At 43.3% G+C, this 132,818-nt stretch overlaps 3 protein-coding genes across 4 annotated transcripts; 1 reads left to right on the forward strand and 2 right to left on the reverse strand.

Moving 5' to 3' along the window:
- The first annotated feature begins 22,793 nt into the window (after positions 1 to 22,793).
- On the forward strand, positions 22,794 to 25,153 carry id2a (inhibitor of DNA binding 2a). The gene is made up of 3 exons (XM_041954657.1): positions 22,794 to 23,232; positions 23,552 to 23,612; positions 24,504 to 25,153. The coding sequence occupies exons 1-2, from the start codon at positions 22,879 to 22,881 to the stop codon at positions 23,606 to 23,608; spliced, it is 411 nt and encodes a 136-aa protein (XP_041810591.1). The 5' UTR covers positions 22,794 to 22,878; the 3' UTR covers positions 23,609 to 23,612; positions 24,504 to 25,153.
- Positions 25,154 to 26,484: 1,331 nt separating this feature from the next.
- kidins220a (kinase D-interacting substrate 220a) lies at positions 26,485 to 74,350 on the reverse strand. 2 transcript variants are annotated; one of them, XM_041954655.1, is made up of 31 exons: positions 74,193 to 74,350; positions 68,517 to 68,675; positions 67,238 to 67,336; positions 66,413 to 66,511; positions 64,807 to 64,905; positions 64,252 to 64,350; positions 63,959 to 64,057; positions 63,050 to 63,247; positions 62,835 to 62,933; positions 62,413 to 62,511; positions 62,150 to 62,248; positions 61,850 to 62,027; positions 61,522 to 61,686; positions 61,127 to 61,306; positions 60,738 to 60,903; positions 60,331 to 60,482; positions 59,890 to 59,990; positions 59,616 to 59,801; positions 59,277 to 59,417; positions 58,074 to 58,311; positions 57,833 to 57,924; positions 55,073 to 55,217; positions 53,860 to 54,022; positions 40,015 to 40,193; positions 36,370 to 36,581; positions 35,305 to 35,421; positions 31,578 to 31,694; positions 31,235 to 31,333; positions 29,425 to 29,643; positions 28,395 to 28,616; positions 26,487 to 28,042 (listed from the first exon to the last, which is right to left on the reverse strand). In XM_041954655.1, exons 2-31 carry the CDS (start codon positions 68,646 to 68,648, stop codon positions 27,137 to 27,139), a joined length of 5,100 nt encoding a protein of 1,699 aa, XP_041810589.1. In that variant the 5' UTR covers positions 68,649 to 68,675; positions 74,193 to 74,350; the 3' UTR covers positions 26,487 to 27,136. The 2 variants fall into 2 exon arrangements, with proteins under 2 accessions (XP_041810590.1, XP_041810589.1); XM_041954656.1 differs by lacking the exon at positions 35,305 to 35,421 and having other exon boundaries at positions 26,485 to 28,042.
- Positions 74,351 to 75,839: 1,489 nt separating this feature from the next.
- Positions 75,840 to 118,150, reverse strand: mboat2a (membrane bound O-acyltransferase domain containing 2a). Its single transcript, XM_041954389.1, has 13 exons — positions 117,911 to 118,150; positions 96,863 to 97,008; positions 92,666 to 92,743; positions 86,453 to 86,548; positions 85,245 to 85,300; positions 83,816 to 83,870; positions 83,048 to 83,234; positions 82,339 to 82,531; positions 81,765 to 81,868; positions 81,610 to 81,674; positions 81,098 to 81,230; positions 79,551 to 79,702; positions 75,840 to 78,312 (listed from the first exon to the last, which is right to left on the reverse strand). The coding sequence occupies exons 1-13, from the start codon at positions 118,148 to 118,150 to the stop codon at positions 78,132 to 78,134; spliced, it is 1,686 nt and encodes a 561-aa protein (XP_041810323.1). The 3' UTR covers positions 75,840 to 78,131.
- Between the last annotated feature and the right edge of the window lie 14,668 nt (positions 118,151 to 132,818).

Raw genomic sequence — 132,818 nt, forward strand, 5'->3', positions numbered from 1 at the left:
TGGGACTAGACGTGTGTGGGAGATAGAGGAAGAAGCAGAGAGAGACTCTACTCCTCATCTCTGGGCAGCAGGATTAGGATGTTTACCCGCTAATGTCTTTAGCTACGCTGGAGCAAGAAACACACACAAAAATACAAACACACTCTGATACGCATAATGTAGATACTGTACATGCACACATAGATGAAAGAACAGACATGTGTTGCATATGCATAATTTCACATGCTGTATATACATAAATACACACACACGCATATAGATCCAGTACATTCAGCTGGCCTGGCCTTGCTTTGTGTGTTTGTGGGTGCTGAGGTCTGCACCCATCTGCTCCTTGTGTGTGTGTAATCTGCCTCAGACAGGCTACAGCGCTTAAAGGGGCCAGACTGCAAACACTGCAGTGGGATGAGACACCTGCCACAGGGCTAAGACCAGAGCCCTGACGCACAAACACACACAGATGGAGAGGCTACAGTTACCATGGACAAAGCAGCCACTCGATTACTGCCCAAGCAGTGTGACATTCAGGTGTTTTTGCACTGCTTAAAGCCATACTGTCATTTAGACTTGTATGTTTCCTGCGGTGTGTGGATTTTCTCTCTCCGTGTTGCAACCATCAGTCCTAATTGGTCGGTATTAATTGTCCACGGAGGAGACACATTTGACGGTTCTATCTAACTACAGTGTTCATAATGCTCCTGGTGAGGAGGGAAAAATCTCTACTTATCTTCGTCTTGAAGTCTAGCTTTGAGCATCTGCTGTCAGAGTGTCACGTCTGAATTTAGCAAATGCCCAGGCACGAGGTGGCTGCGTTCTAAATGCCCAATGCTCAAAGGAGTGTCTGTCGTGCCGCGGCTCGGCGTGCCAAATCAGAGCTGGCTAGGAGCTCCCTATAGGCGAACAGATGGCCATTACTATCATTTATAACTTATTAGGGCCTATAATCCTACCTGCGTCAAACACGCCCCGACGCTTAGGGCTGGCTCTCTTTTTTTTTCTTTTCTTTTTTCCGCCTCATTTAAAACAGTTCCATGTGCCAGAAAAGTCCTAATCACGATTTTCTCTGTCTCTGCGTCTCTCTCTGTATTTTTAATCTGCAAACTGCGTTGTTGACACATATGTGCAGGGATAATATGATATAGGGTTATCTTTCCTTTAAATCAACAGTCAACAGATTGCCCCACGATGGTGCAGAGCTGGAAGCTGACAGTACTGGATGGAAATGCAGGCGCAACATGCGGCGTACGGTCATTTTCACCAACTGTAAAGGAGAGTCATACATAATAATATTTATTTTCATAACATTGCTCTGTTTTCGCCTATATGCTGCAATCATAGCAACAATAAACAGCTCTTGGTTTGAAATCATATGTTTCGAGCTCATGTTGCTGCGTTGGTGACGACATTTTGCGAACATATTCGTGTTGAGTAAAGTACTGATGGTGTGCCACGGTGATAATTCACATTCTACTTGATATCTGCGTCCTAACAAAGTCCTTCCTCCTAGTTTGTCAGTCTCTCAGTCTGGCTCCACAGAGGCAATCGTCAGCGATGCCTCACATTCACCACCCAAGCAGGTGTGGGCATTGACGTTTCTGCTGTGAACAGGCTGCATCTGTCATGTGGCAAAGCAGAAATAGCTCCAATCAATGTCCCCCTTGGACACACACATGCACACACACACACACACACACACACATGCTACGCTCATGCGCACCCGCGGCACCGCTGTTCTCCAGCAAACCAGGATCTGTGAAACAATCATTGTAAACCACCGCAGCCGGCAGTGGGGGCGATCGATCAGCTCGTCTCGTACAGAGAGCCGGCGCGGCGGTTGCATCCTCCTTGAACCTTACTCGGGCTTCAAAATAATGGCAACCTGGATAAGGCTGGAGAGAGATCCCGAAACCTTTGACTCCATGTCACACCTCCCATCTGTCGCCATTTTGCAGCAGCTACTTTGTTGCAGCCATTTTGTGTCCCTGCCATTTAGCACTCTATTGAGCTTCAGCTGGGGATGCCAAATGGCACGTGTGAAACCCCCACCCACCCACCCACCCCGCCCCGTCATTTGTGACCGTTTGGATGACAGACAAATAGATGGGCAGACACACAGGCAGACAGAGAGACAGAAGGAAGGCAGATGACTGGCTTTGATGAGCTTTATGGGGATGTGTGCGGAAAGACAGACAGACAAATGTGTGTCGGCAAACAGACAGACAGATAGACGGACAGAAGGTATATATACATGTGTATTTGTGCGTGCGTGTGTGTGTGTGTGTGTGTGCGCGGATGTGTGTGTGTGCGAGCGGATGTCAGACCAGGTTGTGTGTTCCTGCAGTGGCAGAGATGAGAGGGAGAGAACAGGAAGCTGCTCTCCTGGAGACAGATGGACTGCCATGCTGTGGACACACACACACACAGAGAGAGTGACACACAACAGTACAGCCAGCAAGAGAACATATCAGAGCACGACTGCTCAAAACAGAAAAACACATCAACATGCTAGCCTAAACAGGCATCACGGACACACACGGAGCACGTTTGAGGAGAAACGGATGAAATACGCGAACAACACTAGACACACCAAAGTTCACTTCATGAGTGTTGGCTGCGTCCATCGTCTCTGGACACCACAGAGAGCTTCTTCCTGCGGTTTACTCAAGCAACTGAGCCTTAATTGACAGATTCGTTGCAAGCTTCCCGGCATAAACTCTCAACAAAACAGCTAAAATGCAAAATCCACAATGAATACAGCAGGATGCTCATTGAGGAAACACAGACAACACGCTCACACTCAGAACAGGTGTTAATCCCGCCAGCCTCAGGTATGCGGTGACAACCTTCTCACACCCAACTTGAGAGCTCTGGCGGATCTAGGCTACGCCAGGTTGTCACCCGAGATGTGTGTCACACACACACACACGCACACACACGTTCTGCTTCTTCTCTTCACTTCTCTCTGACTTTCTTTTGAGCGGAGACACACAGGAAAAGGAAGGAACAGGAGAGCGAGGGAGCGAAGACGCGAGTCGGCACAGACACCGACTCCAGCAGCGACAACAGCAGTATCACACCGTGTGTTTGGGTGTTTCTGCGAGTGTCTGCGAATGCGTGTGTGTGTGTGTGTGCCTGGGCGCGTGTGTTAGGTGTGTTTCACAGGATTGCCAACACATCTCCTCGCAGCGAGAGCCCTATAGGAACAGAGACATCTGTGGAGTGAAAGGACGCCAGCTTGCATGGCCGTCTCTGGAGAAAGAAGAGGATGGGAGGAGGAGAGGAGAGAAGAGGAGTAGGAAGAGGAAGAGGAACGGGCAGGAGGATGGAGGAGAGTCGGCAGGAGCTCCAAACCTTGTCTGTCAGACGATAATTAGAGGAGGAGTCCTGTTTAGTTTAGACAGAGATGAAAATGTTTAATCAGAACAAGTTGCTCCTTAGAGTCCTAAAGAAAAACAAAACTGAGTCCCCAGATTTTTCAGGCAAAACGTCAAAATCAAGTCACCATATTCCAAAACATATATTCTTGTATTTCAAGACATTCAGTTGCTTGTCAAGATGAACATTTGTTCAGCTTTCCTTGATGTCACACTCTTCTTGACCCACCATATTTGATAATGAGTGAGCTGAGCAATAATTGCATATGGTTTCAGTGTGACCTTAACATCAAAGCCATACTAGGGTTGGAAGATTGGACTAATATATTTTTTTGTGGGGGGGGGGGTGTCATTTTATTTTGCTATTTTAATGATCTTTCTCTGAAGAACGCTCAGCAACTGACACACCTGTGCTAATGTATCAGGTAGTCTTTGGTAGCTGGTTTTAACGTACCCTACCCTAAGCCACACTATACAGCATTGTGATGTCTGCCTCCGTGATGCATTCATTTAAATAAGAGCTGCTGTGCAGAATAAAAAGTACCACAGTGGAGAAACATTTCACAAGTGCTTTCAGTGAATATCAGCAGATCAGTGAATGGATATTGGAGATGTTGGCCTTCTTCAACAATTCATCCATAACCCTGCAGCCAGGGACATGCACCGCAAATGGAGTTGATGACAATACAAGCAAATGTCCTCCTTGTGTGCACAAGCAAGTGCACTCAAGCAGATGTGCGCTGCAGATTGGGAGTATAAGCCAGGCAACAGGACACAGGTGCACCAGCTCTCTGCTCTCCATGAAAGGTCAGCCAAATTCAGAGAGGGATGCAACCTTCCAGCGTTTGTGTGTAAGTGTTTGTGAGCCAGTAAAAACAAGCTGAATGTGTGAGAGAGTGAGACAAGAACTGTTGTGATAAAATCATAGTCTCAATATGTTTGGGAATTATCTATGTAAAGCATTGCAGAAATAGTGCTGCAGCCCATTCCTGCAGCTCATCTTTTCAATAGCTGTCGGGTGGTCGGCCGGTCGGTGTACTCACCTTTTGGTGGCCACAGTTTTCACCCTAGGAGGCTGAAATTTGGCATGGAGGTCAAGTCTGTGTGTGTTTGTGTGAAAGTGTGTGTTCGCGTTAGTGCCAATTGGCTCAAAGGTGGCGTGGTAATGGGAGAGGCCTATTGCAAAAAAGGCGCATAACTTCCAAATGGATTCACAGATTTGCACAAGATTTTGTGGAAAGGTTGGTCGTGAGCCAAAGAACAGCTGATTAACTGCTCGTGCCATGCGAGGTCGTGTGTGTGAATGCATGAATGCGTGGATGCATGTACGTAGGTGGTCACAGCTGTTGCGAATTTGCGCTTGTTTTATAAGTATCTCCACCACATACTTTTTTCTAAATAGCCATCATTGCCACACGTGGCTCCGTGTCGGTTGCCAAAGTGCATTTCCAGCGATCTGAGCAGGTATACAGGAGAAAACATGTGCAGCCGGACCGGTGCCAGAAGAGACAGAAGGTCCGCAATGATGTTTCACTACATAGATTATGCAGATACCGCGGTCAGAACGAGGAACAGACAGAGAGAGGGAAACGGGGAGAGGGAGAAAGAGAACATGAGAAACAGACAGAGCGACGGAGAACAGGCGACAAACAAAAGCAGACAGAAAGAGAGGGGAGAGATGGGAGCGAACACAGAGAAACGGAGCAAGTGTAAGCATGAGAGAGAGGACATGAGAGACAGAGAGAGGGAAGTGAGGCAGGGAGGGGTGTGTGCAGGCTACAGCTGGCAGAGGGATTCCCAGAGCCAACTGCCAGTGTAGTGGAGCTCCTTAACAACTTCACAGGACTCTCAGAAAGGAGCTTTAAAGTGGCCACATGGCCTGGCCAGCACAGCAGAGCAGAGCAGAGCAGCAGGCTTTACTGGGGCTCTGCATACACACACACACACACACACACATGCACAAGCATTCATACACACACACAAGCTCAAACAAGACTCAGCCCACCAGCTGCTGACAGGGACAAGAGTGTCCAGAGCGATAAATCTGTGAGAGTGTGTGTGTGTGTGTGTGTGTTGTGTGCGAGGGAGTGGGGTTAGGAAAGAAATAGCAAAAGAGCAAAAAGCCTCTTCTGGCTTTACATGCTACACCGGAGTCACTGTATAGCATAACAGCCACAGATTTGCATGAAAACATGAAGTTGGCCTGATACGCTTTGTCAAAGCTGCTTCACCCGCATTTGCCTCGCTCGTACCTGCAAACCCTTTCATCTGCTCATAAGCTGCCTCTTTGCACAAAACAGAAATAAAAATTCCTACAACTGCTGTCCTCCTCCTCCTCTGTACCTGCAGTACGCCTCCAGGAGTGAAAACATGTGCTACATGCTGCTCGAGCAAAGCCGCTTTGCTTTTCGCCGTTTGATTCCTCCGATAACAGCAAGCAGCGGCTGATCATCAAATGTTTTCAACCAGTTAAGCCTCCTAATTTCAAAATCGCCGTCTGATCCTTGAAATGCCAGTGCTCGGCGCAAAGCAGAAATTGGTTCTTCTTCTTTTTTCTTTTTTCTTTTTTTTGGGTCCATTCATATGCTCCATAATCATTATCCCTCTTTTGAGCTGAACTTTGAGGAAGGGATGGAGGGGGGTGGAGAGATAGGGGAGGAGGCCAGTGGATCAGATGCCATCACACACCCTAACTCTGTGTGTGGTGGCACAAACGTCGCCCTCTCTTGCTTTCTCAAACCTCCACTAGACGCTTGTCTGTCTGGATCAGCAAAGTATATTTTCCAGGGGTTGTTCAGCCACAAAGGTTTTCAGTCAGGATCGCGGTCTTTCCTTTTTTTCCCACCATCACTATGCTAGACCACCACTATACTAATGGTGGGGCATTAGCATTTCAAGGAGCCTCCATTAAGGAGGGCAAGAAAAGCTGCTCTCAGCGGGGGGAAATCCATTTTGTCCCAGGCTCCAACATCTGCTGCAGCCGTCCCAGCCAGAAGGACGCTCGGATAAAGCCGAAGAGCCCTCTGATTTACTGTAATGACAGACAGACAGATAGACAGGCAGAACGGATGACCATATGCGGAAGCGAGAGAGAAAAAGGAAAAGACAAAAACAACTTCTGTCTCACTGTCTGTCATTTTCTGGTGCTTTCTATGTGCATGTGTCAGTGGTGGTGAGTGGTGGTGGTGGCGGCGGTGGTAGTGGTGTGTGTGTGTGTGTGTGTGTGTGTCGGGGGGGGGGGGGGGTCATGGGAAAGGCAGGTTGCCAGATTAAGCTCTTCTGGGTAAAATCCTTTACACACAAAGTAGTGTGCAAAATAAATATCTTAGAAACGGAATGTCGTAATAGAGATAGCAGTACAACAGGGGTTTAAGAGCAGTGGTGAGAAGACATATGTGCTCATAATGGCAGAGACTCACAGGCCGGGTGTCATCTGGTGCCACATAATGTCTAAAAGACCCGAACCAAAAGAGAAGACAAGTCAAAAAGTGTGGCAAAGAGGCAGGCGGACGGAGGGACGCAGGGTCTTGATCCCTGTCCCATCTGTCCTGCTCCAGCAGCTCTCCTTCATCCTTCCCTCTACGGTGGTCTCCTGTTTGCCGATGCCTAAACCTACTAAGTCCCTCACCATCCTAAAGCCTGAGCAGCATGGAGGTGAGCTGAATCCCGGCCCGGCCAGCTGGGAGTTGAAGCTTTTAGCAGATAGATACACACACGCACACACACACACATTTCCAAACTGGGAAAACACCAGCTGAAAGCTGAGGTCAAAGCAAGAGAAGAATGTGTTTTTTTTTTTTAATCTCCGTAGTAACTCATGTAATATAATGACACTCTGCCCTTCTAATGACAGAGTATGTTGCAATTACATGACCTTTTCCCCACCCAAATAGAGCGTCTGTGATGTCATGGCGCCACCGCGCAGATATTTTTATGTTCATGTGCGTAGAGCGGGCCTGATAATAGCACATTCTCCAAGACGAACGCCGCAGCGATGGTAGCAGACAACCTCTGGGCTGCTGTGACACAACACAACACTACCGTGATGGATAAGGACTGCTGGGAAACACCAAAACAAAAAACTCACTCCAGCTGATAAACACTGTAGTTTTTATTTTTCGGAGCAGCATATCTGACTGTTTGGCTGGATAACTTGCGCAAATTCATCTGTCTCTGCTCTGCACCATCTTCTAGGAGTAAAGATACAGATAGAAGGTGTCTGCTGGAGTTTAAACAGATGGAGGGCCTCTTCTGGGAAGGGTTTTTAAAGAGTTTTCTCCTCCACCCCCCCAAAAAACAGCAAAATCCATCTGTCTTAACGAGCCATTTATTCTTATATTCAATCTCAAAATCTTGGTTTCATTTAGAGGCAGAACAATACCTGCTGCTAAGAAGAGGTAATTGTTTCCAAAGCAGTTTCAAAATGGGTGAAAATATGTTCAATATATTATTTGACCTCAAGAAAGTCTTGAAACAATTTGATGCATTTTGGAAACAACTGAAATTATCTGCTAATTAGCTTTTGGAAGATCATTTTCATCGGTTCTGGGAAAAATATGATTTTAATGTTCTCAGTAATAGATTTCATGACTTTCCGCTGCGCACACGCACACACACACACACACACACACACACACACAAGCCGCTTGGTCGGCCCAACCAAGTCTGTCAAGGAGAAGGAGGGTGATGATGTCATCAAGCCGAGCCGGTGCATCACATCAGCGGCTGACCCGGTGATGTCGCCTGCGGTGAGCACCTGGCTGCTTTCATCACAAGAGAGTCATTACATGTCGCCAAGGTGTTTAGAGCGCACAGTCATTACACACACACACGCACACACACACACAGAGCCAGCCCAGCAGCTGGTATGTAACTCCAACTGGACAAAACAATAAAACTTGGAACATGACAATGCATTGGATGGTACAGAAACCTGGTCAATTTGGAAAGAGCTCTCTCTCACTGTCTGTCTGTGTGTCTGTCTGTCTGTGTGTCTGTGTATCTGTCTGTGTGTCTGTCTGTCTGTGTGTCTGTCTGTCTCTTTCTCTGGTACCACCCAGCCTCAGTTGTGATGCCACAGCTTTAATGCAGCACCAGCCTGATTGATGCCTTTTACTCTGTGTGGTCCAGACGTAAGTCATCCAGGCCACTTACTTCACTCTGTTTACTAGTGGGTTACTTCTCTCTCTCACACACACACACACACACCTACACACACACACACACACACACGTCATCTCTTACTCTGTCTCCACAGGTCTGGTTCTGAGCTCCATCACTCCTAACAATTATCTTTGGCGTTAGCTCACAGATCGGGCACCTCAGAGTCTGGGGCTGTTACAGACACGCTGGCCTCGAGATGTGTTTACAAGAACTGGGGGTAAATTGCGTGTGTGTGTGTGTGAGAAAGAAAATGTATGAGAAGTAAGAGCAGAAGGCTAGCTTATAGTGTGCTACAGTCAGCAACACTTTAAAAGGAAGGCTTGAAGTGCTCTTCCCGCTACCGGATCATGTCCAGTGTCTACACACAAAGACACACTACAAACATGCGCTCACACACACAAACATACACACACACATGCACAGAGCCAGATGGACAGCAGTGCTAAGGCTTAGTTTAATGACAAAAGGACCCTCAATCTGGACACGGATTTATCACTCACTTTAAAGTCCATCTGCGAGAAGTTTGGACTGAAAACGCAACTGCTCAGTCTCTCCGCCGTCCTCGGCTCGTGTTTGAGCAACTTAGCGGCTCTCTGTCTCCCTCTCTGCAGACCACACTCACACACACTCTCACACACACCAAGTCCCATACCTCTCCTGCATCTGTAACAAATCTGAATGATGAATGTTTGAAAACAAGGGTGGAGGGTTATGGGGGGCTGTCGTGAATAAATAACTAAAAAAAAGACAGGACGACTCCGATTCTCAGCCCGGTGGCGATATCATACAGCCGTGCAACCACAGGCTTTTATTTCCTGGCTTTAGTGGTGTCCAGAGGCCTGGCAGCATGTGGGGTGGGGTGAGGGTGGGGTGAGGGGAAGCTGGGAGGCAGATAGACAAGAAGAGTGACAGCACGGAGATAGACTAGCTACCTATTTATAGCCCGGGCCATCTGCAGAGCTCCCTCTTGTCTTTGGTCATCCTGTTCACAAAGGCTTGGAGGCAGATTCCAGCAGCCCAGCGCCCAGCCGCTCCATTCACTATTCATTCCAGAGCCGGCAGCACCATATGGATCCGGCCCCACTGCTGGGCCCTGGCCGGCCTGTTTCTCTCTATCTCTCCTCTCAGATTGACGTGGTAATGAAGCCTGGGTGGCTTGCAAAGCGCTCTCCTTTCTTTTTTCCCACTTTCTCCCTGTGTCTTTCCCCTCTTCTCTCTCAAAGACGCCGGGCTTGAGCATGACCGGACACCCCCTCCTCCTCCTTCCCTCCTGTTCTCTTCCTATTACTCTCCCTCCTCCTCCTCCTCCTCCTCCTCCTCTCTCCTTCTGTCTTTCTTTATATGCAGCCCAGACACTCTCCTCTCCTCCCTTTACCCACTCTCAGACATTCAAATGATCTCATTTCATTCGCTGACACCTGCAAAGAGCTAATGTGACCTTAAGTGGCCGAGATGTTCTGTTGCCAGTCTTACTATACATCTGCATCCCCATCAACACTCAGGCATACAGCTATATATTGATGCAGGAATGAGCAAAAATGTCATTTTATTAATCACCAGTGTCACATGTCAGCACTAAGATTGGATACTCCCAGACCACATCCTCTTTTTTCCAGCTCACATCCCCTTTCCATCTTGACCATCTCACTTCAATGAGGCCAAACTGGCAATAAAGCGGAAATGGAATCAGAGAAGGGGATTCCACACAAGGAAACTGTTAATGATGCTACAAAGCACAGCCCCTTGGGGGAAGTAAGAGGACTGTGAAACTAAACCCAAACAGAGCTTCTGTCAGCCTCCCTTTGTCCACACTCAGTCCTTTAGTCAGCGGACAAAAAAAGGCTTTTTTACATTCCTCTTAGTTACAGGACTCTAAACTGGTGCGACCCAGTATGTGTGGTTTTGTGAATTTTGTTGCTGCCCGGGCCAACAGATAAAAAAAAACTGGCCGACAATTTAAAGGACAAGGTGATATTTTATATTTTTCTTATTGGCAACCACTTGCATGAAAAGGCCAAAACCATAAAGCTTTGTCTGTGTAGCTGATCAGGCTTATTATTATAGCTTTTATAGGCTTTTAGCTTATTTCTCTGTGCCACAGACCTCCAGTGTGGTCCAAAATACCATCAATAAAGCACATTATTGCACCGGGTGACGTCTTCCTTCGTTCCTTCACTATTTTGACATAACGTCACATGCATTGTTCCTGCCGCTGTATACTTACTAGAGCACCAAACCCCAACTGAAAAAAGCACCAACGAATGCACTATTTACTCCTGTTTGAGTGATGTGTGCTAAAGATATACAGACTTTTCTTAGAATAACAGTATGTATTTTTGGAGATCTTCATTAGGAACCAGTAGCTTTTGGGAAGTCAGAGGTGAGAGATGACTGAACCAGGGGGGCAACAAACACGAGCGGTCAAACGGGTTGCAGAAAAAACAGGTCCGTTTACAGAACAGCTTCCTGGTTGAACTTGTCATGCACACTTATGATTATATGCAACATCATGGGTGTCCTCACTCTCTCTTTCACCGAATAACCTGCTAATCTGGTGCAAAAGTTGTCTTATAATCAGTCTGATCTTCTTTCTGCTCATGTTTCTTGCCCCATCGGACCTTTATTTAGCAATGCTACCCCACTCCAGGATCTGAGCAGCTACTCATGTGAGTATAACTGATAGAACAGGTGGCCGTGAGCTCCAGAAAGAAGCCCAGTTTATAATAACATGTTGTTTTCGTTTAAGACAAGTCACTGAATTCTGCTCCTTAATCAACACACTTTTCTACTGATCAGAAAGTACGTCGAAGTCCTAATGTTGATATATGAGTAGTCTGTTGGTCTCATAGAAAGTAATGGGAGCTATAACTGACAGAAAAAACTTTCATTTAAATCCCACCTCCCACCATATTTATCAAACTCTGCCAGCAACAAGAGCTTTACCTGCTAATTGCCGAGGGAGAGGAAAAATAACTGGCTGCGTGCACTTGTTGTGGTCATATTTATAGAAGTTAGATAACGTTAAAAATACATTAGTAGTCGTAGGTATCATTCCTCAGCTGTAGTGTGGCATTCACCTTGGGATCTGTGGAGCCTGAGGCCTAGGGCCAGCCTAGTTAACCATGCATGCTGTGCTGGGCCTAACCTAATTAGGTGCCATCCCAATGTCAACACTGCTGTGTTCAGTGCCTGACAAAAGACAAGCCTTTTCTTCCTCTGCTCACACTGTGAAAGGGCTACAAAGAGCCGGGTTAGAGAGAGCCTACCATCTGCAAGCTCCGTGTGTGTACTTGCATGTGTGTGCGTGCCTGTGTGTGATGCACGCACGCTGTCATTTTGCTTTCAACTTTCAAACGTTCGCTGGGAAATGTAGGAAATGAAGCATCCGCAAGTTCTGCGACCAGCTTCTTCACAGGAAACTGGCAGCGACGAACATTCAAACCGGATTTATAGCCGCTTCTGCGAAAAGAAAACATTGTGCAACCAGGCGTAATCACTCCCATCTTACTTACAGCAGCGAACACACCTCGTGCATGCACGTACGTACAGCTGTGTCTCTTTCAGTGTTGATTTCATGCCACGTGCATCCTGTGAGTCCACTCCCACTTTAAGTCTGGGTGCACTCTAATTTCATACCAATGAGTTTCATTGATCTTCTTTTTTATGTTATTTTACCTCACATCTCCAGCATCATTAAACGCAAAGAAACATTTTGCACAGAAATCCCAATTAGAGTTGATCAAATATGGCTCCTCAGGCGCGGAGGCACGCGCGCGCACGCTCGGTGTTGCCTTTTTAATGTGTCGTCAAACCATCCACTAATTCCATTTATACGGATAAAACACTCTCACAAATAGATTACCTGCTACATACGATCCCCTCTTTCACTGTGAAATCGTGGCACGGAGCCACATCCTCCCACTGCTTCGTAGTCCATTAAAATACAGATGAGAGCGTTTTACAGCCCGGGCCAACAGCAACGCCTCCCAGCTAATCCACCAACAAACACAAACATCAGATGAATTATCTGTAATGGAGAGGACTCTGTTCTGGCACCGCTGACGGAGAAATGAAACAAAACATGAGTTTATTTTGGTAAATATTTGGATTTCATTTTGATTCTGCTTTTCATGTACGTAATTAGCTGGCAAATATAGATCTGTATAGAAATCCTTGCTTTTCTCATCAAGAGGGTGTTGGTGTCTTTGGGTGTGCTTCCAGCAGTTCTTCTCAGAACTGCTTCATGCGTTAAAACTGGGAGAGGAAAGTTTCTTTGCTTTCACCATTTGAAGAGTTTGTCAAGCTCAGCTTCTAAAAACCGCACTTTCAGAGGAGAAAGCGGCTCTCTGCGTCCTCCATCCATCCATCTATCCGTGGCCACTAGTACACTTGACAGTTTCACTGGCTCAGGAGCCAAGCAAACAATGCTGCTCTGACAAGCGAATCTCTCCCGTGTCGGAATCTCATCTACTTAAAGCACTATTTATTCAGCACACATCCTTTTAATGCTGAATCTTGGCAACGGCGCATGAAATCCAGCACCTTAATTCCATTAGCTTGTTACTCCAATAAGTCCCAATAATCTAAAGCTAACTGCAGCACATACGCAGGCAGTGGAAATACATGGGCCATAGCTGCTCCCTCTGGGGTATTTTTAATAACACTAATAGCCTTTAAAGTTTGATTCATTCTAGTGATATCAAAGTAAATGACCACATTAACCTGCGCTGGCTGGGACTAACTGCAGCAGAGCTTGTCCTAGTGAGGAAGTAAAAACCGGTGGCAATATGAAACACTGCAGGTTTGGAGGATTTAATGTAATTACATCAGAGAGACGTAAAGATGGCACAGCTGAAGAAAGTAGTTATTCAAACGCTTTTTCCTCTCCCGCTGCCGCTTAGTTTCCCACCATCCTGAACAGATCGCCTCATGCTTGATCATGGTCCACACACAGGGCCGAATCTATTGTCGATAAGAGACTGAAGCTTCTCTTCAAATGGGGCTTAGCAAGTGTCGTTCAAAGCCTCTGCTCTTCATTTCAAAAGTGACTCAGCTTTTGTTAGTCAAAGGGTGAAGAGGGTCCTTGAAGACTCAGATGCCCTTGGTGAGAAGGAGCAGATAAACTGGTAAAAGGGAGACAGGAAAGGAAAAGACAGGCAGAGGGAACGACGGCGGCGCGAGACAGATAATCTGAGAGGAAAGAGAAAGGGGAGGTAATAGGGATAGTAAGAGCATGCCAAAAGAGAAAGGCATGAGAAAGTCTGCGCCGGTAGGTCTGATCCTACGTGAGCCGATGAGATGGGTGACGGGCGAGGAGGGGTGAGAGATAAGAGCCAAAGAGGATTAGGGCCGTGAGAACCTTTGTTGTTGTGATCAGTTAAAAGCACTGGCTCTCAACGATCCACCTGACCACTTCAGCGTGCTTACAGCAGCAAATCTGCATGCGAGGGCCGGCGAGACGCCTTCAGCTGCTCTTTGAAACGAAACGAGCCGAGTCTGCAGTGATCCGGGCAAACTTTGAACACAAAGTGCTGGAAGTAAAAGTGTCGCAGAACGGAGAAAACGTGCATTCTTCTGGAAACTGCCGATGCATGATTGTCACGTGATCCCAAGTTGTGTCCAAAATCATTCGCAAGTCATGGGGAGCTATAGACGTCGTGCAATGCACAGGCAGGGCAAAAAAGGCAGATTTAAATGATGAAATTAAGGTTTTAAGCAGTGTTACAATTCAGTTTTTTAATTCTGTCACACATTAGCCAACACTGCAGAGGGTGAGGTCACGTCCTCTGCGTTTTTAGATGGGAATTTGCAGGGGAGTTGCGACCTTAGTGCCGTTTCCACTCTGTTTGTTGCTGGGCAGGTAGTGTACGCTGAGTTTTAAAAACTTTTCCACTGAAAACAGCTGCCTGATGTGAACGATAATGACGCAATGAGAGCAGCGAGAGCGGACCAAAACAGTGTTTTGAGCCGTAAAGCCAAAACAATGAGTTAAGAGACGTTGAAACGCTCCGTAAAGCCGAGAGGAACTGTGGAGTTAGCTGATAATTATCTGCGGGTTTGTCGCTAGGAGTGACAACTCCCATATACACGTAGTCATTTGATCCATTGTTAATATAAAAATAACACAGCTTCAAATTCGACACTGCTTTTAGGTCAACATAATAAACAAAGGATCTAGTATTTTCCCATCAGAATTTTATTCCTGGCAGCACGAAGAGGGCATTGAAACAGCACTTAGACCTTCATGCTGGAAAATAAAAGAGTAATACCTTATTTTACTGGTCCAATAGTTTCCTGGAAAGAACTGCGTAATCTGGTACTAATTAGAGAAGAATAGAGACAAACGTCCCAGACACTTATTTGAATTGAAGTTTAGTTGAAGAATTTCCTTGACTGAAAGGACCAGAATCCTGCACACTGCTGCTCAGTCACACTCACTTTATTTACGACGTCTCTCAACCAAAACATCATAAATAAAATGCAAGTGATTGAGAGTGTGCAGCGGTGTTTGCTTCTTGTAGACTTTGTTTCCTGCAGAGGAATTTCCTTTCAAAACGGCCCCACTGAAATAAATGATAAAATATAATAAATTCAGATAGTTGGAGCTTTTCTTTTGCATGTCTGGTAGGGGCTTCCTAAGGGGAACTTTCAGTATTTCTAAAATCCTGGCTACGGTGCTGTCCTTTTCACAGAACTGCTTATATAATAATGGTAAAATAGTGAATGAGAGATGGAGTGAATGACTTTGGACACCGCCGCAGTCTCGCTGACATGTGATCCAGTTCTGAGTGCCTGGACTTGCTGGTGCACTACATTTTTCACGTTCATTTTGCTCTGTAAACAATAAATAACGCTTCAAAGACAGTGGAAAGCATCTTGGCAGTAACGGTGTTAAGCTGTTGGCTCGGGATGGAAAAGATTTAAGTGTTTTTCTATTGTTTTGGCATTTCAGTGTGGCTGGAGGATTTTTTTACAGAATGATCAGAAATCGCCTGTGGGATTGAAAAATGATATACTTTTTATGGATATAGGCTTTTCTTTCATATGGCCATGTTTATTAAAGCCCACGAGGGAATGAAAAGTTACAATTTCATCTTCTGTCATTTAATCTCCTTCAAAAATCTCTTGAGGAGTTAAGAATGTGCACATGGCTTTTCCACACATATTACACCTGAATATGCATGTTATGGCAGCCCCTAGCAGCTCATACCCTACTGGTGCAGCCGTTCTCCAAACACCAGACACATAATTTACCTCAGTAGAAACAACACAAGCATGGGTGGTCAGAGATGGCATAGGACAGAGCAATGAATCAGCCGAGGCTGAGCTGTTCTCTGTTTTCACAGAAAGGAGTGTGTTTCCTACATTAACTCTCTCTTCCCTCTGTGCTGTATAAATAGATAAAGATTGAGTAAGAGCGAGATGACTGCGGTCAGAGGGTTTGGGGTTAGAAGGAAGTGGGCTCTGCTGCGACAAAGAGATACAGCAGAAGGAAGCAGAGTTGTGCAGCAGGGAGCGCTGAGTCCATGTTGACCTCTGATGTTCCTGCTCTGTACAGTCTGCACGAGGCGGTGAGGGTCACCACAGAGGACCGTGACCCACACACTCTTATAGAGAACTCAGCCTTGGTATAAAGCCCAATAGTGTCAGCTAGGTTAGAATAATCTGATGTTTTTTTAGTGAAAAAGACATTTCTCCCTGTATGATGATAGGACTTTAACAATGTCAGCAAAGGATTATCCGTCAAATTAGATAAATCATTCGGCCTCCTAAAACTGTCATTCTTGGAAATCACCTACAGCTTGTGACTTCCTGTTTACATACAGGGCTGCTTTTGATTGGACGGCGCAAAACATCTTTGATACCTAAGATGTTTTTTTTTTAATTATGCATCAAGATTTCATAAATGACTTGTGTGAAACTAGCTTGTTGTTATGAAGAGCTGAGGAAGAACTGAACATCTGGTGGATCTCAGTCCTGTACAGCACTTTAAAATATTATCATACTGCATATTTTACATTACACTTTATACAGGAGTGTACCTGTACATCATATTTATAATGGCTGACAAAACAATGTTAACCACAAGGTCAATTTAGTAGCTGAGCTGGGGCTTTCAATCATATCACATGATTTCCTTCAACAGATGGAGTTTTCCAGTTGTCCTGAAACGGCACAAATGTTCAAATGTCCAATTTTTCTGAGCGCTTTATGGACTCCTCGTCTGTTTTGGCCTTCAGTCTTAACCAGTAGGTTTGGTGTTAAATGCAAAAATTCAAAAAGGGCAGCGACGAACTACATGTGCAAAGTTCCCTGAAATTAAATGCAACTCAAGAGTGGGCCGTTTGACACAGGCCGTCTTAAGTCACACACAAAAAACCATGTTACCACAGAATCCAAGAAGTCTCATGCAGAGGTGGTATCAGAAGCTGGTTTCAGGTCTCACACACATTCTCAATTCCCCTCGGAATAGAGGAACCTTGACCGCCTGCACGCCGGGATTGAAACGGCACCAACTTCATCAGTTTACTCACTGAAGCTTCTGTTAGAGCTGAGACCGGCTCTGTGAAATGACGCTGCATTGTCACTGCACCTGTTACATCCCTACAGCAACGCGCTCGGTGGTCATTAACACCAACTGTTAATTTTCTGCAAGATAACTCTGTGGCAGATATAAGGCGACTTAAGGCATCTTCTGATTTCCACCCATACACCACCTCACCTCCGCTCTCCCTGCTGCACAAAAAAAAAAATCTGATTTCAGCAATCATCTTCTGACAGCCCGTTGGACTGGAAACCATGCCGCCGTTCTCCCTGTGTGAAAGTGGAGATATGCAGATATCTGATTACTGGGGTGCAGACTGCGAGCTGCAGTGACAGCTGTGCCGCAGTGATAGGTGGGCGACACAGCAATGTTAACGTGTGATTGTATGCCAACGGGCAATATTGCCCAAAAGTTAAACTGCAGCCAACTTTTCCACACTGCCAACTGGTTGGTGGTTGTCACGCTGGCCAACAGATCTGAGTGGTTCAACTCTAAGAGAAAATAAGTGGATTTTTAACAACTTCAGATGACTAGTTGCTTGAGTTGTTAATATTATAGTCGCGAGGTATAGCATCGTTTCGATGCCACAGCTGTCCACCTCCATCCTCTACCACCTCCCGTCTCGTCTCCTGCAGCCAGCTGCGTGTTGTGGAGGAGTGGTGTGTGCAGGGCAGAGGAGGGCCGGCCTCCAGGGAGGCCTGGAGTGGCCACTCCACGACCAGCCTGGAAGGCACTCGGGCAGCCATGGCGCCTTTGTCTCCCAGTCCAATCTGGCCACCTCATCTCTCCCATCCATCCATCCATCTCTCCCAGCGCTTCCTGCCTGTCGGCGTGCCTGCTGCAGCCTCTCACGGTACAACAGAGCCAGGCCTCGATGGCTGTTGCTCAGAGAGCAGAGAGAGTCCCATCTGGACCACAGGAGAGACTGAAGAGAGGCAGGACGTGGTCAGGGAGGAGGACAGCGACAGACCAGATGTATTTTAGTCGAGGCCAAAGCCGGATTAAATCAGAGCTACTTTCTGCCTTGATGCAGTAGTTTTCATTTTCAAGAAAAAGAAGAAAAAAGGATGCATTGAAAACAGATGAACTCGTGCTAAATTAGCGATTGCTTCAGGCAGAGCTTTCAATGATCCTGTGTGCAATAACAATCGGACTACTCAGAGATCTGAACTTCATTATTTCACACTAATGAAACGGTGAATGTTGACTGACCGCCAAACTTTCACACAACTTTTCTTGACAGATTTTTATCATCCGTTTGTGCCCATTTTCATGCAAAAATTCTCAGGTTACATCTCAAATATGAGGATTTGCCATATGTGTATATATATGCAATATATTTATCATAGTTTTGGATTAAAAAAAGGAATCTTAAGATGACACCATTTTTTCCCTATTTTCTGACATTTTATTGACATAATGGTAACCTGATTCATCAAAAAACGAATTGTTTGATAACGAAAACACTTTTTGTTCTGTCACCAAACGACATTGCGAGCGCTTCAACACCAACGAGTGCAATGTAAAGTACTTGCCAGGCTTTGTTGGCACTTGTTTTTCAGCTGCGCGCTCACCCGCCGGAGACCACAGTTCACCCCCCTGCTCCTCGTGCTCACCACATCAGGCTGTTCGGGGGTGTGCAGACCACGCCCCGCGGGGTCGACGCTGCTACAAGAGTCCCCGCGCCACTAGAGACGTGTGCACTCCTCCACGCGACAGGCGCGTGGCAGCCCAGCGAGGAAGAGCAGAGCGCGAGACTTTTCAGACCTCTGGGACGGTGGTGGAGAAGAAGAAGAAGAAGAAGTGTGTTTGCGCCATTCGGCCGTTGTTGCTTCGAGGGACGCGGACTAAGACAAGCGGAATTCGGTGTATTTTGTGTAAAAGTGCGCGGTTTGTACAGCCAGGGTCACATTTGGGAAATAAAAACAGTTGAAATTAAGTGAAAAAGCAACGCCACTGTACATATTCAATCATACTTTTAGATGTTTTAACTCGTCTGTGCGGTTCGTCGTAGTTTCTGAGCTCTGACAGTCGGTACAGCGCCCTGCAGAAAGTCTGCAGTGTTTTATCTTAACTTGTGTGAAACGTGGGAAATCTTTTGTGTCCGGACTTAAATTTTGGGACAGGCCACAGAAAAAGTTTCTAATCGGCGTTTTCTGTGATACAAATAATTTTGGCATAAGGAGGAAGCGGGTAAATCATTTCAAATCAGCTTATATTTACTCAAAGACCGAAGCGCAGCTGCAGGGCGGAGGATCAACAAGTCGGCCGGAGCGCAGACAGTCCGACGCCGGGGCAGCAGGGCGCACCGCGGCCGGCTGGCAGCTCCGCTTTGTTTTCTAAACCTTATCTCCTGAACCCAAACTCATGGGCTGCTGACCTTCGCTGCCACTGAGGAATGTCTTTGAGTCTCGGAGGGACAGAAGACGCTTTGGAGAAACTTCAAAAATGAGCAGCTCTTTGCTTGTGCGTGGGCTGCATGGGAAAAGTTTGGCTGTTTTGGTCACAAACTTTTTTTTTTTTTTTAGGTTCTCGCCCCTGATGTTTGCAAGGCATATGGTGAAATGACAAATAAACCCACTTGGTCATTCATTCATGAACTTTGGCAGCCTCATACGGGGTCAAATGTAGCTGAGGTCGATCATCATACTGTCACATCTGGAAACATCTGCAATATGTCTCACTGTTGGTTCGATCTGTAACAAGTCTCAGAGCAGATCAAGTCCTCCAAGAATAAACAAGTTGAGTAAACACATTAGCTGAGGTTAAATTTAAGATTCACACTGTAAGTTAAATATTCAAACATTTAAAAAAAAAAGTACAGATACAGACCTATTAAAGTTCTGTGTCTTGAAGTTAAATCAAGACTTTCTTCCCAAATCCAAACTGGCTGACAGGGTCAAAGAAAACTAAAAAGTAGATGCCATGAATTTGGCACCTTAAGTGAAGAATAGGTGGATTTCAGGGGTGGAGGAAATATTCGATAGAAATACTGCAATATATAAGTATTCAATTAGAAGTTAATGTCCTACATAAGCCACTTAAAATATCAAAATAATGCAGAAAAAAGCTGTGGCTGTTACACTAATATCTATCAAATACATTCTTATACTAATGGATTAAGTTGTAAGTTGCATACTGTTATAACTGGTGTATATATGTTTTGAGTTAGTTTATCAGCACATTATATTTTATAAAATCATCGTGTCCTACATGAAATCTTCATGTGTAAAGTGACTGAGGACTATAGCTGTCAGGTTTGATTAGGTAAAAGAGGATAAATACTTTCCTCTGAATTGTAAGTGTAATGAAATGGAAATACTCAAGTACAGGTATTCAAATCTGTACTGAAGTAGGACTACAGTAGGCTACAGAGTAAATATGTCGGCCACCACCGAAGAAGAAACCCACAGCGTTAAAGCCTCCCCGGTTCGGTGCCTGGGTCGATCAGCTGAGAACCGCCTCTGATTGACAACCCCGAAACCCCGTTTCCATGGAAACCGCCTCAGCGGCGCCGCGAGGGCTGGCTCGAGGGCTGCTGTGAATGGGGTGACGTCACGGCGCCGGCGCCAGAGAGTCTGCTCCAGAGACAGCGCGAGAGAGGAGGAGGAGGAGGAGGAGGAAAAGAGAAACAGGGACGACGAGAGAGAGGAAGGGCTGAGGCTGCCGTTGTCGCCGCTGCTGGAGGGTCGCTCCGCTTCGCACCGACGTGCTCTTGCGCCAGTTCATCACCTGCCTGCCAGGCATCAGTCAGGCGCGTCGGGCGACACGTGCACCGCTGTGGGAGCGAACAGGGAGAGGGGGAGAAAATGGAAAAATCTCATCGCGCCAGATGTGGACACAGACTGCAGGAGTTCCAGATCATATTAGAAGTGCATAAAAACCAGGATCTGCAGGCATCTGAAGGAGAAGGTGTCCGCGCCGGGTGAAGATAACCGCGCGCAAAAACAATCACACAGATGGTGTTCTGCTGGTAAAATACCGCAAAACACTCCACTGACATCCTCTCCCAAATGTTTGCAAAATCATCATTATTTAGATTATTATAGGCTCGAGTAACTTTCTTTCTCCTCCTTAGCTCTGCTCACAGTAATCCAGCTTTCCATGCACATCCTACCTGCCTCTGCGGGCTGCGGGCTCCAGCCCGCGTCTCTCTTTGTCCATTAGGATTAATTCGGCTTTTAGGATTTCCTCGTTTGTGTCTTTCAGCTGAAACTGTCACAAAAATAAACCGAAAACTTTAACATTTTGATATTTTCCCCTCTCCGGTCTGTCTGCATCCCGGCTTTTAGCAGCGACCCTCTCCTCGGCTCCTTAAAAAACAAATCATATATTTAATTTATCGAGGAAATTTAACTCACAGACAATAAAAGATCGAGCACATCAGAGCAGTCCACAACTGCCCCCGGGGGCAATTAGTTATTGCGGCATCAAACAACCTCCCACCTCCCGCTGAAGAATGAAGCGTGTAATTCCTACAAACAAACGGCTCATTCAGACAACAGTAACAGTCAATTGCAGTTAATCACCTCTTCACGTGTTCAGGTATGAGCGCTGCATTTGTAGGCCATGACTAAATGAACTTTGACACGCAGCACACTCAGGTGACAATTAACAGTGAAGTGCACGCGACCTTTGCTGATGCATTATACAGATACGCACCACCCCTCCTGGTGTTGGCGTGGCTGAGTTGGGAAAAACTGTATATTTCTAAGTGGATTTGGTGCATGCACACACGCGCACACACGCACACACACAGCTGTAGATGACTACAGGTGTATTTGTTGCAGGTAGGAGCGCATTAAAACTGAATTTTCTGATCTGTACTGTGGCGCACGATCTCCAAACTTCATACTCCTCAGTGCTGGTGGATGAAGAACAAATGCCCCTAAGGTGCTCCAAATTAGTGAATCATAAATTTAAGACAAACGTTGCCGCATGAGCTCAACTACATCTCCAAACTTTATGTTCTCATGCGTAAAAAGGCTTTTAAAAAGTATCTCTCTTATCTGTGGTCAAAGCATTGTCCTGTCCAAACGTTTCCCCGCTCAGTTTCTTATTCAGTCTCACAAACTTGCCTTCACACCGGTCCGGGCTGGACTGAATTAGGAATGATCAGGCGCGTCTGATGCGGCTCCACATCTCCAAACCCGCTCATGTCAGCTAACATGGACTGAAAGGCAGCAAGCAGCAGAATGAGTGACGGCTGACAACATCTGATTGTTCTGTCAGTCGGAGAAGTTTTCGGACAGTGACTGTCGCACTGTCGAACATGTGTGCATGGATGTAGATTGTGACTGGAGCGCTTTTGATGTCTAAACACGTTTCCTGCCTGATCCTCAGCACAAAACTACAAAATCAAATTTCAGCCGTGGAGGCAAAGGCGGTGGCGCGTGCTCGCACTTTGCCATAGTCAATTGACAGCAATGCGAATCATTAATTTTCTTGATCAGAAACAGGTAAGGGCTTAATTTTCCAAATTGCCCACCGGAGCTGCTGCTGAAGCGCCCTCTGGGTTCCGCCTCCAACATGCGTTGCCACTGGTAACGCGGCGGAGAAGGGGAGGGATATGAGCGCGGCGAGCCAATAGGAGAGCCGAAAGTTGTTGAGTGACGCCTGGTCCTCGGCCACTCAGCGCGTTGGACCCGCCTGTGTCGCATGCCCAGCCTGCTGCCTATATAAAGCGCACTGACAGCTCGGTAATCCAGTCTGATCGCCGATCGTCTGGCAAAAACAGGACTTAAAAGAAGCAAGAAACCGATATACACAAACCCTCTCGCCTAACTCTACACTGACAAAATGAAAGCAATAAGCCCCGTGCGGTCCTTCCGGAAAAACAACGCGAATCTATCAGAGCACTCCTTGGGAATCTCTCGGAGCAAGACCCCGGTGGACGACCCGCTCAGCCTGCTGTACAACATGAACGACTGCTACTCCAAGCTGAAGGAGCTGGTGCCCAGCATCCCCCAGAACAAGAACGTCAGCAAGATGGAAATCCTGCAGCATGTCATCGACTACATCCTGGACCTGCAGATCGCGCTGGACTCCAGTGTCGCACTCACCAGCCTGCATCACCCTGCGCGGCCGGGGCAGGCTCCATCCAGGACCCCACTGACTACCCTCAACACAGATATCAGCATCTTGTCATTACAGGTAATTACACTGTAGCTAAACGAGCATCCTGGTCGGGGAAACGATAGTCTGGTGTGTTGTGGGAGACATTCAGTGGGTTTGTATTCGTGCGCAGAGTCGGTGCGCCTTTTGTAGCCTATGCGTAACTCGCACAAAATGGCTTGTTGGAAAAGAAAATGGCATGTGTGTGTGTGTGTGTGTTTGTCTTGTTTTCTTTTGTGTAGAATCAGATGAGGAAGAGATTCGACCTACATTAGCGCCGTTGCGACGCCCGACACCGCGATCTGATGCTGCGTAAAGAAATAACATTTGGTCCGTGTGTTTGTTTGTTTGTTTTCAGTCCCCGGAGTTGCCATCAGAGCTGATGACAGATGACAGCCGGACTCTGCATCGTTAAAGCGGTAAGTAGGCTGTCCTCATGTCTGCTGCTGCATTCTGTCCAGGGCTCTTAGGCTCCGCTACAGCCTGTCTCCCAGTCTGCTGGAGCAGAATGGGCTAGAATTACCATTTACCAATCCATTTGTTCCCCGCTAATGTGCTTCCTCGTCTCACGTTGCTGTAATGGTCCCAGTATGTTTTCTTTTCTTTTTTCTTTTTTTGCATGAGAACGCGCCGCAACGCTGGGGCGTCAGTTTGTGGCTTTACTTGAATTCATTTCTCTTTCCAATCAGCCGTTTTTAAAGCAGACATGTAGCCGTGTCTCAAACACACACACACACACACAAAACGGGCTCCTCCAGGACTCCAGTGTGTCAGTGAGGTGACCCAGATTAATCAAATAATCCCGGGACTCATCCGTGTGTCCGGAGACGCGTCGCTGGCACGCGTTTTGCTCTGGAGTTTGGTGGAATAAAATGGAAGATAGTGGCTCCAGGCTGCTCGGTTTACTGTACACAAGTAGCAGTCGTCGGGGCTTGTATTATACCCTCTTGTGTCTATAATGAAGAGCATCTGCAACAGGAAAATAATGGCTGTTTGGATTACTGCTACTACGATGTCTGCACATAATTGGTACAAGAAGTGGGTAGGCGCCAGCTGAGCGGCAATTACGCTGATTCTTCCCCAGATTGTAGGCTGAAGTTGTGCGAAAAGGAGTGTGTGTGAGTGCGAGTCCCCCCTTCGTTCTCTCTCCCTCTGTGTGTGTGTGTACATCTGGAGCGCAGGGTTTGCTTAGCATTGGGAGTGTTTGGTTAAATGTTAAAAACTGCGGCTTCCTCCCTGGCGCCAGTCTGTCCGGATCTCTGCCCTGTTTGCGTTTTCTAAACACGCCTCTCTTTCTCAATCTTTTGCAGGTGTTTGGTCAAGACGCAAAAACACACACAGGACCTGGGGAGCAGGACTTTCCCCCCTCCAACCTCTGTCCTCCAGGCCTGGAATCTTTTTTTTTTCCTCCCCTTTTTTTCTGACGCTGAAATCAAGAGACTTTTGCTTATTATGGGACAATCTTATGTGATGTGTTTTCTGTTTGGACACTTCATTATTATTTAACTTAAGACTTTTTTTTTTTATCTGTTCCTTTCTGGAAATGGAAGGCGCGTTATATTCCCGACAGTGGGAGGAAAACGAGATTATTGTCACAAGGATTACCCCACCCCCCACCCTCTCCTCCCTGTACCTCTCCTTGTTGAAGTCTTCGCTTTTTTTGCGGAGGTGGGAACGTGAATAGAAGACAACTTGGTTAGTTACTGTAAAAAGTTTAGTCTTGTCTTGTCAGAATTGTTGGCACATGAAGGACTGGACGTTGTTTAAAAAGAAAAAAGAAAAAAAAGAGTTAAAATGAAAGAATGAACCCGTGTGAACTCTTATCGGGAGTTTATCTTGTATAGTTGCAGGAATTTGAAACTTCTGCAAAAGTGTAATGTTGTACTTAATTATGCTGAAACTTTTTATAAAAGTAATGTAAATTGTACCTTTTTTATACAAAAATAAATCAAAAACGCAATTTGAACATGTTTCATTTTGGGGAAGTGGACAGTTTTGGGGCTGAGGGCTCAGTGTTGGTGTCAGGGGCTCAAACCAGCGCGTAAAACCAGTTGGCCAGCTGTGCGTCCAGCTGACGCGCCGCAGAAGTATACAGCCGTGACCGCGCTGTACGTACAGTGAACATCTGACGCACTTCACAAACAAATCCCACAACAAAGTGTGCTTATCAGGCCTGCCCCACGTTGACCTACCATGGCCTAAAACACAGCGTCAACACTTCCCCGAGGCAAACACGACCGGGAGGGACACGGTTGCATAAAAGCTTATTTAGGGCGCACTGACTGCACTTTTTCTTTCTCACATGCTATGTTAAGTAAATTGGATTAAATGCTTTAGCGTGGCAGCCTGAGCCCGAAAAGCGGCCTCTTGTTTTAAAACAAAATACTAAGCAATGACGGAAATGTAACTAAAACTGGGCCAGTGAGGCGTTACTGCTTCCAAAAGTAATACTCAACGTATTACTTCACTGGAGCACTAATTTCTCATTTTTTCAAACAGTGATTTGGTTGGGCCTGTGTTGCCTAATACATCTCTCAGACATGATCCTGACTTGTGGCACAACAAACAACGCTTATGTCCATCGTTGGCTTTAGCAGCCGGACGGGATGAAGCAGCGGGATCAACGGGATGAACTTTGCTGCTTGTCAAAAAAAATGACTAAGTAATATGAGGCGATGGTGAGATGCACTGCTGGGATAATTCAACTTCAAATCAACTGCTCTTAAATGCCCTGAATTATGATTATTAGGCAGTGCGCTCTGTACTGAAAAGGTATGTCTGTGGTTGGACAGCCAGGGTAATGAGGCAAATATGAGCTACTGGGTGACATAGTGTAATAAAAACCCACCTGTCAATTATCTCTACAAGACAGCATGAGTACCTCAAGTACCACTTTCTAGGATCTTTCTTGCTCAGGTGTGTAAGCCGTATGAAAGACTCACTCTTCACCTGAAACAGCACATGAAAACTATGAATTCAAGAACCTCCTCAAAGGACCCCCGCAGGTCCCCGCACCACACTTTGAGAGTCAGTGAGCTGAAGTTGTTACCTTTAGTGGTTTATAATGCTGACAGGCAGTGTCCGTGAGACCAGCCTGCAACACGTTTGTATGGAGAGTGCGCCATCTATCGGAGAAGTGAAATCCTGCCTCCCGTTGCATGCCACCCTCTTCCCCCTGAACTGCACTGGGTAAAATATTAAATTGCTGTAGAGAAGACTCTGAGTTTAAATATTCTGGTTTATTTACAAGCTAAATCCGCCTCCACTGAGGATGTGCTCTACAAACAGCTGATTTTCCTGCAAGAAAAGAGAAAACATGAGGCTAATTTCAAGGGTCCACATAGAAAACTGTTTAATGTTTCACAAAACACTATTTCACTGGGAACACAATCACCACATTAGACACTAGTGCATGCACCTCTTCTATCACGGAAACTGCCAACAACACACATCGTCTACATCGCCACATATCTGAAACCTAACTACCACAGCACAGCACAAAACACTTCACAGACAAGTCCTCCGAAACACTGAGCCTTTTCTGTCGAGGCTACATCTCCTGAAAAGCACTTTTTTTTCTGTAACATATGATGCCCACAACATGTAACATTTCATCACTAAACACCACACTAAGCACCACATTCACAAGAAATCACACTCCAAGCACATAGAACAGCAAAAGGCCTTGAAACATTAAAGAAGTTAAAGCGATTCTGACTTGACCCGACTGCTTCCAAACGTAATGATGAGTGGGTCTTCAGATTTGGTGATTTTTTTAATTTTTTACTAAACGACTAATCAAAGCTTTTGAATGCACTACTCTTGATTCACAGACACACTTCCTAAGAACACATATCTCCTCTAATTCTTTGGAACATGCCACAACATCAACACATCAAGAACAACAGTCAACGTGACCCTTCTCAGAATAACAAGCAGCGTCTCAGAGGACACTCTCCCGCTCATCTCCCAGGCTGATGGTGCGCAGATTCTGGTTGTGGATGGCGGCAGTCGTGGTGTTGGCGGTGCTGCTGCCAGGGGTGATGATGAGAGCTGGCGGGACGTCGATACTGGAAGAGGAGGTGGTGGACTCTGTGATGTTAGCTGGCTGCTGGTGGCTGTTGTTGGTGTTAGTGTTGTTGGTGGTGCTGTCGTTTGTGTTGTTATTGAGGGTGGTGTTACTGTCGCTGTGGTTCAAGTTGCTGACCCCGCTGGACGGCCACCCCTCGTCTGGACTGCTGGCCATTAGGCTGGCCTCGGACGGAGCCTCGGAGCAGATGGACATGCGGGCCACCGTCGCGTCCTGCAGGCCGCTCAGGCTGCTGGGGAGGAGGCCTCTCTTCTTCACCAGACCCTCCAGCTCCAGTTCAATCAGGCTGGGCTTCAGGGCTCCTCTTCCTCCGTCAGCGTCTCCTTCAGCCTCCTCCAGGGAGCGGTCCGAGGAGTGGTCCGAGGAGCTGTCACTGGAGCGCATCCCTGAGTCGGACGAGTCCTTCTTATCCAGGGCGATTTCGGCGAGGAAGCCAGGCTTGGTCAGCAGCCCAGTGGGCTGGGAGCCTCTGTGGGAGGGCAGAGCACCAGCCTCTTTGTGGAGGAGAGGTGTGGTGTTGTCAGCTTCTTCTGGGCCAGAGTCTTCATCGTTGGGCAGCTTGTGGTACAATGCCCCTGCTCCCTTCTTCCTGGTGCCTGGAGTCCTGGAGGATGCGCTGTGGTCCAGCTTCTCATCCTCTTCGCTGATGGGGTCTAGGAGCTGGGCATCGGTCCCTGAGGGGAAGTCTGTGGCATCGCTAGCCTTGGAGCCTCTCTTGGTGAAGGACTTGCGGCTGTCTTGGTCAGCTCCTTCCTTGGCCTGAGGAGAGGGAAGAGAAGAACATGAAAATACAGTGTCTTGTGTTACTGGCTGAGAGGCCTCTGAGGAAGAGGAGTCTCTCCTTTATGTGCCAAGAGTAACAAAATGTATAAGATAATAATTAAGAAACGCAAGAGGCAGTTTAAGAATCATGTCATACAGTTTAAGAATCATGTCATACATACATACAGGCTCAGAAACTACACCTGCATGAGTTAATGACAGCAGTCACCACAAGGTATTTTTCTGGAATTTGACAGTGGGAGCTTCTACACTGATCTGACTGAACTATCTGTGCTGTCAGTGACGCAATGACAAAAACTCAACCGTTTACTTGTGACTGTCCACCCACCCCTTTGTCCTCTGAGCTGGCAGCCTGAAGGAACTGTCCAGGGTGGGGCTGCACTGGCCTCTCTCCCCCACTGCCGGACATCTCCAGCTGGGCCATCTGAGCGATGTACTCCCTGTAGGCATCACGATACTCAGCCTGCTGCTTGTCTGTCAGCTTGCAGATGTCATTGGAGGATTCCTGAGAGTTGAGGCTGGACATGCTTGAGGTGCGGTGATTTGCCACCTGACAGGACGAGAGGAAAAGGTGAACATAGTTATTTGAGGAACATATTTATGTTGAAAGTCACTGCAGAGTGAGGGCGTATGGTTGTGGGTTGATAACCTTAATTGACACCTGAATATAATAAATGTGGGGCTTTACAACAGTGCTTAAAAATGCTATAATTACATTAGCAACCAATGAAATATTCAGAACGTGAGAATTAGGTACAGTGATAAAGTTGCTTGCAGAGCCAGGCAATGAAAGTGTGGTGTGTTTTCAGTGTCAGATGATTTAAATTTGCAAAAGATCACAAAGTGAGATCATATAAAATAGCAGCAGAGCCAGCTGTCTACGTGTGAGTGTTTTGCTCGTGTCTCAGAGATTTTGCAAATTGGGAAAAGGGAAGGTGAAAATAACAAATAGGGGGCCCCTTGACACCTTTTGGCACGCTGCAGTGTGTGTATTTTTAATTCTGCCATGTTCAAGAGCACCATAAGCTTCCTCTGCCGTGCTCTTTTCGCACTCAAAACCACACTGAAATGAAACCACTGAGTTCACTGACACACTGGCTCGGTTGCAGAGGACTTGTGGCCATGCGACAGTTTAGGCTGTGTGACCTTTCCATCCCATTTGCAAGTGTTGCCTGTTCACAAATATGCTTAGACCAACTTTAATAACTCTTATCTCTTAGCAAGTGTATATGGGTGAGTATGACGTGTGCACACACACACACACACACACACACACACACACACACACACACACACACACAGTTCAGTATCTGCTGTTGTGGTGTATTTCACACTAAGCTCTGAACAGGAAGACTGACCGGCCAGTGTGAGTTGTTGCTGTGTCTCGGGGGCTCCTCCAGCCCTGCTCCGCTGAGCTCCTCGAAGCTGAGGCTGAGGCTGAAGGCTGCCGCTTCATGCTGGGCCCCCCCTGAGCGTCTGCTGGGCTCCCCGTGGTGCACGCTGCTGCCCTGCTCGCTAGCAGCTCGGGACTCATCCTGAAGCATTGCCTGGCTTTCAGCATGCCGTTGCTCCATCACCTGTGAAAAAAGACATCGCAAATATTCCAGAAGTCATTTGACGTTTCAGGACAAAGTTAATGGTAAACACATTTTTCAAAGCACGTGGCATACAGAACAAGCATGACTGACAAAAACAACAAAAACATGTGCTTGCAAGGGTGAGCTGTTGCTTAAGTAGAGCTATTCAGCTGTCCACTCCTCCCTGACAATAACCTCCCTTCATCCAGATATCAGTCAGCCATCTTGAAGCAGATGTCTGTGCTGGCTGCGTCCTGGCAACACAACACCGGTTAGTGCGCAGAGCTGTGAGGCCACTGCACTTTCCAGCTGCTCATACGTGAGCGCTGCATTGGATCTGCTGTAAAACACCAATCCAGGGCTCTGGTTTGGTATTAGGAGCACAGACTGACATCTGATGAAGTGGAGCCGGCTACATGTGTTAGTGATTTCAGCCCCGGCTCAGCCGACTGGACTCCTGGCTGACTGACTCGCGCCCTTCTCGTAATACGGATTATAAAATCTCCATCCCAATATCTCAGCTGTGGCACAAGATGTCGTATTACGAGATGCTGTCTTGCTTCTTTTTAGAATAAACAAGAGATGACATATATCAACAGGAGGGCTGAGAGTACCACGGAGCGAGGAGCATGTATGCAACTGTAAATCTATTACAGGCTTTACTCTAGAGGCAGGGTTCTCAGACTTATTACTCAAAGGTCTGCATCTGATTTTCATTTATAATGACTAACAATAACAAAATAACATTTAATCAATTGATTAACATCAAATCTCTTGTGATTGGGCCAGCAAAAGACTGTCAGTGGTTGACTTTTAAATTAAAAAAAAGTAGGCCTAATTAGCCTTTTATTGTTTAATGTTTTCGCTTTCTTACAAAGTTAATGTTATTTTTATAAGCATTTATCGGTGTGAACAGCCTCCTAAAAAACATGGAAATGTTTTAATGTTAATTATAACGAGATACTTGACAAGAAAAAGCTTTCAGACCTCTGCCAAAGAGTCAGTCAGTGTTCAATACAAAACCCACAGTTCAACTACGAATGAATGAGCCCTTATCTCAACTAAAAACTCCTCTTCAGGATCCCAGGAAGCAAACAAAAATCTCAGTTTGAGACTGAAAACAACAGTTGGCCTATGAAAATAAACCAGAGTGATGCCTCTTGCTTCTAATAGACAAGCTCAGTGAGTCTCTGTAAGTATCTGTCGAGTGGGATCAGATGAGATCAGGACCAACTGGACCTCTTCCACTAGTAATTAACATTAGATGTGCAGATTTTCTGATTTCATTAATATTCTGCAGGCTGGATGGGAAGCTTTGGTGGGTCGGATTTGACCCGCGGGTGGCATGTTGATAATATGGGCTGGGTCCAAATTGACTTGCCGTTGGGTCCAGATGTGGACCGAGGTCTGGACTTTGAGAAACCTGCTCTAAAGTAATGAAGGACTAGTTGTTATTGTTGTGGTGGCACGATGCTTTCTTTATCATTTATGTCAGCTGATGGCACACTTATACAACAATATATGACATGTGGGATGCCAACAATATTAAACCAGACTACGAGGCAAGTAAGGAAGAGAAATTTAGTGTCACCGTTGCCCTGAAGAGCTGCCAGTCTCCGAAATTCATCTCCATCTCCTTCTTCAGCTCGTCCAGGTTGCACTGAGACAGCACTCGACCATTTATGTTTGCCTGCAATGGAAAGGGAAGAGAGTGACCGGCTAGTTCACTCAATGACTGACTTTATTAACATGTGCAAGGCCAAAAAACCAACACAATCAAATGAGGAACAGAAGCTACACAACGAGTATGAAAAGAAAACATACAGTCAGTATCTGAGAAAGTATGAGAAATCTTCTAAACATGTTACTACGTTTAAGTAAGTATCCTGGTTAGACTACATGGAGCAAATTCCAAATGTCGCTGGCAGACGCACCTTCTTGATGGTGCAGGTGTACTGAGGCAGCATGCTGGGGTCGATTCCATCTATGTGCTTGACAAGCTCACACACTGCATCTGTGGTCATAGAGCTGAGCAGGACTGCAGGAGAGACCTACACACACACACACACACACACACACATAATTAGAATATAAACAGCGTATTCAGAGTGTGTTTGTGAGTTAAGGTTACCAGGGCAAACTCACACTCTGTTAGACCAACTCATCACTCCTAACACATTGATTAGGGCAAAACGAGCAACAATTCCTGGCGAAGGGACGTGCAGGCTTGTTACTGTGAGGCACACAGAGGTGCAAAACCACAATCCCACACAATAATTCTCTCCATCAGTCACACAGAGTAAGTGTAAAAGTAAACAAAGCTGCCAACATATCCAAATACACTGTTACCTGCTCTTATTCTTTTTCTCGGTGTATATACAAGCACGTAAAATGTGCGCACAGCACTTAAGGGATGGAGTCTGAAAGTCTGTGAGCCGCTGCTGAGCCGAGCCACACTGAAGCGGCGGCCGCCAAGCAGCGCTGAGGCCTGATGTGACTAATACCAGTGGCCCGTTGATGCTGTGTAAGGCCTCACACACACAGCCGACATGCCACCCGCTGGCGCACAAACCAAACAACCCTCCCCCTCCCTTTCTGCTTCTGCTTGTCTTTATGAACCCTCAGTCTTGTTCCTTCCCTTCCTTCCTTCCTTCCTCTCACATTCCTTCACTCTAAGCCTCCTGCACTGACCTCCTACTCTCTATTTCATCACTCCGTTTCTCTCTCTCCTCCATCTCTTCCTCCTACTCCATCGTCATCTCTGCTCGCTCTCTCAGGCTATTAACACCATTAAGACGTGGCTTCAGACTAAGCCCCCTGGCTTTGTTTCTGGTTTTGAGGGAGAGAAGAGCAGAGCTTAGTCGGACTGTGAGCGGTTGTTAAACAAAAAAACAAGCAGCTCAACACAATACAGCACACAATAGTAGGTGCCAACTTCCTGTAGTGGTGGGCAAGAGGATGAAGACCGACACTCTGGGACTTTAAGCTACTATTCATGTCCACACAGCTGAGGGCTTACTCTAGAATGAAACTATGTTAGTGAATCTACTGAACTACTACACGACGGGAAGTTTTGCATTTACTTCTAAGTGATGAGTCTCTAATATCTCTGTCTACAGCATGCTTGGTTGTATTGTACCAGTGTGTTAAAAATGAGGTGCGTGGGAGGATGGAGGAAAGGGCTGGATGCGAGGATGAAAGAAGCCATGAAACCAAAGGTGTACCTGCTTTAATTTGTAAGGCAGCGGCTTTAAATGCTTGATAAAGGAGACAAAAAGAAGCAGACGGACAAATAGTCAGACAAAAATGCACACAGAGACGTGTAGAATAATGAAGCTGCGACTGTACCTGTGAAAAAAAGGAGGGAGGACAGACAAGCAGAAAGACACAAGCACACATGTTGAACTCATCATCTGGGGACAGGAGAGACACTGACAACAGAGCAGAAGAACATTTATTTGTCTCGCAGCAGGCGAGGACATGGCTCTTTTACAGCAGCCGCATGTCAAACTGAAGAAGAGGCTACTGGAAGCAGAATTATTACACAAGGAGATTTTTCGCTGGAGTCAGCAGGCTTTTGCAGTGATAATCATTGCAGACGAGACAGAGACAGAGACAGAAAGAAATACCCGGTAAGAGAATGACACATATTTCACTCCACGCAGAAAAAGCAGAAGCTCCAATTCAGGAAAGGCCTCGAATACGACTCCTCGATTCATAGTGCAGGGCTTGTATTCTAAGAACGTGAGCGAAAGTGTAAATGTCTGCGTGTGTTTGTGTGAACCCTCCCAGTGTGTGTGTGCGTGTGTGTGATAAGACTGTAATTACAGCTGGGCTGAGCTCAGGGCTGGGCAGAAGGATGGGGAAGAGGAAACAGAGCTCTGTGAGGGAGGAAGCGTCTTGGTAAGGAGATAAGCTCTACCAGCGCTGGGCTCATTGTCAGTGTGTGTGTGTGTGCGCGTTGCCAGCCCCAACAGTTGCTCTGATGATAATCCCAGCAGCCCGAGGAATCCATACTTACACTTATATCAGCTAAGCAATTACACTGTGCTAGGCCCGCTTACATATCCAAAAGACTCACATAAATGAGCGAGCGTGCACACGCATCCACATTCGCAGATTTGCAGAAATACAGGCACATGTGAACTCTACACAAAGAGATCAAGTGTGAGCGAGAAAGGGATAAGATGGGCTAATGTACATAGAAAAGTCAGAATGGGATGAAATTGAGAAAATTTATACTTGGGAGGAAAGGAAACAAAAGTGCAAGGGAAGATATGAGGAACAAGAAAATGTAAAAAAAAAAAAAAAAGCAATGAAAGTTTAAAGAAAAGGAGGAAGATGGAAGAGAAAATGTAATGACACACAGAGAAGGGAAGGAACATTACATCGTGATCTATATTCAAATCTTTCATTCAGCTCCTTTAAATGCTTGCTGGCAGTGCCCTGATAAGTGGCTTTGTGGAGCAGAAATCTCCTGAGTAGTGTTATCTTCAAATTGTTCTAATAGTGGCTGCTTTCTCGAAAAAAAAAATGTGTGAATATCTTGGTGTGGAGATTCACTTCTTGTCAATGCAACTCCATGCAATCCTGAAGTGACAACACTTCCATGTCCATTTATAAAAGAATGGGGACTGCTTCTGCGCCAACAGCAGAGTTAATGTCATTTAGCGTGCTATATTTACATATGCTGGTTTGTGACAAACTACACCTCTCTTGATGGTTAGCGGTCACACAGGATGCAGCCTAAGTATTTATTGTAAGTCTACATTTGTCCTCGCACCTCTTACAGCATATGATGACTGCTGATATGAATAGTCTGTCAGACATATAGGCGTGCATTTTGCACATGCAACACATGAGGTGACAAAGAGGTTTAAGCATCAGTTGCATGTTTGCATATCCGCAGTGCTCCACAGGTGTAACTGCTTGTTACCATGGCAGGTTCAGAGGGACAGGAGGGCAGGCCTTCTCTGGTATCCTCTGCAATAACATCCTGACATGGGCACAGAATGGAGACAAGGATTGTATATAGAAAATGAAAGCTGAGTTCATTACCACTCAGTTTATGGAATAAGCTCTCAATGCTTTACTCTGGATTTGGGCTCACAAACTGATAACCACCAGCTTCAGGAGCCGGACAGATATTGGGCACATGGACAGTGAAAAGAGGGAGATGTTAAATTAGTCAGGAGGTGAAATGTAAAGGTAAAACATATGACATCACCCTGAGGAAAGAGAGACAAGGGGGGCGGAGGACAGAGGTAAGCCAGAGAAGAGGAAGTGCTAAAAAAAGAAAAAGAGGTCACACTTTGTGGTATGTGCATGCAGTAGGTCGACACAATGGACCTGATAGCATATTAAACATTGAGTGACATAAAAGCACTATATCCTGAGCCTTTGTAAGTCTATATTCAGATAATAAATAATACAAATGGATCCCTTCACCGATTCAGCTCAGAAACAACAAAAAATAACACTTGAATTTTTAACAGTAGAACAATGAGAGCAATACCAACTGTTTAAACTTTCAGTCACTTCAACAACGCTAACTGTTGACGATTTACAAAAAGAAATATTATAAATATTAATACTACTACAACTTGCATATCTGCGGCTGTAAACCTCTAGTCCTGGATCTAGCACTGCTTCTTTACTTACAAGTCCACTGGTGTTGTCCTTAGCTTGACCGGGTGGTTTAATGGAGGGGCGCGAGGATGAGGGGACATGGTGGGAGTAATGCCGTGGCAGGTGATACACATGATGGGGGAAATAAGGCTATGAGGGTAAAAGAAAGAAATGTAGAGAAGAGGACGGGGAGGGGAGAGGAGGAGGTAAAAATAAAATGAAAATTGTATGCACACAAAAACAAAGCTGCTGCAGGGAAAAGATGCTATTGCTAACTCGCTCTTTCTTTCCCAGTAAAGTGAGGTGCTAGTCATTTAAAAAGCATGGTAATGTGGTGCATATGAAGACCTGTTAAAGGCACGATTTACTCTGGTATAACTGCCAAGTGGGTAAGTGCTAACACACTGCGTTTCCACCCAAAGCACCCAGATCACTTAGTCCCAGGAAATACTTTTCAAGAAACTATAAGGTCCCTTCAGCCCATTGTTGTCTGTGTTTGCACTGCGGTCTAAAGCCCTGCAAAGATTACATAAATTAGTCCACTGACATACGAGCAAGGGATGGCTGTTTTAACACATCACTTTTGCATGACTTTGGACTGCGCTGTTGTTCCATCTGTTGTATGCTTTCTTCTGTAACTTGAAGCACAATAAACAAAAAATAAACTTGCTTGCTGCTGCAGATTTTTAATAACGGTGGCTGAAATAAAATGCTCAACCAATCAGAGATGTCAAGTACTGCAAGCCCCACCCCGAAAGTTCCTGTACTTTTGGAAAGCACTACCTGTGAGCAGAGAGATTTTTGTGGTTAAACTATTGTCACCGGAACTTAATTTAGAAGTTTAGAAGTAATCCCTGGCAAAAGTTCCTGCAGTGGAAACGTGGCTTGTGATAATGTGCAGCACACTAAGCAGCTAAATACAGAAAGGGCCTTTTTAAAAACAGTGTGGTTGTTTGTGGTTGTGGCGTATCAGTGAGTGTCACTCAGGAACTGTTCCTTCTGTTAGATTCTTTTCTACTTCAACACAGACAACTGAGGGACTGTAAGTAATAGGTAGAGGACTGTAGATCTAAACATGTAGTCCCTTTCTTGTCTCACCCGGTTGTAGAAGGGGTGCTGGGGGCCCGTCATGCCACTGAAGTAGGCACTGTGGGGCTGAGGAGGGATGTGTCCAGCGAAGGAGCCCGTCGGGGAGCAGGCGGCAGAGTGCTGGCTGTAACCTGACTGGGGACGGGGCACTGAGTCCTGCAGGGGCAGCGTGGGATAGGTCACTCCTCCCATGTGCATCTGCTCCCTGGCCGCACGCACATCTAAGAGAGGAGAGAGCCGGGGGGAGAAAGAACAAGAGGGAGAGAGGAGAGGGAAGTTTTTATCTGCGTTGCTAATGATCATGTCTTGGCTATGACTATAAAGACTCTTCAGATCCACCCACGCATCAAAAATTTAGCTTTATGTCATCATCTCAAGAGAGATTAGACAGTTGTGAATCCACAGAGAAAAATACATATCAAACAATCAATGTACATGAGAGCAAATTCCTTGATTCTCAAAGCACTGCAGGGAATACAACAAGAGCGTTGTTCCTGAACATGTTCTCCCTGTCCAAAATAGAAGACAAAGAACTAAATGCTGCAGAGAAAACCGGCGCAGATGTTACGATTACCATGATCTTCAACTGTGAATTCCATTCTCACTTTGATTTCTATTACTCCGTTTGCTCACAAACCAGCAGGCGTGCTGATAATCTGTCTTTTCCAAATGATATGCCAGCCACGTGAAGACTCTGGCACATGGAGCCCCTTGCTGTCCCTGACAAATAAATTCACCCATGTAAACAAACAAAGCAGACCATGTGAACTATCAGCATAAGTACTTTGCCACAATTTTTTTTTACATAAATCAATGAGACTTCGAGAGGAGCCGAGTCGGAGCGGAGGAGGGAGCTTTGGTAAAACCTCTCAAATTAAAGTTAAATAAGCCCGGAGACAGAACAGAGTGGCTCTGTGTGGCTGGCAAGAAAGTACGAACCAGAAACAGAAGCAGGCACCAGAATGTCTCCTGGTTATACAAGTGGCTGCTGAATGACACACTGAGTGAGACCCAATCCAGCCTGCGAACACAATGGGGGCCTTATGATGTGAGTCAGGCTCATGGGCGGGTATCACTGACAGCACTGCCCACTGGCTGGCCACAGGACACTGGGCACCAAGTACCGACTGGCCGCGGAGGGAGTGGAGGGAGCGGGATGACTGGGTAGGAGCATTGGTCACCTTCCGCTCCCTGGGGACACGTGTGGAGGTGAAAACACCCACACACTTTTGAGGCCGCACAAGCAGGCGCAGGCACGCACACACACACACACACACACACACACACACACACACACACACAGTGGATACACATACACACAGTGGATACACATACACACCTACACGCTGCGCACACACCTACAGGAGTCCTGTACTTACAGACTGGACGTCTACTCGCGGAGCTTGGTCAGCTGCGCCCTCCATGACTCAATCCTGGCTCAATGGAACAGACTTTGTGTGTGTGACTTTGTGAGTTTTCTGTGGTCTCACAACACTATGATGCAGCAGCTTCACACTAGGCGTCATTGACACTCCTGTATAGGCTGAATGGACGCTGACGCACGGTAGCAAAGTACAGCGTTGCTCTGGCTTACAGTTTAATACTGATGCACTCTTACGTCACTGGAGCTACAAACTGTGAAATTTGGTGCGGCACTGGAGGCAGATTGGTGACAGCGAGTGAAAATATTGTCCCGATCCCACAGTGCTGCAGTAGAAACCTGCTCGACATTTGATTGTTTGGAAATGAGAAGCAAGCTGTGGGTTTCTGAGAGCCCCTGCAGTGGGCGATTTTAGAGCAGACCCTGCTGTAATGTTATGAGTAATGTCACTGCCAAATGAGCTGGCAATGAATTGAAAACATCACGTAGAGGACAGCTCTCTGTTTCTCCCTGCTATTGTATACCAAACCCTTTCATGTACTTTAGACAAAACTGTACAATTAACCTCTTTCTCTCTCACACAAACACAGACACATACATGCACACACTCCATAATATGATGAAGCGTGTCATCTTGAGCTAATGCGAAGAGACTGGAAAAAAAAAATAGTTGTTTTTGCTCAACTGTATTGTTTGATGACACAAAGACCCTGTTTACATGCGGTTTTAAAACATGCTTTAGTGATGCTAACACATGCGGACAGCTGAGACACACATACCTGTGTCTGCAGCGTTCGTACAGCTTTGTAAGAGTGTAATGCGAGTATTTTCTCTTGAAGCCTTTATCATCACATCTAAATTGTCACTATAAATGCAGCTGTAAAAAATTTAGTTTACAGAATTTCTTCATGCCCACAGCAATCAATGCATATTGTCACTTTATTTATTTTACCAGCTGCTCATATTAAGTTTGATTGTATGATTGGATCATGATTATTTAGTGCAAGCTTATTTCAACACCAGGAGACAACAAACATAATTTTGATGGGACAGCTTCACTTCAAATATCATTATTGTCTCCAAGGTGTCCAGGTGTTTCGTTTATGTTACTGCCTACGTCACCTCCGCTAAGGTCAAAGGGCCACTCGTACAGTTATAACATCACTCGATACGATAGGAGTTGTCCAGTGTTCTGAATGTTCTGCCTACATGGAGATTAGGCATCCAGTTTCACTTGCACTCCAATCATGGACATCAGTGCTCCTCTCCATTTGTTTGAGTGTTGGCGTGCTGTCACCAAAACAAGATGTGTGGTCAAATGTGTCCAGGACCACCTCGGCAAGTGGTCTGAGTGATCGGATCAAAATGCGTCTTGGTGGTCGTTTACACTTGTATTTAGCACTTTCCACTTATCTGATCACGCAAGACATTTTACAAAACTAAGTGTAAACATGGTCGAAGTAACATTGTGTCAAGATACCAGTTTCTATCGTTTTTCACTGCATGGAAGGATTTTTGAATAAGTGGGGGCTTAAAGATTTCTAAATAAAGCAATCAGATATCAATAAAGAGTTATATAGAGTTTCTGGAGCTGTACTAAGTCAGTCTGTTTAAGCATGTCAGTAACTGCTCTGTAAGGGTAAAAGAACAGTAAAGCTACATGTAAATAAAAATGGCTGTCAGCACAAAACAGATTGTATAGATGCTTATATACTGATGAGAGGTCATTCAGTGAGCTTCATGAGTATAAAAATGACTCATGAATCATATGCTGTGAGCAACTTATCTATCGTTTCTGAAGCTTTAAACCACATCTTGCTGTTGTAATGAAGATGGTTTAGTTTCTGTTTTGATGTCATGATAAAAACTAAACCATACCCATGGCAACCGAGCTAGTCCATTCGTTGAGGGAGGCCATGAGATGTGGCTGAAACCTTCGGAAAAGAAATAGACCTTTCATTGAGATTTTCTTTGTCAAACTGCTGTTTCAAAGGTCAAGATTAAACCATGCCCAATGTGCTGTGGTATAATCACTAGATCTTTACCCAATAAAACACCTACAGGAAATTTGACAGCATTCGAAAACTCCATCATCAAAGCACCAAATGAGGGAATATCTTTTTGAAGAATGTTAATCCCTGCATCAGAGTCCTGGAGTCAAGTCGGATCTATGCCAAGGTGCACTGAAGCTGGCCCGACACCTTACTAAGACATTTTATCCTAGTTTCTCTGATTTGTTCACCCAAGTGTACAAATACTGAGTGTGTATGAACCTGCTATGATCTCCCTGAGTTTGGGGTCCAGGTTGACGGTGCAGGGCAGGAACATCTCCACATCTCTGGCAGTGAGGACGGGGGTCCTAGAGGAGAGGAAGACCTCAAAGCTGCGGACGTCTCCGTCGATCTCCAGCAGCGGCTCCACATCCTTAGTGGTGGGGACGCTCTTAGAGATTCTTCAGAGGGAAAAAAAACAGAAGGGTTTTTTTTTAGCAAGTAGTCTTAGTTTTGCTAGATGCGCTCGACATATTAATTATTTAAGAATCTTTACGATATGGAGAACAGGACGACTTGGTTGTAGGATCTTCAAATTCTGTGCAAATTGGAAATAATAAAGGAAAACAAGTACTATGTCTAAAACCTTTTACAGTGGAAAACCAAATGCTTATAAAGGCAACACAATAAGTTTGACTTGCATATGACACAAAAATGCCATCACGTCAGTTTAGACTACATTCTGACTGCTAGTTTTATTGTATAAAACATCGAGCATCACCTTCTGAAGAAAAAAGAATAGAGGAAATAGCAAACAGAACTGTTAAGATTGAAGAGATATGCAACGGTCATCATCATCATGAGAGCAGCGAGATAACTGGATTTAGAGAAGGCAAGATAGCGAAAGGGGGGATGTTTGAGGACAGATAAAATGAGGGATGTTATCTTTTCTCAGCAGAGGAGGAAACCTGAGAAGATGACAATCTGAGTAATTTAGCAAGCAGCAGACGGAAGCACGTCATGATGCGCTAGTACAGTTAACATGATGTTTGTTATCACAGACTCTAAGTAAACACCATGTTTGGAGACTGTTCCATTACTGTGTGATATAGCTTTTCCTGTATATAATGCAGACTGTACTATATTCAAAGAATGTCATATTAAAACATCACACACTGCGTTTTGTGTAAAATCACTAAGAAATGGCACCGACTTTGCCACCGTATAATCTTAAGTAAAGTTTAAACCAGCAGTTTAGAAGTGTCAGCAGCATCTCTGAAATGATGAATACCAAGCATAAATACTGAAGTGTTATGAGGTGTGGATATCCAATTTCAGATGCACAAGGTTAAAAAGACATATCAGTTTAATCAAGGGCAGTGTAACATGTGGCTGAGTCTACAAGAAAGCAAACACCAACAAGCCAGAGCAATCAGTACATCTCGTTAATCCCATCATTCAGACATGAAAATATGAAACATGGAGTGACTTATGACACCGGCCATTCATCACCAGAATGTGCTGCTCTTATCAGATGAATGAGGAGACTCCGGCAGGGAGCAGACATTTTTCTAATCTCTGCCTCCATTTCTCATCAGAACCCTTCATCATTTTCTCAGTGGATACCTTTCTCTCCCTACATCCTTCCCTCCCTTCCAGTTCAACCCCAACTCACCCTCCTCCCCATGCATCACCAAGTCTGTGTACTGGTATGTTCTGCTGAGAACACGGGCTGATGAGCTGGGTTTTTCCCTGCGCCTGATCTGTTTTTGAGAGTGAACACAGGCTGCCCTTTCTGTGACTTGATTGGATGATTAGTACCATCGCTGCAGCACGCTAGCTAAGTCAGGGTGAGGTCAGCATCTGGCAGGGGTTCAACACAGCACACTGTTAGCTAATAATCCAAACTATCAGATAACCTAATTCAGTTAACAAGCTGGCCAAAATGTCCACTGTCAGCCCAATCCAGTGAGGGTCTCAGTGATGGGTAGACAAAAACAAGACCTTAGATCAATGGTGGAGAACCTCCAGGCAGACCGTTTGATTCAAACCCAGAGGCAATTTATTAATACAAAAAAGCAAATCAGAAATACAATTAAAATCTCCTGACAGCAATTACTCTTTTTCAGTGATACAAGAAAGTCACACAAAATAGCGGACTAACTAACGTCCTTCAGAGTGGTCCATGAATGCAACATGTATGTAGCAGTGTCCCGAATGCAACATGCACCTGTGGTTGGTGTCACATCAATGCAACATGGCGACTGTCAAGAAAACAAAAGTAGATGAGGAGTGTCGCACTTTCCAAGAGGAATGGAAATGAAAATGTTTTTTTTTTTTTTTTGTTGAAGTAAAAGGCAAGCCAATGTCTCAATGGCTCTCGTTGTGATGAAAAAGACCAATCTTGAGTGTCATTATACATGCTAAACTGGATGAGCTACAAGGAAAAATTTGCTTGGATAAAGTTACGTAACGCTCTTTGGCCGAGTTTGGGTGCCCAGCAAGCAGCTTTCAAGACCACATTCTAACAGACAGTTATATACAGGCAAGTTTTGTTGAAGCTGAAAGCTCATTCAGAAGGAGAATTTATGGACCAATGCCTTATTGTGCTAGCACTGGACAAAGTAAAAGTGTTACAAAGTGTCAGTTTGTCTCAAACAATTAAGAGACATGAAGGCAAAACCTGTCATGGAACCGTGGTGAACATTATTATGTATGTCTCAGAGTTGAACCTCAAGTTCCAGCAGACAGCCTCTCAAGTCTCTGCTTTCAAATATGAAATCATATGAAGCAAAAAAGCTGTAGCAAGTACAACTGGAAAGAGGAAACAATGTGCATTTTCCTGCTCTGCAACATGAAATTATTGATTCCTTCCTCAAGACTGAATGACCCAAACATGGAAAACCAGCTGCCAGTAGCATCATCGTCATGACTACCATCAGACATTAAACACCTCACAAAAGAGAAGCAGATCCAGCTATCAGAGAGGTTAGTGTGATATATATGTTCAATAATTTAGTATGGCTGTCAAAGGATGTTATAAGAATTGAAATGACCCTTGATAGGAAAAAGGTTTCCCAGCCCTGCCTTAGAAACACACTTCGCTACGAGTTGCATCATTTCCATTTTAGGCTTTCACAGCTGATATTCCTGTCCAGACTGCTTACAGTGAGTGAACAGGTAGGGGTCCAGTCTTCTGTTCAAGGACATTTTGACAGGACAGATGGCTGGTGATGGACACATCTGCTGTTGCAGGGCTCAAACCTGTGACCTTGTGGTTGCAGGATGTCTCTAACCAAATGTAAAATCCTGGCAAGAAACACAGCGATGGGAGTGTCATAGAGAGGAATTTTGACATTCTTAAAGTAAAAGTGAGTAGCTCAAATGTGTAGATATTATACATATTATCATAGGGTTTCAATAGAAAGTTGGATTTCACTTATGTGCCAAACTCCCATCAAATTACCTGGAATTTTTTAAGTGGTGAAGAAGTGCAATCTTAAATAAATGAGACTACTATAGGACTTTTTACATTCAGACATCTCTTCCTAATACCATTTGGTCCTCCTGCAGAGATTCACTGCTCAGCAGACCAGCCCAGGTGGGTCAACCCAACCCTACTGTCCCTATCCGACTGGCAGTACACACACAGATAGACTGAAAGGAGAGAGAATAGGCTGTGAGCAGAGACGACACAGAGGCACAGCTGGGCTCTAGTGGACAAAGCCCTCTCAGTGTTCCTTCCATTAGAACCTTTAACAAGACCCAAAGGGTCAAGGAAGCTCCATATTGGCACACAGACGAACCCTGCTCATGTGACCTCTGTTGGGGAGGATGAGTGAGACCTCTGAAGGCACAGATGTTACCTGCGTGCGCACACATGCACACGTACACACACACACACACACACACACACACCTATAAAGAGCACCAGAGAGTGGAGCCAGTGCTGATTCAAACAGCAGCATTGACACAAACAACTGTGTAATGTCTACCACATACACCTGGGCAGTGATGATGGGGAAATTTAAAGGCACAGATGAAGGGTGGAGTGTATGTTTGTGCGCATGTGCAAATGCATGTACAGTATGTGTGGGTGTTTGGTTCCTTTTCCCATGAACTGTATTAACCCATATACAGACTGAGAGAAGCCTGTGCTTTTCTCAATTTCCAGCTGGCTTACTGCTGTTTATTTGTGGGTCTGTAGACACAGACCAACAGGAGCCAGTGACTCACACACACACACACACACACACACACACACACACACACACACACACACACACAGAGGGCACTTCCTTTTGCTATATAGAGAACAGCCTCCAAAGACTTTCTAAGGAATCTCAAGTTCAAGTTTTTTAGGACCATCTAACATAACTCAATGACATGTACACACACTTTGGTCGTACTGTGCCAAAACTGAGAAGGGACAATAATAATCAAACTCAACCTTAGAAAGTTGGAGTGATATCAGGCACTTTTGGCTACTTCTTTATTTCATAAATGCATTTTTTTGTTGCAAAAATAGTTATAATAGTTGATAATATATCTGCTATTAATTACAACTAAACAAAGTTCAAGAACTCGTCTGACTTGCTTTATTATCACAGTATTTAGAAAACTGAGACAAGAGCTCAGTACAAATATATCCTCTGTGTATATCACCCAACAACAATGGCATCCACGAAGCTAGCTAACAGTACATATTTTGCTGATGTGCGTGTTTGCTCTGGCCTGCTGTCGTTCACTGCAAACATGCAGTAGCAGAAACAGCTGCATCCTCCAAAGACAACCAGGAGCTGCTGAGAACAAATCAAGGACATCCATCACTGAGTTACACCCAGACAGATGGAAAGAAAAAAGGAGAGTCAGAGGTCCGTTCCTTTCATTCCCAGCTGATTGCTCAGAGACTAAGTGAAGCCACACTTCAACACTGGCCTTGTAAGATCATTGGTAAAGACCAGAGGGCACCAATCAGTAGATCGCTGAAGAATTATAGAAAAGCAAAAAGGAAGGAAGGAATCAGAATTGTTACAAAACAAACAGTACCCATTAAATGACAACAGCAGTTTGTCAATAAGGTCTTACCGCTTTAAATGACATCCTTTGAAGTTAGCTAATGATGAGTTGTTGGCCTTGGCATTAAGCAATTGACACAAATCACTTCAGACTTAGTCATCCACACAGTGAACAGACGAGACAGACAAAATGAACAAAGCCATTCTTATCAGCAATCAGTTGCCAAATGACAAGATGGATGCTCGGGTTGGAGTGCCAAGGAAACCGGCGTGCTACTTTCAAGCAGACCGAGGACGAGTGAGATAAAGGCCGTCAGGCATCCCGGCAGCCATCCCAGCACAATGGGTCCATTGACAGGACCCAGCTTATAGCTGCAGCAGTACAGGCACTTAGGCCCAACCACTCTCTGTGTGGCATGGCCACTGGGAGCTTTCTGAGCTTATCCAAATGCTAATAGGTCCCAAAGCTGACTGGAGCATAGCCTTTCTTCTCCACTCAACCTCCCACACGCTGCAGCTGACGGGAATGAGCAGAATTCATCTCTCTATCCCTTCCGTCCGCTATTTGGGCACTGAAAGTATGAATGTGCCACTTGACTTTGCTTTACAGCTGCCCTCTGTGCTTACAGATGACATGCGCATGCACACCACAAAGAGGTGGTCGTGCTGCCAAACATTTCCATAAAGGGGCCCAAAGACAGAGAGAGATGCCTGCAGAACAGACAAATGCCTGTGCACATTGTGTTTGAGAAGCTCAAGCGTTTCAGTGTCAGACACTGTGAGACCAGTACAACAGTGTGTGGGTGAAGAAGTTAACCAGGCCCCGGTCCGCCACATTCCTCTCCTGGTCAGAGTCATGTCGGAGTCGCTGGCACAGTGTCTGCCAAGCGTGTGGATGAACCCAGTGAGGCCCTCTCTGGGAAAACAGTGGACAGGCGGACAGACCAGCAAGCTGGCGCGTGGACTCGCAGCATCAATGCTGAGAGAGGTTATTGTTACAGTGGAAGCTGCCAAAGCCTCCGCCACCCCAAAGGCAGAGGGGGAGAGCAAAAACATGTTTTCACTTTAGATGACGCCATGTTCTTTGTCTCCTTAAAATCCAGACTTATTTCCTTGATTTGAATCAAATGCTTCATGTAATGTGGACACCCTCTGTCTCTGCTCTCTTCTCCATCTCCAACTTTCTCTCTTTCTTACTTCCTTGTCTTGGCAGTGCCAACTGACAACTTGTGGCAGCGTCTGCTTTCCATATACATTCGTGGCAAAGTTTAGTCCAATAATTGAAACTCTCTTGTACTAAGCTGGACCTGTGCATCCCAAAGCAAACCACAGAGACAAGCAGGCTAATGGGAAACACACAAGGCTGATAAAAACCGAGCTGCTTCGGAGCGAACGGCCTCCCTTTGAGACGGGCTCAGGACTTCCAGTGGTTCCCTGAAATGTTGATTAAACTCATGTGTAGCGCCGAAACGGAGCCTCCTTGTTCCAGACCCCAAAAACCTTAACTGAACCCTCCACTCAGAGTAACTAAGGCCTCATTCTTGACAAACAGTAAAACACTAAACCTCAGCTTGGTGATTTATGCTCCAGAGGCGAGTTTGGCGCATCCTAGGGCCATGGCAGAGTTCGTTCATTGTGACAATAATTGCACCACTGAGTTCATATCAGCGCATGTGGTTGTTTGATAGCTGTAATGGCCAAGTGATAGGTCTTACGATGCCGAATTAAGTGGGGTGGACTACTAAAGTGAAGACAAATGTGCTCGTCTGCAGCAGATAATGCATCTGGAGTAAGTCTGTTATGGAGCTGAAATCCATACAGTGAGTGATGAATGTGACAAATAATGCTGCGGATTCTCAGGCTGAACCAGTAATCCTCCGGTTAATTTCACAGAGTGGGATGTGTGCATTGCAAATCAGAAGAGAGGGGGACAGGAGAATGTCAATTAGTACATGAGCATGGGAGAGGAAGAGCTAGACAGAGAGAGCATGTTGTATTGTAAAAGAGATTTTTACAAAATCTTCCAGACTCCAATTTGAGTCAGAGGCAGTGAGGAAAAGCCACTACTGATTATTAAGAACCTTCGTTTGAACCTGAAGCACATTGCTTGAGAGACCCCAGCAGACAAATCTGATGTCTAATTCCTGGTGCTATACAGCGGCTAGTAGCATGCACAAATTAAAAGCTGCTTTAAATGCAAATGTAGGGAAGAAAAAGACACTTGTGATCCCTTCCAATATAGTTGCCTGGTTAGGCTCAATCGTCAATTCGCTTTCTCTGGGCTTGCCTGCCTGTCTGGTTGTTCTTTGCCATTTCAGTGCAGTTTACACACACACGCGCATACACCCTGAAAGGGCCTGACCTCCATTGACTTTTGAAGGGCCAGGATGTTAACGTCAGTTAAGGACCGGATGTATGTGTGTAACTTTTAAGTGTGGCCGTGGCTCCTGCGGCGGCTGAGTGGCAAGTCTCGTTGTCCACTTAAAGGGCAGTGCTGAACCCCTTGCAATCCTGTGCTGCTATTTATAATCAGCCCCCCACCTTCCAGCAGTTTCAGCACAAAGAGACAGCAGAGCGGGAGAGAGATCAGCAATAACGGTCAGCGCCACAGAAATGCCAGAGCATCGGCCAGTCTGTATCTCAGCCCTCCGCTCCTTACTTCTATCTCAGTGTCACATTTAAATGTTAATAATCACACCTTGTCATCATTGATGGACGACACTATGGCTTAAGGGCAGAGGCCAGGCAGAGGTGTAGTAGAGGCTTTTATTGCATTTGAAATGATTCTTTATGCTTTGTACAAAAAGGGAACAGAGTAGTTCTCTTGTTTCAGACCAATTAGACTAATCCCTCAACCTCGGCTTACAGGCAGAACTGAAAAGAGCTTTAAGGATTTTCAAACAAAGAATGCTGCATGACGTTCTTTCCGTCGTCACGTTGTAGCCTCCACACACAATAAAAAAATGGACAATAAAAAAAAAATCACCTTGCAGACACACACACACTTCCTGTATCACCTGTACACACTGGCTGCAGCTGCTATGGTCTCTTTGGTTTGTTTGGTTTTTTTACATCTTGAACAGCTCAGCGGGGGTTGAGTGGTGGTGGAGCTGGCTGTGGCTGATTCATCACTGAGTCACCACCGCCAAACACCTGAGGGATGGAGGAACGACAATGCAGGCCAGGCCAACACACACGCTCAAATGGAATCAGCAGAGGACCAGTTTCACTGTATAAACAGCCATGTGGGACACAGGGGACATGTGCATGAATCTGTGTATGTGTCCACCGTCTGGACTCTCACTTGGAGCAGCAGCATCACCAGAGGCTTCGAATACACCTGGGACACACGAATGGCAAACTCAGCCAGCAGTAATCCTGCTGGTATCTGCTCTGATGTGCTATTCACACACTTTGATTCCTTTACCTCATTTCACCTCCTCAGACTGGACTCTATTCTTCTCACTCTCTCTTAATGCCCTTTCTTATCTAATACCAACCACCTCTCCTTTCTCCATCTTTATCTCACGCCTACCATACTTTCTTTTTTGTCTCTGTCTTTATCTGTTTGCCAGTCAGGTGGTCCGTCAGCACACTGGTGTGAAGAATCAATGCCGGTGTCCTATCAGTGATGGAGCCAGAACTCTATTGAGACATAGGTGGCTTCACACCAGCCTTTACAAATTCACACACGTCTTCAGGCCTCTTGGCAAAAGGCAGTGCAATGAGTGATGGCATTACCAGTTTTACTCCGTCTTTCACTGAAATACCTCCTGGAGGGATTGAGCGCAGGGACAATGGGCTCCCTCAGAGGAGAGAGAGGGAAAAACCATTTTTGAGCATTTGCTGTGCATCTAGATAATAGAAAGTGTCACAAATGCTACAGGAAATGATATGAACAATAGGCAGCGTGACAAAGAATAAAGACTTTTCATTTGAGGGCAGGAAAAGTTCAAAAGTATTCATCAAAAAAAAAGAATAGGATTGTGCTATTTTTTGCAGCAAGATATTTAAGAGCTTATTAAAGGATTCCACATAAAGGGAATCACCCGCATGAGCTTTGGAACGGCACTTTTATCCCGGCACATAATTGCAACCAAATTACAATAATTGTGCCAATTAAAGTAATCCTGAATGAGAAGAGAGCGTCATCTTAATGTTTCAGTACTTGGGAGTCTCTCTAATTAAGACTGAATTGCCTGGCTACATATTCATTCAGAGTGCGATTAGTGAAAAAAAAAAGTTCTGAAGTGTCCGAGAAGTGCCTGGCTCTAGTCACGTCTCTGAGAGGGGGATTGTTTGGTGGATGAATGCAGGGTCAGGCCAACAAAACAGACAGGGAGAGAGGATGAAGAGGAGAGAGGAATAGTTGATTCTAAGAACTTTGTTGCATTAAAAGAAAAAGCATAAAGTGTATCAAGATTTTTTTAACACAAATATTGGTGAACAGTGACACTGGAACGAACAGCACGTCTAAACACCGCAATTTTACCTGACAACAGTTTCTCTGCTGTGTTCTGCTTCCTGCACTGTATGAATGTGTGTGTGTGTGTGTGTGTGTGTGTATCCGTGCTTGTTTAACGCAGCCTGCATCTCAGGGCCTGATTAATTACACTGATTCTCAGAGGAGTTGGGGGTGACATATGTTCTTGCACTGGTGTGAGAGCTAGGTGTGCGTGTGTGTGTGTGTGTGTGTGTGTGTTGCATGTGTACCAGTTTTATGTGTGATCTGAGGTGCGTGCATGCATGTGTTCAATGGCAAATGCTTGTAGTAGCAAATAGTGTTTCTATGTGTGTTTGTTTCAGTTGCATACATTTTACCACAATTTGTGTGCGTGTATGTGTGTAGGTGTGTCTGTCAGTATATGGCATGCAGTAGTTTGTGTGTATTTATGTGTGGGTGTGTGTAATGAACAGAGGATTCAGGTGCAGCGCCAGAAACACACTCCTGAGTGCGGCGGGGGCATCCTGGCACAGACAGGGCACCAGATGTCAGAGCAGTGCAGGAACCTGCTCAGTGGACCAGTGACACTTTTTTTTTTTTTTTTTTCCAAATCTAGACCTGAAAACAGGATCTGGGCGTCCAGGAATAAACTCTCCAAGGGCCCGACTGAACCCGCCCCTGTACATCATTAGGTCCAAATATGTTAACCCCTCAACCGAAACGCAGGACTATTTTCAAGCAAATCACTACAGTCAAAAAACTAAAAACTAATAATTAGAGACACTAACTGACACTGTTGCCTACAGACTGCATGAACAGTCCATGAAGGTGTGTCCAGAGACACAGCAGCTGATTGATCATGTCACCTGATCTCACTTATACTTAATACTACATGTCGCTTTGGCTGCAACTGACATTTATTTTAATGATTGATTAATCTGCTAATTATTTTCTGAATTAGTCGAATAATTACTCTATGAAATTATGATGGGCACTGCCCTCTGTTTTTTTATTTTAAAGAAAGCAAGTTGACAACTCCACATCTGCAAATCTTCACAGTTGAGAAACTGGACCGATGTCTCTACATTAAAAAGCACATTTCTGCAGTTAAGTGCTATGAAATTCAATCAGATCTTTAAGGCGATCTTTAATTTTGGTTGTTATTGAACTCACAAAACATCAACACAGAGGCCCAGAAAGACCAACCATTTTAAAAAAGTTGATGGGGATCTTAATACAGAATTAAAATGGTAAAAGGTGCTCAAAAACATAGCAAAGGTCATAACAGCTGTGAGTCCGCCAGGAGTGTCCTTGAGCAACATCCAGAACCTGTACTTGCTCAGTCACTTGAAATCACTCAACTGAAGAGCTTCCACTAAATGTCTAAATGTAATGTAATGACTTTAAACAACATCAAGGAAATAAAAAAATACAACAGCCCATTAACAGTCATTGGAAATGGCAGGGCTGCCTTAAAGCAATAACCATGAAACAGGAAAGAGCTAGGTTAGCTGAAGTCATTAAGTCTCTAATGGCAGCTAAAACAAGGAACAAGTGACTCCTGAGAAGACACGATACTGAGAAGGAAGAAATGGTAATGCTGAAAATGATAGTCACAAGGCTGCAGGCTTCAAATTCAATTTGCTAGTGATCAAAAAACGGCATTCGAAACACAGATTTGGGGCTGTTAATTTGACGGCTACAAATATGAGGGTCGGTCCAAAATACTTCTTGTTTTGTTTTCTGTTCCATTTGTGTCAGTGTGCTGGGGAGGCCATGACACTGGCTCACTGCTCGGGGTGTAATGTGCGGCTTTCCCTGCAGAACTAGTGAGACAAACATTTTAGCTACGCTTTGTGTGTGCATGTGTGTGTGTCTGTGTGTAAGCTTGATTGCTTTGAGTCAATATCTCCAACAGACAGTGCCATCTTTGTTACACAGTTCTTTCCCCCTGCTACCTTGCATTAGTCTGGGCTGCCCCCTGTCTTACCGTTAATTATAGAAATCGCTGAGGTTATTAACCGATTACACATTCTCCATCAGATTAGGAGGGCTGTACTGGCCCACTCCCGCTACAAGAATTAGTGCTAGGCATTTTTCCTCACGCCGTGTCCTACAATGACAGTTCACAGCCCTTCATGGACGCTTGTTGTTGCCAGGCAAGTTGCTAAAAACAGCTTTTAGCCGTTCTGAAAGCGTGTGTGTTTGTGTGAGATATGAGGGAAGGTGGGCGTGTGTTTATTTTTTCTCTCTTTTCTAAGAGTTCAGGTACATGCCACAGAGAGTAGCTGTCACCTTTATCACTGAGGCACTCTATGGTACTTGTGCAATCTTTACCCATCTTGACACTGAGCCAGATTTAAAAAGGACTAAGATTAAATTTGCATTTTATTTTTACCTTTAAAAAGATGGAGATAGCAACTGAAAACACCTTTTAAGACCTAACTTAGTTGTACAGTTTATCTAGCCTATGAGTTGCAAAATATAATATTTCTGACGCTCTGTGTACTGTGGCCTTCTGAGCTGTAGCAAGCCTTGCAAAGAGGAGAGGAGAGGAAGTGCATGCTGCCTTGTGACTGAGATGCAGGGCGACAGTTGACCTATAAGGGGCTGACTCACCCCCACGTTCACTTCACCACTAATATATTCACTTAGTAATGCTCAGGGGATGTGCAGCTCCGCCATGTAAAAATGGCTGAACACAACAACTCATATACAAGTATTCAGGCTAAAACACAAGCAAGGCACACGCGTGAGGTCTGAGCTGCATTGGCGCTGTGGTGTCAGAAATTAACAAAAAGATGCTAATTACAAGACACAAGAATTGGTTGACTTGTCAAATTTAAGCGTACGCATATACACTGATGAAAAAAGGGAGAAGTAGCTGTTCATTTCTCAAATAGTCAGACAGTCGGGAGAAGGGGGCGTGAGGTTCTGAGAGGCCAGTCAAGTGCCCATCTATCGCTAAGGAAAAAAGACAGAATATCTCATCGAGAACAAAAAAAGGACCTAAAGAGCCTGAGATCATAAGAAAGAGGAAGAAAAGAGCAGAGAGACAAAAAGCGTCACAGACAGAGGCCTGAGCCTTATCAGTAGAAGATTAGTGCAAGAGATAAGGCCTCTAGGCAAGGCGTTGTGTTTAGCCTGTTTGAGGCTTCCTGTCATCATCATTAAGGCCGTTTCTCCGACGGCCACTGCGGAACAGAGCAGCCATTTGGAAAGACATCCAGTGGGGAGGAAGATGAAGAAAGACAGGACCATTGGTCAAAAACGAGATGATGGCTGTATTATGTCTAACAAACAGTGTAAGACTAATCCTATGGTGTGGAAAAGGCACTTCAATCTAGGCCTTTCGGTGGAGAAACTGCAGAATTTTATGGCTGTCCTAGTGTGTAATTTTACCTCCCAGTTGTATTTTCCACATTAATAATTGTAAAAGTATGGATATTTCCATGATACTTAAACACGATAAAGACATACAACAGAGAAGTGTAGTGAAATGTTTTTTGCCTAAATGAACAATTATAAAAGTCAGATATCATCTTATCCAGCAAAATAATCCAACCTTCTAAATAAACACTCCTCTAATACCTTGAACTCTACCCTCCCCTCATAGTGTACACGATCCATGTAACACTTGTAATGAAAAATGGAAGTTAATACCTATTGTCCTTTGAAAGCCAAACAGCAGAAACCTAGTCTAATAAAGCAGCGGTTTGCCTTGGAGATGGGGGAGGGAGGGTTGTCTGCTGAGTCTAGCTGGCTGACTGGCTGACAGTAACGGTCTGTGACACTTCACTGCCGCAGGAGTCATAGGCACTAGTGTATTGTGACAGAGTGCAACCTTTAAAGGCCAGCGACTGATGCACAACAGCACCCGAACCCAGCGACTCAGCCTGTGTCGGTTCCCCTCCTCTCTTCTGCGGTGAGCACGCCCGAAAGCATCTGTGACCACACACGTACAAAGGCATGAGCAGTCATACTGTTTACACACACAGAGAGGTACGAGACTTTTCCTTCACTGCTTCCAAAGACGAGTGAGCGCCATTTGTCTCTTGTGCAGTTTTAAAGAAATGTGTCCTTTCATGAATCTGGAGATGACCAGGCTATAATACAGCCATCACTTGCCTTGTGCATTATGATCAATTACAAAATCTGTCTGTCACTTGCCAATTAGTGTGGCACTCACAGCCATAGGCAGCGACTGTGGACTACTGTAGCCCACATTGTAAACAAGATCCTCTACTGCCACCTGCTGGTCAATATCCTTACATCAGTATTTCAAGGAGGGAAAATCATGAAATATGATTCTTTCTGGACTCCAAGTCTTAAATTCTGTTCATCTTGTCACAGGAGCGACTCTGTGGCATTTTGCTTACAAGGCTGGGTCGCTTAGCTAAACTCACTGGACCTAACTTCCATTTTATGATCTAAAAAATAGCCTCTGTTTGCTGATGTCATGCCCCAAGTTAGAAAGAGAAATGGAAATACAATAAAACACTTCAGGAGAAAGGGAAATGCAACAAAGAAACTGTGATGTACTGAAGAAACCTGTACACCTCGTAGATAAGTAACTAAAGATGAAGTGATTGCGTCTGTCAGTGTGCGTGTCTGTGTGTGTGTGTGTGTGTGTGTGTGTGTGTGTGTGTGTGTGTGTGTGTGTACCTCTCATAGATGGTCTTGAGAGCGACCTGGTCAGACACTCCGTCAGTCTCTTCCAAAAAGAGGATGATCCATGAAGTCCTGTAAGGCCACTCTTCTGTCAGATTGATCCATGACGCCAGCCGGTCCCAGTTAAAGATGATCTGATTGGCTCTCAACAGACGACCTATCAAGATGTAGTACATTTTCTGTAAAATTTAATGCATCTCAACAGACGACCTATCAACAATGGATAGATGGAGGATTAGTGGCCTTGGAAGTCACTGGTCTACTTTTGCTTCCAATCTGCCAGGGAAAACAAACCTCTCAGGACTGCGCATTATGTTGATGAATAATCTACCCAAAGTTGTGGCATCAAGAATAGAGAAGTGGGCTTTCTAACTGTAAAGTCACTGGTTTGAATCACCAACAGATATCACTGAGATTATTTTAGAGAAAATGAGATTGTTCTTACATGACTTACTGCCACATTCTGATATACTGTCTTTACAGTATATTTCATATGCATAACATATTATTGTTCAGCTATGAAGGCTTGTTGTGTCAGCTGTCACACAAGCTGATCAGCATCAAACTGTTTTCCATCTTGTCGACTGTTTCTCAAACTGCTGCTCGGATGTTATCTGATATCATTACATTGATGTATTTGTGTCCATCATTCTTTAATCCTAAAGTGCAGATATGTCATTATTACAAGTACAAATAATATCTATGTTTAATGTAAATGCCTGTTTATAGCAAAATGTTCTCTTAATTAAAATGCTTGATTACATGCACTGCCTCAGCAACCACATGTTGGCCACTACAATTAGATCCCATCACATCTTTCGTTCTGAGTTTTCCTCCACCCCCAGTAATATGTGAAAACCAAGACTGGTCCCCATTAAAGACTCAATAATCAAATATGAGCAAGAACCTCTTATTTGTCAAGTATAGAAATGTAATAAGAAACATGTCTTTCCATTTGGCCATTTTACATAAACTATTTATTCACTGAATTTACAGAAAATGTACTACATCATGATACGTATTGTTATCTGGATGTGACATGGCTTATATCCAGATATGAAATTTTGTTCATATTGGACAGCCCTAATCAAATCCCCTTAAAAAGATTAAATTAGAGCTAAATAACGTTAATGATGCTGTAAAGACAAAACATTGTTTGTTTAAGAGATGAGTATGGTGCTACAGTAGGATATGGTTGATTCTCTACCTGTGATAGAAACAATATTGAGCAGCCTCCTCATGGTCTGCGGGCTGATATCGCTGAACCAGTCTTCAGTCACCAGCAGCTTGGTCAGGTCGAAGGACATCTGTCTGGTGATGGTCCTCTGCATCTGCCGACGCCGGTATGTATCCTTAACGGAGTTCAAAGAAAAACCAGAAACACAAATTATTAGCATGAGATCGGAAATTTCACATGTTCGTCATGATTCCAGCTGGCTTGGCAAGATGAATGCGTCTCCAAGACTACGGTTTCATTTGTGGTTTTAATGCATCTTGGCATTAAGTGACAGGACGTGATGCTGAAAAATCTGAATGTTGGAAAGAATCACAACTTCATTTTTATTGGAGTTCTATGAAATAAATTCTGTCATAGTGTTAATTAAAGCAATATATCAAAAATACTGTAAGGTTTTTTATTACTCCCTTGCAAAAACAACATCAGAGAACTGGTGACAGATGTTGGAGACTACACAATGTGGGATAAATGATGCTGATACTGTATTTATGGGTGTCATCTCATTTGAAGGGTGGAATATCAGTGATAAAGAACTGTTACGAAGTTCATGATAAGGTTGTCACGAGGAAGCGGTTGAAATCAGATAGATAGAAATAATATAAGCATACTGCAAATTTTGGTTCAAATATGCACAATACTATGCCAGTTTACTTGCAGTAATACTGAAACTTTTAATTAATTGAGGAATATAAATGGAAGGGTGGACCGGAACATGTGTTCTCATATTGTTGAAGTCCTAAGCAACTTACTCATGTCTGAATGTACATACATGCAACGACATTTATACATTTATGGACTATTTTGCTCTCGCTAAAAATTTATTTTAGCATATCAATGGTACAACTTTTTCAGTAGCATACAAGCAGTTACTGACCATAACAATAAACCAGCAAAGGATTGCAAGTTCACCCTTTTATTTTGTCACTCTACTGATCTGTCTTCCCTTCTACAGAACCTGTTTTCATGAGAAAAACATATAATTCCCTGTGACTGTACATAAAAATCAAAGAGCCACTGTCCAGAGCTGAACAGTCATGACACACAGGCGAGCTATTGACACAGATCTACCGGAGAACATCTGTGATGATATCAGACAGCTGCCATGGTCATGAGCCAAGGCGAGGCTTTTGGTTGACTTTGAAGTCGTAACGCCAGTCTCATGACCTCTTTCTCAGAGAGATGAAACATATGGCCACCACTCAGCCAGAACTGAAAAAAGGTCTATCATACAGACAGCCCTGTGTGGCTGATTTTCCATATTGATTTTAATGCAGTTTTGCAGCTTTATTAGTTCATTTAGGTGACTGTTTTTGTATTTGCTTACTTCTCCAAATTCTTCTTCTCCTTGCTGATGTATTTGCTCAATTATTCTATGAAATGGCTTGACTAGGGTGGTTCCTTTACTTATATATATATATATATATATATATATACTGAATGTTCCAGGTGATAAATAGTTTCCTAATTAAATTCATTTCATTCCAGCAAATGGAAATAAGATGGCAGAGATATTACTAATGTCATCTACAACTTGAGAAGCTACATGAAAATGGAGAGCCACTAATTCATTTCCTCCTCCTGCCCTCATTTTAATTTCCACTTGTAGAGAGAGAGCCCTCCTGCCAAGAGCTAGCTAGTGGTGGAGGGCAAATAAAAAGAACATGCCGCCTCATAATAAAAGGCCAACACCAATAATTGAGAGTACTGGTGAACCCGAGGTACAAACAAATGTCAAACAAACAAATAAGAGTGGGAGGCGGGAAGGAAGGAGGGGTAGTGGGAAGGTCTCGCAGGGGGGGAGGAAGGCATCAGCGACAGCAGTGGAGTCACTTAGCCTCCTGCCAGCAGACCTGGTGCCAGTGTTTTGTCACAGGGACCCACTGCTGCTAGGCCTTGTCATTAGGCTGTGGCAACGCAGCAGGAAGGATAAACAGTCATTACATCAATTACACCAGGAACCTTGGCCGCACACCGAGCACCTCTCTCTTCTTGTCTCGGTGTGTCTCCTTCTGTCCTCTGGCCTCTGCACTGCTTGCCAACACCACGCCTGTACTGAACACCCCCCCCCTTCAGGGAGGAGGCCGAAAACAGAGAGAGCAGTGAGGGTTTCTAAGGCAGTATCTCCAACCCTAATCCACTGTTTGCTATTCAAGTTGTGGTGAGCTAACTGCATTTTAATTAAGTTTGATTAATGTTTCAGGACATCAAGCATTCATTTCCAGCTTTATGATATTTACGGACAACACGAGTGTTGTGGGAATAAGTGTTGTGGGAAAACAAATTTATTTCCCTCATTCTATAAACAAAACATCTGTCTCCATTTTAATTTCACATCAAAAGCTTTGCTACAATTCGTTATCATATTTGTCTTACTCGATTTGGTTGTTATGGATTAGGGTGGGGTACCTATGGGGTGCCTATTTAGGGTGACAAGTAGAATATACTGTGGTTGATATAGCAGTCTTGGTTTATCCATTTTGGTTGTACTATAATCCTCCTCTTGGACTTGTGTTTCTATAATTGCCTGTCTATTATTTTTACTATTCTTCCACCTACAACTCATATTGCATCCAGTCACCTGAGAAGGGGTCTTGTGTTTACATGCCATGGTTGTTCCTAAGTTCGAGAGCTTGGGTGGGGTCAGGGACATTGATGTGGGGTTGTAAATCCACCAAAACATTGTACGTGATATTAGCCTATACAAATAAAACAGGCTGGAAAATCTGTTACCCTGCGGTTTAGGGCGGTTTTGCTGCCAAACTTGGCCTGGTCTTGGCCCAGGCTGGACTGAGACATCTTCCTGTCCATGTCTTCATGCCATCCTGGGGAGAGAGAGCAGAAGAGAAAAGGACAATGCCTTTGAATAAGAAAAAAATAAACACCAAAAATTGGATGTCTGTAGTTAAAACTGTGAGCAACTCCATATATGTGCATACAATACAATATGTTGTTTATCAGCCCCTGTCCTTACCCTCAGCAGGCAACGCCTCTCCATTGGTGGGAGCTACCATGCAAAGCTTTTTGGCCGTACTGAGGCCTCTGCTGTTGAGGAATACTGGCAGGTGAACGATGTTCCTCATGTAGTCATGTCCATTGATGTTGGAGTCTCTCAGCACACTGTTGAGGTTTTGGTTGATAGCTTTGATGATAATATGGGGGTCACTGGCAAAGATGGAGATAAAGGGGCCTTTGGAGAAGAGAACCCTCACCTGGAATAAGAAAGGAACCATAAGTTAGTGTGTCATTTTTTTTTGTTGCTGTTGTTCCATAAAATATGTTTTTCAAGCTATAAGATCAGCCTGTTGCACTACTGTTTGTATTGAAACCAATTTGCTTCTGTCATGTGAGTTTTTAGCACCACAGATTAGCGTTAGTTTACAATCTAATCAATTGACAACATGACAGCTAGAGGCCACAGTCAGCTGTAGTGCTTAAACTTAATGACCCCTGTGAGAGCTGACTGTCTGCAGCACATGGTGTTGGGGATTTCCACTTTGTTAACTAAGGGACATTGTCCAAGTGTCACAGGACATCGATTTGTGCTACATGCACACATGGTTTGTTAACCCCCGGCCAACCCCCTCAGCCTTAGTCCACATGATGATGAACCTCTGTTACCACAGCAGTTGTCAGCACTAACAACTAAGGTGCCATCACATGATGTCAGCATCTTTAATGCAAATTATCCAGTTGGAAAGTACACAGACTGAAGAAAAAGAAGATTGATGTTATTTGTGTAACCTACAAAAAATGGATTTCAGAGTTTAAATCTCTCTGAAGATGGTTTCAGAGCAACTGAGAGGTGCGTGCAGAGATGAGAAGATTACATTAGCACACAGGAGGTTGCCATCTTCTCTGGGATTACTTCACAAAATAATAACATTTGGCCATAGGAAATTTTATTACAGCAGCTGGGAGGCAGGATCTAAAGTTGGAGGCAAGCTGAGGCAGCTGGGAACTCCAGGGTGGATGCACAGTGCTGGGGATGTGTGGGGTCTGTGTGCAAAGGTGAAAGACCCACTGAAAGTTAAGGCCACATAGCAGCTGCTCTGCAACAAGCTGTCTCACGGTTGCAGATGTTGAAAAATGTAATTCCCCTCGAATTATCTTGTTATCAGCAAAGCTACACTCATCATTTATGTGCCCATGCACAGAATCATGTGCAAACACACACCGTGTCCAGCATCTGCAGCACTTTGTCCTGCTCACAGGCGTCCAGTCCATCGATGATGACAGCCATGCGTGTCTGATTCTGGGTAAAGCCATCAATGGTTTTGGCCATTTTCGACATTAGCTCCACTTCATGCTTCAGAACCTGGTGTAGGGGAAAAATAAATAGCTCAATGTAATTTAATTATCAATGTTTATGTGAGAAAATAAATTGATTGGATTAGGAACTACAGCTTCATAACTTCATAAGCAAATGGAAAGCCCCTTTAGCCATGACACGAGCATGTCAAAGGATTTCCATTTGTCCTTGATTAGATACAATGACTAAAGTGTATTACTTTACCTTCATAAATCCTTCACTCTTGAGTCTGTGCAAATTGTTGGCAGCACTGTGCAGTCGCTTCCTCTGGGAGTTGAGGATTGAGTCAGCCACCTGCCACCAGGTCCTACAGTTGAGCAGTAAGGCCAGGCCCACCACACTGGCCATGGCTATCAGCACTGCATTTACTGTCAAGTTCTCGGGATCCACCTGAGAAATAAAAGCATTGAAACTGATTACTGAGGCATCCGGTGCATCCGGTGTAATGTAGTGTCCCCGGTTCATTGCTCTAACCCACCTTAAAGATGGCCAGCAGGGCCATACCAGTGATTAGGCATCCCAGTGTTAAGGCAAACAGCACGAAGGAGGGAACACAACATGTTTTCTTCCACTTCTTAGCTGGAGCATGAAAGGAGGGTAGAGGATAATGGGAGAGAGATGCACTTTGGAATTACCACAAGTTCTACTTACTAATTTCATCTGAGGAAGAATGTAGTTAATAACTAAAAGACCAAAACAGTTTATTTGAAGCTCTGGTTTAAAGAGCTACACTCTTAAACAGCATTCTGAATCTTCTTTTGCAGTGACGTAACCAAATGAAAAAAACCTGATTAAGGGGAGTTGCTTTACTGTGCTATTGAACCGAGATATATTTCACTCCTTGAAATTTTGTTTTTACAGTCTACAAAAACTGTTCAGTTGCATGACTGACATCTAAAGCCAAATACAGAGACCTCACCTTGGACCTCATCGTTTTTGAAAACCCTGAAGAGCCTGGTGGCCATGAAGCCAAACTCCCTCTCACAGGCATCTGAGAGAGTGGCAACCATCTCAGCCATGGAGGTCTCCCCTCCAACACTGGACAGACGATTGTAATCTGTGAACAAGAACCTGTGTGGCATGTGACAAACAATGCTTTGATTAGATTGGTTACACAGCACCTGCAGATGGGACTGGGACTGAAATATTCATTTCAACAATGTGGCAATAATAGATGAAATAGTCAATGGGGCTAACCCACTTATTGTGTACTAAATGCAGTGAGGGACAGCAATTGTGAAGTATTTACATTTTTTTGTCTATGACCTGGGGAACTGATACAAATCCCTGAGAGTGTGTGTGTGTGTGTGTGTGTGTCACTGTCACCTGACAGGCAGTGCGCGGGTGGTCTGCTCAGGAAGTTCAGGGGGGTTGACAAACATCAGTTTGAGTAGCAGCTCCAGGTAACCGACCTGGCGTGCCAGACGGGTGCTGATGACCCACGCCCAGTTCCAACTCTCCCTCTCACGCCGACTTCCAAAGTACACCAACACTGGAGACAGTAGGCAGTAGTAGTAGTAGTATTAGTACTATTATAAGTAGGTGGCATTTTTTTGGTAACAGGTTTGTATTATCATATGTATAAGCAATTCAAAATGCAAAAATATGGCATCATATAATTCAACCATGTCCATGGCGGCTGCTCTCCCTGAGGAGCAGGTCAAATCATTTGTCATATCACTGTTGCATTTCTAGCTCCAGATCTGTCTCCTCACCGAAAAAGATATAGAGCAGGGCGAGGAGGCTGAGTGAGACGGCAATTGCCAGCTTGGGATCAACAGTGAAGCCCAGAACCACGGCCACTGAGCCGCAGAGTAGCAGGGTGAGGAAGACTACCAGCCAAGAAAACTGGAACAATGGCTCTATCTGCTGGCCTGCAAAGGTCTTCATCTCATCTATTGGACAAGAGGGAGAAAAAAAAGGTTAAAAAAAGACTCTCATGTCAGATAATTCAATCAAGTATATGGGGGACGTTTTAAAATACGGGATACGTTAAACATCATAATTCTAAGTGTTACAGAAGGACTGAAGAAACCAAAAGGCAAATTTCCACAATTCAGTACTTTTCATCTTTGTATAATACAGTTTTTAATGCTGTAGGATTACTTACCCTCCAGTTTTTTAAGCAGGAAAGACTTGCCGCTGCCCCACTGAGCATACAGGCCAACACAGATAGGTGGCTGCATGGTGGGCTCGCTAAGGATGTCTGCTAGAGCACTGCTATACAGGTCATAACCCAACATGTCTCCATCCGACTCAGAGGGGGAGAGGTGCTCTGAGAGAGAAAGAAAGGCAGAAAGAGAAATGTAAAGAGAGAAAAAGATACACAGTGTCAAAGAAGATAAGAAAAGACAACAAAAAGCAGTTTAATCTTTTCTGCCTATGAGCTTGTTCTGTCACACTGTTCCCTCTGACTGAAATACAGAAATGGGTCGTACTGGCTCCAAATATCTGTGTGAGGATGCTTTTCTGGTGGGTGCAGTCGATGTTGTATGGTGTCTCTCCAGCTTTGTTGGGCCGATAAAGCAGGCGGCCATCTTTAGGGTTCCTCAGCAGCAGCTCAGCCAACTTTCGGCTTCGCCCACGGATAGCAATGTGGAGGGGTGTGTCTCCTTTCTGAGTCAGGATAAACACAGAGAAAAAGAAATGTCCAGATCACTTAACTAAATAATACTATTAAAGTACTGCTATAACATTTTTTTCAGTACAGCTGTGCGCAAGTGTGCTTTAAAAAGTACCTTGTCCAATGCAGACACCTTGGCTCCTTTATCCAGCAGCAGTTCCACTATTTCTATGTTCCTCATTTTTGTGGCTTTGATAAGTGGAGTCTCTCCCTCCTAAACACAACAATTATGTGATATAGTGAATGGAAATATTTTAAACTTTTATGTTTAAAAGACAGAACACAAGAAATCAGGAGAAATAAAAAGAAAAACACTTTAGTAGAAATTTAAAGGATAAGAGAGTGCATTTTACTCCTCTACTACTAAGTGTGCTGTACCTTAGTGCAGCTCTCGGTGTCAGGATTACACTGCAGGATGTCTCTCACCATGGTGGCGTTGCCTTTTTCCACTGCCCAGTAGAGGGCAGTCTTTCCATCCTGATGTGGAAAGGACAAAGCAAACACTAGGTTGGTTATCTTGAGAAAATAAACTTTGTAAGAAATACATAAAGGATTATGGACTAGTGTGCATAACTAAGAATGCTTTTGTGTAGCATATGTATAAGGTGAGGCATTACGCATACGGCATCAAGGTGTGTCTGTTTATGTAGCAATAACACTTGTGTATGTTTGTGTAATTCTAAACCATGGATTAAAGTTCACTTTACCAAGAAACAACAGAGCTAGAGAACACAAGAAGGCCTCCTGCCTACTTTTAAACATCAATAAGGCAGCAAAGATAACAGGGGAGGAGCTCCTACCTGGCCCCTGACGTCAATATCTGCGTATTTGTTCAGCAGGGCTCGGACTATCTCCACATGACCTCCTCTCACTGCTCCAATAAGCATCGTCTCTCCACTCTAAAAACAGACATAGAGAGACATGAATTGTGTTTCATTCACCAGCGTTTTTCATATCAACCAGTCTTCTACATCTTCAAACAGAAAGCTGTAATGCTGCTGTAGCATGTCCTCACCCTATCTGGTATATTGACATAGGTGCCAGCATCCAGCAGGTCCTGTACGATCTCAGTGTGTCCCTCCTTGGCAGCAATGGCCAGGGCTGTGTTGCCATCCTTGTCTGTCATGTTGACATTTGGGTTCCTCTTCAGCAGCTCCTTAACGACCTTTGTATAGCCACCTTTCACTGCCACAATCAGAGCCGTCATCGAGTTCTGAAAAGACACAAAAAGGAGGAATTGAAATTTGCAGATTTGTAACTGCAATATTTCAAGATTACAGATGTTTCTCTCTACCTGACTGGGTGTTAAGATTTTGGTTGGTGTTCAATATGTCAAATGTTCAATAATTTACAGCTGAAGATTGACAAACTGTATTTCCCCAATGTTATCAGTTTATTTCAGCAGCTCTGGGAGACACTACAGGCTCAATGACAATCTATTATTGACATATTGCTTAGCAAGCCCAATAACTCATACATTTTTCCAGGCACTAGTGTCTCTTAATTACATAAAATTAATTGCTCTACAACATTTGCAAGTAGCGTTTCATCTGATTATTGATGCTACATATCAACCTATCGCATCATTCAGTTTGTGTCAGCACAGATGCAACATGACTCGAAGGAGCACAGATGCGCTGCATCATAGATGCAATCAATTATTTAATATTGCAGTTCACTAATGCCTTTGTGGAGCTCGGCAGCATTAAATCTTGATTGTGTGAAAACTACACTGGCGAGAACAGGCCGCTTTGTGTGTCACGGCACCCACGATGAACCCAAAACCAAATTGGACTTGCTCAGCTGCTAAGTTACCTGCTCACAGACCCAAATCAAATATTAACACTGTTTAGGAAACACAGCCAAATGTCATACTATGTCAAATAATTGTGGGTGCAAAGCAATATAGCAGGCATCTACTTACCGCTCCTTCTTGGTCCACATCCGCTCCATTGGCCAGAAGATGCATCACACTATCATAGTGGCCCTTTCTGGCTGCCCAGATCAAAGGAGTGGTGCCATACTGCAAAGAAAAGAAGAAAATATGTTCTGACATGAGTGGTGAGAGATGATTTAGTCAACAACCCAGGGACTTGTAAATACTTACGAAGGAAGGATAATAAATCAAGACAGAACCTCTTACGGTCATAACACTAACTACATCTTCCGCATGATTAAAAACAAGTAAATGACGAACATCTGTCAGTGTGTAGTTACCTTGTCTGAGCAGTTGACCTTGGCTCCGTGCTGCAGGAGGAGATGGACAATCTCAGCGTGGCCTCGACCTGCCGCCCAGATAATGGGGTAGACGCTGTACTGTTGGGGCAGAGGACAGGGGTGAAGTCATGCTGACAGTAACTAATGACCAGTGTCGGGCCTGTGGTCATACCACCGCTTTAAGCCACCTCACATGACTGAAACAGCAGATGATGGGGGAGGCATCGCAATGTGCAGGTGACGAGCAGGCTTGTGGTAGTGTTCAGTCGTGTTTACTGACAAGTACAGCTCATGATTATATCATTACATTTACCTTCAGCCATCAGCATAAAACACATCATGTGAACACTTTCTTAAAAATGTAACCGCCCCAATCAGGGACTATTTACAGGGATTTGGTTTGACAAGAGTGGTAGAAACCTGTTCCAACAGATGAAAATATATCATGAACTGGAGACATAGCTATTATCAGTGTAAGTTTCCGTGCTGATATAAAGGAACAGATGCCAATGATGCTATGCTGCTGTGATGTGACAGTGTGTCCAGTCTCAGTACCTGACCAGTGATGTTGGGGTTAGCTCCTTTTTCCAGGAGCAGCTCGGCCACATCGGTACGACCTTTATAGGCTGCCCACATGACGGCAGTCCAACCTCCCTGAGTAGGACGTATACACAAAATTTGACAATTGAGTTAAACAGAAACATTAAGCGGATAGGAAAGGAGAGATGATTTGTTCATGACTACAAAACAGCTCTGCATATAGAATATATACTGTATAATGTGTGTGTAACAGTCAGGACATATAATTATGGGCATTATTTAATTACAATAAGGTGTAAGGGCAACAACAGCATTAAATCCAAGATTTACAGAATAGGCCAAATCTAAGCAGATTTTGAGTTAGGAAAATGTGCTATTTACAGCTGGTGTGACACACTTTCCAGTGAGTGAACAGTATCACACAGCGTGGTTTATTATAATCCCTATGTGATGTCTGTCCTGTGCAGCTTAGACACGTCCCGCATGGCAATGAGTCAGGTGATGTCCTGAGTCACTTCCAGAAAGTCAAAGAAGCCAAGGATTTAAAATCAACTCTAAATGTCTCATCACAGATGATAAAATAGTGAAGTAAATTAAAAAGTGTCACCTCTGGGTGTCAGTATAGGAATTTAATACATCACTTACACTACCGACTTAGAGTTACTGCTCATCAGGATTACATTTCTAGCATCCCTGGCTGCTGGAAAAGAACATTACCTTTTGAGCTGGGACATCTGCATAACAACTGCTAGTGAACACACTCAGCCCAAGGTAATAAATTTATGTATCTCATCTGCATGTTGCCAGTAGTCTGCTCATGAATTTACAGAATAGCTGCCAGAGCAAGGCTGCAGACAACTGTCTGCTTCTGACAAGTCCAGATCCCAAGACTAAATCATATCATTGCCCCATGCAGAGACAACCAGAGCTCACTAAATGGGATTACTGCTAGAGAGGACCAATCACACATAAGGTAATTTTATTTTATGTCCATTTAAAGGCTAATGGATCATCCTGCTCAACCAGCACTGGGGTCATCACATTTTACAGAAAACATTAATGTACACACACTCAGGACGTCAAAACTTCGTTATATTTTGAAGACGAAATTATCAAGAGTCAAGTTACGGCACAGGTTTGAGCAGCTTGTTAATCACCGTCTGAAGCTTCAGTTTAATGTTTTAAGTATATTTAGAAGTTTGACCCAGTGTCTTATTGCTTCATAGTTGTCTTTTTCCGGTAAACATAAATTCATTTTGGCATACATTACTATCCCAGATTCTTTTTTTTTCTTAAGATAATTTAATAGCCATTTAAGACTGTTTTTGATAGGAGATCGTATAGATATAGAGAAAACAAGGAGAACAACGAGGGAACGATTAGGTGGGATGCATCTCATCCACTAAGCCCCCAGGATGGCCTTCTTTTTTCTTTTCTTTTTTTTTTTATATTTTCTTGAGTTGATATTCCTAGGACTGTATGGCCTTACCTGAGATTACTGTACAGTATGCCATTTTGGATAATGGCACACTAGAATCAATTTGTCGTATATACAACAGAAACTCAGTGTTAACAGCTGTTTTAAAAGAAGAAAAACTTCCCAGTGACACTATACTCTCACCATGTCTCGATGTTCCAGGTTAGCATTGTTCTCCAGCAGTTCCCTCACCACCTCGATGTGGCCCTCCTTAGCTGCCGAGATCAACGCCGTCCAGCAGTCCTGCACACACAGACAACCTGTTACCCTGGGAACCCCCATCAGACTCCAAATCCAGTTGGCCAAACGTTGGTCCAAGCTCTACGTGGGACGCCCGGCAACTGTCAAAGCACTGTACCTACCAGCTGGTCATACCAGGTGCTCATGGGAACACGGTGTCGCATGGACATACACAGAGTGTCAGAGAGTTAAGTGTGAAAGACAAGAGCGACTACAGCATGTAATACTTCTCCTTTCTTCTTCTGCGCTAGCGTGAGAGTAAGCACAAGTTTGAGTGTGCCATGTATAATAGCAGGTTATATGTACGTGAGATGCTAATGAGAGGTGTGGTGTGTGAGCATGCAAGCGTGTGCCTAAGTGGGAGGGCATATACATGCATGAGTGTGTGCGTGTGTGGGAGCCGGCTCCTGAAGGCACAGGGTGTTGGCCAGCGAGTGGATCCTGTCATTTAGTCAAAAGGGCTAAGGTAAAAGTGTGTAATAAGTCGTCATTATGGCTTATAATAGCTATGGACTAAGCCCGAGTGTGGTGAGTTCAGCAAGATGGAACATCAAGGTCTCTCGTTCAGCTACGTCTTTTTTGACAAGTGGATGATGTGGTTAAAATGACCGCATTGTTTTTCACCTGTGCCTGTGGTGTGATCTAATATAACGCCACGTGTACCTGTGCGTGAGGGGATGTTCACATTAGGCAGTTTGAAAGGTTATGTGTGTGCGTGTGCATGCTTACAACATCGTCCAAGTTAACGTTGGCTCCTCTCCTAATGAGCTCTTGCGCTATCTCCAGATTGCCCTGCTCTGCCGCCACCATCAGGGGAGTCTGTCCGTTCTGGAACAAGGAAAAAGGGAGGTAACAGAATCTGTGATACAGATTTTACTACACCAACAAGCCAATTAATTCTACTGTTTTCGCTGTAACCCTCTGGGAACTCACTGGGAAAAAAACTGGCCAGCAGTGATACTAATTGATGATTCAACTCTAACCTTATGCTATAAGACAACTTAATAATATATCCCCTAATGCAATACGGCTAGCACATAAAAAAGGTTTGTATTAATTAGGTTAAAGGATAAAGATGGTGTTATTCTACATTATTCTTACTGTCAACATATGAAAAGACTAAAACCAACAGTCTCTCAATGCTTTCCTGAGTATACCAAAGTCAGTAGATTTTTGTAAATGTTATTCAGGCAGGAGTAAATAGTATATTTCTTGGGGATCTTCAGATGTGGATGTGGTTCACTTATGAGTATTTACAACAGCTGGACAGTTTATGTGGGACTAACGTGGAAATAAACTACAGTGTGGCTCATTGATGTGTTTTTGGACAACAATGGAGGTCTATGGCACAGAGAAATAAAGCAAGATCAGGTTGTGACTATACAGACAACACATGTTAGTAGGATCAGTTCATTGTAAGTTTTGGTCTTCTCATGTGATTTGTTGACGATGTAACGGATCATCCCTATCCTTTAACTTGTGAACAATAATTTGCTGTATGCACTGTATGTGCAGGGAACAGACTTTGCCTCACAACGACAGCAGCTATAATAGATCAAAATACTGGACAGGTTTTCCTGGCTTTCCACATGCCCCTCTAAACGCTCCTATTGTTTCTTTCAGGGTATGCTGCATCAGTGTTAAGTTTTTGTATGAGTACTTAGTGCCCACGAAAAGCATAACCGCCCTTTAAGGTTCATTTTTTTTACATCATTAAATCAAAGGATTAATGTGGGTATTTTGACACTAATTGACAGAAAAAGACCCATAAATGTCAAAGTGAAATCAGATCTCTACAAAGTGATTTAAGTTTGGCCAACTATTTGGCCAATTAGCTTAACACAATACAAAGTACTGTCTTTTCTTTGCAAATGGCTTTATAATCAGTTCAGAAGTATTGTTTCACTATAGCTTCAGAACAGATTCCATTTTCCCACAAAACACTTGTTACAGAATCTCAAAGAGCCTCTCATTACTACACACTCTGTCTTACTAATGGCTGACTTACATCACTCCTGCTGTCCACATCTTTGAACTTGTCCAAATGGGCTTTGATGGCAGCCAGGTTCTCCTCCTCCACGTAGCTGAACAGACTCTGGACAGCCAGAGAGGTCATCTTCAGGGAGGTGGTGGTATCCATGGCTGACTGCTAACCACCTGTACACCACTGTAGAGTGAGACGAAGGCAGATTAGCATTCACAGAAGGTTAACGTTACCAATGTTGCCTATTTGGCCTGCACAGCTAAATGTACAACACTACTAAGAGAGAAGCAGTCGTTAAATGGAAGCCAGGAAGGGTGTGGTGTGTCTTTGAAGTAAGGCTAGGGAATAAACATGCACTATCCAAACGCAGCTCACACGCACAAACTCACCCATACAAACAAAAAACAGAGGCTGCATGTTTTTGCCCAGCTATAAATATCACTACATACATTCACAAAAGAGGATGTCGTATTGTGAAACCAGAAGAATGCACTCAGTAGAGTATAAATCTCCACTAGGTGTGTTTCTGGGCAAACTGAAGCGGTTGATCATTTGCCTCTACTGGTTTGCTGTATGTCAGTTACTGATTTACCGGTTTGAATTAAACACATATTTGTTAAAATACATGCACCGTAAGAGCATAATATCAACTTGAATATTAAAGTCATTAAAACAGTGGTTAGACATTTTGGCAAGTACACTGGCTTTCTTGACAAGAGTTGGAGAAGAAGATTGATACCACTGTTAGTTAGCTTAGCTTAGCATAAAGACAGGAAACTGGGTAACAGCTAGCCTGGCTCTGGCTGACTGTAATAACATCTGCCTACCTCTAAAGCTCACTAAGCATCTCTTTTAAATTTGTACAAGAACTAAAAACAGAGTATTGTTTCACATAAATAATGTGTCGTACTATTTCTCAGCTGTTAGCAATAGCTTCCTGAAGTCTTGTTGTCACTGTGAAGGTGACAGGCTATGGAAACCAGCAGACACTTGACAACTATTGAATGGATAGCCATGAAAGTTCTTTGTGTCGAGTGCCAATTGGCAGATGTTAGCTTGCTAACATTTTAAAAGATGATGATAAACATACTGCTAAAGGGACTTCCTGTAACGCAACGCAGTGTTAACGCACAGCAATCTCGCTGTCCTTTTTTTAACCTTCCCCTTTACAAGTAACATTAACAATAATTCACCCAGAAAAGGCTAATATTTCTCTGTATAATACCTCCTCTTTCTGTCAGCTGCTGTGTGTCTGCAGTGTATGTAGTGACACGAGGAGATTAGCAGTCTTGCCTTTTCAATACACTGACTCCTGATTGTTGATTGGATACAGTTTTGTCTTCATAATATGTAATTAGCACTTACAACTGTTGCACCATTGGTTTTGGCTGTGATGCCTAATAAATTTGTATTCATCAAAGGCTAAAGTGGCCTCGCCCTAAAAATGACTTAATTCCAGGTAATTCCATTATGAACTGAGAAACTGCAACATGCAAACGCTTTGCTATTTTCTCACAGCCTTCTCTGGCTTTGTGGGCATCATTTACCTTAAAGTGCTTGGGAGTTGCTTAGAGGAGCCCGTGGCTGCTGATTGTGAGGAATAAGAGTATTAATTAAAGCTTCAAAATTTGCATCAACTATCCACAGTGACAGAAATGTTGATGGGGGTGCCCAAACATCTGCATTCCACTGTGTGCGTCTCACTTCATGTGACATCTGTGACGATGACTCTTTTCAGAATCTGACCACAAACCCAGCAAACATAAATTCTGACTAATCTTTCTCTAACTCCAGTAAGTGAGGAAATGACAAAGTTTAGATGAACCACTGGACTTAGTAGAAATCATAATCATAAAACTCATAATAAACTCATAATAAAAAATAATAAAAAGTCTGCTGCAAAGTCTGCTTGCTCCTTTATTACTTTATGTTTTTAATTGATTCACTAGAATAAGGTGTTTTGCCACCAACACTGAACCAGGCTTTGATTTCTCTTACATTAAAGAAAGACAAGGACTTTAGCTTACACAGGAGCTACATCAGTTCACTAAACAACGATGTCAAGCTATCAGCAAAGGTGCTGGCACAGTGACTTGAGAACTGCCTCCCGGGTATCATATCACGTCCCCAAACAGACTTTATTTTGAGTCGTCAGCTGTTATCTAGTGTCTGCAGACTTTTGAATGTAATTTTGTTTCTCTCTGCCTCTGTAACCTCTGAAATAGTCATTTTGGTCCTTAATTTATCTGATAGATTCACCTTCTAGATGGCTGGTTACCACTACATTGCTGTAATACTACATATTACTACAAATTACACCATTCACATTCACAAGACTCTTGTTCGAAATGCACCGTTTTGAGGAGAATCAGGGGAAGTCAACAGGCTCTGAAGTCCAAATCTGGTGGACTTGAACCCACAGCCTTTAAACCTTTCCAAGTGATTGGCTAGAAGGTCAATATGCTATCCATTGTGCCTCAGAGCCAGGTGAAAAACTGTAAATTTGTATTATTCTATAGAAAATGTCTGACTTAAATTTTGGACATGTTTGCTGATAGTTATTTCAATATGGCAGCATAAATGTACAACATATTATTGAGCAAATTGAACAAAACAAAAACACAATTTGCATATGCATTGTTTCAATGTATATCTGCAGTTATTTCTTCCTCAACCTAGGACACAGTTCAATGTGTTCATTTCAACCAGAATATAGAAGTATGCTCACAACAGGATGATGTACTGAACATGCTCATTACACAAGAGCTAACGGGGGCACTTGGTTCAGTTCAGTTTAGTTCAGTCTGCCAGGTCATGCTGAAAACATGAACTGAAATTTGTCTGCTCAGTATAATGAAGGCGCAGCAATCACAATGCTCAGCTCACAAAAGTCCACTAAAGTCATCAAATACCACTGAAGACAAACAATAGTCTTTAAACTCTGATCCTTTGATGTCACGATGGCTCAAGACAACTGGTGCACTCAACTGTGCACTCCAATTATATCAAGACCAACCTGAGTTCTACCCTCCTCCACTGCCTTTATTTGGACTTTGTGGAACTTTTGCAAACTAAACAAGAAAAGTCCTGCTTTTTTTAAGTGCCTGAAAGTACAATCGTTGCACAGTTGCATGCGATTTCTCTCAAACTGCTTTTCATTGATTGGAAAACAACAGGAAGACACAGTTAGGCCACTGTCTGCATCTGACAAATCAATACAGACGGCCCACTTTAGGGAGATTATCCACAAATTGGCTCCACCATTCTAGAGAATTATCTTAAACTCTGACAGAGACAAGCATGTTTGTCTAACAACTGAGCAATTTTTACCATTTTTACCCTGGAGTTCAACAGCAATACTCACAAGTGACACTTCTGTAACTATTTGGCACAGACAACATTGCCTCAGAAAAGTAATAAATGGTAAAAAGCTTCCCAGACATTATAGGTATTATTTCACCTGACAAAAGAAACCCCCTTCAAACATGGCTGTTTTAGCTGTGGCAGGGATTTATTCAATCGATGAAAAACTCATTAATGATTCATCAAGTGGGGCTCCTCCATCATGGTCAGACTTACTTCCTGCCCACAGTAACACAGAATTTATGAGCTGCATTTGTTGATTGCAAGTTCCCTTGGCAATGGGTTTCACATAACCGGCTAGCAAACATGCTGCTCAACATTTCAACATAATCTGTGAGACAAACAGCTCAGGCTCAGGTCGGTAAACGCTTAAATGTCACGTGCCTGTTGGGTGTCAGTACAAAGGCCCAAAACAGTCATTTCAGACCACCTCAGAGTAGCAGATCAGTTAATAACTACAAAGTCTTACACTCTTACTTAGGATTAGGATCACCTGCCAGCTGTTCTCCCATATCAGACAGTGTCACGCGTACATGAAAAAATCCTTTGTTTATAGTGAAGGCAATAGGAGCCTGTTGACACACCCTCCTCAGCTCCTCGTCTCTCAGCACAATGGGTGGACGACAACACCATACAAGAACCAATCAGTAAACATTTAGCTCTGTCTCTCTCTCTCAGTTCAGCAATGATTTGATGGGAGCTCATGCACATCAATTCAACACAACATGCACCCTGTAAAAAGCAGCAGAGACAAAACACCAATAAAAGCAGCAAAAGCCACTGAAACAAATGATTAAAGCTGCTAAAAGAGTGACCCATGGCCTCTAAAAAACACTTAAAAGAGGAAAAGAGGAACATCCTTACCTTGGTGTAGGGTGAAGCTTATATTTATTTATTTGGCTATTCAACACCAGTCTTTATCCTCACTCGCACACAGTATCAACAAGCACTGTCGGGCTCACGCTCAGCATCCCCCCTTCACTCAAGGCTGAATATTAGATGAGGGGGGCTGGCCTACGCCCATCTCTTCCCGACACAATAGAGACACACGACCAGATTTTCATTCATTACACGCACTGGCTCAGCACCGAATGATACAGATAAAAGAGGGGGAGACAATTAAGATGTTGGCCTAATTTGTTAAATTTAATTCCAATAATAAAGTAGCATTTAGTTTTAATGGGCCCTGTCACTGGCAGATTATTATTCTTGTCATTTGAGTGGTTTAAATGACTAAACTGTACTTTTTTTCAAAAATATCTTTTACTATGATCATTAGAAATCCCTTATGGGCTTGAAAATATTGCAAAAATCAACAAAAAAAATCACAATATTTCAAATTAAAGGCCTAAATATTGATTTCATTCATCATGCCAATGTAAAGCAGGAAAACACAAATCTAAGGCAGCTAAAATCCCAGATGAAAGCTTGCCTGGCTTCATTACACACCAATATCATTCATAACAATATGCAACTAGATCTACTTTGAGGTCAGATATGGTCCAGTATTTATGTAAAAACACAGACCACTTGATATCATCATGAAAATTCAGATAAACTCCTTGTCAGCTGTGCTGTTAGCTGAACACACACAAACGTAAACTTCAGAGGCAACACTGGATAGGATCTCTAAATTTAACCAGTCAGCTCTTCTCGGCTTGTCATGTGGGTATGAAACTGCTGAGGATTCAGTTCCCTGACATACCGGGACCTGCTCCAAAAAACAGGTTTACTCAGTTGTCTGGGAAAGTTTAATAGCAAAACCCGGGACGACCTTACATCAAGATTGAAGGCGGTTCTGCGCTTTACTTTGAAAGGTTATGCACATAAGTGAGTAGACCTCGTGTTTGGAACAAGTCCCAGAGCACAGGAGCTGCTGGAGAGAAACTAAAGGTCTGACGAACAACGTGGACACAGTTTCAACACAGTGCTGTTGACAAAGCGTGTTGTGTTTCCTGCCTGAATCTGCCTCTTAAAAACTGACTTTCTTTCACACCAGCCGCTCTGACTGCGTGTCTTCGGCTTGTCAAAAAAGGATAACATCTGGATGACACACACACACAGACACACATATCACGTGTGGCCTTAAAAGTTAAGCTGTAATTCGCTTTCTGGTCTCTAATGGACGGGATTTGACTAGGATGTTACAAGCAGACTGACTTCCCGTGTTTAGTATTACTGTCACTAGGAAGCAACAGCAAAACAGTCGCTAGCGAAACTCCCAACGGCTAACAGGCTAACGTTAGCTAGCGCAGGGTGGCGCTCCAACAGGTCCTTACTTACTTTTATCACCTCTAAAAGGAAAAAAAGACGTGGCACAACCAGAAGTCCTCTTACCTGTAGGCCGGACTGCTCTGTAGCCGTTTGTAGTTTAATTCCAGCCGGAGAAAATGGCTAAAAACACCACTTTTTCACGTCATACTGTGGCTTCTTTGCTTTTATGCTTTTCACGTTAACCTGCTACCCGGCTGCTACAGTACAGTCAGTGGCTCCACCTCCTACTATCCGTGGTTACAGTGGCGGAGCAGACGGGGTCAGGAACCCCTCCCCACGCTTTCATAACGTTTTGTCTGGTAAGGACGGGGTACTGTCTGATAGGATCAGTGCCGACAGTTAAGATGTCGCACTTTAATTTTTAAAGGCTCTCACTGTAAGAACCAGTTGAACTTGTCACAACAACGACTCGTGTACTTTCCCCAGTAGCGGAGAACATAAAGCACCTGAGCTCAAAAATGCTGTAGCCTTACTTCAGTACAACACTGAGGTGCTTTTACTTTACTTGAGTAATCGTAGGAAATGTTGCACTTTTTATATCACTACGTTTGTTGGACAGCTATGCTTAATATTTTTGCACATTCAGATCACTAAAAAACTGAAATCATGAGATATTAGTTTTAATTATCCAAGCTACAACAGGATATACAATAGAAATGTAATAAATAAAATGCACTCCAGCCACAATTTTAAAATGCTATTTAGACATGAATGCATCAACCATAATATGAAAATATTACAATAATATAAGATTAAATGGGTCTTTTTGCTGCATTATCAGTACTTTGGTACTTAAAGCACATTTTGCTGAATGCTGATAATACTCTACTTTTACTGACTTAAATTTCAAATGCAAAAATCTTACTCGTAATACAGTATTTTTATATTATCGTATTGTTCTTCCTACTAAAAGATCTGAATACACCAGATATTTACACTCAACCTTTCACTGTATTTCCTATTATTTGTATGTGTGAAACAATAGCTGAGGCACACCTGAAGTTCACAAAACCAGCTGTCTCATTACAACATTTGAACAACATGGGCTCTTTCCACAGCAGATGTTTTGACTCGTCAAAGCATGAAAAAAAGCACAGGAGTTACTAATAACATTAACAATGGCTCCTTTAGTTTCCAGCAGCTGAAAGAGTACAGGTATCATTAATTTGATCATTTACACCTGTGCTTTTCCTATTGCCTGAAAAAGGCCTATTGCACCAACTTTCAGTGGTGGGGTACATGTATGGGCATGCCATGTTGACAAAGGTGCAATTACAGTCCTATGTTCTGACATGACGTCCTAAATATCAGTTGATCTTACACTTTTCTGCATCATATGTAGACAGCCTTGCAGAGACTTCTTTGCTTCTTTATCTTTAAAATGTATGTCATATTGCAACATTTCAGCAGCTTGCAGCAATATTATCACCACTAATGAAATTTTGGCATGTCTTAGCAGAAAAATGAAATTGTCTGCTGTGGAAAGGGTCACAATAATGCAAAAATGTTGCACCAATGCAGGAACCTCGTGTGTTGTATGTATTTTCCATATGCTGCATCAGTATGCCTTATATTAAATGCTAACACTTCAACATCAGTGTTCTGTTAATATTAATCATCATCAATAAAAAAAAAAAACAGATATCCATTTTCAAACTATGAATCTGGATTACTGGAGAAAACTTAAGAAATTTTCATCATCAGTTTTAGTGTTTAAAAATAATTTCTCTTTATTTTGCCACATAAATCAGAATTTTAATGTACTGTTATACAAATCTTTCAATAAATTTCCTTCTGACACAAAAATAACCATTATGTTACACAGGCGCACACACACGTACTACATGGACACATGCACACGCACGCACGCAAACACACACGCAGGCACGCATGCTCACATACACACAAAACAAAATGCGCCATTCTTGATTTGGCACTTTGGACATATGGAGCAGTTTGCATTGATCTGCTGGTTCGGGTGGCCATGCAGTGCAATAATCGCTATGTTTGTAGAATGACATCCCTTTCCCTTAAGTGGGCCACACTCGCCTACACAGGGCCCAGGCTACAAATATAGTTCACATGAGACCACATCAACATGTACGCATCACATGAATACTGGTACACACACAGTTATGGCAGGAATATGCAAATGTTAGAAAATCTTAAAAAGAAATGAAAGAGGTCCATACTTCAAAGCTCACCTCGGCTGCTTTGTTACGTTATATAACACAAATGCACCGAATCAACTCAAATTACTGACGATATTCTAGACAAAAAAAAAAACAAACACACAATTTCAAAGTGTTTATGATATCATCAGTTTGAAACTCCCAGACTATTTCCTCTGACAGATATGTAAAACGTGTCTTTTGACTGTTCAAACAACAGTGAGGTGCCTTTTAGTTTGCTTCCTCTGAATGAAACAGAAATGAATCATGTGGGTGGCTGTTTGAACTGCTGCGTGTTGTAAAGATGAACTGGATGATTTGAAAGGCTTAAGGTGAGCTGTGGACCAAAACAACACGTGGAACCAGTGTCTCGTACACCCTACAGTAAATGCACCCTGAAACAACCCCTATTCTAAAGCAAGTGCACACAATATGAAATAAGACCATTTACCACAACAGCTGGTCTATGTCTTTGAATTTTGTACAATATTATGATGTCACTTAGATAATCAACTTTATCAGATTTCCTCACTGACAAATGCAAGTTGCCCACTGACATAATCTGCAGCCTGAACATTATGTGTGCTTTAATGCACAGTGCAAATTGGAAACTTTTTTATGGCTATAAAACCTTTTGACGGTTAAATAAGTCTTCAGTGAATGTGGTAATCTGATTAGATTTCTGCTACATTTGTAGGATTCAAGATAATTAAATAAAATGTACCAGTGTTCAACAAGTGAAGTTAACAATCCACCAATTAACAATTTTACTATTTTGTTTTTAAATCGTTTTGGATACTTGTATTCCAGAGGCAAGACATTTGAACACAGAGGAAACCTGTTGTGTGAACAATATGAACATATGTAAAGAAAAACAAAAGCAAAAAACCAAATCACACCCCTGAACTCCAAGTCTGAAATCCTAAATCACGACAGAGCAAATAAACTCCCTTTGAAACAAACATTTATCTGATGAGTCATGTCAAAAAAGAAAAAAAAAAGCAGCAGATATGAAAAATAAAAAAAGAAATCCATTTAGAAACTGTTGAGTGCCTCTTTTAGACTATCCACTGCTGGAGGTGGACGAGATCTGAATTCCACTCTGGGACTCTCTACGTCAGGCAAAGTCAATTCATCCCGGGGGGTTAAAAAAGAAAAAAAAAAGCTGTGAGAATGGACTTCAAATAGTGCTGTCACAAACATCTAAATACAAAACATGTACAATGTGAATTCTTCTCTGGTAAAGATTTTAAAAGAGACATAGAAATAAAACAACGTTTTGAGGATCCTAAGGCCTGTTTGAAATTGGCAGCTGATGATAAAGGTTATGTTTCTTTTACATGAACACGTTTTTCCATTTCCACCTGACAGGAGCTTGTATCCAGACAATGACAAAAACCCTCCACATACTGCACTTCTATTCTGCTGGATTATTCTGCAGTAAAATGGTGAAACTACATTTAGGTTCTGCAGCGTGCCATCCAGCTGTCTATTTCACCAGGCGAGTACATAGAGGGTTTAAGGCAGCTTGGAAGTCTTCATTTTCCACTAACATAATGTAAAGTAACCACTATCACTCATTAGTTTACACCGTGGCCGTTGTTACATCCTGGTCTTATGTCCATGTCAGAAGTGTGACTGCTGTCGTCCTTGCTACTGGAAGTTTTGACAGAACATTGACTTGTGTTTTCTGTCTGTTAGGATTTTCAGAGCGTCCGATATTTGGTTCTTCGTCAGGTAAACGGGCTCGCCACACTCCAGCTCTCAGTGGTTTCTAGTTCCTCTCAAGTGTTTCTGCTGCTGAGTGGACTGTGTGTCGCTGTCCTGACCCTCATGTGGCTTTGTCTTTCTGGTTGCAGTTGTTGTCTGTGCTGTTGTGGTCTGTCTGGTTGTCCTGTAGGCTGTCCTTCTGTAGACCGTCCTGCTGCTCTTTGGCCTGCGGGCGTCTCGATTTGACAGGTAAGACCAGAACCACCAGGAGACAGAGGAGGTGTAGGCAGAAGTACCAGGACCTGCACAGACATCCCATAGTGAGAGCTAACTCGACACAGTTTATTACAAGTAGTAGGTGCAGAATAAATGAGAAACTATGTGCAGTCAGGCCACCGCTTTTGGTCTAGACTTAAATATCTCAACCACAATTGGATGAATTCCCATTATATATTAAGTGCATTAAATTCAGACATTCGTGATCCCCAGTGGAAGAATCGTAATAACTCTAGTGAAACCCTGACCTTTCCTCCAGCGCCACCATGAGGCTGACATTTTCATTTTTTAGTGAAATGTCTCGACAACTATTGGAAGGATTAAATTTGGCATAAACACTCCTGTTCATCGGAGGATGACTTGTACTAACTTTGATGATCCCTTAACTATTCCATTAGCGCCATCATCGGGTCAAATTTTTAATTTGTCCAATGTATACCAATTAACTGTGGGTGACCGCTAGCACACTAACACACCAAACTAAGATGGTGATCATGGTAACCACTGTGTGCATGTAGGCATGCAAATGTTATTAGCATTAGCATTCATTAGCATTGTGCCTGAATACAGCATGAGAGAGCCACAACAGGGGCTGTGGACTCCATGAACAACAACTGAAAACATTGCTAAAACAATCTAAAATAGCTAATTTTTGCTGGCACAAGAATGTAACAAGATAGCTCTCCATTTCCATGTAACTTAAACATGCAAAGAAATCTAGGTTAACAGACTATTCAGTTATGCTTATTATGTTATTTGCCTACACAATACTGACAGATATGTATATTTTTCAGCTCTGCCTCCTTCTTCCACGTCCCTGCCGCTTTTAACGAGTCCGCTTTATATCGCCTGTTTAGCAGCCACGCGCTGATTTAATGGCAGTCCTCATTTGAATGACACTGACCATTGTTTGGCCTTAATTTCGCGGCGGCGGCCGAGCAATGTTAAGGCCGCTCATTTTATATCCTTCTCATCAATCCTCTCCATCCTTCGCTCATTAAGCTGTCTCGTTAACGGTTACAGCCTGACAAGAGGGAACCAGGCTAATGAAAAAGTGTTAATTTCTACACTGTGGCCAGTAACTTCATTTACATGCTTAGCATAACGATCATTTTACGCAGCAGCAGTGCACAAAACTCACTCAACTAATTACTCTGGAGAAAAGCAGAGGCTACAATATTCTCTCTTTAACACTCATGTTATGCTTAATGGACCACACCAGCTCAAAGCAATATTGTATGACAATTCAGTCAGACACACTTACCTGTAGAATTTGAGTGAGGGTCCCACGGCAAGTAGGACAAATGGCGCCACTGTGTAGCTAATGGCAATCTGAGTGCACGCCCACGTGACGACATCATAGATGCATTTGTATGAGTCAGAGACCAGGAAGTACGGTCTGATGTTGTGCCTTACCTGAAAGAGGAAAAAAAAACATCCTTTGAGTTCTCAATGTAATTTCCAAGAGAATTAATCTAGAAACTTTAAATTGCATTTCACTCATTCTGCGGCACAGTAAACAAGACTTGAATTGAACCAATTGACCTACTTCCTGAAACCTTTCATGGCAGTAGGCATTACTGCCGACTTCTGCTTATCTGCTCATCCTTCTTTTTCCGCTCTCTCTCTGTCTTTTGCCATCTCGTAACTCTTTAGAGAAATCTATCCCTGAACAAGTCCGTGTGGAAGTGGCCAGTGGTTTTATGGTGTAACTGGGTCAGTGGTCTCCTTGTCCTCCTTTATAAAAAGAAGAACAAAGTACCTGCAGGGACTCACCTGCACAACAAATTTACTGTGCTGGCGTTTCAGTTTATCAGCCATCCCCAGGTGAATTATCCAGAATTACAGTGTGAGCTTCCGCCTGTGCCATCACTCCACTGTCTCTACATAAATATCCTCTTTGTCCCCTTCTTTCACAAGACCAGAGTGAAGAGGTCTGGCTTAGCAGAGATTAGTGGTAATGGCCTCACACTTAAAATGAGGTATAAGTGGTATGCTACTTTATCATTATACCCTTACTCTCCTTAAAGGAGGGTAAAGGTATAATTTAGTTGCGTTTGTGGGTCTGTAGCAGCGGTAACGCTAAAGAGATCTAAAGCCCTGTTTCCACCAAGCAGTCAGCTTCAGTTCAGTTTAGCTTGTTACTCATTAGAATGGTTATTTTAATGTATCCACTGTCAAAAGTTATGCATGGCGCAAATAGAGCCACTTCATTCCGTTCCATTTTTTCATTACCCCTCTGTCGGAGTACCTAGCACGGTGATCAGGCACTTTAAGGTGGAGCTATAAACACTGCTGTCTGTTGATTGGTCAGAGAGAATCATTGGCAACCAGAGTGGTCTCATCATCTGCTCTCTGACGTAGGATTTCCCAACTGTTTTTTTTTTCAGCAGTTTTTGTCTTTCTGCCTGCAGCCTTTTCTCAAACAAAGTCTCCTTGTTGTAATGAACAAAAACATACCGAGAAGATAGAACACAAAATATCAGCGTGTGTGATGAGACAGACCGAGCGGCAGCAAAGTGACAGTGAACGTGAGCGGTTAGTTGTCAATCTGGCAGTGAGTGTTTAGGTTACAGAGTGCCAATTATTAAATGTTGCAGCTTCTAAAGGCCAAGAAAACTCTTTTCTGTTGTTTCCCAACTGCTGGAAAAGTGAAACCCCCAAAGCCCTGGTAACAACCCCACCTACATTTAAGAGGTAGAAAAACGCAAAACAGGTCGTAGGATTAGGTGCAGGTAGGTACAGGTTTCAAGGGTACTACACCAAAAAGTGTTGTATAGCTGTATAGGCAGAACCAGTGTGTGTACTCACTGCACGTGCAGCCATGGTCATGGCAATGCCAGTGAGGAAGGTCAGGTAGTAGCCGGGGTACACCCCATGCCACATGGCTGACAGCAGGAAGGTGGCAGCGGTGGGGTTGATGGCACAGCGCTCGTAGCACACCCTGGGGAGACGACCGACATGACACACATCCAGTCAAAACAGCCCAAGTAGAAAAAAATGGAATGATTCATTCCGGACTTCCAGCCACCATTTGGAAAAAGTACATAGATGCATAGTTGCTATCAAAGTTTGTCAAGTTACAGACAGCAACATAAGTCATGAAAGCTTGCTTTATAATAATATAATAATTTCAGAATAATTTGTAATTTATGATGTAGCTCATACACATTTGCAAAATTATAATGAAATCATTTAAATTACGGTTTTGAGTTGAAGTATGATTGAACTAAAAAGGCTAGAGCTGAGATATGCAGATATGCATCATGCATTTATGTGAATATTGCTGGAGGAGCACAGCGCTACAACTGCAATGTTTTTACCTTTTGAGCCAAAGAGCTGTCTGGATATTCCAGTTGTCTAGGAAACTCTTGAAACTGGTGGCAAACTGAAATTAGACCCAAAACAACACATTTTAGTGTTTAGTTGAAAACGACCTTCATCTGGATATAAACAGGCCTCGTAAAAAGAGCGTAACCTCAATATCCAGAATTCTGAGATTTGATATCAGGTCCCACCGCGGAGAGCCATCTTTGTTGTATCCATTGAAGCCAAATCCGGCAGCGTTGTTGATAGCATCAGCTGCAGGAGAAAGGTACAGATCTTTCTGAGTATTTGAACAGCAACAATAAAGGATGACAAGCTCCACATCCTTAGAATACATTAGTATGTGAAGCAATGACAGAAACAGATGGAGCTACAACGGCGCATGCATTTGTCATTTGAAGAGCTGCAGTTTTCAATTCAGCACTAGATGGCACTGTCACGTCAGGAAATGCTGTTAAATAAGAGTTAGGACCTTTTTTAGGCTACACCTCAAAATACTGGACTGCTTTAAAAATAACCAGATTCTCTGAACCCAGAACAGCTCATACCACTCAAATGAGTCCGGCTTCAAATTCACTCACTTTGTACTGAGAGACGAGCAATTAGACTCTTCCAGAGGATGGAGCAGAGTCTGCAGTCTAAGTTCTTTACTGACAGATACTAATACCGAGGTACATGTAAAGGTGAAATTACAGCTATTGCTAACAAAGTCTCATCTGACTCACCAAGTGTCCAGACAAAGTAGTACTTTGGCCTCAGAGCCAGCATGGCCAGGTAAAGGTAGACCACCTGAAGATAGAAGGGTGTGGAGTTGACAAAGTCATCGTCTATGGAGTGCTCCACCGGGAGCAGCTTGCACAGCGACAGATAGATGGCCAGCGAGATGGCACACGTGCACAGCTTGGAGATGACGTCATTCTGGGTGGAGGTGAGAGGAGAGAGTGGGACACACTTAACTCTGTTAAGTTGACTCCAGGTTAACTCAGGTCCTTGAGCGCTTTCTCATGTTTTATATTTAGCAAAGTCTGTGTTTCACTCTGTTCCTTTCTCTTCTGAGACAAACACACGCTCAAATCTTGGAGTGTAATTAAATTATTAATGCATTATGCACTAAGAAAACACAAATAACCTTGAGGTTCAGACATTTGCGTCATTAAATTCTCAATAACATCTTAGTTTCAGTTTCTCTGAAGGGAAGCAAACACATTCTAATTACCCTGCACCCCTTAAAACAGCTCTGCTACCATTTAAAAGAGAATTACATAGTTTAAAGTCCAATTTTGTAAAATCCTAACTGCTTGTTCAAGTACTCTCTTTGAGGTTTTAAAGCATTTTTCACCTGCCGCTGCACAAAATGTAGGTCTATTTTACCACAGTTTGCAGACTTCACATGATGCATGCACTTCTATTCCAGTGGTAAAAGCGGCGTTGTACCTTGGGCGAGGGTTCACTCTGCTTGTACTTCCCATTCTCCTTGCCGTTGGCGTTCTCCTGGTGGCGTGGCTGGTAACCCGTGCCTTCGATGAACGCCATGTAGTCATTGTAAGAGCAGGTGGGGCCTGCCAGGATGCCCATGAAGTTACAGTTGTAGCTGAGGTACTCCAGCAAGCTGGGCATCCGCCTTCAGGTCGACAGGGAGGAGAAAAGAGTATATATATTGGTGGGGGAAGGAAATTAGAAGATGTTTTCTTGCAATGAAGTAGTGCCCTGTCCAGTGATAAACCAATACGGTCTATTCTGTTGAACTGTCCATGCTTCCAGCTTGGAGCCTCATTATTTGGGACCTTACATTTAAACCAGTCAGTCTCGTATCTCTGTTCTATTCAGCCATGTTGTCAGATATCAACTCCCCATTACTTTTTAGTGCCATCTTCCCACTCAAATCCTGCTTTTTACATCATTTCTGCACCTCAGCTGTACTATGACCTCCAATAGCAACTGTCAGGGAGAAAAATCTGCAGTTGTAATGGCATGAGAGTAGTGAAAGTATGGTTTCCTGGATACTGAGAGCGCAACAACTGCTTGACAACACCAGGTAGAGCCTGAACGCGATTTCCTACGCAGAAAACGAAGCATATATTAGAATGAAGAGCATCGTTTCCAGACTGAGTTTACCGATTCAAGACATGACAACTGTTTAATTCAGCTTGATTGAATGAAGCCCCTCATCCGAAGCAGTAAAAACATACCTGAGTCACATACCTGATAGCTAGGTATTTCTGAGTCGGAGTCAGCTGCCCATCTCGCTTGGCTAAACCTACAGACAGACACAAAGAGAACAAACATTTAATCTCTGTATGTGTAAAGGTTGAAATCACATCTGTAGGAACTCATCACTCCTTGTAGTGCCACGCCTTACTGATAAATCTTCTAAGAGGACAAATTACACCTTGGCAAGACATCCTGACAGCAGTTACTGTCCTTATTGAGAAGGTCAGGAAAAGCCTGCCCTATTCTTTGGGCAGAATGTTTGTTTTAATCAGTCTGCTCTTTGTTTCTGAAGACCTGCGGCTTTGCAACTCATTAGGCTGCACACTCATGGCCCGCTTTTGCATCATGGGGTACATGTAAGGTTGAGCATGCGAATCATCGTGCACGGCTATGCTTAGTTAAAATCCTCCTGCTCCTCTGGTCACGATTAAACCTCTGATCTTGTTAAATGAGTGAAAAGATGAATTGTGCAGCAGCCTCACCGTGTCTTTAATGCCTCTGTGTTCTTAAGAGCTGGAATAAGTGTTTTACTGTATAAAAACATAGCAACATACTGTGCAGAGTGTGTACATGTGTGTGTGTAAGTATCAACAGCAGGCAGGTATCAGGGTGTGACAGTTCTCTGAGGATGTGGATTACAGTCTTAGTTTCTCATTAGATTCACAGTTGCGAGGAGAATCGGTGACCTGAACAGAATTTAAAACACTGCACTACTCTACACTGCATGCACATGCATGCATGCACCCGCCAACACACACACCAACAGGCAAACTGTTATTAGACTGCTGATTGTGCTCTAGAATATCCTGAGGGGACTTAAGGCTCCAAGTGGAAACTAAAAAGCTGCGAGTGAGTCTCATCATCCTCCTCTCAATCACTAAGCCTCCCTGACACTTGATCATAGTTCGTTTATTCATACCTCAGTGTCAAGTCTCCATCTTTATTTACTGCTCATTGGCAATGTATCAGTTGTGGGAGGAAACTCTTCATTTGTTTGCAAAAGCTAACTTCAGTATTAGCATGGCGCAGGACCAGCCCACTACACATACTGTACACTGGTTTTGCTAATAAATGCTAAAGCATTCATATCCAGTGTTTAACAGTAATCAGCTTGTGTTTGAAGTCAGCCATTAAACAGAGAGAGCGAGGGAGAGCATGCATGCTTGGTCACTGTCCCCATTACATAACTGTGTTTATGCTCTCTTTCTGGTTCACTAGTGCACTGTCAGAACTGACTACTGGCTCGGAAACGTGGCCATGTGATCTGTTTTTAAACTCCAAAGAGAATTGAACCATTTTCACTTCTGCCACTTTTTTTTTTGTTCCACAGAGGAGGCACACGCACGCACAAACAGAGAGAGAGAGAGAGAGAGAGAGAGCAAACACACATGCTTTAGAGACACTTTGATGCTCATCCTACCGTCATGTATTTCAAACGCCAAGCTGGTTATCTTCTGTGTTATAACCATCATAGGCCTGATAAAGAGCATCAAACAAGAAACAGGGCAAAGTTAATATTGTGAATTTCAAAACAGCGTTTTGTTTGACTTTTTCTACACAAGGTGACATTTTCTAACACTTTTTTCACATTAATATTGAATGCATATTTTCTTGTTAAGTTGTCCTGTTAAACTGCTGTTCCATATTGTTGCAATTTACATGGGTAACTAAGGGCTTTAGCTGCCAATTCATTCAGTAATAATAGTAACAGCATCAGCTCCAGCAGTACCTCCACAATGGGAAGTTTCCTCCAGGCTAATTGCAGACTTATTTTGAACTTCCTTTAGCTATTCTTTCTATTCTTCTTCTCTATTCCTTAGGCCCAAACCGGTGCTATGCTACTCAGCCCTCTTCCTCTTAACTTCCCTATCAAAGAGCAGTGTGAAGTCTGCTCTCATGTGCTTTTGCCTGCTTTCACATATACGGTATATAATACCTTGTTGACTTGTTGACCTTGTTGACTAATTTTACACATAGAAACTGCTGGTGGCAGCATCAAGTTAAAATACAGAGTCAAAAACATGCAACAGGTCGGAGATTTTCTGGTCTTTTAATAAAACTGCTTTAAAGTATTGAGGAATATTATCGACTGCCTGATCCTGTAGCACAAAGCAAATAAGGCTCACGCTGACATTTAGAAAAAAGTGACTTTTTTACTGATAGATCAACACACACATAAACATGACATGACACGGGCGCAGAAATACTGTTCATCACATCTTCAGGGACAGCAGACGAGATAGTTGCAATAGTGAAATCTCTGGCCTCGCAGAGGCAGTATGGGTTTGCATTAGGTTGCTTAGCAACTAGCCACCCCCACCCTGCTGGGAGTGCAGGCTGTCTGCTTGAATTGTCAGACAGTCTGGAGGAGTGGGAACCAACCACAAGTAACTGCAGTCGCCACCGACGTCCCCCTGCCCAAGTGGCAGAGTGACACTCTCCTGCTTCTGTTTAGCTCAGGCTGGTTGAGTCACATCCAATATTCCCCTGACTCTTACTGGCAACTTCTCTTTTTAGCATCACTTAGCGCACCGTTTAGCATTCAAAGCTAAGACCAACGGAGGTCTCCAGGTTTTAAATGAGAATCAAAAAGATGATAAAGAGCTCTGTGGTGTTCGTGTAGCTTACCCTGTAAAATCTGCAGAGTACATGCCATAGTCAAACACGTAGACTCGTGTGATCTGACACAATATCAGATAGCCGAGAGTCACGATGAAGCAGTACCTAAGCAGAGAAAGGAAGATAAAAGAGAAGAAATTATTACACAACATATGTAAGTAAAATATGTAAAAATGCAGAAATGTTGAGTTCAAAAGCCAAAAGCAACTATGACATGTTGCATGTTCTAATCTGTATGAATCTACATAGTGATATGGAGCTTTTCGGGAAGGGCATCTTAATGCACTTTTAGCCTTAGATTCCTGAGGAGAGAAAATAAACTCAGTCCATCCCTTTGTTCTCATATCTGTGGCAGAACAATGACTTTCTTCCATTACAGTACAAGAGCCATTGGCCTCAGTAACAGGGCAGAGCTGCGCAAAGGGGAGGGGGCCTAAACTGGACAAAAGAGCAAGGGATGCTCTAATAATGTGTCACCGTCAGTGGCTGAAGACAACACAACCTTTCAACAGAAGCCCAAAGACGGAGCAGCACTAACGCTTGTTGTGCAAAAAGCTGTTGCAGAGTCAGCCCAAGTCAAAGCTAGCTAGCTAGCCTTCCTCTGCTGCCAACAATAGGAGGATTGTGCTGCTCTGAGAAGGAGTACAACACACCAGCCAGAGCGAGGCTGCGTTACCAATAAGACACAACGGGACCCCTTGATTCTGAGAGCCTACTGTATCTGCAGTCCAAGTCGCAGCCAAGACATTTCCTGATCGCTACTGCCGAGCATTTAAAACGCACCATGAAATAGCCCACGCAACACTGCTGCAATATGAAATATTTTCGGACCTTTCAAGATCTTTCTCAGTCTGTAAAACCTCAGACGAATATTACTATTAATCACAAAATCCTCCGAGAAGGCAGAGAGGATAATTCTAATACAATCCTGTTATGTGCTCCGAGAGCTCTGTGTTTGTATCCAGCCCACACTTGGCACCTTTTTCAGTGTACACAACATTTCTTAGTGTCTTGGGAGACTACATGGCTCTTTGCAAAGGCCTTCATACTCCCAGACCTCATCTAAATGTACTGCATGGATACACTCACTAACACTAGTTACAGCATATGTTTCATGGTGAGTAAATCACTTTTGGAACAATGGTGGGTTTGTAGAGCTTTCCTCTGTTTTTTTTTTTTTTATGATTTTTGGCATTCTGCCTTTATTCGACAGGAAGAGAGACAGAAAGGAAACATATGGAGAGAGGACAGGTATGACAGTTTCTGTGCTGGACATCCTCAGTGGTATTTGGCTAACATTGTCCACATCTGCTTCCAAAAACAACAGAAGACAGCATATCAGCATAGATACGTTGTCTATACGCTCATTAAAAGACGAGTCTACCTGGAGTTATGGATGTTTTTATTTAAAAGGGAATTATAGTAACCTAAGTGCATCTTTATCCTCAAGGACCTCGGTGAGATTTAAAGCCAGAAGCTCATCTTATCATTTTATCCTCACAGGTTCGACCATAAAACTTAAAAAGGCTGCTCAGACCCAGTTTGACTGCCTTCTACAATGTTTTTAGCCTGGTTAGCGTACCTGCCACAAATGTCTTGGTGCATTTATGTGATTCTAAAAAAAGCCAAAACATGCCACTGTTTAAAGGTTCAATCTTGGTTAATTAGATTCATAATGGGACACAACAGACAAGAATTAAACTAGACTTGCCAACATCTTGTTTTTTTTTTTGGAGCCAGAGGAGACCATATATGGACGAGAGCGTGGAGGAGCCATGGATACGCATTGCTACGTCTCTGTCCAGGACATGCCATGGTAGCAACTTGTGAATCACATACGCTGCCATAACTAACAAAAATTAATCTAGTATTGCATAAGACCTGAAACTAGTGACCATAAAGTCATCAGGAAAATGTTTTATGAGGTAATAAGTGAGAAGTAGTGTCATGTTCCCATTTGGTTACATCACATCTTTTTGCAGCCAGTGGAGTCGCCCCCTACTTGCCAATACAAAGAATGCAGGTTTAAAGCATTTGCGCATCAGCTTCACTTTGCAGACCCAGAAGTTCTGTCCACTATTCATGCTGCACCTCATTCACAAATGTCTCCTTTCTAGGTACTATTCTCTGAAATACGCTTACACAAACAAAACAGATACACAAAACCCATGAGGCAAAATTAAACATGCTCAATACTACACAATATGATATAAAATGGACAATGCAACCAAGCTTAAAAGTTTTTTCCTTTGAGTCTGCTAACATTTTCAATCCTTAGCAACAACCCTATTTCACCAAGATCAGCTTTCTCTACTGGCAGCACGCAGCTGCAGTTATCAGGGAGGATATGAGCTACATGTGCTGCAGCAGCTATATTTGCAGTGGGCCCACCAGGGATCCTGTCTTTATCCTCATCTGATTTGTGTTTGTGCAATTCACAGCTCGGGGTGTGTGTGTGTGTGTGTGTGTGTTTGTGTTTCATTTCCACTCCAGGCACCTCAGCTTGGAGCCTGGGACTAAAGTAGGCTGGCCTCCCACTGTGGGACAGCGGTAGACGGGTCAACGCGTAGACGAGGAGCCATGCAGGAGCCGCAGGTATGAACACACACCGTACGTGGAGCCGTGGAAACGACAAACAGGCTATAAATAAATGTCTGAACACTCCAAGACCTCTCTCTAAGGTTGTGTACAGATAGTAAGTGCCTGGAGGCGCACTCCATGCTTACACAGATCCAGAGGAAATTTCCATCTGTTCAGCATGCAACTGTGAGGCAGTAATTTGCACACTTATCACCACCGGGTTCACAGTCATGCTTTCACACCAAAACTAATATGAATTCCAATTAAATTACATGCTTATGTTGCAGATAGAATGCAATTTCTCAATTTCACCCCTAACTCAGGCCCTCCTGAGGATCAGCTGGCTGTAACTGGAGCTGCAGATGTCTATAGTGTGGTTTTCAGGCGTCGGTGGACCATCTTCACCAAGTGCAGTGTCCCAGTGATGGACAGTGTCTGCTCTGCTTTAGTGTTCTTGAGCTGTTTGGTTGACTTACTGGGCAAATAGTTAGAGGGAGAATCCCCACCCTCCATGCGAAAACTCCATTGTCCCACATTGCTTCAGGTGATAAACACACATATGTACACACCAAAATAAGTTTAAGTTTGCTTTAACTGTGGCTCCCTGTGGGTGGGAGCCTTTCCAAGAGTCACAAGACAGACCTGAGAGGAAGTGAGATGACTAACAGAATAGGAACAAAGCAAAAGCTACTTTCTGCTCCACATTATTGGTTGTTTCCTCTGATTTCTTTTTTTTCTCCTGCAGATCACTGTCTAATTTGACTTGGATGAATGTGAAAAATCACACAAGGAAGAAGGGGAATTAAACTGGTTACAACCACTAGATATGTAGCAAAGGGGGTTGCTTCATCTTAGGCACAAGCAAAAAAGTCTGACCAAGAACGCTATAGCGTATAATAATCATTTAAAAAGACTACATTTACATCATAGATATCGTCTGATTTCTTTAACAGTCTGAGTTATTATAATTTTGTCATGGTTCTTCTTTAGCATCAGTATCAATCAAAGAGGCCGCTCTCATTACTATCACAGCCTCCTCCATTGGTTACACTGCATCGAACGATTTCACAGTTCCCTGTATCTCCTTGCCGTCAACCAGCAGGCAGTGCTGTGCTCACACTTGAGGCGAGTCGATAAGCGTCTAGAACATACCCTGTCTGCTCACCGCATGCAACAGGTGAACTATGAAAGAGAGTGGGAGGAGTGACAGATCCAGAGCTGCACGAGAGTTAATAGTATGAAATATGATGCCGCTCCGCAGGGCAAAATAGTCTGTCTAGAGCCACACTAAGCCATTGTTTACACTCACAGCCATTCCCACAGTCCAGAAAAGAGATTTTATCAACTCCATAAAGTTGTCACACGGCAATCGCTGTACACTTCGCCCCTCCGAGGGCTGGGTATGTGAGTGGCAGAACAACAAAGGGAAATAGGGAATAGGAAGTTGGGCCACAGTAGACTGCTCCTGGGAGTGGTGCACAGTTCAGAGCGTTTTCCCAAAGTCTGTCCTAGCCTAACGGAGGTAGGTGCAGCAAGTCTCCTAGCAGATAGTGTCATCGGAGGTAAAAGTGTATACATTCAGCATTAAACCGATTCTTTCTATATCTACCCAGCAGCATTATAGTTAGCAAGGGTTACAGCGTGAGTTAGGTAATGCTGTGAAAACATAATGAGGAGAGATGGCAGACTGGGGGATGGAGATGAGAGATTAAGCCCTAGTAGACAAAAGATGGATAAAATGGGACAAAAAAATGGAAGAGAAAGTTAAAGGGACATGTTCCTAACAATGTGGTGTAAAATGGGTGTGCTTAAGTATGACATGTACATCTTGTAAAATATCAACGGTAGTGACCAAGTAGGGGATTGTACAGAGAAATGAGTCACTGTGCGGCCAAATCAGATGTAGCTACCTGAGCACAGGCCATGAGTTAAACATTGGGAGGACTTGAACGCTGGCCAAAATCACAATGCAGTTAAATAACAACCTTTTGCCACGATAATACATTATTTGTTATGCAAAAACCTGAGCCAGCGAGGTCAACGCCCTGTGCAAACATGAGCATGTCAGTGCGACCGGCGAGGTTCTCCTCCTCCTCTCTGGCACCTCTAACGGGGGGGTTAAATTTATCTCTGAATGGGATGGAGGGTGTGTTGGTTTGCTTGTTTGGCAGGGGTGACAGCCACAGTTTGCAGTTTCATAAGAGCTTCAGTAAGAGGAAGCGGACAGGACAGCAGGTTGAATGCACACTAACTCTGTTTGCAGAGGGTTAAACTTTTAAGAATAATGAGACATGACTTTTAATGTAAAGCACTGCTACATGCCGAAAAGTCATAAGGTGCGGCCTGTGTTTTAGGTCATTCTCAGAGGCTTCTGAATCATCTTCTCTCTGAGGGCAGTCCCCATTGTGATTGTTTTGCTAGCATCTACTTAATATCGCCTCAGGGGAGAACATCCACTGTTTACACCTGCACTTATAACCTTGATTCCTGGTTAAAAAAAAAAAACAAAACATCAAAGACTGTGTGTGTGTGTGTGTGTGTGTGTGTGTGTGTGTGTGTGTGTGTATGTGTGTGGTTGTGCTGATGAGCCATGGTCACAGATGGAAGCCTGGGGGGACGATTGTCATTGTTGTCATCATGTTCCTCATTAATTACCTCGACCAGAGGTTCTCAAACTTAGGACTCGAAGCTCTGCATCTGATTTAAATTCAAGGTCAGAGATCCAGAATGATTAGCAATAACAAAAAAAAACAATTTTCTAAAGATATGTTTTTGGTTTGCCTTTATTGCACAGAGTGAGGTGAAGAGGCAGACATGAAATGAGGGGAGAGAGAGGGGCGTGAGATGTAACAAAGGTCATCAGCTGGAGTAGAGTTGCAGACGTCGTGGTTTATATGGCATGCTCTGGAACCATTCGGCTACCAACGAACTCTGAGAACAAAACAACATTTAATCGATCAATTAATGTCACATCTCTTGTGACCGGGTCAGACGAGACTCAGACACTTAGCCCATGTTTATTTCTGACTCAGACATATTCTCTAACTGCATTTGCACTAGTTGCAGACATTGTGTCCTGGAGAAAAGGAGACACATTCGGTATCTGCGATGAGGACGCTGACAGCAAATTCTCATTAACGTTAATGCGTGAACTCGGCAGCAACACGCAACGCTCCGGCAGTTAATGTTGCCATGACAATGACGTCAATGTTAGAGAAATTATTTAAAAACAGAAAACTTCACACACTTCACAACGTGTTGGAGGCTGTGTTAAACTTTACCACGCTTTGTGGGTATGACTTTTTCTGCTGTGTCATCACCGTTCATATCTATACTATCAATGTGTTCATGGTAAAATTGTTTACAGGAGCACAAAGTTAGTCACAGAGCTAGCCTCTTCCAGGGGAGCGCACCCCCGCATCCCCCTAGAGGGTCCGAAGTCCATCCGCTACAGTCCTGTGGGAAACATTGATGCCTCAAAAACACAGACTAACGAGTAAAGATGCAAACAGGAGATTGCTCCATAGCTAAATTCAAGATTTTGATGATGAAGTATTTTACAATTCTGCGGGGTTCTGACACTCCCAGGTACCACGAGGCCATTTAACAATTTCGACGGAAGCCAAATAAAATTGCACTTACTTGTGCATGTGCTCCAGGCCAGCGAAGACCATGACACTGTAGGACAGACCACTCTGCACCAGGAAATGGAGGGAGTACCTGTGAGGAGACAGACACATAAGTGAAACAGCACTTTATTGATCTCATATTTAACTTTTAACAGTTTCTTATATACAGGAAAGCATATTTTTCTGACACACATGCCTCCTCCTTATGATAGACTATATTAGGCTTTGTTTGCTCTTGGTATTACCATCCACATCCTGCTTTGTCATCACATACAGTCATTAGGAAGAGGAAATAACAGCATTACAAAACCACAGTCACACCATAAGCCATGTGAAGCCAGACTTTTGAAACCAGTAATGTGTGATCTCCAGTCACCAGGCAGGATTGTGACATTCACTGTCACACCGTCTACTTGACTGATTCACATGCCTTCCAGCTGCAAGCATCCTTACAGCTCACTTGTGAATCGTGCATGAATGTGTGCGTGCTGATGAAATGCGAACTTATATCCACCTATCTCCCTTCCCGTGACGCGCGCACACACAAACGCAGCAGCAGCTACCAGATGGGCCTTTGAAGGGCACAGTGTGTGATTCTACCTACGTCAAGCCCTCCCGGAGAGCAGAGATGTCACAATGTGTTAGCAGTGAGTCAACAAAAGAGGGCAAGGGCATCAAGGGTTGGAGGGGGAACAAGAGGGCACAAGCTGGGTGAATTAAAATGAACTGCCCAGCAAATAAAAGGGTTAAGAACGCAGAAACAGCTGAGGAATTTGAAATTCTTAGACACTGTTTCAGCTGTTCGACAATCTCCAATTGTTCTCTCCAGTGACATTCAGTGACAAGCCTGTGCGTCTCACGGAGGGGGAATACATCCTAAAATAAACCAACGCAGCATCTGCGAGGCAGCTCCTCTGGGGCTGCAGCCAGGTGCCCTCGAAGACAGAACAGTGCAAGTGTTTGTAATGAAAGCTGAAACTATTATGTGAATAAAAGTGTGCAAATGCGAGCGTGTGTATTGACGCATTCATGCATTACACGCGGCGAGCAGGCTGCACTGGCACCTTGACTGAAATCATATAAACAATTCTAGTAACATTTAGGTGACTTTACAACTGCGCACTAATTTTCAACCTCTGGAGCTTCGCTGTGGTGTCATGAAATCAGACTCTTTAAGTGATAAGAACACTTTTAATCCTGTCATTAGTGTGTGGCATAAAATGGTTAGGTTGGAGCCCTGAGCAAAGTACAATAAATACAATATACTCACGTTGCAAAATGTGTCTGTTGTAAAGATATTCGAAAGAGGTTTCTACTCTATTAATTGCTGTCACAGTCACAACTCTTTGGCAGGCTTTCACAGGCATAAACAACCTTTATTGATTGTTTGGCCCATTTGGACGGAGAGGCTGTCACGTCTTGGTCAAATAGACAAGACAGTCCATCATAAGAGTCCTGAACTGTGAAAATAATAACTTCTTTTTTTTCATTCCATATAGAGTTGCCTAGTAAACCAGCATCCATTCACAGCTCAGTGACTATAGCAATCATTTTACCTGTGTTGTTAGAATAATTCTGTTTTCTTTTTTTTTTTGTTACACATATTTCTGTGGTGTTGCTAGGATGTGGTGACATGTTCTGACAGCAGAAATTAGCCAACAATCTTCATAATCCCGTCATTTCTCTCATGTTAAATGCGGGTTAATGAATTGACATTTATTTTTAAACTTTATTTAATGACAAATTGGCATTATTCATGACAGATATCAGTTCACTCTTTGGTGTTGCAATATAAGTCACTTTTGTGTGACACAGTAACACCACATGACCTCTGCTAGCCACAACAAATAATCTGATCCGACCGCGGCTCAGTGTCAGCTGGATCGTGTACATGAAGCGTCTATCAGCCAGGTGATCAGATAAAACGCTATCACCTACGACCTGATGACCAGGTAACATTTCACCTGGTAAGCATTTTCCCACCAGCTTGATGTCAGGCTATTGTTTCCTGGGTTTGCTCTCCAATACGCACAGACAGACAGACAGACAGACAGACAGACAGACCAGCACTTTGAGAGGCACTCTGCCAGAGGTACAGTGGGTTGTCCATTACAGGGCAATAGCTTTCTAATTGGATATCAGTTACTACTCGATCGACCCATTTGCTTTGGCAAAGATGAAGAGGATGCGGATGGGTCAAGGCTGTGTGTGGAAAAAGGGTGTAGGACGAGAGGAGAACCAAAGGAGAATAAGAAGAATAAGTCAATTGAGGTAATCTAAAAGTGAGACAAGAAGACTTTTCACCTATGAAACATGTTGCTCAAAATAACTGTCACCAATGACACAACAGTTAATCAGCATTAAAATTGCTAATTTCATTGATCCTTTATAGGAAGATCTACCTTAAAACTTAGTTGACTAACAGGAAAATGAGTTATTACCGAAACTGATCAATCATTTCAATTATTGCTTTAGCTAAGTTGCCAAACACTGTTTATCTCCAGCTTTTCTTTCTCTCATGTGATAGTTCTTTAAGTATCTTTAGGTTTTGGACTGTTGGACAAATCATGACACCTGACAGTGTCGCCTTGGGCTTTCAGAAACAGGGCTTTCTACACTATTTTTGATATTTTATTTATCTTAATCTGAAAAGAACATGTCAGATTAATCAATAATGAAAACAACTATTGTTGCTGTACTTTAACATGTCGGCTCTACAAATTAGCTACTATCCCTTCTTGTGGTTGTTCTGCGTATATTCTATTCCCACAGACAACCAACCGAATGTAAATGAAAATGAATGAATAATATCAGCGAGCCAGTGAGTCTGTAAGTGATGACTGGTTAATAAATAATTAACACTGAAACTTAACACAATCTATTAAGCAGTTCATTAAATTCATATTAAATGGCACAATTAGTCAGTGTGTGAATTCATAATTTTGTTTCAATTCAAAGATTTATAATTCAATTTATAAATCAAATCATTTAGTTGCCACTCATTCTAAAAACGAGTCTAAGTGTGACATTACGATCGCAATATGCCCTGTGATTTGTTTTTCATTTGGCAAATGTTCACTCAGGTAACATTTAATTATTACTCAATGTGCAGTTTTTCCAATCAACAGGAGCTCTCACGAGGTTTTGATCCATTGATCCACATTTCACAAAGCACGAGTTCACAGATCAGACATGTTAGCATGTCGCTAATGCTAGCAAACCAGCAAAACATTAGGGCTGGGGTTCTCTGCACATCACGCCACTCTGGAGGACCAAAATGAGTGTTAATGTGCTATGAAGTTTCATTTACATCACTACGCTTTTTGCATTTAGTCTTTCTTTCTATGATTATATATCAGTGACCCTTATTTTGTGCAGACATTAAAAAAAAAATAAAAAATTATGTTTTGGCCTGGGTGTGTGACATGCTCTCTTTTGTTCAAACAGAAAGACTTTTAACACTTTTAAAAGGCACACGTACATGTAAACAACACAGCTGAAGTCGGGCTGCAACTAAAGACAAATCTTCATGATCGATTCATCTATTTTTTCCTTTTAAATCAAGGAAAAAACAGTTTTTGTCTATAAAAACACAGAATTGTGAAAAATGCCCCCTGTGAAATCATTGATTGCTTGTTTTATCTGACAGACACTTCAAAACTTATTCAGATTACTATCATATACAGTATCTGAAAGAAAAGCTTCAAATCCTAATGTTTGAGAAGGTGGAACCAGCCAAATGTTTGCCACTGTTGCTTGATAAACATTTTACAAGATTAACTGATTATCAAAATAGTGTCTGATGAACTTTCAGTTAGATAATTGATTATCTGATTAACTGTTTCAGCTGTAGCTGACATGCTCAGGTACATTCTCTGGAGTTTGTGGAGAGGCATTCTGGGAAATGTAGGAAATCACATAGTGAAGAAGTGGAAACTTCATTACACTTCTTTAAAAACGTTTCCTTTCATTAAAAAACACTACAGAATGTTTCATATACCAATACCTCAACCGTGAGATTTACACACAATCGAGCAGCATATTGTATTGTGTTTACAATCGCATGAAGAGACACAGTCTGCAGGAAAAGAAACTCCCAAGCGTAGTATTGCAGGGAGAAATTCTGAGGAAGGAAGGAAGGAAGGAGCAGAGTATAAAATGACAGTGATGACAAGAAAAGAGCTGCGGGATAAACAGAGCAGTGACTCACCAGCCAAAGCAGAAGAGAGCCAAGTAGAGGCCCAGCAGCGTGGCCACCACATGTCTGATGAAAGGACTGGTCTTACTGGGGTGGAGGTAGAGCCGAAACCACACAGCCATCAGCAGGGCGGACAGCTGACATGCCACGAAGTTAACCTGCACAGAGGGACACACAAAAACAATGTCACAGCTAGTTAGCTAGTGGCTAACCAGCTAGTTAGCGAGCTAACTTACTCATGTTAACTCACTTGACTCATGTTAAATGTATAGATCATAGTTCAGGTAAATTCAGCTGTAGTGTCCCAATACAATTGTGAGTGATGAGACTGTCTTCTATAAGATTGTTATGGTTTTCACTCACATGTGAAGCTTCTGGAAATGGGCTAAAACGTTTCACACCAGCCATGTGGTCCATTAAACACCACTGCATTCTCCCTCCCAGAATAAAACAACAGATAGCAAGCATTTCTACTGATACACATACTATTGTGGTATATAAATACTGGTGGCGTAATGGAACACAGTTGATCCATACTCGTGTACGTGATCCGATTCATCTAAACCTAACCCCTTCTTTCTGGCTGATCTGAAAAAATGATCCGAACCATGACTTTTGTGATCCGTTGCAACCCTAATAAATATGCTCTGTCTGACAGGTCACAGTCAAGCTCAGTCAGAGTGGGTGTTTGAGACCTTATTTCATCTCCTAATGTATCCAAATGGCACAGCAAAGAGGCTTTACTCCAGACAATAGTGGGATTGACTGGATCCATCGAGCGGAGCAAAATGGAAACCTCTCTGTTTGATTACTAGCACTTTATCAGTACTCATCCTGAGCCATGTGGTGCGAGATAGAAAACAAAGACATATATATGATGTCCTATTGCTCTGCTTGGATCCAGTTATCCAGGATATTTGATTATTTTAAGTCTGATTAAACCACTATCATGACCACAGCGTACCTCTCTGTAAACAGTCTTGTTCAATTACCCCTAACTGACATCATTACTGTCTGTAACACACAGTGTTGTGTTTGTGTATATGTCTGCATATGTCAGCTATGACTCAGGGATGCTGTTTGATGTTTAAAGAGATATGCGTCCCATATGGCTGGACTATTCATCACAAATCATCAAACTGCACACTTGCACTCACACGCACACATAAGTACAAATTAAAAGCTCCCAGATTTATTCCTCTACAAGTCAGCCCTCTCTGCCTCCAGTCTCCTTCTACAAAACACACACACGCACACACACGCAAACATGCAAGGCCAATATTAGCAATTGCAATGGCAGAGCTGTTATTCCAGTGCACTGACATCACCTCACATTTGTGGTCATACATGGTCAGCGACTGTGCACATCTTTTTTTTTTTTTTTTTTAAATCTTGTCTAAATCAAAGAGTATTTAAAGGCTGATTTGGGACAAAAGCGAATACTGCAAGAGGTGAAATTAACACTTATCCATTAAGAACTGTTCATGTTTGTTTGATGCCGCGGTCAGTGATGCATGTCTGAAGGCACAATGGCCCGTCCATGTATATAGGTCATGTTAGCAGATCCGTCTGGCCAGTAAGCAGTGAAAGGCTGCAGACACCATGGGCACCATCCATTATCTATGGATCCTGCATGATTAATGCGTGAGAGGGAGGGAGGGAGAGGGGCGGATATGGCCTCTAGTATGTAGGTCCTTTATTCTGCACGATGTAGCGACAAATCATCTGCGGCATTAGCCTGAGTATATCATATCAGATGGCACTTGGGGTTTTTGTTTTACCATGTATACATAAATACACACACATACACACACACATACACACATACACACACACAAAGCACGGGAGTCTCGATAACAGGAGCTGGCCTCTTTTGTTGCGGCTGGTATTGTTTAATGGAGGAACCCAGTTGGGACTAGGATGAACATAATTAACAAATAATCCAGCAGGAGAACCTAAAAGAAAAGGCTGTGAGCGAGTCTTGAAATTAATGCCTGAGCTACACACGAAAGCAATATAAAACAAGACAGAGAAAAAGCAATCCAAGTCAGGCCACTGGTTTTATATCAAGGTGTGTCATTTTATCTGCAGATAGTGTTGCTATGGTATCTATAAGCAAACTAACAGTCATCTGTCTGGCTTTTATGGATCAAAGGTAAACAACCTACCCCACCTATGTGACAATAAATGTCTGTGTTTATTCAGAGTCATTCAGCCATGAATAATACAGGAAGCAGGCCTAGTTTTAGTCTAAATTGATTTGCTCCTGATGTGAATAACCGAGTGTTGTGGGGAAATCGCTGATGTAACAAATCTGGCAAAATTAGACCCAAGTTCAACTGCAAACTGGCCCCTCCTCCATTAAATCTAAAGTGCTAAAAATAAGATATGATGTCCCGGTAATGACAGCGACTCAGATCAAATAGACCTCCTCTGGCTATCCCTTCTCACACAAGCAGTATTTACCCAATCCACAGCTTTGGATGTCATTTCACGCTTTGATTACTTCAAGCTGCTCTCTTAGAGAAGGGGACATTGCTAGTTGGTGAAATGAAAAGCTGACTTGCCAGTCTGTGCGCCTGCACACAGAATGACTGACTGGCTCATTTGCAAACCGGCGAACATCCCACACTTACAGTCACTGATTTATCAGTGCAACCCACAGGGGCAAAAATAGCCAACGATGGTTATGGCATGAATCAAAGCTAGTTTTCCTGTGCATATTCATGTGTACACCTCCACAGCAAAGACGTCAACAAACCAAAGACAAACATATCTTATATAGTAAGTTATTAAAATAATAAAACATAGGGCCATCTCATAGAACTCCAAAAAAGTTGGAATGCTGTGTAAAACCCATATAAAATAGAATGTGATAAGTTGCTAATCCTTTTTGACGTATTAAACAGTACAGAGACAATATATTTAATGTTCGACCTCATTAGCTTCATTGATTTTTGTAAATATCTGCTTATTCTGAATTTGATGTAGCAACACGTTTCAAACAAGTTGGGACAGGAGCAACAAGAAACTGAGAAAGTTGTGCAATGCTCCAGAAGCACCTGGAACATTCCACAGGTAAACAGGTTGATTGGTAACAGATGATAGTGTCATGATTGGGCATGAAAGGAGCATCCTGGAAATCGATCACAAGCGAGGATGGAGCGAGGTTCACCAATTTGTGAACACATGACTGTATTAAAAGATGTCACTACATGGACTCATGAACACTTCTAAAAATGTTGTCAGTGAAAACAGTTTGCAAATCATTGCATTCTGTTTTTATTTACCTTTCACACAGCGGCCCAGCTGTTTTGGAATCGAGGTTGTATCTTAGGCTATTACGAGCGCTGCTCAAGCGAGAGCTTACGAATGACTTGAAGTTGAACTTGAGGAACTTAAACTTCTGTCTCTGCAGTAGCCTGCGAGCAAGGGAGTGTGAAATCGGCCCCTCCCTGCATAACAACACATTGCTTTATAATGAAGGAATTTCACGTGGGAGACTGGAAGGGCACGACAGAGGAACTGCATTGTTCACAGCAAACCAAAGCTGTGGGTGACGAGTTGAAAGCTGACTGTGTGGCAAAAGCTCTAACTGAGCAACTTACCGACTGTGAACTATCTGTTCTTGAGCTTTTCGTGTAATCTGAGGAATAAGACTGCAGGAAGTGACTTTTGGCAATAGAAACATCTTGATCATGAAGCATGAATAATGGCATCAGAATAAAATAGAACTTGGATCTTCGTGATAACAGCAGATGGCTTCATGAAAAACCTGTTGAGCAGCCCTGAACAGCCTGAACTCTCTCACTGTTATGACCTAATTCTACACACCAATTTACTTAAAGGACTGTTGTGGAAAAAAAAAGCCGTGAGACATAGAATAGATGATTTTTGAAGCAGAAACCACACAAATCAGTCCAGAAGAAGATATAGGACACAAGGGGTCTTTGTTTCTGACAAATGACAAATAAAATAGTCAATAATGACAAATAGAACATGTAATCAGCATAATTTTAAAATGCTACCTTACAAACCTCTGAATATTCAATTAGCCTTTACTTGTTTGCTGATGAGATTAGCTAAGCCTGCTTTACAAAGAGCCATCTTTGTTGGTGATGAGATGTGTAGAAATGGCTCTGGTCGACTGTGAAAAGGCCTGCTGTCGTCCTCCTGTGCAGGGCTGTAACTGGACCTGCGGATTACCGGCTGGTTTATCAGAGATCTCGGGTGCCCTGAAACTGCCATCGCTGACACGCTGTCACATAGAGAGCTCCAGTAATTAATGAAACCAGGAAACGCCTTGAAAGATGGTACATCAGTCTCTTTGTTCAAGATCACTGTAAAAACCGTGGACTGTATAAAACATGGACGTAGTCTCCATGACATCAGCCATAAGTTTCTGAAGAGCCACTGTGAAGCTCAGTGACAGTGGCTCCAGCCATCACATGTTGGCATCCACTAAACTCCCGGCTAATCCAAAAATGGGCAAAGAGGTGGTATGTATCCAATTGTGCATACCTTTAAGCCTTCATATTATCTAAACAAGTGAATTCATCCCCCGTACAGTTGTCATGAACAGGGGAAATTAGCCATTTTGGTACCAGGCTGTAAATGTTTATTTCTGCTGTAAAGTTGGGTATATTAATATGGGGGTCTATGGGGGATTGTCTCACTTTTGGAGCCAGCCGCAAGTGGCCATTCGAGGAGGCGCAGTTTTAGGCACTTGGCTTCACTTTTCAGCCCCAAAGATTGTCGCTTGGTAAAAACGCATGATCTCAATATGCATGTGAACAGGGATGTATATGAGCGTAGCTTTAGCTACAGGTGAGCACAGTGTGTCAACACTACTGAGGCACTCATGATGGCCACACATCATATTGACATGTCATAGCAACAAATGCCAGATCAACACTTCATCAGTGTTTTTTAATGGATCTGAATTCAATAAATCCATGCCACGCTGTGATACAGTAGACTTACGTTGGAAATTAGCAGTTGAGAAATCAACTGTCAAAGTAAACACATCTGTTTTTGGAACAGTTCTTTTGCCTGAGCAGCAGTTATATAATGAAACCGCATGCTAGTCGACTTGCTACATTTCACTCACAGATGTGATATTACACTGTGAACTGACACCACAGCATCCATTCTGGTCCCACATTAAAGATGCCTACCACATAAATGCAAAGAATTGTGGGACATGTAGCAACCGCTATTGCCCCCTGGCTGCATGCTGTACATTACATCAAAGTTATTCTAACACGAGGATGTTACATAATGTTAGATAAAACAATGCGATCTGTAAGTCTAAAGAGACAGAATCTTTCTTGATATACCGGATTTGTTAACAGACAAGGCTAAATGTGTTTTCCCTCAGCCTGTCGCCAGTGTTGAGATAGTAGTTTACTGAATAAACATTTTGCAGCAGACAAGTTCCTGTGCCAGGGTGCATTGTTTCCTCATTCATAATACATGGATCTCCTCGTCCATTATTGATTCACTCTGAAGTCAAGCCTACCCTGGGGTACGGTACTCTTATTATTTCAGAACGTAAGGCCCAATATCTGTGCTGCAGAAGAGTTTGTAAGAGAGTCAAAGGGAGCCACAGGAAAACAAAAAGCCACTATTTTGGATAAATGCACTGCAGCAAATCCGCTGAAAATGTTCCTGAGGAAAACGAAGACTAAATTGGGGAAGGGTGGGCTGAAAACACTGAGTGAACTTTGCGTGTGACTGCTGTTCAAATGATAAAACTACGCAATTACTAGCAAACTAGGGCTTGTAAACAGAAGTCGGACAGTTGAGATTTTGGCAACTTGTCATTCTCACTTCTAACAAACTCAATCAGAGATTTGCTCGGCAGAGGACATAGACCATTATTCATTTCTTTTCTCTCTTGTCACCTGTGTAAACAAACCCCACTGACACAATATTGACTGCAAGAGCTCAAATAAACCGCAGCAAATAGGCTTGGTGAAAACACACCCTGCAACACCCTCCTCCCTCGTCTTCAGCCTGCTCTCAATTTGTCTCAATGCCAGTCCAAAGTGTCCGATCGCGCATTATTACAGAATGCATGGATCAGAGAGACGGAGGGAGGGAAACAACATGCAGATGTTTTGATGGGCGGTAGGTGCCAGTGAGCGATTAGCGCGCAAGAGCAATGAGCTATCAGGCAGTTCCTCCTGGCAGCTGTGGCACGGGGCTCAGCTCAGCTCAGCCTTAAGAAGCCGCATTATAGACTGACACACTGACAGGCAGCGGGAACGAAGATGAAGGGGAAGGAGGAAGTCATAGTGGATGCAGTGGAAGACGGAGATAAGCCAGCTTCCTGAAGCTCATTGTTGAGTGCAACAGAGTGCGCATGTCCCTCTGTTTGTGTACGTGTGGGGGACGCTAACGTAAAGGTCCTCGAGGCCAGAGCACCGCTCCTGTTCAAGTCTCTCGCACCACTTTCCCCGATTTTCATTCACTTTCCGTTTCCCATTGCTGTCCCCTATCCCTGTTTATCCAGGGGACATTATATTCAACATTTCTCTCCCTATGTCCGTGCTTGTGCTCAAATCCAACTCGTCAGCTGGAGATGCCACATTGGAGAGGAGCTCCGGCCAGGCGGCGAGGTTGTGAAGAAAGGCAGGAGTGTTGGCGGAGGAGGGAGCAGATGGATGGCGAGTCATTTGTCCTCTGGACATAGCTTTTCCTCTTTCCTTTTCTATAAAAACAAGACCAAGAATCTAGAGCCACGCTGGCAGCTGCGTGAGGCTGCACGTAGGCACGGCTGTGCTTCGAGCTAAATGCTAACGTCCTCGTGATAACATGCTCGCATTGACAATGATAGCATGCTGATGTAGGCAAGTATGCTTACTAGGGCTGTCAGAATTGGGCAAAAATGACACAAACCACACAGGTTTGAACCATTCGAGGATCTATTTTTGTGCATCACGTCCACAAGAGGACACACCAATACAACGAGAGATGTACTACTAGCATATGTCGATTTATTTCCACATGAACGTGTCTTTAATAAATAAAGTCCCAAACCACGTTGTTTCATTGAAACTGAAAATTCCCATCCAGTCTGACTAACCATTCTACTGACGCTTCCTAACCTTTATTTGTTTGCGTGACTTTGGAGAAAATGCGGTGCAAAAGGTTGCCATGGGGCAACTGAGACAGATAAACATCTCAATAAAACCGGCTTGTTGAGTCTGACCTGCTCTGCGTAGGTGCAGGACACCTTTCTCAGGGGAAAGCTCTTTGCTTGGGTAATGACTTTCATTTCTTCCTTGAGCCAAGCACGCACACACAAACACACACACACATTTCACAGACAGATTACCCCATTCATAACCATAACCTCTTCTTGCTGAACCCTAACTCTTACCCTCACCTTAACCTAAACCTAACCTTAACTCAAGGCCTAAAAATTAATGATTTACATTATAGGGACTGCTTTCGTCCCCATAATGTAAACAGAATTATGTCCCCACAATGTGAGTAACACACGTGAACACACACCCACCACAACTGGGGTAATATTACTTTCCATAAATAGTAACCCCCTCTCCCCTCCCTGTGCATGGTCCATGTTTAGCACCCAGGGACTAAAATAGCTCTTCTTGCAAAGAGCAGCATACGCCTCCCTCTCCGAGCCTTACTCAAAGCGTCTGGTGGGTTCCTGTCTGTGCACGTATGCCTGCATCTGTTTGTGTGTGTCTACACAAAGAGGGGGATAAATTTAGACAGTCATTAGCATAAAACCCTTTTTTCCATGTCATTAAGTCACTACCCACCCCAACCCCCACCGCTCCATACTGCCTATGTGAGGCTCCAGTCCTCTTCTGCACAGTCTCGTTTCATTTCCATCAGCTGTGGTCCACAATGACTCATGCAGATTCACTGTGCTGCTGCCACCAGAGAGGAGGGCGGGATTCAGAGCCTTGACGTTAAACTCAACTAGTGTCACAGTCTGTATTCTTTGCAAAAAGTTGGTGGGGGGAGCATATATGGTATACGTCACACAGTATACTGCCCTGATCCGCCTTTGAGACTACTCTAGCACATACAGAAACACCCTGTCGTCAGCAGTTTTCACATTAGGTGGGCGCTGGAGAGAGCACTGATGTCTAATTCCCACTGAGGATTAAAAACAGCTGATGATAAGAGTGTTAGCAAATGTTACTAAGCGTGCGGATGGAGCCGAGAGCAGGAAACAGAGTCAGAAATAGGCTTAAAATGTAGTGAAAGTGCAGAATATCATCCAAGGACAAACTATTACCTGCTACCGTTCATGAAGTGATAAATTTAGCCGTCGATCAGTAAACGCGGATGGAGGAATGTGGTCAGAACAGCCAGGGATTGTACAGAATGGTGCTCCATCCTCTCCCATTTAACCCCATCCTTGGCTGGACTGAAACAAGAGCAGTGGAGTGTCTGCCAGTGTTCGACCACATGCAAACACACACACACACACACACACACACACACACACTCTATCTGCAGCCAGACAGAGACACAAGCAATGTCATGACTACTTAAGTCCTGGCTGAATAAATTTGGCACAATTGGTCATGGCTCCTGGATACAAACTGACTTTTGTGTGTGCGTGTGCGCATGAGTGTGCTCAGTGCTCAACTACATCATGCTGACAGTAGGGGAACAACAGTATTCTTGTTCTTGTTGCAGCAATACAACAAAGCTTTGACTTGTATCATGCCACTGGCAGTGCCCCCTCTGCCCACCCACGAACGCACCACATACAGAAATCAAAGACAGAAAAGCTGGACACTTTGACAGATTCTTCACCTCAAGTCAAGTCACAAGCCTGTCTGCTGAAGAAACATGTGGATGCACAAAGATATTGCAGCAAAGGCTTTCAATATATAGCTAAGCGCATGTATAAGATGCTACAATCAGAGAAGGCTGAATATGTGGTTGCATTGATGCTAGAGTAAAGCGCCACACAGATAGGAGGAGCACAAAGCACATGCAGAGTGTTAAAGCCTGCAGCGTGGCACACTCCTCTCTGAGCTGATCCACAGATACCAGTCAGGCTCTACGGTAAGGCGGGCTATTAATAGCCAAACAATCTCCCATTCCTCACAAGGCAGCCAGCAGCACTGGGTCAGAACCACGCACACAATATGCCTGTGTGTGTTTGTATGTGCGTGTGTGTGTGTGTGTGTGTGTGTGTATCCCTTCTTGAAACGCATGAGCCCAGCCCAAGCAAAGATTACAGGGCTTCTTTTGGTCAGGGACGCCATCAGCGCTCCGAGCAGTCCTCCCTGTTGCCTGATGGGAAAGTGCAATGATGAAATAGCGCTAACACAGCGGGATACATTTACACAGTGATGAGTGACCTTGGCTTGATGCGCTCAGGCTTATGTACGTACATGTATGTTACCATGTCAGTGCAAAAACAAACGTAAAGCAACAGAAGTACAGGAGGGAGGAAAGACAAAGCCTGTATACATAATTAGCCAACACTCTCTATAGAAAGTCCTGTGTGGGCCTTGCAGACTGGGAGTGCTAACCATTGTCTGTGCATCCCTGAGTGCAGGCACATCTCTCTCATGGTTCCTTATTTCTTTTATCTTCTTCTACTACCCCTATCGTAAAAGAGCTTTGACGCCACTTGCTCCTTCTGACAAGTGCAACTCCTAGGAAACCACTGTGAGCCATATAATTTATATTTTCTGGCATCGAAAGGGATGAAGCAGAGACAGTCAAATTGACAGATGGAAATATTTTTAATAAATAACCAAAATGAAAGGTGCAGTATGTTCCACAAAGTGTTTTGCAGCAGATAAACTGGTGAAATTACTGCTCACTGATTATGGCATCTATTTGATACATTCAAGCTGCCTGTAGATGCGTGTCTCTTCCACAGTGCTGACTAATGTGAACGCATAAAAACATAAGCAGGGAGCATTGTTTGACAGCCTCGTTTGATGTGCACATAACTCTTAGCAAACAACTGCCAGCGGTGCCGCCGTTTGATTTATAATGTGACTTAGTTGAAGCACAGAGGGAGAGAGATGCTTTTTTAAAGCATTCTTAATAGGAAATGTGGACTATTTTGGAGCCAACCCAGACTGGAGACAGACAGAGAAAACGAAAGACAACATACTCCAGCAATGTTTAATACAAGTGTGAAAGAGGGACACTGAATTACAGTAGCAAGGTAGAGAATATCCTTTCACCCAGGTGTTGTGTATTCAGGACTGTGGCCAGCAGGCTCAGGACACTGTATGCTAGCCTTCTGCATATGAGTTCAGCAAGTAACAAATACAGAGATGAAAAAAAGTGAACATGGGGCCAAAGCAGGGTTGCGATATCACCAACCGGTTGCATCTCTCATCTCATCTCTCTTTTCACTGATATTAATCAGGAATATTTAACAAATCCAAGACGGTTTTACGGCTGCTCCTCTACAAAAGCCTTTTGACCAGCCACAAAGAACACATCTGTACATGCTGCCTCAAGACGATGACTAAGTTATGTTGTGCAACTTCTCTTGGCATTGCATTGCGGTCCACTGAGGCTCTTACAGGTGCTGAATATTGCACCTTCTCACCATGGATTTCTCTGGTACTGTGTGCTTAGTCTACAAAGAAGCTGTTGCATTTGTATGTGAGGAACTAGGAATTGGAGATCTGTGTGTGCATCTCAATGCAATGTCACATTGGCCAAAAAAGATACCAATAAAACAAAAGAATGGACCCAGAAATGCAAAGTACCTTTTTAGAAAAACTCCCAGTTATATGGTGGACTTCTGATGTGGGTAGTGGATGTGGTGTGAGAGGCCAACACAGCTAAAAGGCAGTGAGTCAGAGTGTTGTCTCAAATTCTTGACCAAGGCCAAAATTACTGGGCTACTGCCTGCTGAGCTCACCCTGTTTCATTCACACAGAGCTTCTGCAGGAAAAAATCCTGTTACTTATGAACACAGTAACATCTTAGAGCTAACAAAACTATGACCACCACCCTCACCTTGTTTGAACATGGAGCCGAAGCTGTAGTTCCTCAACATGGAACATATAAAGACAGAGGTTCAATGGGAGGTTGCGTCGCCATGCATGGTCACTCTTACTTAAAATAAACCAATAAACAGGCTTTGAAACTGCTCAGCCTCAAATAACGAAGCAGTATCTTGTAATCAAAAAACATAGTTATCTGAAACCAAAAGAGATCCTCTCTTCTTTAATCCATGCTTGTAGTCGATAGACTGGTGACTTAAAGGCACTGTGAAAAACACACTCTCTAAAGCAGTGAGGGACACTGGAAAACAACATGGCCTTTAAAGGGATTGGTTGAAGAATGGTAGGGCGAAGTGCATGCTTTCAAGTTCTTAAGTAAAGAAGGAAATCAATCACCACAGTCTCCGTCCCCTCTTCCCTCTCTGTGGTCTAAACCCAGAGGCAAGAACTCCCAACAAAAATAAAAAGCATTATTAATGAACACTGAGCCCCCTTGGGAACTATCACAGTGCTTTCATTTACATGCATCCACAAGAGCTTGACAGATTTGGCAGAGCAGCCACTAAAGCAGCACATTTGTAGCTCTCAAACAGCTGCCTGTATGCCACTATGAGAGAAAACATGAGGCTTGCAAGTCATGAGACACAGTGCAGTACAGTGCACCTTAGTGTTTCAGACACTAAGACACTGGACAATACAAACATCCCACTGAAAGCTCTAATTCTGCCCTATCCCACCTAAAGGTCAGTATTACCAGAGTGTTACAAAGGGCATTTTATCTGCTCGTTAGCACAGATAGGATCACTGTGAAGCAGAGCCCACAGAGCCAAATGGACTTAACAGCCATAAGCTTGTAAAGAGTAGCACCTAAATTTGACTTATGACTTTGGAACAGTAGTTTGTGTGTGAAGGGGAAAAGTCACTGATTCCACAGAAGAGCCACTCTTCTTGGCAGCTAACACATAGATGAAAAAGACAACAGTAAGTTGCTATGACACAGCACCATATATGCAAAAGTCCTCAATGGTGTGCAAAGAGTGAGGAGCCAACCTTTAAACAACAGATCTTTATAAATGACCGAAGGCAAGAATTCAAGTAATCAGACGGCCCATTGTTAGTGTTTACATCTACAGCACAGTGTGCAGGCTTCAAAACTGCCCCATTCACAATAAAAATCCACTCAAAGTCCGGTGCTCAAAACTTGACAATAATGCTTAAGTATCAGAAGTGAACACAACACAAAAGGCAGGTTTTTCTGTAATGCTCCGAAAGACTGTAAATGCTAGGCTAATGTTACATAAGCATGTTAAGTAACTGACATTTGTTGGTTGGGTGAATGTTCTGTGGTTGTTCTGCTACAGCTCTGCTCAGATGCGTCAGTAGTGACATCAGCTCCTCTAATGGTCACTGGAAGATGTTTCGTCCCAATTAATTCAATTTCAATTAAAGCTGGAAAGAGGAGTTAACAACACGGGGCAGTTTGTTTGCAGGTATACCAGCTTGCTTCAAGTCATGTGCTGTGGACGTATGATCTCTCTCGCTATTTCATACCTCACAAGAGCGAACAAGTGCAACTGTGAGATTGAACAGGAAATAAAACAAGTGCAGTTAGTTGGTATATCATTGCAGCCACTTCCTACATTAGAAAATGGCAGCAGATGTAATTCCGAAACAATGAGCAGACTCACACACACATGTGATAGAAACTACTGAAACTTCATCAGTATGGCATCTTGCATCACCATCAATCATGTCTGATACAGACATCCTCTGAAAAGTCAACTTGCTTTGTCTTGCCTTTTTGATGATCTAGTTGGTAATTTTTATGACAGACTATAGCGAGAACCCATGTAACAAGGTATACAAGGTATACCCCTTTAAGCAATGGATTATATAGCAGTTTGCAGCACAGGTGATCAGGTTCAAGGAAATCAATGGCAGAAGGCGCTGAGGAGTAAACATCGTGAATCAATTCCGCATTTAGAGGCCGAACTTTTCAGATGACAGCGCAACTTGTAGTTAGGGATGATCAATACTCGGATTGACTACTTACTGGAGCGTAAAGCCACTGAAAAGTATGGTGGCAGAGGCTTGGTGAATGTGTCAGAGTCTATCTGTTCCTGTGAAGGTGAATCAGCTGAATGCCCTTACTGGCTTACCTCAATGGAATTACAAGTGACAGTGCAAAGTCACACTAATAAATATTCATGTGCTCTCATTTATATTAGATGCATCTCCTTCATCCCATTGGACTCCTGGCCGAGCACGGTGAATGAACTAGAGAGCAACAGCTGTTGCACATTAAGAGTTTTGTAGAGAAATTATAGGTCTCAGACTGTAAAATACCTTCGAGACGGACTAACAACGATCAAAGTAAGAAATACATGCATATTAACTGTGAGGGCCCAATCATAACCAGAGGCAAATCTTCAAAGCTGGCCTTACTTCTTTGCATTCATATAATCTAGAACATCAGATAAGTCTAGTTGCTTGGCCTGTAATTTGAAGCTGTTAAAATGGTTCCCTGAAAATATGTTCTCTGCACCGACCATGGGCTGTGCCATGCAAATATAAAACTGGTGCTTTCAGCCGAGTGCGGGCTTTTCTAGAACAGAAACCCAACCCACCCTCATAACACCGCACCATTACCAACAGAACTCATGAGTTAGTAAGCTGAGTCATGTGGACGTCCACTTTGGAGGCAACGGCAAGTATTTCAGAGTGAAGAGGAATGACAGACGCATAGATTTCCCATGTATATCTACAGTAAGTCAGCCCATGTGTTTTGCTCTATCACAAGGGACAAAGCACTGCAGAAGATAGACAAACCACTACTTCTTTCCATAACAGCATAACACAGATCTTGTTTGACATTCTGTTGATGCTTTTAGTGTAATGGTTTTGTAATACCACAATTGCATTTCTTGCTAAAAGGAAATGAACCCACACCCATGGCAGTGATCATTGTGCTTTAACCCTAACATTAGCAAAGCACAGCTTCCAGGTTCTGCAGCAAAACGGCACTGAAGCCTTTTCCCGGTGGAAAAGATGTTTTTGCTCGTCCAACGACTGGCTTTGGCAGGAGACTGGCTCTATGACTACATGTGGTTCGTCGATCTGATTGGTTGAAGTTACCCTATGATAGACGGTGACAGACGGACGGCTCATTCAATCACCTGCCAATTTTGTTTTTAAAGTGCCTGCCCTTTTTTAAATCAGCTTCAATGGACGACTTTCCAGATGGTTCTGTGCAACAACCCAGCTGGCGCGTCAGGTTACTGTAGTGTATGCCGATCAGAATATGACAAGTAAACCTTAAGAGCATGCTTCAGTTTTCTAGAAAGACTAATTCAAGAAATGAGGAATAATAGATTGCACTGAGTTACAGAAACTAGTGGAACTAAGGCTTGGCCAGATGTGACAACAGGACTTCAGTCTCACTCACTTTCTTCTATTCCTCTGGATTAAATGCCACACTTGCAATACACAAGCCTCGTTAAACACATGATCATAAAGTCTGAGTCACTGTTATGAAGACCCGCCTGGTTGTGCCTGTTGTCAACCATCCAATAATGTTTACAACAACGCCAAGTCTTTCCATATTCCCCAGGAGGAATCACACACGCTTGTGTTGATTGTGCACCATAATAGTGGCAGCAGCCAGCAGCACTCCATTAGAGAGGGCCGAGGGGAAAGAAATCAATTGAAGGGATAAGACTCCCCAGAGGGCGGCCAATTAAAGACAAAGGGGAGGTAGAGAAACTCTTAACAAGACCTGAGGGCATAAAAGTAAGACCAGCGGTCCTGAGCCAGGAGGCTTTGGGGACTCAGTCAGCAGCGGTGGACCTTAGAGGGAAGCCAAGTTGAGATTCTTCAGGCAAAGCTCCCTAAAACCTCACTAAAACTTCAAAATTCGACAAATCGAAGGAAAATGTCAATATTAATGCTAATTAGACAGATTACAAACATACATGACTGCTTATTTAAATCTTCTACCAGGTTGACCGAGCCATTCCCTATGTTGCAGTGTTAGGCTTGGGCCACGCAGGGAACTGTCAGTGGATAAAAGGAAAGGCAGGAGTCAAACCCTCGGCACTGTGGGGGCTCAGAGGCCTACAGTACAATAGCCTGGCGGAAAACTCAGCAGCAACAACAAAAGAGGGCTTGTTATCATGATAGAAGACGTCGACTGTGACAAACTGCAATCCAATATGTCACATCAACAGAAGACCGATTGTACAGCTGGGCAGCGAGCCTTTTGTGGCCTGAGGACACATGACAGCACCGCCTCGCCTGTACACTGCGAGCTGGTAGATATAAGACTGGACTGATTGACTGATGAGCTGCAAAAACCAGCATGCTGATTGGATATTCCTCGACAGAAGCTTTAACGTTGTGATATTCTGAGATAAAATAGCAAAGCCTGCATTAATATTTTTTTTGTTTTGTCATTTAGTCATGGGAAACAAGGGAGAGCGATATGTAAGCCACTGTACACCATTTCTCAGTATCAAGAGGTAGAAAAAGCCTCTACAATACCGCCACGCTTGTCGAATATAATCAGCTGACAAGCTACATCTGCACCTGTATGCATGTTCTTAACGCCCTGTTTTTAAGGCCACTGCTGACACTAAAAACATTACATCATCCTAAATCTCTACTGATCCAAATACTAAATATTTACCATTTATATTTTATGTCAAAGGAATAATCCTGGCAACAAAGGAAACCTTACATTTTAAGGTTAAAACCATCATCACCCACACACACAACACAGCGCAGATGGAAATTTCCACACTGTTGCGCTCCTAAGACACATCCTGTAGAGAAAAGTGCTGTCAAACTGCTGGATGCAAGCGTCAGTTAACTCCATCAAGTCTCACTACCTGTGCCAAGAGCAACCAGTGCAAGGAATGAAAGACATAATCTGAATTCACAATATAGAAGGGCATGCATAAGTGACTCCAAACACATTCACCTTCGGGGTTAGCCCGTACGAAGCAAAAACGGCCGGCCCCCTTTGCGCTGTAAAGGCGCAAAACAATAAACATATTAAGATGCAAGCCAGAGAAGAGCTGCACAAACAAACGGCACATTGTTCAGGTTTATTGTATATGTGTTAAAAAATAAAAAAGCCCAAAGAGGGATTCATGAGTAGACCAGCTGCTGCATGTTGAAACAGCTGCAGCTGTGGATGGACTTCACAGCTGATGCTACGACCCACAGAGTTACCAAAGTTCATCCTCAGAGGAAATAAACCTTTCAAGAACAATAATAAATGAATAAATAAATGCAGATGTTTCAGGGGGATAAGGGAACACTTCAGTAAAGACGCCAGGTTTCTGGCATGGAGTCTTACATTTCAGAGGGATTGCTTCAGTCATTTAATGTGGCTGTTTCTGATTTATATTAAAGCAGCCACTAAGAACTTTCATTTTGTGTTGATTTTGGCGGCCCCTGTGGACAAAAGAAGTAGTGTTTACATCACCTTGTGTCGTAAAGATCTGGTGCGTGCATTTGTTTTGGAAGCAAGTGAAAGAGGGACGCACTTACTTTAATACTCTTTCTTTTTTAAACAGCTGTTTGCAGGATGCACAGGGATGATGTTACGGATTTATTTGTGAATATGTAACACGATGACGGTGAAGCAAAGAAAACTTTGCTTCAGTACCATTCATACACCTTGGTTATATGTAAGCCTACAACTAACAGATTTGGTTGCTCATTAATAGCAGTTTTGCTGAGAAAGCTATCAACATTGCCTGCATTATGCACCTGTCTAGGAGGAAGAGGGCCAACCCAGGAAGGGTTTTCAGTCCTTTCAAATCCTGCGATTCTCTCCAAAACACCTAATGTTTTTGCCCATGCTCTATCACTGTCCCTCTAAGTTATTTTGTTTCTCTTTAATGATCCTGCCCCAGTATCAGCCTGGCTAATGTACTACTCACTGCGATACTTTGACTGGAAAATGTAAACACAGGCTCCTCCGGTCTGCATGCCGTAAACCGTTTCGTCTGATTTCGCAGGGAATCTGACCCCCAGACGTTAATAATAACTATATAGAAATATCTCCTCGCTGATGGTCTAGTTTGCTTATTTAGGTCATACAGAGCATCAGTATTAAACTGAGACCATTTCATAACCAGTTAAAAACTCCTTACAGTATGTTTAAGTAACACAATGTTTGGAACCACCCAACACCTGATGACTGCAAGGAAAACTTCTAAGTCAACTGGTTTTCAAATTTCAGACTGAAACTGGATATTGCGCTTTATGATGCCATCACAGCCTGTTGGATGCACCACTTCGGAAAAACAAAACTGGACCTGAAATGACGCCATCAGCATGAAAACCAAACTGCTGCGATATAAACATGCATCATCTACTTTGACAGCAAATGTTCCACCCAAGACATTGCACCTGATTCGGTTACAAGCTGCCCCGAAAACGCAAGCTAATCTGCAAGGCAGCTCTGATTCTGTGTGTGCAACATCAAATGCTATGCTCACTCCTAAAGGGATTGAGATGGATCAGCACCCGGCATCTGCAGATCAATAACAGCAGTGAAAGTCTATGTGGGTTATGTGGTGATCTGAGAGAGAACTGAACTTAAAAGGTTATCTTTTTGTGTCAAAGAAATCGGTTCCGGGTCCAGCGGATAAGACGGATGTTTAAGCTAGAGGTGAGGGGAGGCCAGATGAGATGCAGTAAAATGTCAAGGATTTTCTTGATGAACACTGTCAGGTCAATGACTTCAAGCTTAAGAGCTGCACTTCATACTGGATGTGGTCTCCACTCCACTCAAGGTTTTATGGCAAGCAGATATAGCTAAACAACCAAATCTGGGGCAGACGCGGCTTGAGATCAGGATGTGTAATTTGAGCCTATAAATCACAGAACCCCTGAACCGGAGTGGGTGAACATAGTGTTTGTGGGTGCACAAAAAATACAGTAGGAGGCATTAGTCAAACTAGTAATTGCATGTTACTGAGAGGGGACAGGCTGTGTGTGTGATAGAAGGAGACAGAAAGGAAGAGAGGAAGAGAGAAGCAGAGTGTCAGTTCAGATTTCACAGCTCCCATTATAGCTCTGACACAGGCCGGAGCAGAGGCCTGTCTGGCCCATGGGATACATACAGTCCTAACAACATACACTGAAGAGCCACACTATGGCAGCTTCATAAAAATGAGTGTCAATGTCTGTGGACCACACAGATCATACTGTGTCTGAGTGCCTGTATTGATTTCTGTGCTGCTGACGGCCGCCCTGGCACAGTAGTGCACCCAGTTGGCAGGAAGCTAACAAACCACATTGTCCCAAGGGTGACACCTGTCCAGCAAAGTAGTGTGGGCCGTGATAGCCCATGATTATATGTCCCACTTGTACGGTGGTACTTTCTCTCTCGCTCAGTCAGTAGTCATTCAAATAGAGAGAAATGACTAAGAATAGCCAGAGGCACAGACCTCCAAGAGTCAATACAACTGTTTAAATAAACAAATACATGACAGCGGATGACTTCTCATTTCCTGCACTGCAATTGCTAGACTTCCTCTTACTACAGTGCGTTGGCAATAAGGTAAAGGGCTTGGAACTTGCCCAGACAAGAGTATGGATAAGTCAGGCTCGGGCCGGGTATCCACACTACAGTCAAAAATTCAGAAATGAATGAAGGTATGGGTCGGGTCGGCCACATCGGGTGGGCTAGCCTAACTAACGCAGTTCTTTGAAGTTCTTTTAGTTAAAAAAATACAATGCCAATAAATTATAAATGAAATGAAAATGGACCTACTGTCTGTGTCGGGCAACATTCTCCCAGATGCTGGGTTTTGTTAGTCATGTGACAATGCATGAATGCAACACTTCAGGTCTATTCAGGCCTGTGTAGCCTACTTTAAGCATGGAGGGTGTCAAACAAAACTTGTCATTGGCCATACAGGAATATTGACATATGGGGGCATTTCAAATCTGTTGTCAATGCAGATAACAAAATATTTGGTTATGTGTGGGGCCTCAGACGAGATATGAGCAAGAACGAAGAAGACTGGGAATTCAGTCTTGCAGCAACATGTGGACAGAGGGTCCAGGATGCAAAGTTAACAAAACCACAGTTGGATCTACCATAAGCTTTGGCTGCATGTCCTTTTAGAATGTCTTTTTAATAATGTTTTCTGACAACTACTAACAAACTATTATGATTGCAATACTTATTAATTAGAAATATTTATTGCAATAACAAACTACAAATTCAAAGTAGAGGCCACTCCGGGATTCCAGTGATGTGTACTCATTGTTCCACACAGGCACTTGATCGCCTTTCCAAGTTGAGAGAATGTGTTTATGATGCAGAGCAGATCTTTTAAAAAGTGAGTTCCCACCCTGCAACCCTCCTAAAAGGCTGGAGCTTTTTCGGGTGGAGTAAGATAAGGCATTCCAGTCTGCACATGCAGGTATGGAGGATGAAAGAAGGTCGGACAGATTCATTGTTTGAACGACAGCAAGTTGTGCACATGGCGGGCTGACAAAGAAGAAGCAAAGTTCACATAAGCACACAGTCCGGTGGCAAATGGTTCAATTCATGATGCTGAACATTAAATTGTAAATAATCTCATGTACAAGGGGTGGTGAGACCTGTGAATCACCAACACTTTTTCAAAAGAGCAAACCTTAACCAGATCCTACCCTTCACACCCTTATGATCTCATCTGTGTGCAGCATGGCTTTACTCGGGTCCAATGGGAAGAGAACAATGAGTCATGATAATCTTTGGGCTTGCACGTAAACATGCTTGGCAGGAACAGGAAATGGGCTCATCTGTATGCCACCCCACGCTGATAAAAGTAAAGAGTCAAGACAAGAACAAGTGATTCTGCCGCCGCAAAACAATGCCAGTATAAGAAGGAAAAACGTTTCTAACTTTCCTCAGACAAGCCTCAAGTCATCATATGATCAACAGCTGAGATGATGGCGGAAAAGAGAAGACAGTAGCCTGTCTAACATACCCTGAGCCGCTGACCTGTGCTGACATGACTGGCTGGCTTCCACAGGCCACCACACGCTACGCCCGCTGAGCTTTGAGACCACTGCTATGGAAATGAATTTCCCATACATGCCATGCCTGATGGTCCAGGTGTGGTGCCTGGGAGCAAACACTTGTTCACACACTGCAATGAATTCCACTTCAGCAAACTATCACTTGTTAGTATAATCCCATAATTCCACACTAACCAGAGGGTTGCCCAACCCAGTTCAGCTTTCCTTTAAAACGTGACAGGACTGACAGAGAAGGTGTGGTGCCCTCTCTCATTACTGATGAGCAATGACGACCAGTAATCTGTGCCACCACAAACCACATGTGTTGTTTTGTTTAGTTTTTCTAACAACTTTCCTTTGGCCTGGTTTCAGTTTGTAAATGTAAAACTCAATGAGCTGTAGAAATGAAGAACCGCTGAATAACCATATCAGAATCACGTCGAATTCAAAATCTGATTTCACCCAACATGGATTAAACTAGCTAGCATCTTAAAATGCTAAACTAACCTTTAGCTTCTCAAGAAACCATTTTACAGCCCGTTTGTTTCTTACATAAAACTTGATTCTGTCGCCTGTTTCTTATGAATGACAAAACTGTTCGAAGACAGCAGATTAATCATTGCGGCCCAAGTGAACACTGTTCAAATAACTTCAAGTGAATGGTGAAATTTGACTAGTTAATCCAGATTAGACTGGCGATCCGATAGAAAGCAAATCAAAGGAGCTCTGAGGGGTCCTCGGACCCCAGTTTGGGAACCACTGGATTAGGCTCATTGAGGGGAACAGACAAAAGCCATTAGCTACAGTGTAGCATGACAGGGGGCTAGCTGATGGTGATGGTGAAACACCAACAGTGATTTTGTGCGCTCGGTTTCAATAAATTCGCAATGTATGAAGGCTAGGCTAACGCTTGGGAGGAATAGCGCTGCGCATCATCAGCCCCTGCTAACGTTAAATGCACACATAACTGCGATAACTATGTCTTTTGAAACACACCATCAACTTGGGCGGTTCGTGTATCGATATTTTTCTCCACCCGAAAACATACCTGGTCGAGAGGGAGATTGATAATTTCGCTGATTGGCTGCAACAGAGCGGATCCAGTGCATGATGCTGTCGTTTGGGTAGCCATGCTTGGTCGGTGTCCGTAAATCCCTTTTCTCTCCTTCCTCCGGTCCACTTCACTCCCCTCGGCTGCTGCGATGATAAGTACGCCGCTGCCGCTGCTGCTGCCGCTGCTGCTGCTGTTGTTGCGACGGGCTGGACGGTTGTCATCCACGGCACACATCCAACGAAGAGTAGCAACCCAGGCCGAGATAGTTACTGCTCAGCCACCTTCGCTTTCGTCTGACGGCCGTTAGGAGCGCGAGACGTCGGGTTTTTTTGTTTGTTTGTTTTTTAGCTAGGAGTCGGTAAAAGTGCCACAGTTTTTACCGCCGCCGTACATGTATTTGTATTTAAATCAAATTAAGTGTGTGTCCTAATGTGCTTACTGACAAAAACTAGCGTACTAAATCCCTCGTTTTAAGAGGAATTTAGATAACTTAACGATCGCTCCTGTTGTGAGCATGCGCAGTATGCCTGGAGCGCAAAGAAAACATTCTCTCGGTTTTTATAAGAAAATAGAAATTGTTCCTTCCTGTTAACCAACCTATGTGCTTGTTCATTTAATTATTTAATGGTTGTGCGCTTCCCACGAAGGAGACAATGGTTACCATTATGGTAGAGTGGGACGTGAACTATCTTGATAGATGCATCTTTGGCGACAATAAAAGTGGCGATAACTTGGGTGGAGAGATGGCGGCCCAGCCCTCCGTAATAACGATCTAGTTTGACCTATCGTATGGAGAAATTGACCTCCATCAACATTTGATTAATAGTCCTGAAGGCAAATTGAATTTGAACTGAACAATGAAGCATGTGGCCCCCATCCCTCCCACATTTCTAGCATTCCACACATGAAGGAGAAAGCGTGTGACGTAAGGGGGGCATTTGACTGGGTTCGTTGGAGAAAACGACATAATTACAAGGCCAGAGATGGTTGTTCAAGGTGAGGCCTGCAGCTGCTGTTCAGCTGCGTGAAGAAAGAAAGCAACAATTTCATAATACACATGCGCATATAACCTGTTTAATGCTTTGTGATAACTCCACATACCTGCATTATTGAGTGCACTGCACAGACGTTGCAATGATAAGCATGCATACGAAGGTGAAAGGTATGAATGAACTGTGTATGGAAATTAAACGGTTGTGATCAGTCAGATAGCTTTTGATTGCCTGAGTTGTTATGCAATAGTCTCTTAGAAGTTTGACTTGCAGCATCCTGTTTCCCTTCACTGTCTATCAGCACCACCTAGTGGTTAAAACGAGTTTTCCCAGAACCCTACTTAATATATAGTTTAATAAATAAATACATTATGTTTCCTGAATAAAACCTGTGAAGGAAATGTTTCCATAAGAAAGGATTAAACATTAAGGACACAGAGATTTTATACCATATCAGAAATAATCAAACTGTAAATGTAGTAGGTTTAAACTTTCAATACGAGGCATTTTTAAAAGATAAACTACATTATTCTGATGAAGTGGTGATCATGCGATGTAAATACAGATATTTTCCCTGAAACAAGCTAGTTATTTTTTGTTTCAAGAGAGCATGCAACAAGGCAAAGTAGCCAATAGAGGGCGGCACTGACAAACCAATGACAACTCATCTGCCTCTGCAGTCTTCCACTCATAGGATGTTCCTGCAGCATCAGATTTTTTCTAAAGTTTCTACAATGCCAGAATGGCAGGGCAACAATTTAAGGTATACAGATCAAGACAGAAAAAATTACCAAAAAAATCTCACTTCATAAAGACGTTTAAATGTAGATGAATTTGTCATAGTGGCTCAGGAAACATTTCGATTCAAATACACCCATAAAAGGAACAGCGATAGAAAGTAAATTATGTATATCACTCACCTTATATACAGTAGACAGCAAGTATACAGTGAGGTGAGATCCTAATTCATGACTTTGTCTCATTTAGATTGATTGTTTTGTTTTCAGGCTTGCTGCATGCCAGCACTAAAAGCCCGTTTTAACTAAAGCTAGAATCATAATCAGTAATCATAGTGCACCAGTTGCAGCTTCCCTTCATTGGCTCCATGTCCATGTTAGATTAAACCTTAAGGTGCTCCTGACGACTTACAAAGCTGTAAGTAATTCATGCCCGTCTGATCTCCTTTAACCTTACATCCCATCACGTGCATGACACTCTCAGAGTCCAGGCCTCCTGTCTGTTCTTTGAGTTAGAAAGAAGTCAGCAGACTGCAGGGCCTTTCTCCTCCCGGCTGTCAGACAGCTGTGATTCTGTTTAGGCAGTTCAATCTAAACTTAACTTTTCACCATAACTGTCAGATGGCTGCTTATCTTTGATGGCCCTACACCCTTTACCATTATCCTTCCACGGTCGACAGCTCGATTAACCTATTAACTGTAGCACTTACAATCCATGTTTGTCCTGCTGACAAGAAAACTGTGAATTTTCTGAAAACCATCGCATCTCCACCATGTCTTCCTCCTCATTATCCTCTTTTCTCTGTACTGGACAGTCCTGGGACTTCTCTCTCTCTCTCCCCCCGGCTGTCGGTGCTTCATTCCTGATGTTGTGGATCTGGATCTTCTTCCCTCCAGGAGATTCACCTTCTCTTGTCTCGCGCTCTCTCTCTCTTCCTTTGTGTGTCTGTTCCTTCCTCCTACCTGTGTGAATTGTGTGCTTAACTTTTGCCTCTTATGTTTGTGTGGACCATTCTCTGTCCAGGTCTCCATGGTGGAGAGGAGGTTGTGTGGCTCAGCATATATATTACAGTCTATTTCTAATCTTGTCATTCTGACCGTCAGTACTGTAATTTTACAATGTTAGTCTATTCTGTACACATGAGGGTTTTTTTATTTTTTTCCCAGTCAAAGGCATTTTTGGGCAGTTCATCCTTCAGCCTATCTGAATTGAGGGTCCAAGGACAGAGGGCATCATACGCTGTGCCGACCATGGGGTTTGTGACATTGGGCTATATAAATAAAATTGATTTTACCTGATTGTGGCTGCACTCTTTTCCTCATATTGATTTCTAAAACTCCTCTCACAGGAACATTATCACGGCTCTGTGACTGTGACCAAGAATAATAACGATCACATAAACTACAGGGATGTTAAACCTGCTGTTGGATAGAAAGCAAGATGCAGAGAAAATCAAATTTCAACTCTATATGCAGGCCATTGTGCAGATTTCAGTATCTGATCTGTCGTCACATGCTTCCACAGAATAAATTAGCTGTGCTAAAAAAAAACTCCAGTGAACGACTACAGAGAGGAGGGGCATTCAGGTGCCCTGGCAGACGGGTTCCAGTTATTATGTCAGAGATCCTGTCATGTCTGGGAGGAAGAAAAGAAGCAAGAAATAGGAGCAAGTGGCGCTCCACCACGTAATAAATGAGAGGGGCTATCTGGCTAATCAAATGAGCTGCAGCAAGGCAGGTCATTAGCCAGCTCAGGCTGGTGGAAAGTGATTCTTTGACAGCTGTCGGGTGTATGTGCCCTTGAATCACATTAAATGATGTGACTTTAGTCTAAATGAAGTCAATGTGGTAAATGAGCATGAGCAGAAATTCGCAGGTATTAACATCATAACAGCCTGATAACATGTTAAAACCAGCATTTGCTCATTTGCAAACTGTGTTAAGATGCATCATATATTTAGCATTAATAAGATCTCAGTTATACAAACATGATGATAAAAGATGACCGTAGAAAAGCCTCCTTTAATATATGAAACTCATAATTGAAAATGGAATAAATTGCACATCGCTGTTGGCTTGTTTTTGCTTGTTTGATGAGAAGGCCAGCTATAGTGGAATTACCTCAGGCTTGTGTAGTGTTTGTTCTGCTTGTTGAGTTATTGTTATTAGTTCTGAAGCAAAGCTGTTTTTAAAACCTTTATATTATATATACATATAGAGAGATATATAGTATATGATAGATGATGTGCTTGCATACATTTGAGCCTAACACAAATACTGAAACCTCAGACAAAGTGCCCCAATACTCCTAAACCAGGCAACACAGGGCCGTAAAGAAAACTCACCTGCTTGTGCGTGATCGTTAATGTCTTTTCATTTCACCGTGAAGTTTGTGCGTCTCTCAGGAATGTCTTTGTTAGTCATGCTCATCTTTTCCCATTAGAGGCCTATGCTTGCAGCGTTAGTACACCATTTCCAGTGCTCGCTGTCCTGGCGGACTCTCTCTGCTTCATTTGCACTTTCTGTTTGCTTTTGTTTTAAAAGAGTTTGCATTTTTGCTGTGAAGGAATACATTTTGGTGAGCCTGATTTTGAATCCCAGTCACTTTGACTGTATGTAGAAGAATGACTCAGCACATATTGCGTGTGTGTGTGTGCCTGCCTGCGAGGGATGGGCATAGTAAATTATTTAACAATCGCTGGTGTATTCCATGGTTTTTTTGAGCCTGCACATCAAATCGACTGCAAAAGGAATCCATCAAATGTTAAAGAAATGCTGGCTGGCCAAAAACACTGTTGGGCTGAGCAACTTACATAAGATTACATTGGAGAGCAGCAAACAAAAGTGCAGTTAGTGTAATGACTGTTTATCTCTTAGCTATAATGAATTATCAATAAATAGATGAACATCTCTGTTATTTGAACATGTACTCACATATGGTAATTGCTTCTGTTATTGTAGGTTATTTATTTATGCCAAGCACCTCTGGAAGTCCCTTCTCGCTTCCTCTACATCACAACATGCTCTCTGCAACACTTATCATGCACTTCATGTATTGCAGCTCTTATATAATCACCACTGATCATTCATAACTTCACAAAGAGAGAGAGTATGACATGGAGGCGGGCAGACAGCAAGACAGATGGAGCTTCATGGCATCCGTGTCACTCCATTCAGCTGCGTTTTTGTTCTCCCTCAGTGACATCCAATTAAACCCACAATCACGAACAGAGACGCGGTTCGTTAAACTTGGCATCGTCATGGCAACCCCATCCCCTTCCTCGCCGCCTCCCTGGCAGACTGATACTCACCTAAAGAGCACGGTTTTGGAGGAGAGAAAGGAGACGGTGAGAAAGAGCGGGGCGAGACAAAGCCTCCACTAATCTATTTAAAAGGCTGTAGCAGCGTGTGAATGGTGGATGAGTTACTGGAGGTTCTCTCTCATTCATAATGAAGGCCGGGCTGCTCACAAGTGATTACGTGATGCGTTCACTTTGCTTGTTCCTTTTTTTTCTCATCCCAAAAATACCCCTGAATCTGATGTTTGTTTACATGCTAAATCGTGCGGCTGATCTGTATTGTGGTGACAAAGTCCACAAGCTCCTTATATAGTCAATAGTTCATGTTTTTGCACTCAGGCTTGCTCCTCCGGGGACGTGCAGCCTTTCTCTTTTACAGACCAGACAGGAAGTGTCTTTGTGTTCGAGGGTCAGGTCAGAGTCCCCCCACTGGACGAGGCCTCTTGAAATAGAACAAGTCCACAGAGATGCACACGAGCTGTTTATTTACCACAACAGTCCTCTAACGATGATGATGTGACTCTCTCTCCCCTCTATCTCGGTTCAACCCTGCCTGAAGCCACAGAAAGCAGCTGAGCAGAGAGGAGACTGTTGTAATGCTTCTGTGATCCCGGTGGGACTTCTCCTGCAGCACATTACCCACATCACTCAAAATAGTCTCAACATCACTGATATGTTGCTGTAGACTGGGGGCCATATTTTTCAATCAATAAACAGTGTTATCCAATCAATATACTCGCGGACAAATCCCACGGGATTCTGGGAATAAAGACTTCCCGGATGTTAAAGTTAAAACAACCTGAGAATGAGTGTAGTGTTAAAAACACAAGAAAAATACTAATTTTCCTCAATATTAATTATAAACTAGGCAGAAAACATCCCTTGACATTATTTCTGGCTCGCACGTTAATTCTCAATATTGTCCAGCATAGAGAAGAGAGGAGAATTACAGGATTAACACCCTAAATCAGTTATATGTTTTCCCCAGCTAGACTGCTGAGTGCAGCCATCCTTTTTCCCACGTCAACAACACATTTGGAGAGTGTGGGGTCAAATCCACAACTGCTGTCTATTCCAGTGGCAGAAACATGAGCTCTCTCGGCTCATTCTTTCATTTTCTGCCCACAGTAAGCTGGAGGGCAGGGCAATCATTCATTTTCCCTCACTTCCAGTCTGACCTTACGTGTCCTAATGCCTCTTCCTGTCTATCTCTGTTCTTCTGCCTTTTTCTGCCTCTTTCGATGAAAAGAAACAACACTTTTGCCTTTTTTAGCATGCTTTAAGAAAAATATGATCAAGAAGGTGTTAGGTTTATGGTCCCAAAAAGGGAGAGTAAAGAGATATAAAGCTTCCAGCTTTTCCGAGGCAAGTGTTAGCCTTTTATTTGTATTTTTCAAGCGTTTCTGCACAAAATACACAAATATACAATTTGTTTTTCTTTAAAGACAATTTTAGAGAATAACTCTCTTGTTTTTCCCAGGTAAGGGTTGTGTAATGTGTAATGTTCACTCCCAGGACAGCACACCAAAGTTCAGCAGCACTGCACAAACCAATGCAGCATGCAAAGTGGAAACACAATAGAAGCTGCAGGGGAGGGAAGAATGGGAGTGTAAATGGGAGGGCGTGTAGTAGAATTTAAGGAGGCCTGTTAAGTTTCACAAATGTACTTATTATATTCAAATTGTAATGCCAAATAATATATAGTTATGATCATTATATAAAGATGGATTCAGTACCATGACAAACTGTCAATGTATGGTATGAATAGAATTGATTTGAAATACGCTTTTTTGCTTATTGCCAAGAGTTAAATGAGACAATTGATACCACTCAAAGCCACAGGAGCAGCTGGTTATCTTAGCTTAGCACAAAGACTGAAAACAGCTGGCCTGGCTCTGCCTACCAGCACATCTGAAGCGCGCTAAATAACATGTGGCATCTTGTTTGTTTAATCTGTGCAAAAAGCAAAGTGGAAAAATGACATGTTGTGGTTTCACGTGTGTTTTTTCACAAATGTCAAACTATTCCTTTAAATCTCATTGTAAATTGGGCAAAAATTCATTATCAATTCAAGTTCATTGTTGCTTCATTCCAGTAAAGTGAACAGATTAAGAATAATGATGAACAGCTTTTGTTCAGAGAGACTTTTAGCAATAAAATCAAGAGGCCAATAGAGCAATGCCTTATCACAGAGTCAGCTGAGGTCAGGCATGTAGCTTCATTTTTGGTCCAGCCTGATAAAAGAAATTAAGTCATCCATCATGGATATTTTTAATAACCAAATTTTGGTAGACGTAAAATGTCCCCCACGGCTTGTATATTGATCTGAAGCAGAGAAAGGTGAGAAGCCTCCATTTCTCCTTCATATTTGTGTAGTGTTTCCACTCACTACTGTATACTGTGGGACTCATTTTACATAATTAGCTTTTCCATATGGCCAAAATCTGTCTAGTCAGGAAAATGCATGAACTCGATGGATGCAAGGGCTCAATTCTGTGTACAGTCTTGTCCGAACTGCGCCCTCCATTACCATTCCCAAGAGGATCCTGACAGACTCACTCCACACAAGAGACGCTGGTTCGACTTTATTCTTTCCTTTGGCACCATCCTGTAGCGTCGACTCGTCATCCTCTTTGAACTCACCAGACCTTTCAACTGTTAAGAATTAGAACACAAGATTGTGAAGTTGATCGTCTAACAGAGGCAATGCAGAGCAGATCACAAACACCCTCGAGTCACACTTTCATCCTCTGCTATCTGCCACCGTGATCCCATCGCTCTGGATCTTTAGCACAGCTAGTTCAAATGCCTGAGACGCTTTCAGCTGCGCTGTTGTGGTGTCAGAACAGCCTGAATGCAGCCTGGGAATTAGCACCGTGTCGCTCGGGGACCTTGCAGGACTGTCAATGAGCCTGATTTGGATTCGTGGTGCCACAGAGATGCTGATTCAGTCAGAACCAGCAGTCTGGTTACATTTGCACCCTGTGTTAAATTTAACCTCTGTGACAGATCCAGCCCAAGAGCCCGACAGTGTCCCCCAGCACTTATCTCATTTACGTCCACCGGTCGCCTCTCAGAGATACTGGGCTCAGGAATATGTCTCTTCTTTACTCAGGAGAGGCAAAGGGTGTCACTTTTTGTCATGATTGCTGTGTCACTAAGCTCATCACTCTTGGTCCTCCATTAATCCCCACATAAATGGATTCAGAGGCACCTGCACTGCACGTGTTCAACGTGGCTGTTAAACTGAAATGAAGACAAGGAATGAATATTTCATTGTGGACATTTAAAAAGATGATGCTGTGATATAGGAGATGTTTTGCATGGTCAGCGTACATTCAAATACCTGCAGTGACCTTGTGATATGTATAGATCCTGCAGCTTATTGTGAAATGCTTGGGATTTTTTGCACATGCACAGGTTATTTGGGAGGGTCGCACTTCCATATATTTTTTGTGACATTTAGCTCTTGCTCTTACTGAGCTTGAATGCACTTTTTGTACAAAAGCATCTGTAAAATGAATGTAATAATGTAATCTCAATATGCAGCAATAATTGTGGCCAGCTATATATTCACAACAGGGGCCACAGGGGAAGGAATTGCTAAGATTTCAGATCTTAGATCATGATCATGTATGTGTGTGTCTGTCCTGTGGTTTAATAATTAATATCCTGTGGTTTGCATTGCTCGGGGACCAGAGGAGAGGATCAGCAGTATACACTGAATGAAAACTCACAGCCAGTGACCTTTTCTTAAGAGCTGGTGAGAGCGCACCAGTGGTGTCCTCATACTGTCTCAGGGGACGCTGAACAAAATGAGATGCTATACTATACAATGAAATAACGCTGGAGCATATTGTTGCTGCAGTAGGCAAAATAAATGTACTTTCCTGGAATGAGGAGTTTTTTTTAAGTGGAAGTGAAATGCTTGATTAAGCATCTCTGGTTATGGTAAGTAGAAAACCAAGAGAAGATGGGGCAGGTTGACACGCTGCCTGTCAGGATATAATGAAGCACAGGGACACTCGATATGCTCGGGCTCGCAGTGCCAAATCCGAAGAGGAGCAATAATTACTGTAAAAGCCACTTGCCCCTAATGATGATAGTGAAGCAGCTGCAGACCCCCAGCTCATCACCATCATCACTGAGATCAGTGTGTGTGGTGGGGGTTGGCTGAAAATGGCAGGGAATTATTCTACAGAACGTCATGTCTTGGGTGTCCTTCAGGGTTGGCAAGGTTAAATGAAAATCATGAGCCAGAGCATTCCTCTGGTTGAAACGTTCTAGACATATTAGATATTAATGGGAAACTGGAGAGTGAAAACTGGTTTAAACCGTGATATTAATAACTTGGTGATAAAAAGGAATGTATTTGTGTGCCACTCAGTGAGGAAAAACGAACACAATCGATCATACATTGCAGTGAGCTGTATATGTGGCCGACTATTTTAATGTCCACCAGCTAATTGAATTTCCACTGTTGATTGAACGGTGTGTAATTGCATCCAACACTGACCTTTGACTTTATTGACATTTTCACCTGGCTTGAAGATAATAACGCTTGAAGATAACGACCACTGCTGTTGAGTTACTACAGCACGTTTCCTCATGGGGAAAACTATTCTTTTTTCTCTCTTGTTTTAAATGTCATGCAGTGGATGCGAGCGGGACCGCAATGCAACCTGTGACCCTACAAAAGAACGTAGTGTGAAATGCTGCTGGTCTTGGAAGTAATGCTGCGTTGCTAACGAAGGTAGTGAGCTAGTGAGCCAGACATGCTGATGTTTGCAGCTTAACTAGGAACAAAAGAGAGAAAACACCATCCACACTCTTTACTTACAGAGTATTGCTCTTACCACCACCCCATGCACACGACTTCAACATACTGAAAAATCTTGACAGGCCTGCTGGGATATTTGTAGTTAAGGTTGCTAAGCTGTGACTGGACAATCATGAGACATTTAGGGAAGCGAATAGTCAAGTTGAGATAAACTGTATGTAGTCCTGGGAAGTTCAGATGTTATGCTGGATATACTTTGGTCCAAACCGCTTAATATATTGAGTATTTTGCATGTTTCTAGTTTTCAGTCTGTGTGAAAGCAGGACACACTAACGTTATATGGTACCGATTGGAGGTAAACCAATATGCTTCATTATGTTTGCCATATATGCTATAGTCTACATAAAACTGACAACATATGAATTTAAATTGTGTTTTAAGCTCCCAAGCGGCCTCTTTGCCATGATGTACGAGAGCTGGTATCAGCGGCAGCCGAGTCGAGTCAGGTCGAGCTAAACTTCGTCACACAATGAGTTTGTAATGATAATTCATAATGCTTCCATTTATATGACTGGCAGTTAGTTTGATTACTGCTAAAACTGGAAATGGGCAGGAGAAGGCCAGAGCTCTCGTCAGTGTCAGACTGTAGGTGTGAGCATAGGGCTGTATCCTGGAAGCAATATGCAGCAAGGCAGACCTGGTATGAAAGAAACTCACAAAACATACATCAGAAAATAATTTCTCTTGCACTTTTGGCAAGCACCACTTCTATCAGGACAGTGCTTTGCAGATGTCAGTACAAGATGCAGAGATGCTTCAAAGGCTGTACATTCGGTGATGATAAAATTATGTTTAACACCAGCAGCTAATCAGATGGCAGATCAGATCTCATCTCTACTCCCAATTTTGAGAGCACTGCACGACTGAAATACCCAAAGCAGGGTTTGAAGTAGAATTTCAATCACATAAATGCACTGCACACTTGCCTTTAGCAACAAAAACAGCTCCATATGTGTGAAACCAAATTCTGTATCTCATGTTTCTTATATGTTTAAACTTCTGAATTCCCTCCATGAGAGTTTGTGAGGAAAGACTCTGCTCGTTACAGTTCGCTGCCCTGCCCTCGGCTTTCCTCTCCCTCCCCTCTCCTCCTCGTCCCTCTACCATTAGGAGCCCCACGGCGTGCAGCTACCACTCAGGTTCACCAAGCAACGCTTGTTCAGTTCATGCCCGTGTGCAGCTACCTCATTTGTGTAACAAGCTTTTCTTTAATGTGCTCTCGAGTAAGTAGCTAGTCAACGATCTTTGAGAGGCTGAGATAAGTTCTCCACCTAAAAATGCTTTAGTAACGGACCTGAGCTTGGCCCAGGATGGGCCGTTTCGTCCACTTCTGTGCTGGAAAGTTTCAGCTGCCAAGTTGTTAGAATTAGTCGCTGATTATTTTAAACAAAGAGGTAATTCATTCCACTTATTTGAGACATAAGACGCTGGATTGTGAGGTTATCCCACCTGTTACACAATCATGATGTCATGGCAGTGCAATTAGGAAAAAGTGACTCCTACTCAAACCGCACTCCCTTTTATTGCTATGACATGTTGTCTGTTTCTGCGAACATTCAAATGCCAAATCGCTACATTGGATGTTCATGTGCTGACACACCCTGCGCTCTGATCTGGTGAAATACAAATTACATGCATGTTTTCCAAGAGGTTCTCTTAGTACAGTGCGACATCTGCTTTAGCTATTGTTCTGTCCGCAGCTGCCTGCTTGCATTTAGTTTCGTTTTTTCATCACCAAATTGGCTTTGGTTGTCAAGAAAAGTGAAAATAGCACGCTGTGCACCAAAGCGGTGGGTGAGATGGACACTTTCAGTTTGGTGGTTCACTAAATCACTTGAGGACGTTCAAATGCAGCAGCAGCAACCACAGCAGATCCAGATACTACCGCTCTCACTTGTTACTCAAGCCTGCAAGTTGTTTGCATGCAAACAAGCTCTATATTGAGGATGTGCGCTGCTGGTGAATGAGGCTTCTGTTCGGTTTAAGAAAGCAGCTGACAGCTTCTGCTTTTGCACCCCAGTTTCTGGAAACCGCTGCACAGCTTGGTTGTAAAATAAAAAAAACAACTTAACTTTATGAGGCTATGATGAATGTATGACATAATAAAAGCAGGGTATGGATTAGTTATGCAAAGGCTACAGTCACAACACAGTTTATTTTATTAGTGTTTTCCTTGAGCTGATTTTTTATGATCCCTCATTGATATGCCTGGCTGTGTTCCCACCCTGTACCTGCTGGATGACCCGACTCGCTTTGGTTTCCAGTGCAGTTCCTCAGCAACAGAATGGGGAAATCAAACTGACACAGCACTAACAGTTCAGATATTTTTAGGTTGGTTTGATATCCATTTAAAGGAGAAAACCTTCGTTTTGAAAGGCAGATGGTACTGAAAACCTGAAGCCTTGTCAGTGTTGAGGAGGAAAGCTGGTGTTTGGTTCTCCTGACCTCGCTGACTGAGCGGCTCTGTCTCTGGATAGCAGATGTTCGCTGGGAGCGTGTTTAATCATTTCATAAGGGAGCTGAGGCCTGAGTAGCCAGTCAGGGTCAGCCTGGGTCTTAAGCTCTTCATTTAGCAGCTTGCCAGGAGACGCTGTGGAGCTGAAAGAATGTGTGAACACTGCCCAGTTTGTGATTTAAAGGCTGCCCAGGGTTTTTGCCTCGGCCGCTGTGATACTATTTATACCGGTGGCTGTCCTGCCGGGACTGAATGAGCTGGGAAACATCAGCAGATTTTTCATCCCAAAGCCCAGGAAAGAAGAAAGTGCTCTGGGAGCAGACACTGTTGTTTTTTCAAGCTCCTGTTGACAAAAATTCAGGCATGGGAGAGTCCTCACAACTTTTCAGGCAGCGCCTAATGATAGAACGTTTGCTTTCTTGTCTGCCTTCTCCTAACAGGATTTTGGGAGATACAAATTTATTTTAATTTCAAATAATATCTATTTTTGGCTACAGTACATGCTTTCATGTCAACTCTGGAGCACACACACATGCAAAGTTGATTGTTAATTATTGGCCTAGTTAGCTTTTTTAATCTGATGCATATGATGGCACACTATCAGGGCTCATTACTAGCATCAATGCTGATGAGCTTATCCCAAAAGTTTGAATAATTTTCCTCTCTTTATCAAAGATCTAACAAACATCTCCCCTCAGCTCTCTACATAAATATTAACATAAACCTATTGATAATATGCAGATAGAAGGTGACATTATTGGTTTATTCATCATGACGAGGCAGCAGCTGTGTTGCTGAGGTCTCTGTATTGATAGTCATTCCCATTAAATATAGAAATCAAGGAGATCCCGACATTATAAAGGGAACAGCAGGAGAGTAAGCAACAGACTTTCCATTTTAGTGTTTCCATGCATGAAAAGTATGAAATGGCTGTTAGCCACTCATCTGAAGATAAAGAGGAAGAAAGGCTATGTTATTAATCACTTGGGGAAATACATTTTTTTCACTCCATTGTTATTTTCTTTTATTTACACACAAATAGGCCCACAAACCGCACATGCAGACGAGCAATTAATTGTGGAGCGATGTCAGAGTGATGGGGCTGCTGCATTAAACAGCATCCTGAGAATGTAGTGGTTTGGTGCCTTGCTCAAGGGCACCTCCGCAGAACCCAGGAGGTGAACTGGCACCTCTCCAGCTACTTGTCCACACTGTGAACTGACTGGTCTGAGTAATGGTGCCCCAAAGCAGTATCTTAAAAATGCATATTCAAAGGTTTGTGTGATATCACTGTAAAGAATTTTAAAGCATCACTTCAGTTTAGATTTTTTTCCATGTGGAGTCCTTACTACTCCTACTTTGACTGATGATAATCACAATTCATCTATTTATTTGTCAAGTCTGTATTTTAATTTCATTTCAAACTAATTTATATTAACTATATGCGTTTAACACTTAACAGAAAAAAATACTCCATACATCACAGATATTTGCACAGAGACCCACAATAAACCGCACCTCTGCAATAATGCTGCATCATAATCACACAGTTGACTGCTTCTCCTATGTCCACCTTAAGAAACTAGTAGTGGTGCTGTCATGAACATGCTGCTTTTAAGTGCTGTCGGAACTTTTTGGATCACATATAGATTCTACTGCACTGGATTCATCAACTGTATTTGCATCACTACATTTGAATGATATCTGTGATTGTGAGGGAGTTATGCTAAGAATTAAATTAAAATTAAATGTACCATTGTTGTAGCATTTTGTGTCATAGTTGGAAGTTATGCATTTTACTTAAATTGTTAATTTAACATAGGTGTTGTGATGTTTGGGAAAGAGGTAAATTAAACATAAGTTGAATATCATCGATTGTCTTCTTACCATCACTACAACTGAAAGGAAGTCTATGCAGCTTGATTTGGAAGTATACTCTAACAATACCAACCCATAAAGGCTCTATTTTGTTTTCATTTCAGACCACAAGTACTTCAAATGCACATAGTAATAGGACATTTATTCTATTAACACTATGGACAAAAGACACTGCTATTTACTCTAACAAGACCCATCAGTCAAAATCTCAGCAACCCTCATTTGCTAACACCTTCAAAGATGACCATAACTGCACCAAATTCACATTTAAACACAGGTCTTCGAGTGTTTACCCCACTGGGATGAGACCAAGAATCTATATTTATCCTGTCTGGACGCAAGAAACCAATAAGAAAAGGGAAAAAGACAAGCTTGTTTTTATGCACTGCAATAATATGATTCTAAAAAAACCCGTTTATAAGCAGCTGGTCAGTGTTGTGAAAAATAAACTTAACCACTTTAAGACACACCACTGTAAGACTGAAACTGGAGGGTTTACAAAAAAGTCATGGAAACACTGTCAGTTTTGTGTGGCATGTGCTCTCTTAATTTTACAGACAAATACACATATACACACATAATATCCACATCAAAGTGCTGACTGCAACACCTTTTAATGCCTAGCTGAAAAATACTGCTAACTAGCATTTCAGCTCATAATATATATATTACATTTGTGGTGTCGTTTGCAAGTGTCATTG

Source organism: Chelmon rostratus, chromosome 15 (assembly GCF_017976325.1).
Source record: "Chelmon rostratus isolate fCheRos1 chromosome 15, fCheRos1.pri, whole genome shotgun sequence".
NCBI lineage: Eukaryota > Metazoa > Chordata > Actinopteri > Chaetodontiformes > Chaetodontidae > Chelmon > Chelmon rostratus.

Excerpts from the sequence above, each read along its gene's own strand:
- id2a (XM_041954657.1), top strand. The coding sequence starts at position 22,879 with ATGAAAGCAATAAGCCCCGTGCGGTCCTTCCGGAAAAACAACGCGAAT. Across the intron at positions 23,233-23,551 it reads TCAGCATCTTGTCATTACAG|TCCCCGGAGTTGCCATCAGA; the intron begins GTAATTACACTG and ends GTTTGTTTTCAG.
- kidins220a (XM_041954655.1), bottom strand. The coding sequence starts at position 68,648 with ATGGATACCACCACCTCCCTGAAGATGACCTCTCTGGCTGTCCAGAGT. Across the intron at positions 66,512-67,237 it reads ACGTTAACTTGGACGATGTT|GACTGCTGGACGGCGTTGAT; the intron begins GTAAGCATGCAC and ends CTGTGTGTGCAG. Across the intron at positions 64,351-64,806 it reads ACCCCAACATCACTGGTCAG|TACAGCGTCTACCCCATTAT; the intron begins GTACTGAGACTG and ends CTGCCCCAACAG.
- mboat2a (XM_041954389.1), bottom strand. The coding sequence starts at position 118,150 with ATGTGTGCCGTGGATGACAACCGTCCAGCCCGTCGCAACAACAGCAGC. Across the intron at positions 81,675-81,764 it reads TCAGAATTCTGGATATTGAG|TTTGCCACCAGTTTCAAGAG; the intron begins GTTACGCTCTTT and ends GTCTAATTTCAG. Across the intron at positions 78,313-79,550 it reads CCCTCACTCAAATTCTACAG|GTCCTGGTACTTCTGCCTAC; the intron begins GTAAGTGTGTCT and ends ATGTCTGTGCAG.